We start from the raw sequence: 144,179 nt of genomic DNA, 5'->3' as shown, positions 1-144,179 counted from the left end.
TCCGAGGTGGTGGCATGTCCATTATTGCTTGTACTTTTTTTGGATCTACTTCAATTCCCTTTGCATAAACAATATATCCTAACAATTTTCCTGATGTGACACCAAATGCACATTTCTTAACATTGAGCCGAAGACTGAATTTTTCCATACGATCTAGGATGGGACCCAAATCTTGTAGATGAGTATTGCGTTTAGCGCTTTTGACCAAGGTATCATCAACGTAGTCCTCCATGGTTCTATGCATCATGTCATGGAAAATTGTAGTGACATCCCACTGATATGTAGCTCCAGCATTCTTTAAACCAAATGGCATCACATTCCAACAAAAGGTTCCCCATGCACATGTGAAAGCCATTTTCTCTTGATCTTCTGACGCAATTTTTATCTGGTTGTATCCAGAAAAACCATCCATAAGTGAGTACATCTCATAGCCAACTGTCATGTCTACGATCATATCTATATTAGGGAGCGAAAAGTCATCTTTAGGACATGCCAAGTTAAGATCACGGAAGTCTGTATAAACCCTAATAGATTTATCGTGCTTTGAAATCGAAACAATATTGGATATCCATTCAGCATAATCAATTGCACAGATGAAACCGGCCTTTAGAAGTTTCTCCAATTCTGCTTTGACGAGCAATGCAACATGAGGGTGCATTTTTTGAAGCTTCTGTTTAACCGGTTTGATGCCTGGTGCCATGGACAAGTGATGCATGATAAGATTAGGATCCAATCCTGACATGTCAGAATATGTCCAAGCAAAATTTATTTTCTTTTCCTTGAAAAAGGCAATGAATTGTTCCTTCTCTTCAGGTGACAATGACTGAGCCAGATGTATCACATGAGGATGTTCTTCTGTGCCCAGGTTAATTGGCTGCATTGGCTTTATTAACACTGATGATCTCTCCTAAAAGTGACTAGGAAGGACATCAAATATCTCATCCGTGGGTGCCTCAGAGAGGTTTTCACCCTTGGATACATCTTTTGTTTTTACTTTTTTGGGATCCGACACTACCACAATGTGGTTTTCACCATCGGACCTCTTGCATTTTTTATAAAAAAATTATATGACTGAGATATTTGATGTCGGCCTTAGTCATGTTGATACTCTGCTCATTGGTGGAAGACGTTACAGGTTCAATAGCGTTTAGGTAATAGGCGAGAGCATAATCATTCTGGAACGTTGAGACTTCGTTAGATGCATTGGGGTTCCAGTCTATAAGCTCGGGATGTGCGAGTGAGAGAGTAGTGGCTGGTTCAATGGCGTTCATAGTATAGTCATTAAGTGCATGGACTAGCAATTCGAGACCTACGATGACCTCATCCATAGGTATATTCAAACACCTCAGAGTATGAACGTTAGTAATTGACGACTCTAGGACACTAGTTGGATCAGACCCCCATGACCTAACCCTAAATGTTTCACCCACTTCGATTCAATTTTCATAGACATGCACTTGGTCAATGTCTTTATCAGTAGTCGCTTCTGAAAGATTGTCAAACTCATATTCATGAGAATCGGTGCTGCATGGTGAGAGACTATAGAACTCCCCAACAGTGATAGGGACATAATCTCCTTCAGCCTCTGGATTCTTACACAAATACTCAATATGGCATGACTGACTAGATTCTCCCTTTTCTGAATTATATTTGAGTTGCTTAGTATTATCCTCAGAAGAATCACTAGTATCATCCACAGTGCTAACACATGGCACAAAGTCATCTGGCTCAACAAAGAATTTAGCGAGATCATAAGGAATAGGATGAGGGTAGGAATCCTCATCATCAGATTCTTCTTCTCAAGTGCCTGACTCAGATTGTGACTCATTTTCAGATGAACTTTCAGGTACGGGTATGAATTTATTGGATCCCAAATGGAAAGGGACCTTCTTAAACCCTAGGCCAATTGTGTCGTTGTTGCTTCAAGCTATTGCTTTAATAGGATCTATTAGACCTTTGTTATTGCACCCAATAGGGCTAGTTCCCTTGTAACCAAAATGCTTCATAAGCTTAAGACCAGGTCCATATTTCCTAGGATTGATTTCTCGAGCTTGTTCTGTTAGGTCCACTGGAGCTTCTTCTTTGTAAAGCCATGTAGCAATGGCTCTATTTTCACTTTCATCTTTTAAGGGAACTGTAGCCTTGACAAAAGAGCCATTAAACTTGGTCTGAGGTGTCAGCACAAATGGCTTCTTTTCTTCTGAGGGCCTCCCATAATGTTGAGGGGACTCTGGAATAGATTTTAATGACAACACTACTTCCATGTGGTACTCTCCCATAAAATTTTCTTTCAGTTTAAATGACTGCTCAATTTGTTTCAGCTTATTGTTGTGACAATCAGTAGATTCACGGTTAGCAGGGATGAAAGAATCAGCAGCTTTGAGCATATTGCAGGTGTAGCTAGTAGTGGCAAGAATAGTAACTTCAGAGCCATGAAATGGGAATTTAATGCATTGGTGGTATGTGGATGGCACAATGCGCATCTCATGTATCCATGGTCGTTCCAACAGAATGTTGTAGGCTAAGGGAATGTCAAGCACTTGACAGGTGACATCCCTTTCGACAACACCGACACAAATTGGTAAAGTCACAAGACCTAGTGACTTTTGTTCTACTTCATCGTATGCTTTAATAGTGATCTTTTGTCGAGGATCAACAGAGTCCTCAGAATAATCCAATTGTATAAGCAGAGCAGCAGAAACAATATTTAGGCCAGCGCCATTGTCAATGAGTACCCGACAAACACGTGTCTGGTGGATCATAACCTCAATGTGTAGAGGTTGATTGTATGGGTGATTCAGTGAGTTTTCATCCTCCTCGAAGAAGGTCATAAGATGAGTTTAGGTCAGGTGACCTACCATGGATTGAAATCGCTCAAGATCAAGATTTTGAGGAACGTTTGCCTCAGTGAGGGCTTTGTCCAGAATTTTCCTATGAGCAGGCGAGATTTTAAGCAGCTCCAATATGGAAATGTGAGGATTAGTTTGTTTCAACTGATCTAGAACACTATAACTGGTTGCAATCAAGTTCGTCGTGTGTTTTGCACCTTTACCGGATGGACCAGCAAGGGCTTTGTCCTTGTGTTGTTCAAGATTTGAAATAGGAGGTGCAAGGTCTTTGAGCACCAACTTCGCATGAGAGCGAGTAACAACGTTAGCACAATGTTGCGAAGACACATTATCCATGTTATTGGAAGTAGGGCCTCTCAAGACAAATGGTGTCTTGGGTTTGTCGTTATCTTGCTTCCCCTTTATGGTAATAACGTCGCAATATTCATAATCTATAGGTTCAACCATGTGAATGACATTGTCATCATTGGAATATGTATAGTTGACCTTATTGTAGGGTTCTGGTTTCAAAGTCTCTCCTTTTTCATAAGCTAGGAAAGGCTCTTTGAACGCCTTGTGGTCTGAGTTCTTGTTATGTCGATCTACCACAGGTTCACTAGCATCAATCATGTCCTGGACTTTATGACGCAAGTTTATATAGTTGCTGGTTTTGTGTAGCTTGTTTTGGTGATACTCACAAAATGAGGTCTCATTCCACCATGGTGGACATGGTTGTGGATCATAGGGACGAGGTTTATCCATTGGTAAGATAAGCTTGTGTTGTAGCAATGTTTTGTAAACCATATCCAAAGGTTCTCCCAAAGGCGTATACTCTCACTTGGGTTGTGTTGCCCATGAGTTTCTCGGTTTGTTTCCAGACATCTTATTGTCAGGAGGAGGCTTCTCAGCATTTTTGGCCGATTTGAGGCAATCTGTGAGATTAAATGCTACTTTAGCAAGTTTGGGTGTGACATTATCAACAAACCCATCATGTACAATTTCTTGGTTCTTGTTGACATGTTTGGTTTTATCCCTGTTGGAAGTGGAACCTTGTTTTGTGTCTTTCTGAAGAGTGAGCTCACCTTTCTTCACCATAAATTATTTCATACAGATAGCCTGTGTAATCATGTCTTCAAAGGTACGTGGACCTTGTAGTTGGACTCTATACCCGAAATCAGGTAAGAGGTTATCGGTGAAAATGTCGAGCTTCTCTATTTCTGAGATTTTACGGGAATACTTAGTGTATAGTTGTCTCCACCATTGGAGGAAAGTGAGAAACAACTCAACAACCTTCTATTTAAGGTTGCATAGATCTCGAATATTTACAGGATGTTGAATGTTATGAGAATATTGCTGAAGAAATGAATTAGCAATTTCGTCAAACGTCTTGATACCAGGAGGTAAATGTGAGAACCACTCCAAAGCCTGACCACCTAGGCTTCTAGGGAATAAACACATAAAGTACGTTTGATTGTGTATAAACTCCATAGACAAAGCACCAAATTCCCACAAGTGATCTTGGGAATCAGTAGTACCAAAGTACTTGTCATATCTGGGTAGTTCTACACCTCGTGGGAAAGGCGACATGTTTATACTTTTGTCAAATGGGAATGAACAAATAGCGTCCAATGTGTATGTCTTTGTCGGTTTCTCTTTTTCATGCATCCTTTGAGCCAATTGGTCTTGCATAATTTTCAATTGTTTTTGGAGTTTGGAAGTCTCAATTTCTTCTTCACGTGTGATAATGGTTTCCACATCGAAATGTGTGGGCAGTTTAGCTCCCTCTTGGGCAAGTTTGAGAAAGTACTTTTCTTTCTCTTCATTGAGTAGGATTCCCATGACCTTCTAAAAATTTGTCTCTTTGACATTTTGCTATGTGTTCAGGAAGGATTTCCACCTCTTCCTATTCCTCATCAGTTTCATATTCTTTCTCTTTCTCTTTGTCATCCCTAGGTGGTTCTTGATATCGACTATGACTACCATGTTCAGGTTCATGATTAGTCATTATAGGAATGTGTTCAGTTTCTATACGTTGTGTTTCAAAAGGGTCTGTGGAGAAAGGATCATACATTGTGTTTGGGAATGCAAGACCTCTACCTATCTTAGTATCCTCTTGGTAAAAAGGATTCCTAATTTATCGCAAATTGGAAAATGTTCGTTGAACTTGAGATGACCTGGCAGGTGAGGAAGACCGTGAAGACACCTCACTAGCCAAACTGGATATAGATTGCGTAGCGAAAGGTAAGCTACCTTTGCCGTGATTACGACCCCTAGCACGACCATGTCTAAGGTTATCGAGATAAAACAGGTTGCCGCTTCTGGTTGTGACAGTCGTAGGCAAGGACAAGAAGCTAGAACTTGGACAAGGACTACACTAAGACTGAGTCTCAAAAAGGACAAAATAATAGCAAGAATGCTATTCACTAAGGCACAAAGGGTTTGATTTAAAGGCTAGAATATCCAGAGATTATGACCACTGTGACACAAAGTAGGGCAAGCATTAAGACAAAGACCAAAAAAAATACTTATGAGATGAGACTAGTCAAGGTGTAAGACACAAGCTTTCAACTAAGTGAAGTGTCGCTGTTTTAGGACTGTTGGTAAATAGAGAGCAATAAACGGATGCAAAAAAGGACAGCGTGCAAGCCGCAGATAGCTAAAACAAATCCAAATTGGTAATGCTGATACAAAGTCTCACACAAAATTTTTTTACGGGTCGCGCGAAGAAGTTTTACAGGCCGCGTGAAGAAGTTTCTGTCTCACGTGAAAGTCAGTGACATCAATTTAATTTCGCGTGAAGAAGTTTGCAGGATCGCGTGAAGATGCACAACAACAATTTAATTTCGCGCGAGGAGAATATATTTTCGCGTGAGACCAAAATGATTTCGCGCGAAAAGGAAGATCAATTTTACAACAACGACTGATTTTGACAAATTTTTTGATCGTTTCAGTAACCAAGTAGATAAACAGGCACGTAAAACAGCAAGCAAGTGATTTCAAGCATGTCTGAAAACAATGAGCAAGGGAAAAAGCAACCTTGTGCATGAACAATCAAGTGACTTAGTTTTGTGCTAATCCCTAGGAGAGCTATTTGTGTATGTTTTCAAAAGGTTTTTTGCAATCACACATACATCCCTAGAAAATAAAAGTTGGCCTCTCTAAGGTTTTTAGTAGTGGCTTGACTCTGCAACTTTTATGACTCACAGGGGTGACCTCCAATCCCGGTGCACCGAGGTTTTGACACAGTCCGAGAACTTAATCTTCAAGAGCTACTAGGGAGATCTGACAACCCACAATGAACCACACCCATGGAGATTTCTTCCACAAGGACATTTATATAGTGGTTGTCACTACCATGGCGAAAATGGCTATTACCGCTCGAGGTTCCGTCATCACAATTTTCCCTGTAGAGGGATTGTCTGCTATGGTTAACCCTCTCTAAAGGTGACCAACTCACAATAGTATACCACAAGTGGACTTAGCTTCCAGATTCAAGGTTTTGACACCTTTTCATCTTTAGCCCAATCAAAGCAGACAAATTAATCTGACACACTAAACTAAGATTATCTCTTAAAGATTTATGATATCATCTCCCAGTGATCTATCAACCTCTCCTGAGAAAGGATGCCTTAATCAACAAGTTGAAGATTCATCTATCTGTGAGATGCTCGAAGTATCCTCCTCACCTACAAGGAATCCGTCTTAGAGAGGAGTTTCACTAGAAACCCACTCCCTCAAGATCCACGAATAGTGTTCATGGGGGCTTAATTACTATGTTTGTACAGATGTTAATTTTTGAAAGCAAATCTATCCAAAAGAAATCAAAGAGAACGAGGTGGTACACTTAACGCTTTAACTAATGTGAGGTGAGTCCAAAGATGTGGAACATTTAACCTCTCACACAAGCTAACACGAGTCCACAACTCAGAAACTAGTGAGTTCTAGAAAGCACAAAAGGGTTGCCTAGTGGAGCCTTTAACGCTTCTGTCCTGTAGACCCCTCCCCTTTAACGTGGTGCTGATCTTGCAACCACAGGGTGAAACGAGGGGCTGGCGGATTAACGAGTCCAATAATCCAAGATAGCTAATTAGATCTATCACTAATAACTAAGCCTGCTAGATGAAACTAATAGAGATCACAACCTAGTATCAATATTATGCATGTGTTGTAAAATGAGAACATGGAAGGAAATACACACAAGCTTGACATAAGAGATATTTGTTTTAGCTCCAAATGAGGTGTTATCAGTCAAAGAGAATTACCTGGTAATCCTCGCAACGCACTTAGTAGATTTTACCTATTTTTATCAACTTTATCACGCTTTTCCAATTGTCCCGCAAACCGCTGTTATGTTGTTCCAAAAAAATCAAAAAACACAGAAAAACTAGAAACTGTGAACAGTCAGCAGAAAAACCAGAAAACACGAAAATCAATGCAAAAAATTGCCTCTGTCAACAGAGTTTCGCACGAAATTCCTGACAGTCCATGTGAAGAAGTTTTATGGCTTGCACGAAGAAACAAGTTTCGCGCGCCCAAGAACTTTTGCGTGTGATACGGAAATAATCTTTGCGTGAAGATTCTAGATCCTCACGCGAAAATGAACAGTCTCGCACGAAGATTCTCGAATCTGTACAGAACAGTATGGATAGAGAACAAAAAAATGATTAAAAAATACAGAAAGAGGCCAGAAAAATTGATTTTCGAGCCACACGGTGGGCGCCAAAAATGTATGCATGAATATGTGGCCTCTGCTAACACACACACTTCAACACGGTCATTGTATGCGGATTCATCCCAGAATAAATATTGGATTGTTCATCCGAAAATCAGCCTGCAAAGCGAACTGTTGCTTTTTATCTAAAGGGAATTGCTTGTCAGATATCATCAGATTTGAGGTGTTTAAGCAACCAGACCCTGTAAGAACAAAAGATTTAAAGAAACACAACTAATCTATATGATTGTGCAGATTAATCTAGAATGAGAAATGCATGTTTAATCTAAGAACATGTAAAATAAATTATACTAAATGTATGCATATTAAATCTAGAAAATGAATATGAAAGTACGGAGCTCAAATGAATGCACAATCTAGCAACAATTCAATGCAAATTCTCATTCAACCTCCCCTAAAATGAAGAGATGAGGGTCTCTTAAATAGACTTTCCTGGAATCCATCAACGGCTGAGATTGATTTCAATCAACGGTCAAGATTAAAGGTGAATTTCACTCATAAAGGAAGATTCCCAAATTAAAGGGAGTTAACTGATTTAATTTGAGTAAAATAAGGCGTTAACTGATTCAATTTGAGTACAAAAAGGAGTTAACTGATTCAATTTGAGTAGAAAAAGGAGTTAACTGATTCACTTTGAGTAGAAAAAGGAGTTAACTGATTTAACTCATTTTTTATCAATAGTGAACTCGAAATTTCCTTTTTTGAACTGAAGAGAGATTTTGGTGAAATATTTAACTTAATAAAATGAGATATGCTCTCATAATTACCTTTTCTATTTAATTAAACAATCCTTCAATTAATTAGAGACACTTCTTATTTAATTAAATAACTTCATTTAATTAATTAGGAATGGCTTCCCATTTAATTAAATAACTTTGTTTAATTAATTAGAAGTCAGTACTCCATTTAATTAAATAATTTTCTTTAATTGCTTAGAAATACCTTTCCCATTTAATTAAATAATTACATTTAATTAATCAAGATAAGTGTATTTATTAAATAAAATAAATTTAATTCCATAGTACATTAGCCTTAAGATATAATTTAATTTAATTAAAGTATAAATACTTAGTAATTAAATTAAATATTAATCAATAGGTTTAATGTGACTAATATGAGTAAATACTATAGGAATTAAATAATAAGCATGATGAATGCAGATTTAGGTTTTCTGCATTTGACAATTAAGTCAAGTAGTGAGTAGCAGAATGAGAATTGCCTATTAGAATAGGTCTTAGGATTGATCAGAAATATACCAAAATTGGTTAAGATGGCAATGAGCCAATTTTGGCGTATTACAACCATGGTTCAATTTTTTTAAAGATAACTCAGGCTTTGAAATAATTTTTAAGGAATTGGCCATTAACTGGTGGCAACAAAATCCATTCTCCTTCAAATGTGCACAACCTGAAAGTATTGACCCCTAGAATTTTTGGCAATTTGGTAGGGGCTGACCCATAGGCACTGGAACTTAGTGTGACTACTTGGTTTCTTCTTTTCTTTATGACACATGAGAACAAGGTTAGAGATCCTACAAGCATTTATTGTGTCTCTCTTGTTGAACTAGGGCTTCACAACAACTTTTTTCTTTGACATGTGTTCTAATATCGTTCTCCTTTTATCGTCTAACTCTAAAAGGTTCATCAACCAAACTTGGACACTATTCATATTTTAAATGTAACCCCTCATGAATTTCAATATTGGATCTTGAGATTAACATGAAAGACTAGTTCCTAGCCATAAACTAACAAATAGGGGGATGTGACCAAGGAATTCTTTACATTGATCCTATTAGTCCACAAAGCATATTTCAAATGCATGTGCTAGTCTCTTGGATTCTCTTTGAGTAAGAGTTTTATGACCATTATCACATTCTTGTTGGACTCAACAAATCTATTTTCTCATAGATAGTAGTTGGAAGAAAACTTGATTATCACCCGATTCTCCAAGGCCCATTGGGTAAGGAAAATTGATGCAAGGAGGACTTGTTGTTGCATACCAGAAAGAAGGGCATCCCAAACCTAATCACAATATGTTATTCAAGAAATTTTGTAACCACATGTACTTTGAAATTACAAAACATTTTCGCTTCAGTCCACCTTGTACAATAGTTAATAGCTATCAGTATGCAAGCATGCCTAATAGAAGACGGTGAGTTTATGGGCTCGATAAAATATGGCCCTCACTTGGGAAAAGGGTGTACTTTGATGTATGGTTGCAATGACATGGTTGGGTTTCTTTGTCTTCTTTTACTAGTCTAATAGACATGATAGGAATGAATATGCTTGTGTGTATGTTTGAAAAGAGCAGGCCAACAATATTCAAACCTCAAGATCTTGTGAGTTGTAGTGTTTGTTGATCCATGACCGGTGCCATATTTATCATGATAATTCTCCAACACTTCTTTGGCTTCTTGACAGTTTAGGTACTTCACGTATATCCCTTCATAATTTTTCTTGTAGAGCTTTCGATCTTGAAGTATGTACAATTCACATTTCACCTTTAGAGCTCTACACTATGAACTATTCATTTCCTAGGGCCATCAGTTTTGTAGGAGGTAATATACAATATCTTGATATCAATCATCTAATATGACCCCTTTTTTTTGTATCCACATAAGACACTATGCCTTTCTCATCATTGTCCACCATCATCTTGGTTAAACCTTGTCCTCATACTAACTTCATAGGTTGGAATTCCAAATCAAATTATTGTAAGGTAGCCATCCATTTCCTTCTCCTTTCACCTAGCTCATTATGCATCAACAATGACTTACTGTGAGATCGGGTACAATGGCATACACCTTTCTTCATAGTATATAATGGCATAACTTATTTATTACCTTTACCCACAACAAATGATTTCTTATCCAGATTGAGATAATTTAATTTTGCATCCTTCAGAGGGAAAATCATGAACACAATGGGTCTCTCATCTTTTCCACCTTTCTTTTACATGAGAATGCTTACGCATGAATGTTCCAAGTCAAAAGAGTAGACCTTGAATGGTAGCTGATAATGCGAACTAACAAGTACTAGAGCCATAAAGATGGCCATCTTGATGTCTTCAAAATATTTCTTGACTTCAGGAGTCCATTTGATATTTTCCCCTTTCTTTAACAAATCATTGAGAGGGAACACTATTTTAGCAAAACCACTGATGAATTTCTACATGAAATTGATCTTTACAAAGAAAGACTTCAATTCTTTGTAGTTTTTGGGAAATGATAATTTGAGTATCACCTCCACTAGTTCTAGGTCAATTGAAAAGCCAACTTTAGAAATGATGTGTCCAAAGAGTTTTCCTTTTGTAACTCCAAACAAACATTTCTTGGGATTGAGGGATATGACATACTTTTTACATCAATTAAGCACTTTTTTTAAATCAACAATGTGAATTTTCCTCTCCTTTGAGAAAATTGTAAGGTCGTCTATGTAGATGAAAAACTGTTTTACCAATCCTTTGAAAGCCTGATCCATGGCTCATTGAAATGTAGCTCCCATGTTAATTAGCCCAAAGAGAATTCACCTATATGTGACATTCCCCACTTTATGGTGAATATAGTCTTCAATCTATCTTCCTCCTTGACCATTGCCTAATTATATCCTAAATACTCATCTAGGAATGACATCATCTTAGATCCATTTACAATTTGCAATAATTTATAGAGTGAAGGTAGTGGGTAATTGTGCTTCTGAGATGCTCAGTTGAATTTTTTAAAGTTGATTATAGTCAAATTTCCCCACTTTTCTTTCTTACTGGGACTAGGTTGGTAACCCAAGCGGAATATCGAGCTGGGAAAATAATTTGGCATCCAATATTTTGCCTCTTTCATTATCAATGGTTCGATGATTGGGTTCACTAGTTGTTGCCTTTGGCAAAAGGGTTTGGCATCTAACTTCAGATATATGTTGTGTGTGATGATATTAGGATCATATGTTTTGAGCTCTTAGTAACTCTAGGCAATAGTATCTCTATATTCTATGAGTAAATATAACATTTTGTCCCTTTCCTTGATGCTACCCACTTTTATGATGTCGGTCACTTTAGGGTTTGGCATTAATCTTATCGTCAATTATATGTCCTTCAAATAGGCCACCTCACATGATGAATTCAATAATATTTTGGTCACCTTGAAAGATTTGGAAGTTAGTACTATTATCTAGGATAAATAGAGCAACCATGAGGTTGACAGAAAATATCTTGCATTTTTTCTTCTTAAGGGGTTGCAATGCATTAGCCTAGATAGTGAGTGTGTCAGCCACTACATTCTTTCTTTTGGGGATAGATTTGACATTTAGTGCTTTGAATTCATCTATTAAATCCCAAAATATTTTGTGGTAGGCCATCAACCTCTTATCATTATAGGAGGAAATTTCTTTGACTTGTCCAATTACTAGTTGTGAATCTCCTTCTACTATGAGGGCCTTGGCATTCTTCTCAAGTGCGAAAAGAAGTTCTCATGCTAGGGCCTTGTATAATGTCATGGTGTGAGTGCATACAAAATAGAAATTGTAAGAAACATAGAAATATTTGCCTTTGGGATTAATTAGCTCAATCCTAGCTCCAACCCTTTATTGTACTTGGAGCCACAAATTTGAGGACCGAGACCCCATTTTCTTTGGGTGCTTTGGATTTATTTTTGTTTGTTATGGCCTTTTTCTTCACTTGATATTTGAAGGCAATCCATTTCATCTTTCCTTAAGTTGGTTTGCCACTAGTAGTTACCTCCAATATGGGGACAACCTATTCCTATTGTGTATCCAAGAATTCTTCAATCAATTAAGTGATCTTAGTAGTTTGGGGCTTAGAATGTACAACTATTGAGGCCCAACATTTTCCTTTCATGAAGTATCATCTTTACAAATTTTTATTAGTGGACAAGGCTCTACCATCCAAGGATGTATCACTGCATGAAGCATTCAAGTCTTGTTCAGTTTCTTATACAAGGGTATAATCTATCAGGTTGGGCTCCTCTTGTTGGACCATATTTTCATTTGTGATATTTTTAGAAATGCTAGTTGCTACTTTATCACTTATTGCCAGAAGGTCATTAAGCTTCAATTTTATAGGAAAAGATAACTGAATCATTAACCAAGTGACAACATCCTAGCAACTCAAGCATTCAAACTCTAAGTGATTGGTGCAATGTAACCTACAAAATCCAAGGAGTAGTAAAATGTTTGGATCCACATCTTCTCTAAGGCATTGTAAGTTTGCAACCATGATATCCAAAAATTAAGTGAAAAGTATATATTGTGGAAACAAATCTTGTAGTTTTGTAGTGGGACTTCCATCAAACATTTCTATTCAAAATACATCAAATGTCATCACTCTATAGGATCCCAAGTTTGACTGGAGAAATAATAATTTTTTAAGAGCATTGTATTCTGTGATCATCTTCTTCAACTTGGGCTCAACATCAATATTGATTTGGTTGTTTAACCCCTTCCAAAGCAACTGTGACTAAGTAAAATCTATAGAAAACCATCCTCTCAAACACTAGGACCATCCCTTACGCAGAAGCATACCAAATGTCTTAGGGATATCCACAATATGAATACCAATGATATCTTGGATCTTAGGGTCTATGGTCAACTAAAAACATACATATTTCAATACTCTGATGACCTCTACCTTTGGCTTATCAAGTTGGATTACCACTCTTTTAGTAGGTTGTGGATTGAATCCTAGCCTTTGAGATATTAAAAGTGGCATGATCTTACATGAAGCACATAAATGAATAAGGTAATTATGAATATTCTTTCCAAATATTTGGATAATGAGTAGAAAAGATGGCACTTCGGTCTTATCTTTGAATATAGTAGGCATGGCTTCAATGATGTTGACCTGAGGAATGGTTGTCTTTTGGGTCTTGGTGGCCTTAATATGATCAAGGGTGTTCAAAAGTGCTTATCTTTTGCTGGGAAAATTGTCTAACATGTCATACATCGATATATTTTCCTTACTCCTTTTTAGCTCTTTAATTGTTCTATATTTATTTGTTGACCAAGAGGGGTTTTTTTGATTGATGGGGACATTTCCTTGTGCATATAGCTGTTGCATTTGGATAGGCACATATGTAGGTGAAAGATTGTTACTATTATGTAGTTAGAAGGAGTAATTTGTAATCCTGGAGGGATTCCATCAATTAATGACAGCTTTCAAATGTGCAAGTTGTAGGTGTTTCAAGATTTCCAGTATTAGTGACTAATATTTTTGAGAGAAGATTTGTTGTGTTGTTCATGGATGGATTAGTTGGGCCCTTAAAGGGTTGGGTGAAGGTATTTAACCCCAACATGCTTGTGATAGAACTCAAGAATGTGTGGGACATGACAACATCCTCTTCTTCTTCCAAGTGTTATTCACATGCAAAGCCTTTCCTTGAACTAAAGGAGAAAGACAAAACGCTCCCTCTATAGAAGGAGTCGATGGACAAAGCCACATGACAAGATTTGAGGAGGAGGAAGCTCTATTTTACTTGTAAGGAGTCATGAGAACTAGGGAATTAATGCTTAGGCAAGGGGAATTTCCATTACATTGAGATGGTATCTGATAGTGAAGAGGATGAGGAACCTAAAACTGAAGGATGGTCAATAAGTTTCCAAGGAAGTTAACATACATAATATAGAGATGATTGTTGTACTAGTACAAAGAGGAGATACCATCGCTCTTATTGGCACTCTAAGATATACTATTTTTTGGGTACAAGGAACTCTTTAAGGACAACAACTAGGCAAATGCACCAAGTTGTACCAAAAAGATGACAATCATCTTCATTTTTGAAAATTTCCTATAGCACGCACGTGCTATGTGAAAACATATTAATAGACCACAACACATGACCTAGGCCATTTCTTCCATTTCATTTGCTAGTTTCCTTCTCTACCCCCAACAATGACCACACATTTTGTAGAAGGTGAAGTCTTTTCTCACTCTCCTCCTCAAAATTCCTTCTCATCACCAGAGATCAAGATTGGGTTCATCAAGTATGTTTTCTAACCTTGTTTTTGCATTGTTTTTAATGTTTTAGCATTATTTTCTATTTTAAAAAAAGTTTTGCTTCAAGTTTGTTTAGTTTTTAAAAATGCAATTGGTTTCTTATAAGAAAATGTGAGTAATCAACCACCAAATCCCTAGCTTGATCAACAAAATCCTCCACAAAATCAAAATGAAAACCCTTCATAAGATCAAAATGAAAACCCTCATGAGGAAGAGTAAGAGCCTCTGCAACCTCCACCGATTGAAAGACCTCCTCCTAGCACCCAAGACAATATAGTGAATAAAATAGAAAGAGAGAAAACTCAATTAGAAGCAATCATTAGTAGGTTAAATGGTTGTGAGAAAACTAATCATATGAGAGCACAATTGACATCCTCCCTTGAGTCCATTATGAGCCAGGTATCTTTTGTTAGTGGTCAGTTGAATATTTGACATTTTAAGGGAGAAGAACAAAGAAGATATTATGCAAGAAAATTATCCTATGAAGATGTAAAAAAAAAAGACATAACGAAAGGTAACATATGTGCATTTTTTAAAAAGCCAGGAGAACAAGAAACTATTAAAACTACAACTAAAAGGTTCCCTATCCACAGGTGCATCCATGATGATATCATAAATAACTTTTGGTATAGATGGTGGATGATCATTGATGACCCTCCCTGCAATAATCATGAGATTCTAATATATTTCTTAAGGAAATTGTATTGTGAATTTGTCCTCGAGGAGATCCCCAATTATTTTGACATGTTAGATTCTTAGGGTAGAGGTGGGGGTTCTTCATTTGAGAGGTCAGGGGCACATCGTGACCCTAATGTAGTTAGGGCATTTTTTGTTAAGCCAAAGGGTGAGCATGTCATTATTCCTTTAGTTGTGAAGGAACATGTAGATACCAATATTCTAGGGACTATTAATAATTTGACACAGACCCTCATTCGTTGTGCCAATCCGTTAGTTGAGGAGGAGCCTTCTTTGCACCACAGTCACATGTGCACATCATGTGGATCCTTATGCACATTTGGTAGTAATGTTGGAGATACTATGGATGATCGGCTGATCATTGATGACTTCTTGAGTGAGACATTTGGCATTGACATGCAGGAAAATTACAATTATAATAAACTAATTTGATCACATTTTGTATGTATAATAAATGACTAATAAATTGGCTTGTCTTGACATTGTTCAAAATTTAGGGTAAGAGTGTTGATGGTCCTAGTACAGCTTCCCTGACCCCATTTTACATCTCATCGACAAGTCAACAAGTATGTATCAATTTAATCATTTAAATTAATACATATATTTATTAAGTAATAATATGTAGGATTGAATTTTTTTTTTTTTATCCATGTGCATTAGTTATATATTGGACCATTGACATTCACAAGGGACTCTGAGCCTAGGCATGATACAAACTTTGTAGAGGTATATTTGTTTCACGTTAATTTAATTCATTTGATTATATTATATTCTATAAAAATCATATAAATTGTATTATATGATCTTCAATTGTTAACGTCAGAGACTCCTCATCTTCGCCAGTCCATCGATTGTGGAGTTGCTACCATGATGGCTAGTTCAGAGTCATTAATTGAGGTATGAAAGAGTTTTCATAGTTTTAGTTTTTATTTAGACTAGTTAGTATTGAAATGTAAAATGATATTTATAAATATGATCGAGTGATTATGTTGATTGAATTGTTGTAGGGCCTTGTTACTCTCTATCATCCATGAGCCTTGAGGTGGATGTACAGAGTGACTATTTGATGATGGTAAGAAAATAATTAATTTTGTGTGTACACATATTTGATTTCAATGTATAATAATTATTGATTCACATATACTTTGTTTGTATTAGCTCTAGTTAGAGAGGAGCCTAAACAAGAGGATGAGTGAGCATGTGACGAAGACCCCATCATCCCTATCATCTCCCTCCATGTAATGACTGAAGACCTATAAGGATTTTTTCCTTCAACTCGTGGGAAGGAGAAGCTATATGGATGGACACAAGTATAGGATTTAGTGGAAATATATCTTGGATTTTATGTTAGTGGACATATTTGACATACATTTGATGTATACATGACATTATATATTTGATGTATGACATCTATTTGATGCATGACATTATTAGACTTACAACTTTGATGCATCGGTTTGTTCATGTATGACATTATTGGTTATCATAATATATATCTTGTTTTTCTTGCTTATGTTTTAAGTATTTCATGTATTTAATTTTAATGTAATTTGCATCCAAAATAAGGGTAGGAATCATTATAATAAGCTTTGATAGTATCTTTTGACATGTGAATAAGACTATGATATTAATTTGTATTTAGATTGTATAGGTTATGAATACTTTTGATTATGAGCAATTTATTTGGAGTTTTTGTCAGAATGAGAATAGTGAAACTTGAATTCTTATTACAGTTATACAATTAACATTGAAATTTGAATCTTGAGTTGGTTGTATTATGTAAATTTCTAAAATTGAATCTTAGTGTCATCATAAACATGTCAAGAGTTTATATATGATTTATTTTCACAACACGAGAAGACTTGAAATACAATTTTTAAATTATTCATGGAATTTGATATCAATATTGCTTGCTTATTCATCTCTTCAAGAGCTTCATTCATTGAAATACATTATATATGCTCTTCTTATGATTCCTGTAGCTATAGCTGTTGTAATTTTTTCTTGAATATCTTTGACTACACTACAAGTTTCAGCATCACCCAAGATGGGGATGCAAAAGTAAAATGAAATCCAATCTCCAAAAAGAGAAAGAGGTTATTGTAGGAGTCAAAAATATGATCTTGTAGAACCCAACATTTCATCCATACCTCACATAAGCTTTGAGATACACCTCATCAAAGTTCGCTACCTTATGGCATTTAATGACTCTCAGGGTCAATTCTATTTGGCATGCCTAAGAACATCTGAGTGGTCAATGGGATGGGAAAAACTTGGGAGTAGGGTTTACACAACCACTTGGAGCTAATAGAGTAGACAGTTTGGTCCCATGAGGAACGATTAGAGAGATTCACTAGTTGGCAACTTTGTACTAGTCAACACTACAAGTTTCAACATCACCTGAGATAGGGATGCAAAATAAAAATGAAATCCAATCTCCAAAAAGAGAGGTTATTGTAGGTTTTGACAACACGATCTTGTAACACCTAACATTGCATCCATACTTTGCATGAGCTTTGAGATATGCACCATCAAAGTTTGTTTCCTTATGATATTTAGTGACTCTTAGCATCAATTCCATTTGAAGTGCCTACGAATGTTTGATAGGTCAACAAGATGAGATGAGCTTGGTAATAAGGTTTACCTAGCCACTCAAAGCTAACACAGTAGATAGTTTGGTCCCATGACGAATGGTTAGAGAGATTCACCAGTTGGCAACTTTGTACTAACCAACACAACAAGTTTCAACATCACCTTAGATTGGGATGCAAAATCAAAATGAAATCCAATCCCAAAAAGAGAGAGAGGTTATTGTAGGTGTTGACAACATGATCTTGTAGCACCTGACATTACATCCATACCTTGCACGAGCTCTGAGATATGCCTTGTTAAAGTTCATTGACATATGGCATTTAGTGACTCAAGGTCAATTCTATTTGGTGTGCCCAAGAATGTTCAATTGGTCAATGGGACAAGACAAGCTTGGGAATAGGGTTTACCCAACCACTCGGAGCTAACAGAGCAAACAATTCAATCCCACAATGAACGGTTAGATAGATTCAGTAGTTGGCGACTTTGTACTAGCCAACACTACAAGTTTTAACATCACTTGATATGGGGCCACAAAATCAAAATAGAATCCAATCTCCAAAAAATGAGAGATATTATTGTAGGTGTCAACATGATCCTGTAGCACCTGGCATTGCACCCATACCTCACACGAGCTCTGAGATACACCCTATCAAAGTTCGCTACCCTATGACACTTAGTGACTCTAAGGGTTAGTTTTGTTCGGCATGCTCGAGTATGTTCAAGTGGTCAATGGGATAGGACAAGATTGGGAATAGGGTTTACCCATCCACTTGAAGCTAATAGAGCAGATAGTTTGGTCCCACGACGAACGGTTGGAGAGATTCACTAGTTGGTGATTTTGTACTAGCCAACACTACAAGTTTCAACATCACCCGAGATGGGGCCACAAAATTAAAATGAAATCCAATCTCCAAAAAGAGAGAGAAATTACTGTAGGTGTCGAAAACATGATCCTATAGTACCCATCATTGTATCCATACCTTACATGAGCTCTGAGATATGCCTTGTCAAAGTTCGCTACCCTATGGCATTTCGTGACTCTCAAGGTCAATTTCATTCGATGTGCCCAAGAACATTTGAGTAGTCAACGAGACATGACAAGATTGGGACTAGGGTTTACCCAACAACTCAGAGCTAGTAGAGAAAATAGTTTGGTCCCACAATGAATGGTTAAAGAGATTCACCAGTTGGCACCTTTGTACTGGTCAACACTACAAGTTTCAACATCACTTGAGATGAGGCTGCAAAATCAAAATGGAATCCAATCTCCAAAAAGAGAGAGAGGTTATTGTAGGTGTTGATAACACAATCCTGTAGCACCCAACATTGCATCCATATCTTGCACGGGCTCCAAGATATGCCTTGTCAAAGTTCATTTCCCTATGACATTTAGTGACTCTTAGGGTCTCAAATATATAAATGTTACTTCAAATGTTTTTGTAATTATATTCAATCTAATGTACCAATTGGATCTTCTTTACATTTTAATGTCTCAAGTATTGCCTCATGGTCTAACTCGCAAACCATCCAAAGAGTCTTATTATGTGGTTTTCCTCCATATTTTATCAAGTGGACATTTGACACAACAACAATGTTCGAATAATGAAGAATCTTCATCTCCATTTGCCAATCCTCGAATAACCACAAGTTAGGGTTCTTCATAGAATATCATCTAAGGCATGTACCAGTTACAACCACTGCACCTATATGGTACTCTAAACCTTCACCATCTATAACCAAGTGATCTAATTTTTTTTGGCCTGGACACAATGACACAAATAATAATATGTCCCTTCTTCATTGTCTTCAGGTGCAATAATAACAAAAACATGGTCTGGAATGATACATGTACATAATGTGGTCATTAATTCAACAAATACTTTGGTAAAAGTTATAAAGTTACATATTGAATTTACAAATATATATGTATATATGTATACATGTGTGTGTGTGTGTATATATATAATCAGCTTGCACTAGATCAGACAAGCGGTCAAAGTCAATGGATGAATCCATCTCTACCATTTCCAGTGCTTGTGGGGGATGATAGGTGTTAATTGAGTCCAAAACCCGTATATCCCATTTGTCCACCCATTCGATCAACTCACACTCATCCCAATTTTCCTCTATACATGATGGACAAAAGCATGCTATTTTTCATGTGTGGATACTCTGTGAACATGCATCAAAGCTTCTAAAAGAGTGCAACTCACTTGATCTTATCAGTGTGCATATGGTGCAATGTTAGTATTGTCTATCAACCAAAATAATCTATGAATCGTAGACTCACCTTCCTTGCCTAGACCCATTATAGTGTTACATTACTAGATGATGGATTTTGCATTTGTCAATTTTGCTCTGTCTTTGTACTTTAATTTTTACGAGTTAAGACTCTTTTGATGCATGTGCTTGCACCATTATGCTATCCCTTTCCATGACCAACCTATGTGAAATTCCACATATATTGAATTTCAAACAACCTATGCATCCTGCGCAACCAATAGAACATCCATGCATTCTTGAATTGAGATGCGCAATTGTCTAACCAAATAATGTGTTGGCAATATAGTATGCCCCTATTAGCCAAATCTTCATAAAATAGTTGAAAACAACCATGTATGAACTTCGTAGAATGTGATCAATCATCACTGATGTAAAAATGGTACTCCCTCAATATCTTCCTATCATCCTCTGTACTTGTAAGTGAATGCATGAATGCTATGTAACAAATATAGAAACCTATTGTGAAGTATAATATTTTTCTTACACCTCATTTTGTGGTTGTAGTGTGTAGTTCTCTATAAAGTCTACAACCAAAACAATGATATCTAGTAGAAATGTATCCTTGCACAACTTGAATTACAAATCTAGTCATCGAGCTCTATGTGTATGCCTTAAATACTCGTAAATAATTTTTTCACAAAAAATATTCATGAACTCATACATTGGAATCCTTTCAATGACTAAATCACATCTTTTAGACTGTTTCCCATCTTTTAGAGCATATGTCATTGTCTTATATTTTTTGTAATCTACTATTTGATTTTCAATTGCATGTGTACTCTCCATATTTTCACAAGTTGATGAAAGCTGCAAAGAACCACAAAATAAGCATGTACCATCCAAGCATGACATCTTATAAAATTATTGACCATCCCCTATTTCACATAAAATGTTGGATATGAATTCTGTTGAAGATCTAGGTGGCTCATTCATGTCAAAATCTTGCAAAACAAACTTACAATGTAAAAACACACATATACGCCTTAAAACATCAAAATGGTTAGAAAATTCAATATGTATCCTATAACAACAAGTTGTGCATGTGTGATTTATCTTCACCTAAAAATGTTTACCCATCTCAAAAAATCCTTTGACTTATTCAAATTTGATGATAGATACCAATAAATTTTGCAAAAAATTGTGTCCGAGTTGAGTCTAAAAAATGTTTTGCATGTGTATCACGATTTTGGCTACCAATCCTCCTCCTTACAACATCTGTTTGATAAGGGGAAACACGTATGTCATTTGTCCAAAAATTTTCAATCAACGATTTCAAAGTTTCACTAATTTATTTATCCTTTTGTGGTAGTCTACCGCTAAATGTCCATAACTCATTTTTTTTTGTATCTTCCACTCTCTCACATCTTACCATGGCTATCCTTAGAGTACCTCTACCGATTTTCACTATTTTTCTTGTCTTTCTCATGAGTTGAGATTTCTTCATTTGGGAAATTACTATTGTTGATGTAAGTACGCATCTTCTGATATTAGTATCTTTGGTGCGTGATTTAGAACCCACTGTGTCATATGCACTCATTAGATTCTTTATAATATTTTTTTCATTTTAATCATTCATCATTCTTAGCCCAAGAATATTCATGATGTGCTTAAATTTTAAATTCTTTATCATTTCAACAAATAATTGGCATTGACCTATCATATTTAATTCTTCAAAGAATAATCTCCACATATAATTAACTTTTTTTGACAAGCATGCTTGCTAATCTTGTCAAACATTGATTTCAAAATGTTAGTATCAATATCAATAAAATATTTTGGTCTTCTAAAATGAATTCTAGAAGGTGTTATAATCTTCTCTCAATATTTTGAAGAACAACATAAGGTTGAGTGATTTGTGTACCTTGAACCAAAGATGATGTTCCTTGGCAGTAAGATGTAAAAGATGAAATATCACCTACTTGATATGTTGATGTTGCACCTTCAACATGACATGATGGAATGCATACATCATTGGATGTAGAAATTAGCGTCTCTTCAACATGAGATGATGATGTGGCTCCAACATTGGAAGATGGTTTAGCTTCACAATTCAATTGTCTTCTTGAGCGTAAAAGTCTCATTCATTCTCTTTGTCTTTCCAATTCTTCCTCTTTGTTTCTTTGTATTGGTAGTTCGTTCCTCTTCAAAAGAAAATTCTTCATCATTGCATTGCAATTTTTTTTGTTTATGTAGTAGTTTCATTTTATCTCTTTTAATTGCCAAACCTCTCTCCCTCTCTTCTATTGTTTGAGTTTTTGGTTTCTTCCATAGCATGATGATGATTTCTATATGTCAAATTATTCAAACATCCGAATTACTTAAAATTTGTAAATAAAAAATCATTCAAATACATATACAAATTACATTTATTTCAATGAATACACAATATATATTAAAAAACTTATTAAATTATAATGAATTATTCATACATTAAAATTTCTAACCATTTCTAAATAACAATTCATTCAAACATACAAATTTCAATGTGTTCACTATATATTAAACAACTTGTCAAATTATAATAAAATTTGTCTTTATGTAACAAAGAATATTAAAAAAGGACTATACTAACTTTTTCTATACAAAGAATTTTTAAAAACCCTTCAAATAATGTATCCAATGATTGAATTTGGTGTTTTCTAGCTTCCAATACCATGAAACCCATGTTTTCTATCAGAACAACACAACAAACAACAAACAAAAAAGAGAATATGGGTTACTAGGGACACATTCCTTATGACCATTTTTTGGTGATTTCACATAGTGTGTATGCCCTATTAAGCATGTATGCACTATAGTACATACACACTATGTGAAAAAACTCTCTCTCTCTCTCTCTCTCTCTCTCTCTCTCTCTCTCTTCCTCCCTCCCATCCCCTATATGGGTCAGTAGGGATCCTCCCCCATCCCCTACTCCCTATCCCTCCCTCTCTCCCTATCTGATCCTCTCCCATCCCTCTCTCTCTCTCTCTCAATCTCTCACATCCCTTACTCTCTCCCTCCCTATCCCACCCTCTGCCATCCCCTATTCCCTCACCATCCTCTACTCTCTACCATCTCTCCCTCTCTCCTTCCCTCTCTACCTCCCTCTCTCCCTATCCATCCTCTCTATTGAAATACACAGCTTAACAAGTGCGTGCACACTATTTAAGCCTTGAATTTAAAAATGCTTTAAATAGCACACATGCGCTATATAAAGCATTGCATACCACCAAGCCTAAGGCTTTGATTTTCCTTGGGGATCCAACCCAAAGGTTTGGAGTCTCTAAATTGGTCTAAGATGTGTTTTGCAACACACATATAAAAAAAGATTGATTTTTCTTGTGTGCTCTCCTTCAAGTTCCCTTGTGGTTGAGCATCAATAAAATTAGGTTAGATGATATTGTAGATCTCTGTGTTAGCTATATAACCATATAATTTATTTCAAATTCATAGTATTTCAAGTGTTTCAACTATAATTTCTTTTGAATGTATGTCCATTTTTTCTCAAAAAATAACATGTATTAATTGGGGTGTATATTTTAGCTTGCTCATCGAATTTCGCAACAACTTAGTTTTTTAGAAACTAGACTCCATTATACACACTTTGAAAAAAATAAGTTTTGATTTTGGATTAGTTTTCAATAATTTCTAGAGGAAGCACATAGATATTTCACATTTTTGGGATGTGTCTAATTACAAAATTCATTAAAAAAATACACATTATAAAATTATCCAAAAAATCTAGGATAAACTACACAATGTTAGGTAACTTTTGACCAGAGTGATTAAAGAATTTTGAAACAAAAATTAAAATTTTAGGGGGGCCACACTTTGCATGCTGTTATGTTTTTTTTCTAAAAAAAAGTACTACTTTCTGTAGCACCCCCCTTTTAGGACCTAAAACTAAACCATTTTGGAAAAAAATTAGTAGTTTAGAGACTAGATTCAAAGGGCTACTACTTTTGTTTTTGTCATATCTTAAAATTTTGAGCGTAACTAAATCTTCAAATTCTTATCCAAGTTAAAAAATTGTCGATTTCAAAAAAAAAAAAAAAAGTGGCCACTTATACCCCTCTTTTGGAACCACAACTTGGTGCACTTACCCAGGTCATAGTCATGCTTGATAATGGGGTTACACATAATTTTATTAATTCATCACTTGTGAAATGAAGAGGTTTAGATATAGAGGCACATGTAGGATTCCAAGTCAAGGTAGTGGGAGGAAACCTCTTATCGGGTGCCCATCTTATTCGACAATTGAGAAGAACCATGGAATACCATATAGTGATAGACTTATGTGTAGTGTATTTGGATGATATTAAAGTCATATTTGACATCTAGAGGATGGAAACTTTGGACGAGTGCACACAAAGCTTCAAATTGTTGGTGTTTTCATTCAAAGTGGTTGGAAAAAGGTAGTTCTAAGGGGAATGTCAAATGGAGGGTCGAAGGAAATCTGAACACAACAGATGTAAGCTATTTTTTTATATCATGACATTGTTTGAATAGAAAATTGTTTGATCTCAATAGAACTAATACAATGGAAACATACTGACTACTAGGAGGATGAGCTTTAGGAAGTATTGGAAAAGCATAGTATGATCTTCACTGACATCCCTACTAGCTTACCTCCACATAAGGGCTTTGAGAACACCATTGAGTTGGAGGAAGGAGTCAAACCTATCATCAGTACACCCTATCACCATCCTAAAATGTTTAAGGATAAGATAAAAAAGACAATCCAATAACTCCTCGAGAAAGTATGGATTAGGTCTAGTTCTAGCCCCTTGGCATAGTCAATAAAACATCAAGCTATTGCAATCTATGCGCATGATAAATTTTTCTTTGGTGAGATACTATTGTAAATAGAGTACATAATAGTGAGCATGCACACATTGATGGTGAGTATCTCTTTGTTGCAAATAGAGTACATTCAATCTACTCCGAAGAGCTTCCTACTCTTGAATGCAATGGGGTGATGATCCTACAAGAAAACTACCCTGATACATTCTCTTCATACATCACACTCCAAGATGAAGGGTAAATTAAAGTTAAAGATGTGTTGCTTCTTTTCATTCCAATGGAAATATCCTTTTTTGTCAAGTCTTCCATTGGTGCACTAAGTTGTGAGAACCTCTTCATGAACCTTATGTAATGACTACACAATCTAAAGAATCCATGTAGGTTTGAGAGGGTCTTGAGCGGCGACCAATCCAAGACAGCTTGAATCTTTTCTAGATGTACCTAGAGCCCTCAAGAAGTGGATGAGAAAGGTCCAAGCATTTAAGTCTAACATTGAGTATGTGAAGGGAAAAAATAATGTAGCCTTTGATGCTCTGTCAAGAAGGCCTACACTATGTTCTTTGTCTTAAATTTTAGTAGATTAGAAGGAACACCTATTGGTTGAATACTCCAAGAGCACATTTGCATGTCAATTGAAGGATTGTCAAGTGTAAGATGATACGTATAAGGTGGTCAATGACATCACCTACTACAAGAGTGGGATCTATTTGGTTCCTGAGTCCAAAAAGAAGTAGATAATTTTAAAGGCGATGCATGACTTGGCTAGACACCCAAGATACCTAAAGGCCTACAAGAAGATATGGGAACACTTTCCATGGAAAGAAATAAAGAATGATAAATTGCTATATAGATGGGAATGTTCTTCGTGCTAATAGAACAAATCCAATAACACTTCGCCAGCAAGGCTTCTTCAATCGTTGTTAATCCCTGACCACAATTGGGAAAGTATCTCAATGGATTTCATCACTGTGCTACCCAAAGTAAAAGGAAAGGATTGTATCTTTTTTGTGGTTGACTATTTGACCAAGTATGCACATTTATTTTCCATATCCATCATATACCAGGCATCTCAAGTGGAAAAGTTATTATTTCGTGAGATTTTCTACTTACATGGTCTCTCCTACAAAATATAGTAAGTGATAGACATAGTCATTTCCTTAGTACTTTTTGAATAGAGTTATTTTGAATTGTGGGATCAGAGTTGTCACCAACCACAAGCTACCATCCACAATCAAATGGACAAATGAATATTTTGAACAAATAGTTGGAGGGATATCTAAGCAACTATGTTTTAACATAACAAAAGGCATGGGTTCATTTGATACAGTTGGGTGAGCATTGTTACAAATTACCTATCACACATCAATAGGAATGAAACCTTTCAAGGTATTGTATGGTTATGACCTTCATTATTCATGGATGTAGACTTGGGTGACAATTGTGCACCGAGGGCCAAAGACTTGCAAAGGAGAGTTTGGATATCTTAAAATGTCTCAAGGATAACTTATAGAGGGATAAAAACCAATAGAAGATGTATGTTGATTGACACTGATTGAGAGAAGTTTAGAGGTTTGTGATCTTGTAAACCTTCAATTTCAACCATACAAATGATCATCTTTGAAGTTCTCTAGTAAGAAGAAGCTAAAACCATGCTTTTACAGACCATACAAAGTGGTTCAAAGCGTAGGTAAAGTCGCCTATGAATTGGAGTTGCTTGAAGAGAGTTGAATCCACAATTTTTTCATGTGTCATGTTTGAAGAAGGTTGTTGGAAAACACATCAAAATGTTGAAGGAATTTCCTACCATTGATGAAGAGGGGAAATTAATTCTAGAGCGATATGAGATCATAGATGTCCGAGAAAAGAGGCTCATTCCACACACCATTAAGGAGTTTCTCATACAATGGAAGGATCTTCTAGTTAAGAAGGCCACCTAGGAAGATGGGAAAACTCTAGAGCATCCAAGTCTACAATTGCTTGAGGGAAAGAAATTTCTAGGCCAAGAGGACTATGATGCCCCCTATATTATTAAATAATGAATTTTGTTATATGTGGTAAAAAATTAATGTATTTATTTTTTGGGACATTAGATTCATCTTATGATTTTATAAGTATATCTTAACATTTTATTACAATAAAATACAAATGTGAGTTGTTATTGTCACACACAAGACATGCAAGATCTAATTTTTCATTATCCTAGAGTAAGAGTTTGTTTTTATTCATTTTTGTAAATGCCCTCTTAACTTCACCTCATCCTTATAGCAATAATGTTGACTAATAAATTGACTTCCCATGTCTGAGGAATGAAATTTTATCTTCCATATCTATGAACTAGACATAGTGAATGGTCGTCTAAACAACATTATTATATGGTGTAAGGAGAAGTCTTAGACTAATAAGATATTGCCTTATTAATTAAATAATTTTGATTTAATTATTAAGTCACTTATTATCTTTAGTTTACTTAAGCTAAACTTTAGGCATATAATAATTAATTCTTTTATAAATTATTATCATGCAACCTAGGTTAGATTCTTGTTAGGGTTTTGATCACCTTTTATAAGGATTGATCTCTTTGTAATTTATTCATTCACTTTTGATAATAGCAATCTATGTTTTTGCTCATCAAGAATGTCTCATCTATGGATCTGGTAATTCCAGCTTCCATAGCTTTTGCTTCTATCTTTCTATGACAGGTGTTTGCATGTAGGTGATTATTGGGAGCTGTGGAGTTGAGCTTTCATCAACTTCAACATAGTATTAGAGCTCCAGATCTTCATGCCCCTGTTCTATTTATGAGAAGTTTGGTTTGGCTTTCAGCTCTGTGCTTTTTCTTTCATATGGTTTCATTTTTTAGAGTTATTTTCTATTGAAACTGGGGGGTCACTAATTTTCAGGTCACTTTGACCCCAAATAAACATCACCATTGAGCTCAAAGCATCCAAAAACCCTATTTTCATATGAAATTTGTCCAATTTAGACACAGTTGGACTTTGAGGCTAGAAATTTTGTTCCCAAATTGCGCATGTTTCCCAAGGCAATGATTTTTGTCTTTTGGCACATTTCCCAATGCATCAATTTTCATATTTTGTCACACAAATCAAGATTTTTTTTCCAAAAAATGAGATTTTTGGCACGTTTCTTGAGGTGGCAATTTTTTGAATTTTGCATGCATATTAATTTTTTTTCGAAAATCAAAATTTGTCACATTTCTTAAGTTGATGATTTTATGATTTTTGGGCATGAAAATCAAGATTTTTTTGGCATGTAAATCTATATTTTTAGCAAACAAATTGAGACAGTTTGGTACAAAATTGTCATGCTTCCCAAGGTAATTTCTGGTGCTTGTGAGTGCGCTTTTTGAGGCACTTTGGCACAGATCCTGAGGTGACAATTTTTTTTTCTTTTTTCAATATTTGTTTGAACCCACCTATGGTTTTTTGGCTATAACTTGCCCATGCGAACTCTGGTTTTTGATCCGAAAGAAGTGCTAGAAAGCTGATTCCAAGTCTGTCATGATGGTATAGTTTATTTGGCTTTTTGATTATGTTTGGTGGCCTATTTTGGTTGTCAAAGTCAGATGTTCTATTTTGCACTTCTAGAGACATATTTTAAGACATTCTATTTTCCACATTCTGCTCTAAGCACATCTCATTCATTTTTTTTCTTTTTTGCATTTTGATGGATATCTTGGTTATTTTAGGTCCAGAGATCAATTTTATTGTTTCAAATATTTTTTCATGGGTTGTACTATCTACTATATTAGCCTTATGTCCCTTTTGATCTTTGTTGACATTATTTTGTAGTAATTTTGTAAATGTACTGAGATAAAGTATCACTCTATTACATTTTGGGATCTTACAAATCTTTGTGTTTTGTTGTACTTGCACTACATTATAAAGTTCCTTGGGGGGTTTCCATCTTGCTTTGTCAAGTGAGTGTTCCTTCCACGACATTAACCTCATGATGTGTCGATGACATGTGCCATTATAGGTGTTTGTACTTCTTTTACACTCTCGATGTTCTTGATTCTTCTTTTTGCAGGAGATATTGCATTAAGTTTTAGTGTTCATGTCTTACCTCTCAGCATTGTAGGGGGTTTATGTTGGTTCTATTTCTTTCTTGGTTCAATGAAGTGAGCTATGTATTCAGTATTTGGTCCTATGTCCAAGGTGATTGTAGTGGCTGAATACCTATGCATTTTAGTGAGATAGATCATTTACCATATTGGCATTGTTTCATTCCTATTTTTGGAGACCATGAAGATACCTTTTGTCTTTGATTGATCAGCTCTTTAGACTTAGTCTTCTCTACTTGTTCATGTTCTATATAGTGGAGGCTCTTCAAATCAACAATTTGGCAGTGTTTGCAACTTCATGCTTCAGTGGTGTTCTTCATGATCATCCTTTTGTCCCTATCTTTTGGAACATTCTTTCCATCTCTTTTTTGAGTAGGGTTTTTCCCATGTGGATTTCTCTATTTCTCCTTTTTTCATAGATTTGTTTGTGCTTGGGTACCTCATCAGGCCTTGTTGCCGAGACCCAATTTGCTTTTAGTAGTAGTTTTTAGGTTTTTAGCTACTCCATAAGTTTAACTTAAAGGGGGTGTTAGACTAATAAGATATTGCCTTATTAATTAAATCATTTTAATTTAATTATTAAGTCACTTATTATCTCTAGTTTACTTAAGAAAAACTTTAGGCATATAATAATTAATTCTTTTATTACTTATAATCATGCAACCTATGTTAGATTCCTGTTAGGGTTTTAATCTCCTTTTATAATGATTGATCTCTTTGTAATTTATTCATTCACCTTTGATAATAATAATCTTTGTTTTTGCTCATCAAGAATGTCTCATCTATGAATCTGACAATTCTAGCCTTTATAGCTTTTGCCTCTCTCTCTCTCTCTCTCTCTCTCTCTCTCTCTCTGTGACAAGTGTTTGCATGCAGACAATTCTTGAGAGTTGTGGGGTTGATCTTTCATCAACTTCAACAAGAAGCATAACATTTTGGCTTTCATATTTATAAGAATTTTGGATCTTAACCTAAAATTATAAGAAAGTTAAACATATTTTCTCTCATCTGATTAGTATTATTGTGTAAATCAAACCTAACAAGGCTCTTTCAAGAAAATATAATAGAGAGATATTATGATTTATGATGTTGTGGCTATTAACTTTTGTCTAGATTTTTTTAGGTTCTATGCAACATTGTGCATGAATTGAGAAGCCAATAAAGTGGATGAAGGTATACAAAGATAACTTTAGAAGGTTGGGGGGCATGACACATTCACACCTTGTTACACTATTATAACATTTGTAAAGAAAGACATGGAATGAACTATAATCTACAACCAAAATAGAAATATGATACCATATAATGAAAATGATACATATTGGTTCAATCAATGTATCTTTGTTTAGCTACTGGAGTGCATTACATCCTCATACATCTTGTATTGCATTTATGTGTCATTATTTGTATTTACATCCTCATACAATACCGCATAGAAGCAAAATAAGAAGTTTGTAAGTTACTATATAAATCTTCTTCTTGGGGCAAGATCCAAGGTTTAATCCGCTAGACTCTTTGCTATTGATAACCCTAAATAGTCAGGTTGTAAAATATGTTTAAAGTTAATAAAATAAATTGGTCATGGTCTATTGCTCACACACACAAGGAGAGAGAGAGAGAGAGAGAGAGAGAGAGAGAGAGAGAGAGAGAGAGAGAGAGAGAGAGAGAGAGAGAGAGGTTTAACCTAGTAGCCCCAATTATGAACCTAATCTTACAAATCTAACCCTATCCCTATTCATACCATTAGTCATAAACTTAAATCCAATAGTAAATCTAATCTTAAGAGTAATCCTGATTTATATAAGTATAATCCCAACCTTATTCCTAACCCTAACTGTATCACATTACTAATTCTACCCTAATTTTATTTCTAAGGAGAACTCTAATTCTAATCTTAACCCAAACCCTAAACCTTAATCATAAAGCTAATCCAAAACTTGAATTTTAAACTCTAATCACAATTTTAATCCGAGTGAATGTTAAAATGATGGTTCAATTCAGTTTAAGATTTACTAGTATTTAATAATTTTGTTATTATACTTATTTTTATCAATGAATATTTTATATATGTCAAATAACTTTTCAACATATTTTTATTAGGTAATGCAATGAAAAATAACACCAAAGAAGGATGAGACAAGCTCTGCCAAGGTTTGTACGACCTCTATCTAAATCCTTACTAGTTTCCACTGCTTGTCATACCACATTTACTGTGGGAATAAGTTTTCATTTATAACGAGTTCGGCCTTCTCTAGCCCCATAGTTGATGCTAGTGCCGGAGTTGCTCTTGCTAATGGAGATAATGGTTCCGCTGACCAAACGCCCATGCAAGTTTGTTCCGAAGGTGTTTCACGAAGTAATTCCTCTCCTAATATTATTTTGCATGTGAAGGAATTTGATAGTGCATGCACATGGTTAGAGCAACAAACCCTTATTAGGTATTTTGTGGGTCGTACTCCTTTTGAAAGCACGTTGCAGGAATGGGTTTCCAAGGTTTGGACACCTCAAGGTGTTCACCTTGAAGTTATTTAAAGCCTTACCAAAGGCTTTTTTCTTTTACACTTTGGCAGTGCAGTCCAAGCTAAACATGTTTTTGCCTGAGGGCCTTAGACTATTAGGTTATCCCTCTTGATTTTTCAATGTTGGTTGCACGATTTTGCTATTTCTGATGATCAGAAGCTTAAGGTGCCCGTCTGGATGTAGTTTCCTAGGCTTCCCATTCCTTGCTAGTCTTTTTTGCCTGCTATTGTGCAAACTGTTAGCAATTTTATGTGCCTTGAATCAAATAAGTTTTACAATGCTCGTCCCATGTAATGGGCACCCCTGAATGTCCCAAAAACTAAACCAAATTGCTGAAAGGAATTATGTCAACAGTTTGCATTCAACCTCTTATTTCTCCGTTTAATGTTTTAAACCCCTTATAACTCCAGAAATCAAACGTTCATTTGTTTGTTGTGTTTGTGCATGGAATTGGTATCATACAACATAAACAAGAAAGAAACTACAATAATATGCAAAGTGGAAATGAACTACAGCCAAATAAATGTTATTTTCAAAATTCATAAAACCAAATACATGGCAGATTTATCAACTCACTAATTACTTCAGCATTATTGACATAATACTCCAGCACATGCTTTCGAACTTGCTGCTACAGTACTTTGTCCTTCAATATTTCCACTACCTTCGTAATATCATTCTCTCAAAGCGGCATAAGCATCGGACAAGTAGTGAAGAAGATATGAGAAAAATACCAAATCCACCTGTAGCCAGAAATGCAATTAAACTGCTTGATAATGAAGCCGATAACAAAGAATTCCAAAGGCCAAACCCCAAGGGAATGACGTCTAGAATGTTACAAGAGAGGATAAACGTCCTCAAATGCCAAGAACGAAGCTACAACTCACACACCAATTTCTTCTCATATTCAACCTGTCTAATGAAGCCATAAATGCTTCCTTTTATTCTATTTCCAAGGGTTCGCTCAACTCATATGGGCAATGTGGGATAAAAGATGTGTAATCTATAAAACATATATTAAAATACCCCTTATGTCTCCCTTGGGTACACATCACCATAAAATAAATATTAAAGTAACACTTTAATATTTTACAATTAAATTAGATGTTACTTTAATAAAACTTCAGGCATTAAAATGTATTAGCAATCGGACTTCGAATAATGTGAGTGATAGCTCATTGGAAAGCTCTCACCGAGGAGTATCAAATCCAATCACCAAAATTGACCTGCACTGTGTCCTGCCGACTTACTAAAAATAGTAAGTATGCCTAAAACTGAGTAAATCAACTTCGTTTTGGCCCAAACTAGAAATGACTAGGCCAAAACACTCCAGGATCCCATTAAACCCTTTGTTAGCCCTCGGGACCATGTAGAACAAGGCTAACGCACACACACTTGGTCAACTGCTAAAATGGGGACATTACATCCCAAGCGTAGGGTTTACGTTGAGGTCGACTATCTAGGGACCTCAAGATTCCATGGATATCTAGATAGGAGGTACCACCTTCACTCATAAGGTGTTATACCTCAACCTTCTGAATACCTGCTATCAGTGCCAGTCAGCTGAGCACAAGATTAGGGATTGTCCCTTAGTGGAACATAACCGTCCATCGGTTCTAGAAACAAAGCCCGCTCTTGCTGCTAAAAAAGATGAATGGACTATGGTGGTGAGAAAAAGAAAGGGTTCGATAGCAGCTAAGGCAAGTACTTTGCCAGTAAACCTAGCTTAAGCCAGATACCAAGTGACTCCTCTATTCTATTGCTCCCTCTACCTCCTATTTCAAACCCTAGAGGCCAGGGGACAGTGGAGGTTCCTTCCCTAGATTCACATCCTCTATGGTCTCATGCGCTATAAGCAACATCGATGATTTTCCAACATAAGTTACGTCGTTCTCATAACCCAGATGGCCACGAGGAGTTTTTTGACAATGGATGGAAACTTCGAAGGGTCATAGTTGTTGATGACCCCTCTTTTTTGCATAATAATTTTTCCTCGTTTGGGAATGAGGATGATATGCAAGCTAGTTTACCATGAATTGCCTTTCATGGAATGCGCGGGGACTGACAGACCTCCTTAGAAAATATTCTGTTCGTGATACCCAACATTGGCTTGATCTTGATGTTCTTTGCCTCCAAGAAGTTAAAGTTGTTGGATTTCTTCTCTCCTCATCTTGTCGTGTTATTTGGCCGAATAGTGTCATTTTTGCTTCTCAACATGAAGCTGGTTGAGGGGGTGTTGTGACTCTTCTATCTCCTCATTTAATTTGATCTATTATTTCTAATGGTTCTGACCCTTTTCACAAAGTGATTTAGATCCTGTTGTTTTTTCGAAATCATTTTTTGGTATTGTTAACATTTATGCTCCCAATGATGTTGTTGAGCGTGCTCATCTGTAGTGTTGGTTGGCAAATCATTTGCCACCTAGGACATGGGTTTTTTGTGGGGACTTCAACATGGTTAAGCTGGCCTCTGAAAAAGAAGGCCTTCTACCATTTAGGTGTGCAGCTGGTGAACAGGAGGCTTGGTTTTACATGCAAAATAAATTAGGCCTTTTTGATCCTAATGTTACTTGTTACTGCCCAGATGGGATTTGGCACACTTGGTCCAATTTTCGAGCTGGGTCGGACAGAGATTTAAAGAGACTTGACAGGGCTATGCTTTTTGAGCAATTCTTTTTTCTTTTTCTCAAAACCATGCCTTGCCTATCACCCCCCTACCTGATGTGATGTTGTTAGACCATCCCCCATTCTCTTTTCTATCATCTAATAGACAACTCAGCCTTGCCCAAGTAAAACCTAGTTTTACCTCAACACCTCTTTGTTGGCTCATTCGCTACCTGTTGCTCACATTCTTTGTGTTTGGAATCTTGAGCCTCGACCCTTACACATGTTGGGTGGATTCAATGGTGGAATGATGCTATCCTCTGTATTGCAAGGTTTATTCACATTTATGGTACACAGCTAACTATGTACCGTAGGAGATCTTATGAAGCCACTACTCTCGATCTACATACAGCCTTTGAGGCTCTTGCCATGAATCTATTTGACATGAATCCCCTGGTTTGGCTTGCCAACCTTTGACACCAAAAATAGGTTGCAGATAGTTATGTTGCTCAGGGAGCTCAGATCAAGGCCCATTTCCATTGGCTAGAGGTCGACAATCAGACTTCCAAGGAATTTTTTAATGCTTTGAGGGCTCAACATTCTGCAGTGGGTATTAAATGCATCCGAGAAGATCAACATGTTTTCACTGACCTGCCAAATATTCTCCAGGCTTTTGTGCATCATTATGAACAGGTTTTTACAGCTCAAGGGCCCTCTATTGTGTGTGATCAAGTGTTGCGATCCTACCTTGATGTTACTCCTAATAGGCTTGCCCCTAAGAAATATGCCTTTTGTGAACAAAAGCTAATGCTTGCAGATTTAAAGGAAGCTACCCTCTCCATGGCTAATGATGTGGTGGCTTCCCCTGTGAATTCTACAAGTTGCTTTAGGGTAACATTAGACCCTATTTTCTTCATGTTTATCATGAAGCTTACATATCAAAGTCATTGGGAAATAGTATTAACAAAGGGAATATTAAATTCATACCTAAAGTTGGCGATCCTAAAGAAATTTGTAACCAGCGGCCCATTACTTTGTTGAATGTCTCCTACAAAATCATTGCCAAGGCTCTCTCTCTTAAAATTTGGCATTTTCTCTCTCAGATTGTTCGACCCGAACAAACTGATTTTATTAAGTCTCGGTATATCTTCGACAACATTATTATTGTTTGGGAAGGGATGGAATGAGCCAGACGTTCCAAACAACAGGCCCTATTCTTGAAGATTGATATTGCCAAAGCATATGACTGAATTGAATGGCCCTTTATTTTAGCCATGCTTCAAGCTCTCGGCTTTGGCCTAATATTTTGTCAATTGGTGTAGATGCTTTTTGGGGATTTCTATGCTTGCATCACCATTAATGTACGATAGTCTCAAGCTTTTGGGCTCTTTAGATCTATTTGGCAAGGTTGTCCTCTTTCACCTTCCTTTTATGTTTTGGCAGCCAAGGGCTTTGGCTACCTGTTGGCCAATGCCATTTCCCAAGGGTTGGTATGTGGTATTTCTTTACTAGAGTCGACCACTCAATTGGTCAATGGTCATTTTGCAGATGATTCTTTCATCACTTTGATTGAGGATGAGGAGAATATTGCCAATGCTTTGCAATGTTTGGATACTTTTTGCCTTGCTTCGGGGTCTGTTATCCAATGGCACAAAACCCTCCGCTACTGCCAGTCTTTTTTGCTCAAGCCTAACTGGTTGCAACAGTATGGATAGAAATGGTTCCAACATGGTGAAATCTTTAGATTCCTAGGCATTCCATTTTCTTTTCAAGCATCTCATGTGGAGTTGTGGAATGTTGTGCTTGCTCGAATTGAGAAGAAGTTGGACTATTGAATTACTAAGCCCCTCTCTCTTGCAGGAAAAAATTCAAATCTGCTCCAAAGTGCTTGCTGCTACTCATGCGTACTATTCTTCTTGTTGGGCTCCCTCTAAAGCCTCATACTTTAAGCTCGAACATCTTCTCAGGGAGTTCCTCTAAGCCTCTGATGCTATGCATCACGGCTTTCACAGAGTTGTCTGGGACTTCTGTTGTTTGCCCAAAGATTCTGGTGGCCTTGGGTTACTCTCCACCCACAAGTAGGGGATAGCCCTCTGTGCCAAGTGGGTCATACGGGCTCTCTTAGGAGATGAAGCTTGGAGAATTCTGCTACGCCACTGCATTTCTTCAAGCTTTCTGATTAATTGTCCAATCTAGAAGGGGATTGGTCTTCAAAACCTTCTTGTGACCTTTGAACCTGTTTAAATTCAAGACACTTTCATTACTAAGAGTATTTGGAAGTCCTAGGAAGCTCTCAAACCATGGCTTCACTGAGTTGGTAATGGATTCAGAGATGGAATCTCAATAATCAACAAAACCTTTGGTGGTCGCCCTTGTTTGCCACACAAGATGTGCCCTTAGCCAGAATTCAAGGCACCAGTTGATGCAGGAGCATCTTGCATGAGAAAATTTATTTATTAAAAAAAAAAATTTGTGGAGGAGAGAGAAAGTGACGAAAATAGAAAGAAATTTTTTTTAAAAAAAAATTGGAAAAAAGGAGAAAAATGAACAAAAAAAAGAATTTCTATTTTAGAGGTGCATAGGTGACGAAATAGAAAAATAAAATAAAAAATGGTTGTCATTCCATTTATCGAAGTGTGTAGGTGGCATCTTAGAAGCTTGTGGAAAGTTCCTTAAATCATGCATTTAATATTTGTTGTGATCCATAAAGGAAATGTAATTTTCTAATTGGGCCACATGGCAGTGCTTAGTTGTTTTTAGGTGGAATTCTAAAAAGTTGTGGATATTGTAGAAGGTTGTGGATATTGTGTAGGTGGAATTCTAGAAGGTTGTGGATAAGTCATGCATTGGGTGGTAAGTGCCTATTTAAGCAAGGCATACGGGCATTTCTAATCAAGCTTTAGAAGGAAAAGCTTCAAGGTGTGAAAGCTAGAAGGTGTGAAGACTTCAAGGTGTGAAGGCTTCTTAGTAGAAGCTTGGAGAGAAGGAGAAAGCTAAAGGGCGAGTTTATTCGAGTCTGTGGACAGAGCGTCGAATGTGAGGCAATTTACATCAGGATTGTGGTGGAGTTGTGAGTGTGTGGACAGAGTGTCGAATGTGAGGTAGTCTACACTTAGATCTTGGATAAAGTTGGAGAAGAGCTAGTGGCTGCGGTTTAGAAACAAGGAGGTTGCTTGGTGGCTTGCGAGCACAAGTTGAGATCTTGGAGGTTTCTACCAGAGTGTGGATCTGGACTAGCTTGTGTTTGGATTGGATCTTGAGAGATCTTGCAGAAATGTTATTGTAATTGCTATTGGATTTTCAAGTATAATAAAATTGCTTGGGAAGCATTTTGTCATCTCGTTGTCTCCATATTGTTGCATTTTTGGTTACGAGTTGGTAGGGTGGTGTGGCCCCTCCATCACTAGTGTTTTGCGATTATTTCGTAGGGGTATTAGAACTCCCAAAGATTTATTCTCTAGGGTTACAATGAGCCTTCACTCATGGGATGATCTGTGGGACCAATATAAACTTATCTGTCCAGATCGATTGACAATTGATCTTCTAGTTTCTATGGTTCCTCCCAAATTGTTGCACAAGATGGGAATTCACTCATCATGCCCATGGTGGAAAGATTGGAAGTGGTACCCTACCACTTCAACGACCAGTTATAAGCCCAGGCTGGGGTATCGGTGGCTGGTGCCCCATCTTCTGATAGTTGACACTCTCAACCAGTGCTGGCATTTGCATTCTTCGCATAAGACTTGGAGTCTTAGATTTGCCACTGTTTGGCATACCATCACAGAGCCAAAGATTGCTCACTTCGCCTGGTGTCTCCTCTTCTAGGGTTTGCCTTTGGGCCCTTGGCTTCGCCATTTGGAAGTCCCAGATCTTAGATATCCTTTCTGTGGCTAGCCTGAAAGCTTTCTGCATATTTTTTGGTTCTGTAGAAGAGCTCGAAATTACTGGCTTTGGATTTATGATTTTTTTAGGCCTTTTCATCCAGAGGCCTTCACTTGGTATATGGTGTATATGAGCAATGTTAGTATGCTAATAGAAACCAAATTTAAATAAAGCTTCTACAAACTAAACAAAATTCATAAACTTCAAGATAGACGAAGATGAACTCTCAATTGAGAATATGAGCCATTAATGGACTCTCTCAATAAGAAGCTCTCTTGTTGAGTGGCTTTGTCTAAATAGATAGGATGTATGCTCAAGCTTATGCTTCAAAAATGGCTTCAAATGGAGTTGGAATTTGGGTGTGAGTGTAATACGGTTTTGATGTAAAATGGCTTCTTAAAATGGCACTATGACTTTACTTCATGGATTGTGTTGTTTTGCAAAGGGGAAGGATCCAATTTATAGGCAAGAGGCTTGAGAGATTGAGGGCTAAGATGCAAGGATGGGAAAAAGCTCATTGAGGGCTCAGATTGCATGAGAGGAGAGCACATGGATTGTGCTTCCTTACAGCCAATCAGGGAGTGACACATGTCACAGGGTGAGAGGATGGAGGAAAGGAGAAGGATGAGTCAACAAAGGAGGCTCAAGGGATAAAATCTTCATAAAGACCCTCATAATGGCTTGTAAGAGCAATAAAAGGGCTTGGAAGATTCATTTATGGCCTAGTGGGCTTCATAAAGTTTTATGGTTGGGATATTTTGAAGGAGATGAGAGGAATTTTGACTTGGGCTTGATTAGGAAGGTTTTAAGCTTGCTTAGGATTGTGCAAATGATTAGAGGATGGATTAGGATGGTTTAGAATTAGCTTAGGGATAGGCAAGTGGATGTCATTTAATGAGGGTGGGTGAAGGAGGAGATATTTGTTAACTTTGGCTTGGGTTAGTAAGTTTTAACCCATGTTTAGGGAATGTGACAAGGTTAGGAGGGGATTAGGATTAGGTTTAAAGACATCTTCTAGAAGAGTCTAGACTTTGGATGAGGATAAAGACTTTCTAGAATAGTCTAGAACTTCATAGGATGAGGATGAAGACTTTCTAGAAGAGTCTAGAACTTTCTTAGGATGAGGATAAATTAGATTTTTAGGAAATAAATAAAGTTTTATTTATTTCAAGGGTTTGGGTTGAGGAGATATTTATTAAAACTTTTTTAATAAACATGAGGATTAATATTTAATCTTAATTAAATATTTTGAGTTGGGATTAGGGGTAGGAAATGATGGAATTAGCCTTTAATCAAAATTAAAGAAGGATTAGAAGATTTTGGAAGAGGTTAGTGGTCTTAAGGAAATTGGCCAAGTTTTGGGCAAAAAATAAATTTTTTATTTATTTTTGGTTTTTTGGTCAATTTATTAATTAAATAATTAATAAATAAGGAAATAATGTTTAAATAAGATTTAAACATTTTTGGGAGAGATTCCTTAATTAAATATTTTTAATTAAGATAAAGGGATTTAATGGCATAAAAATAAATTAATTAATTAATAAATGATGATGTCATCAGGAATTTTTCAGAAAATAAAAATACTTTATTTTCTAAAGGTTTTTAGGTGTCTACATATGGTAGTTTTGGGTGATGCTCCCAGACTCCCTTTTAGATATGCCTGGATCTGGCATGCTTTCAGAATGGAGATATTGTTTACAATTTGGAAAGATTGTAATGTTGTTTTATTCTCTCACAACTTTCTTGATATTTATGTTGCAATGTACTCTAAAGCTTGTATATGTAGTAATGTCATGTTGCAGATTCAAGTACAAACTAACAAGGTTGTGTTGGAAGTGGCTCACTTGCAGGAGCTACTTGCTCACTAGGGAAATGCCCCTGTATGGTTGGCCAAGTACCCCCAAATACTTTTTCCGGTGACCGCACTCCTCAACATGGTTGCTGGTTAGGCCGGAGTAGTTCTGCTCACCGCTCACAAACCCCCAGGTCGCAACCCCATCACTACTCTCCAGTGGTGGATTTCGTGAATGTCAACGCTCAGCCTCACCTCCTTGGAGGTTGGGCTTGAGTTGGTCCCTAGCAGCTCCCCCTGGTGTTGCTAATGCGGGTCGGTCGTTAGCTCCTTGTGACCCCAAGTGGGCTTTCCCCCAGTTGGATCTTGTCATTTCTCCTCCCAAGGTTGAGGAAGAAAAAAAGATGATAAAGATACTGCTACTGCTGACAGTTGGGCTCCTCCTAAGCCAACCATTGACCCCAAGGATTTCTAGGGTTCTGATGATAAAGACCCTCCTTCGGCTGGCACTGCTCTTGCAACCTGAAGTTTCTTGTTTTTGCTTATATATGCTTTTTGATGAATAGTTGATTTCCGACCGTGGGCCATTTGAACTCACAGGGTGATCTTGTATCCCCGGCCCATTTTTTGTGAATATGTATCTTTATTATTTTAATTAATGGAAAAGGTCTATTCATTAAAAATAATTTAAAAATACCAATCTTACAATGATAGTTCAATTAAAATTAAGATTTACTAATCTTTAATAATATTGTCACTATACTTATTTTTATCAATGAATTTTTCTATAATATCAAATCATACTTCAATATTTTAATTTTTTGGACCTCCGTGCTAAGATTTTCGGATGGTCGATTTTTTTTGAATTCATCATTTTAGATCAAAATCAAAGGTTTCAAATTGGATCCTGAATGTGTGAATTCAGAGGCTCGCCGAGAAGACATCGTCAACAAAGAATTTAACCACTTCAGTCGCTCCAAGGAACCATCAACGAAGAATTTAACTTGTTTAGTCGCTCCAAAGTAGAAGAATGTATTCAAAACTAAATCTTCCATGAAACGCCCGCACGCCTTGGCAGCTATTGAAGAAAATTATTCTAAAAAGGATGAAATTAGAGAGAGCGAATTGTGAATTGGTCTGCATGCGATTTGTGCGAACTTTGCGAGCTTTTTCCAATTTGGTAGCTTGATTCCGGCGAAGGAGTTTTTCTGGCTGTTGGCATCATCCGATTTGTTTTGAGGTGGAGGAGATTCTCTCTTCTCCACGTGGTTTGTATACTCTGCATTTTTGTTTTACTATTTTTACTTTTTAATTTTTTTCTGCGTTTTCCCTTGTGTGTGCACTGGATCCAATGGATCTAGTACCGCTGGAGGAATGACTCCCCAAAGCCCCTAACATTAATGCTTTGGCTGCCCAAACCCCATTCACCTATTTGTCTTTTGCTTCACCAAGCTCTACTAGAGGGTTTTTTGCTCCAACATTTAGGAAATCCTTCACTGAAACTATTGCCCCAGCCTCTGATAGCGTCCCCTCAGCTGCTCGATTTATCAAGACTCCTAGGGAAGATAGACGAGTCGAAGATGGTAAGACTCCTATCTCTACCCTGGCTGATGATTTCATTGTTCCAAATGATGCAATGATGCAGGAAATTGCTCTTAAAAAGGTTCGGCTCTCAAATACTGCTATTTTTCTTGCATGTGTTGATATAGATAAGTGCCCCCCATGAAATTTTTTGGACGACTGGTTTAACAATGTTTGGAATATTAAAATGGGCTTAAAAATCTCCTTTTGTAGACAAATCCAGCGTGGGCTTTTTATCATTTTCTTTCAAAACCATGAGTCTCAAGTGCAAGCCCTAAATAGACATTATTGGAGAGTGGGTAAAACCTCATTTAGGGCTTTACCCTGGACTCAAGAAGCTGTTGAGGATGAGATTTTAGCCCTGTCATGCCCTAGCTGCTTGATTTTGAAAAATGTTCCTCCTTTTTTGTGGAAATTTTTGCCTCAACTTCTTGAGGAATTTGGTAAGATTCTTAGGATCGATCAAATTGCTAGACTGGTTCCCAATCTTGACGTAAGGGCTTTAATCTCCATTAAACCTGGGATTGACATCCCTACGGACTTAAAGGTTAATATTGATAATCAAATTTAGTCATGCCCTATTGAGATTCTAGGAGGGCTTAATGCCTATTTTCTTTGCAAAAGGGAGGGACACCAGAGGAAAGATTGTCCTATCATTTACAACAAGAAAAACTCTTTCACTAATTCAAAAACCCCTAACCCTAATTCGAGTGTTGATGGTAACTTCGCCTCAAATTCCAGAGATGATAATGCTCCATCCCACACTGCTCAATTTTCCTCGCCTGCTCGCTCGGTCCCCCCTCCAAAGAACCCTTTTCAAGGTGATTTAAATTTGCCTGGTGACTCACATAATAATGCCATTCTTTCAAATGAACCTAAAGATAGAACCCCTCCAGCATCTGCTGGCCCGCAACACGCCACTAATGTGGATAGTTCAAATAAAATTGGTTGCTCTGATGAATTCCAAACAGTCATAGATAGGAAACATAGACAAAAGAATGCCCAACAATTGGCTCTAGAACAAATTCGCTCTCGAAAGACTAGAACAAACCCTTTTGAAATTCTAAACCCTAGTCCTATTCTCTTGCTTGAAAATGCTCCTCAAAGTGTTAATAAGGATAGGGATTATATTAATCCTAATATTGCTCTGCTAGATAACCGATCCTTTATCCCTCCAGATCCAGAGTTAGAACCTACTCCTAACCTCACTATCTCGGGGAAGTATAACAACAAGGATCTTTCATGCAAGAATTCGTTCTCGACCTTAAATGAAATTGAGGATACTTCTGTGATAGATATTTATGCTAACCCCCTTTTTAACAATATTCGTCCCCCTTCTGATATGGATCATTCCATGGGTCAGAGCTATGAGGGACTCAACGATGATGAGGATGAGATCTCTAAGCTTCCTTCTTCCAAAAAGAAGGGAAGGCCCATGGGATCCAAAAATTAAAAAAAGAATGGAGACCTAGGTGGTCTCTCTACTAGAACTAACAATATTGGTTCCTCATGAAGATCTTATCCTGGAACGTGAGAGGCCTTGAGTCTCCTGATCGCAAGTTTATTGTCAAAAAGTTGGTTAGCATGCATAATTATCTTGATTGCTTGATGTTGCAAGAAATCAAAGTGGTTGATTTTGCCCTTGATCTTGCTTTAGATCACATCTGGAAAGATGCTATTAAGTTTTAGTCTAGTCACTCAAAAGGTAAGGGTGGTGTTGCCCTTCTCCTTCATTCTAAATGGTCTAGTCATATTCATGATTCAAGCTCTTCCCCATGTAATAGAGTATCCTGGGTTGTCATAAACGACAATGACTCTTATTTTGGGATCTCTACTATTTACGCCTCCAATGGTTATAAAGAAAGAATTCAATTATAGGAATGGATGATTTCCCTTCCTAACATCCCCTGGATCATTGGAGGAGACTTTAATATGATTGCTTCCAACCTTGACAAATCTGGAGGTGCTCCCTTTGATTGGAAAGGGTCAGAGAAGATTTATTGGGATAGATTCCTGCATCATTTTAATCTTTTTGATCCTGTTCTTGATCATCCTTGCAACAATTCTGGATTAAGATTCACCTAGTGTAATTTCTAATAGGGTCCCAATCGTATTTACTGTAGATTTGATAGGATATATGCTAATCGTGACTTCTTTTCTTTCTCTTCCTCCCCCTCTTCACCTGCTATTGTTGTTCATCCTTCCTCCCTTTCTGATCACTCACCCATTTCTGCCATTATTAATCTTAGAAATGATGTCCCTTTATCAGCCCCTCATGATAAGAAATTCATTCTGAACACTTCCCTGCTCAATGATCAAGAAGTTTTGATTGCTATAAAAATGGTTAGATTTTTCAATCTTAATAATAAGCACCTTTCCCACACTACCAGATGGAACACAAATGTTTCTTCGTGGCAAAAAATATTTCAAACCTTCGGTCAGAAAAAGGCCAAAGACTTTAGAAGAGTGGAGAAATTGCTTTCTGAGCATCTTTGTTCTCTAGAAACAAACATTCAAAATCATCCTAAGTTGAGAAAGTCTCCCATGCTAGGGATAGGCTTAGGAAGCATCGACAAATTAAGATTAAAGGAGCCTCAACTCGGTCCCGAAATCAGTGGCTTCAATTCAGAGATAAAGGATCCAAGTTCTTTTTTAATCTTCTAAAGCAAAAACAGGTGAAGGAAAGAATAGATAGAATTGTTGTTGATGGTAGAGAAATTCTCTCACCTCATGACATTATGAATGCTTTTTGGGATTTTTATTCTAATCTCTTATCTTTTGAGATTTCTCCTAACTCTACTAATATTAGAGATCGTTGTCTGACCCTTATTCCCACTAAGATTACTGAGGAAGACTCTCTCTTGCTCCAAAATATGGTCTCTCCTCAGGAGATCGCTGATGCTATCCGTAAACTCAAGGATGATAAAGCTTCGGGCCTTGATGGGCTCCCTACTAAATTCTATAAATCTAATGTTGATTGGGTTTCTCAAGACTTGCATAATTTGTATATTGAAGCCTTCAATAATGGCTCTTTGGAGTCCTCTATAAATATTGGTATCATCAAACCTGTTCCCAAGTCTGGTGATAAGGTCCTTATGAAGAATTGGTGACCTATTACTCTGCTTAATGTTTCTTATAAAATTCTTGCTAAAGTCCTTGCCATTAGGCTTGAAAAGGTGCTTCCTAAGTTTATCTGCCCCACTCAAACTAGTTTCATTAAAGGTAGGTACATTTTGGAGAACCTAATCACTAGTTGGGAAGCTATGGAATGGGCTAAGACTTCTAATCAAGAAGTTGCTATGCTACTTGTGGACTTTGAAAAGGCTTATGATAGAGTTTAATGGGACTTTGTTATCAAGATGTTAAGAGCTTTTGGTTTTCTTCTTAATTTTTGTAGTTATGTTAAGGTGTTGCTTGCTGATGCCTCAGCTCTTATTGAAGTTAATGGTGCTTTCTCTAAACCTATCAATCTTTCATGCTCCATCAAGCAAGGCTGCCCTCTTGCTCCTACTCTTTTTGTCATTGCTTTTGATGCCCTTTTTTACCTCCTTCGTGACAATTCCCTTTCTCCTAGAGTTCATGGAATTAACCTTCCTGACAATTCTGAGCTGTTGAACATTCAGTTTGCCGATGATAACTCTATTTTTTTGGAACTTTCACAGCATAATATCTACTGTCTTAATCAAAAGCTTGAAATATTTAGCACTGCTTCTGGGGCTCATATCTCTAATGCTAAGTCTATTATGCTAGGATGGAAAACTAATTCCCTTGACTGGTTAGATCAATTTGGTTATACTTGGGGTGGACCTAATAAGATTGTCAGATTTCTTGGCATCCCCTTCTCTATTGCCCCTTCTCTCAAGGATATGTGGAATTGGGTCAAAGATAAGATCCTTTATAAACTTAATAAATGGAATCATAAGACTCTTTCTCTCGCTAGAAGGGTTCAAGTCTGTCAAAAAATTATTTCCTCCTACAGCATTTACTACTCCTCTGCTTGGGTGTTTAGCAACTACCAGATTTATGAAGTTCAAAAGGCCATCTGTAGCTTCCTTTGGTCGGATGGTAGAGGCCACAAAAAATCCCATCTTGTGAAATGGAATTGGTGTCATCTTGACAAAAGAGCCAATGGTCTTAGACTTAAAGATCTTAGACTCCAAGGAATTGCTCTTGCCTCCAAATGGATCTTTCAAGCTTTGGAGGGTGACAAGCCCTGGAAAGTCCTTATCAGGAATAATATACAATGTGGGGCCCCTAAGCATGCCAAATCCTGGAAGGATCTCCCCTTCTGCGACCTGGTGGTTGGCTGATTTGCTGTCTCTGTTCAAGGGACCTGGGTCTTTAGATCCATTTGGAAGGCCTAGGAAATTGTTCAATATTACATTGATAACACCTGCTTTGATCACCAATATTCCATTCAGGGGGAATGTTCTATTTGGTGGAACCTCACCAATTTGGATAAGCCTCTTGCTCTTACTAAAGGTTGCTCTGCGAGAGCTTGGAATTCTAAGGGGATTAAATGTATTATGGATATTATGGAATTGGATACTCTTACAAGTTGGCATAATCTTTCTACCAGGTTTGGCCTTCCTGACTCTCAAATCAGAACTTATAATCTTATCAAGAATGCATGCAATTGTTTAAATCTCCCTAGAGATATTGATATTGATTCACATAGATACCTTTCCTTCAGATGGAAAGATGGGACCTTGCTGACAAAAATTAAAGCGAAAGTCATATATAATTTCCTTAATTCTGATAATTCTGTTATTAATCATGTTAATACAATTTGGTATTGCAACTTCAGCACTACTGATTGGTAGAAATCCTTTGATAAATTATGGAAGTCTCCTATTCTGCCTAAGGTTAAGTGTTTTAAATGGCAGCTCCTTCTTGATAAGCTTCTTGTTAGAAATCATTCTGCTAATTTTGACACTTGTTGTATTTGTAGAGTTCCTGAAACCATGAGGCATATTTTCTTTGACTGTACTTTTGCTAAAGAAATCTGGTTAATGTTTGGTTTTTCTATTACCAAAAATGTTTACATTATTGATATCATTACTGGTTTTATACATGGTTTGAAAAAAGATTCTAACCTTTTCTGGCATATTCTTTCATTCTTTGGTTCATTTGGAAATGTAGAAATGAAGCCAAATTTCAAGGCATAGATAGAAGTCTTACTAGGTTTTATAGAGAACTCACCCATTTTAAAATTGCTTCTCAGGTGTGCTGCATCATGAATTTGGAACATGGTAAGCTGATGAGATTCCTTAAGGATGGGCATGCTGAGATGTTCATTTACGAGATGAAACTTGGATATGAGATGGCTAATATATTAGAAGACAAAAATGCCTTTGACAGAGCCTTGAGCAACTTGGTTGAAGAGATTAGATGCACCGGTACTCCTTATGATAAGCTCGATATGTATGCTCAGTGCTTGGATAGGAAAAAAAGTTATTTGGATGGAAGGAGCGCAAGGATGGACGACCTGGTTGGAGGACCATGATGATGTTCTTGCTTAGCATTTGCAGCTGTGCTTGTCTTTGTGTTTTGTCTTGTTGCATATCATGAGATCTTGATACTTTCGCTCCCTTGGGCTTGCTCTTTGCCCTTAGGCTTCTGTTGTAATTTTTTATACTTTTTACTCTCTCGATGATTAATACAACAAAAAATATTTTTATTTTGCTAATGTAATGAAAATAATATTAATTTTAGAATGATAATTCAATTAAAACTAAGTTTTACTAATTTTTAATAACATTATTATTTTTATTTTTATCAATGAATATTCCTATATATCAAATCATACTTTAACATTTTTATTTGATTAATGCAATGACAAATAATAATAATATTATATTTATTTATATCAATGAATATTCTTATATCTATTAAATAATACTTCAACATTTTTATTTGGGTAATGCAATGAAAAAACATCCTTTTGGTTCTAAGCTGAAGAAGTGCTCGAGTAGACATGTATAAAATTCTTAAACCTTCCAATAAAAATAAAATAAAATAAGAAATAGGTCATCCATTGTGTCTCTATAACACAACAGTTTTTTAAAGAAAATACACCACATTTCCAAAACTAAATCAAATGATACTCCACAAATTTTCCATCTCAAATCAATTTTGCTTTGATCTATGAGCTTGGGAAAATAAAATTAATTGGAAAAATAAAATTAAGTCTCGTGAATTGATATTTGCCCGAAAGTTTTGACACCTAGTGTAAAATTATTGTTTTTATTTTATTTTTGTTATTTTATAGTGCATTCAAGACTACTAAATTTTTTAAACCGCTCTAGAATGCCTATGCACCTAGGATTGCCACTATTGTCAACTTGGGCAACAACACCAAGTAGGTAGTTACCGCTTTTATGAAAGAAAACAGAAGGAATGCGATGGAACGAGGAAGCAGAAAAGAGAAAGTATGCTACTAAATAAAATGATTACAGGTATTGGCACACTAGTTCTATGAAATTATACTCCTAATCATCAAATAAGTACTCCAAATATCACATTTTTGGTACTGAATGATTCGTAGCTCAGTAAATACATGTCGATTCATGATAGCACAGTCACATGGACGCCTATCAATGGAGACCGTACAGAAATACGGATCCATCAGATTACAGTGACTTCTCACATACGAGATAATGCATGCAATTCTGCCAAATCTTTCTCAATCTTTTTATTCTCATGCATTTTATGTGTCAAATATGCATACTGAAAGGTTGATATAAGAAAGAAAAGGAAGCGGAAAAGACTGAAGATTATCAAAAATACGAGTGAAATGAGCTTGAATGCCGAGGCAATTTCTGGTATATGCAGAAATAGTAGCATGAAAACGCAACGCAGGAAAGAATTAGACAGCGGCGAGGATGTATGCTTCGTTTGCTTGGACGGCGGGGATTTAGTTCTCTGTGACCATGTGTATGTAAATGTCGTTTGCATTTTAATGTTGTTACTGTTAGCATTTCTCTTCACCGTAAAATTTTTGTTGCTTTTGCATTTTGAAGGCAAATATTGAAGTTTTATTTTAGGTTTGACAGAAATTATGTTTTCAGCTGAAATTTCTCAACTCTGTAGCGTTATTTCAGTTGTCAGCTTCGATTTTTCAAGTTTTATTACGAGATTTGAGGAAGAGTGATATGTTTTAAGCTGTTTTTTTGCAGGTTTCCAATTTAATAGTTTGAGATTTGAGAAAAATTTGATTTTAGCTGCTTTTCCGAGGTTTCCATTTGTGTGTAGAAATCAGAGTTGAAACAATCTTCGGTGCATCCTTTTTTAAGCAAACCTCTTTTAACTCATAATCGCTTTTTCTTTTAAAATAAAAATGAACAATGACTAAATCTTGAAATTTTCCCTTGCAAGAGTAAGCTTCCTTTCTAGAGCAAAAGATTTAAATTCTGCTTGGGAAGCAGAAAACGTTTTTCTTCAGTTTTTGTTCGATGCCAAGTTCTGGGTGCTTGCAAGGAAATAGAAGATGAACCAAAATCTTATTTTTGATAATTATATAATTCAGAATAAATTTTATATTTTTATTTATTAATTTCTTTTTAATAGTTTTTTATTTATTAAATTATTTGTAATTTGTGTTTTACAGATGTTGTACAAAAGCATACCATGGAAGTTGTGTTAATCGAGATGAAAAATATTTTAAAGGAGGGAAATGGATTTGTGGTAAGAAATTTCTTAAACTATCTAGATTTTAGAAATACACTTATAACTGAGTAAAGTTTTGAAAGATCTAAAATAGAATAGTTAAATTCTCTTTAATAAATAAAAAATCTAAGATATTATTCCATTACATTTTATTTTATCTTATCTCTTTAATAAAAAAAACCTAAGATATTATTCTATTACATTTTTATAAAAAGAGTGTCAAAAGCATTACAGTGATTTATTTTATGTTTAAAAATTAATATATATTTTTGAAGCATTATCTTTGAAAAGTAATTTATAATGTCTACTGTTTTGAATTCCAATCAAGTGACCAATATATATTATTATTTCAGGTTGGCATTTATGTACGGATTGTCACATTCAGGCGAAGTTCTTTTGTTATACATGTGAAAATTCTTATTGCAAAGAATGTCTGGATGAAGCTGACTTTTTCCTCAATAAGAAACGAAAGGGCTTGTGCGAGGAGTGTTTTAAACTTGTCAACATGATAGAAGAAAATAAAGATATTGATTCAGAGGGGGTAAGTTTTCTATATTTTTTAATTTGTTAATTAAATCTTTAAACAGATTTATTTTATTAACATTACATCTAAAATTAAAAATTAATAGATAATTAAAAATTTTATTTTCAGAGAAGTGTATTGAGTGATTTAAAACAAAAACAAGTTTTAACTGTGTTTAATCTTTCTTTTATATATTTATAGATCACATTATTAATTGAAATTATTTATTTATATATTTTATATAAAACTTTGTTTTTCAATAATATATTCAATTTTTTTAACAAAATTGAATTGATTCTTATACAATCAAGTTTTATGATAAAAATGCATGTTTTGAATTTATTTTTTTCTTAAATTGATTTTGCAAGGACTTTATATTCTTTAAAAAAATAAAATTTAATACAAAAAATAGGAATAAAGCATGTGTGAAAGAGAACAATAATGTAATTAGAATATTTGAATCATATAATACTTTTCTAATTATAAGACCCATTTATTTTAATTTTAATTTTAAAGAATTGTTCAACTTTTTTCAATAATATTCTTTGTCAAAAATCTTTCTTTACAAAATATTCTTTTATTATTTTTTAATATTCTAAATTTCAACAATTTATTATATCTCATTTTCATAAATATCTAAATTTTCACAAATTAAAATTAAAATGACCCTTAATATATCATATATCATAAATTTTACTATATATATATATATATATATACCTTTTGTTCATAAATTTTTATAAAAATTTACTTTTAATTTGAAGTTGCAAATTCATACGTTGTAACTCTATCTCTCTCTCTCACACACACACTATATATACACCATTTGTTCATAGATTTTTATAAAGATTTGCTTTTAATTTAAAGTTGAAAATGCATAAGTTGTAACTCACACTTTAATTCCAACAATTATCTATTGGAGGGCATGTTGTGGCTTTCTTCAATCCATCTAAGGGAATACTAAGTACTCAAAGATGATGTATGATAGCCGTTTGTAAAATACTTGGACAAGATAATATTAAATTATTTTTAATACTTGAACGAGGTCATATTTCTAAAGCCCCTTTGAAATTATTTCCAATTTGAAGGAAGCTATTTTCATGAGAATGTGATCAAATATTGAACTATTTTAGCTACCTTTCGATATTTATATATATATATTTTGAATGTGATCAATATTATTAAGTTATTTTAGCTTATAAATTATTACATTTATGAATAAACAATAATAATAATAATTCTAAGGACAACCATATCAATAGGAATTTGACTTACAACCAAAGACCATTATATGAATCTGTAAATACATATCAAAATGTTCGAAGGGCAAAAATTTTAAGAGGATGAGCGAACCCGTTTAATGTCTTCTTAGACCTTTATAAATACCTTTATAAATATGATAGATGATCAATTGTTCAAAGATAAGTAAGTTGAGTCGATGCTAAATTCTAGACATACAGATTCATGTGATCAGTTCTGAGTAACCACGTATTCAAAATCTATGGTTTGATCTTTTATTCGGATTCTTAGTATTCATTTAACTACGCCTTTGGAGTGGTGCCTTGGGTTTAAATATACTGGTTCTCTTCGGGATGGTGAATAGAGCTATAAGCAAAGGGAGTAAGCATTTCAACAAAAGTACTTCGCTTGGAAAAAACTCTTGTAAACTTCTTTTCAAAAGAAAAGCTCTTGTAAAATTCATTTCAAAAGAACACAAATCAAAATCGGATTATTTGGATTAGACGACTTGTTTAATAATGAATTGTACGGATTTTTGGTCAACATCCGAACAAATACATGCCTGGATTGAAAAAAATAAAATAAAAAATATTACCACAAATCAATCGACCCATTTAACTCCATAAGACCAACTTTTGAGATGCCCGAATTTTAGATTCAATACATCTACATTTAGTAATCGGTGAGATGCAGGTCCAGCGAGTTTCAACTATGTCCGTGCATTTCCTAATAAAGTAATGTCAGCCCAATTCAAAAGAAAAGGAAAGATACTTGCATGCTGATTGAAACAACCCTGTGATGAATGATATCACCCTAAAGATGAAGGGAATCTTTTAGGGCTTATGCCCTTGGACAGAAAACTATAAGATAAAACATTAATGTGATCACTTGGGCAGGATGACTACTCGTAGAAAGTGAAATTTGCTATAACACATAAAAATTCTTAGTGCCTATAGGAGATAGCAGGCAGTTTAGTAGATGTGAAGTAGGAAGACAAAACATGAAACAAAATTTTTAGCGTGGGATAAGACCTATTCAACACAACTCAGAAATTGTAGTTTGCAGAAAATTCATTCATATCAAGAATGGCAATAAAGAAAGGTGAGACATAAATTTATTGTTAAAAAAACTTATTATGAATCTAATATGCAGAAAATGAAAGGTCCATTTCAACAACCTCACATAGTTATGTCAATCTCACTGCTGCTATAAGGTCTAGATATTGGCTCCTCCAGTAGTTTCATGTAACATTAGGAAAGCCTTAGACAGATGTTGAAATAATCTTTACAAACTAAGGTTCAGTTGTTCTCCTATTAAATTTCTTAACATGTTGGTTGCTTTTGTATATAATTTCGATGCCCACATAACCTCTGTGGTGAATAATATTCATTCGGCATTTCAAAATATACATGTGGGTTGTCTTGACCATATATCCATCATTTGATTTACAGAAAGTTCTTCCTTATTTTGTGTAATGCTTTGATTGAGGTTTGGCCCTCTAGACCATCTGACATAGACTAATGAAAGCTCATGAAACATCCTTCACTGATGTAATTTCTGCTAGTTTTTTATTTCAGAAATTCAATGTTTACAATTTTTTGTCGGTTAGTTAAATTCAATTAGTTTTTTCTGAGTGTTATCTTCTATGTTAATGTTGTTTGCAGACTGAAGTAGATTTCACTGACAAGGGAACTTATGAGGGCCTGTTCAAGGATTATTGGCTTGAACTAAAGGATAAACACTCAATAACATTAGCAGATCTTCATAAAGCACAAGTTCATGAGGACACTATCAAGGATGACACAGATTCAGAAAGAATATTTAAGAAAGATAAGTTATCAAATATTGGGTCATATGAGAAGTTGGACAGTCAAGACACAGAATGTAAGAAGAATGAGCGAAAACAGTTAAATACAAAGAGGTCAAGATATGTAAGGTTTGAAGAACTGGAATGCAGATCAGAAAACAGAAGTATACCATTGGTAAAGGATTTTGATGGATGGGCTTCTAAAGAGCTTATCAATCTGATTGCACACATGGGTAAAGAGACCAAAAATCCTCTTTCTTGGGTTGAAGTAAAGAATTTGTTATTGAAATACATTTCTGAGAATAAACTTCAACATCCTTTTAAAAGAAATCAATTTCTTTGTGACCAAAGATTGTATAAGCTCTTTGGCAAAGATAGTTTGCAGCTCCCTGAAATGTATAGGCTCCTTGAATCACACATTATACCCACGCAAGGAAATATAAAAGATGAACCTCAGAGGATGGATGTAATTACCGATGATAGTCACAAGGATTCTGTGGTGAATAAGGTGCCAATAGACACAACTAAGAGAGTGAAAAGACATCAACTGCGAAAAAATGCAGATGGAGTCAAAGCTCTAAAAGATAATCTAAATGAATTTGCTACCATAAATGTGCATAATGTCAGGTTAATATACTTGAAACGAGTTGCTCTTGAAGATCTTCTTGAAGATCTTGGAACTTTTACCAAGAAAGTTACTGGCTCTTTTGTAAGGATGAGATTAACAGCAACAAGGAGCCAAAATTTGACGTGCCATCGACTTGTTCAAGTTTTGGGTAATAATCAATCACCATGCCCACTAGAGACTGTGATTTCACTATTAGATTGTATTCGAAGCTTAGAGAGAAACATGATTTCAGCTTGTAGTTTTATGTTCTGATATGTTACCGTGGACCATAGGTACAAAGAAAGTGCAAAAAGTTTACATCACAGGGAGCAAAACGACAGACCTTATTTTAGAAATCTTGAATTTAGACAAGGAGGAAGAAATCTTTATTAATCAAGTATCCAATCATGATTTCACTGAGGTATTTTATTTTGGAGTAAAGCGTCATTCTTTTGTTAAGAACAGTCAGGTATATATGGCGTAAATGCTTCTTAATAATTACAAAGTTTTTAAATTTTTATTATTGAATTAAAAGTATTTTGAAGTTTTCTTTGCCTTTTGCAATGTCTTCCATCATGAGCAATTACTCATAAATCAGATGTAATTGCTCTACATAAAACTGAAACATTTTCTTGTTTTGTTTTTGGTATTGTATCAAATCAAAATTCAAAAAATGTTATAAGTTACAAGCATTATTTTCCCTTTTAGTTGGCTGCAAGTGTCCACTGCATCACTTTCAGCTAGAAAGCAAAAAGAAAAAACAAGCATAGAATGTCTTCTTTATCAGCTAAAAATATGCCTTTCCTTACCTTGTTATGATGCATGCATCTTTGAAACATTGGTGAAAATTCAAACTTACTGCCCTCTCCTAAGTAAAATTGCGTATTGAATCTCTAATGGTATGCTTATTGAAAAGCATTTTTTCCTACATGTTTAAAGGCATAAATTTCTAAGAAACTCCATCTCAGCCTTTTTCCACTCCTCTGAAGTTCAGTTTAGACATTTATGCCAACATTACCAATAAATTGCATCTAAGAAAGTTGACATCAGACAAAAAAATATCAGGTCCATGTCTTAAACTTGACATAATGTTGTACTCTATAATTTGAAGGGATCAACTTCTAACTTGGATCTTATCTTTCTATTGCTTCTGCATCAAAGCCTGCTCTTTGAGATTAGTACAAAGAAAACATCATTTTGTTAGTTTTGAAGCTTCATGTTTATATGTTGAGCCAAGATCATAACTTGCAACTGACCTTCAACATTGTCCAAATTGATATTCAGAAAATTTTGAAATTGAGAATAAGCAGTGAGAATACAAAGTTCTCATGTTATTCAAAAACTGAAGCAAATGTAACTACTACATTTTGTCTGGGCTATAGATTTTTTGCAATTCTGCATGTAGCTTCAGATGATCGTTGAGTTTTCCTATGCGGTAGTCTTTCAAACATCTGCCTCCACAGAAATTTGAGTTTAGTATTTGAAACATATCATTGAAATATTTAAGTTTTCAATATATTAGTCTTCAAACTCTTAGAGGAATTAAAAAGTGAAATTCCATACACATATAGAGACAGAAAAATGCATGCAAACACATTTATGCATTTTCTCTACACAGGTATGTATAATGCATGTAATAATGTGTGCATACACACACACATACGTACAAGAATGAAAATAATAGGCTAATAGCCATGAAAAGTTTTCTTCAACATTGAAATTGTTTTCAAAACATGGATTGGGTTTATTAACCTCTGTTATGAAGCATGATTCTATAGGGCCCACACATTTGTTGTATAATATATTACAATTTGTAATGGGCACCCTAGAAATGCCCAAAAAACCGAACCAACTGTTGATAGTGATTTTAATGTCTTTGCATAGATTTGAAACCACATAACATGAACAAGAAGGAATTTATGCAAAACTGAAAATTTAACTACTATTGAAATAATACTAGTTTTCAAGCTAATAAAATCAAATATGTAGCAAACTTTCCAACTCACTAATTACTCCAGCATTATAACATGTTATTCCAGTCATGATTTCCAACTTGCTGCTACAGTAATATGAATAGTGTCGCGCTACAGTGTTGGTACAGTAAAAACTACCTTCAATTAGTCCAAGACCCTCATAAAAACATTTCTCCACCATGGCATAAGTATCGGACAAGGACTGAGAATGATATGAGCAAACACCCAATCCGCCTATAGCTAGAAATGCGCCCAAGCTGCCTATTAATGAAGCTAATAGCAATGAATTCCAAAGGCCAAACCCCAAAGGAATGACGTCTAGAATGTCACAAGAGAGGATAGACATCGTCTAATGCCAAAAACAAATCCATAACTTACGCATCCAATTTCTTCTCATATTCAACTTGCCTAACAATAGCCACAAGATCTCTTTTTATTCCTGCTTCATAGGGTCGACCACTTTTCACAAGCAATGTGGGATAAATAAAATAAAATAAAATAAAATAAAAGGCCAACGGTCACACAACTGGACAACTGCTAAAGTGGGGACATTACACAATTCCTATTTTCAATAAGAAGAAAAAGATACTTCATACAAGCATTCGAGAATCCAAAAAACAACTATGTTATTAATACAAATCGATTGATTAAAAAGCAACACATACACAGTACATATTCTCTCTATTATATGATTTTTCATGCAAAATTGACCATTGTCTCGTTTTTATTTTGTGCGAACAAATAAACAGTAGGTCACTTCTTACTAAACCATGAAACTGCACATCTACCAAGATTGATAGTGTAGCCTGTTGTTTCCTTGTCACCAACTAATCTTTTCCAAAAGTAAATATGTAAAATAAATCATCCCGAAATGAGTCTCTATTTCAATACTCATACTATAATTTCATTCATCATTCACCATTTTCTGTGTTCAAGGCTTCAACTTTGACTTTTGGTCCGCATGTTACCTGGGATAAAAAAACTTGTATATTACAAAACTGGCTTTGCAGTTGTAATTTGAATGAAACACACAACAAATTGCATGCTATTAATTCATTTGCAAGTTTCAAATTGCTATAAATGGAAAATTAATGACCTAAGGGGAAGGTCGGTAATCATCATTGACAACATTTCTTATCATTCTCAAATTATTTTGCGCAAGCATAGAATTACAGGACTCTTGCCAAAATTCTCTAGCTTAACAATGATGTAATAAATGTAAAGCTAAAGACAATAAATTTCATCAGTCCATGATATTGGATGTTTCCAGATTTTACTTGTGTATAACTCTTTCCATCAATGTTCTAAATTACTTTTCTTCACTTCCTCTCTAAATTTTAATGATGGATCATGGAGTGTGATCCAAAAGACTAATGAAAAGAGTTTTACAGAAAAAATTTGAGAACGATCCAATATCCCAATGTGAATTTGTCATACAAAAAGCTTTCCACTAAGATCTGCTTTGTCTTCATTGCCTAGGATGAGTAGATCACTGAGTGACAATCAATTATTGCTTGTAAATCTAGATGAGTAAGAGCATTAGATTGAGAGACTTCTAATGAACATAGCTAGGCTGCAAATCCATCTGCTCCTTTCTTAAGCAACTTTGGCATTTGATGAGAGCTTACCATCTGTGGGGATTTTGCCTTCAACCCCCTTAGCTCCACTACCTTTCCTTTTGGTTGAAGTCTCATGAATAGTTCTTGGAAGTTCATCTCAATTGTTCCCAATGTAGTAAGCCATTGTACTCCCAAAACAATATCTGTCACACCCATGGATATCGCATACATTGGGGTATCAAGTTGATAATCTCCCATGGATAATTTGATGTTATGACACTTCCCTGAACAACTAATTGTACCCCATCTGCAATCAGAACTTGAAACTCTGGAGTTGGATATATAAAACAATTTAGAAGAGTTGCCCAATTTTTGTTGATGAAATTATGAGTACTACCTAAGTTGATCAACACAGTTGCTTTTTGCTTCTTTAAGAAACCCACTACCTTGAGTGTTTGTCGTGCATTGAAACCTAAAAGTGCATGACAAGAAATGATTGGTTGAGAATCATGTGATTCCTCACCTGACTCCCTATCCTCCTCTAATATGAGTTCATCCTCTTCTTCCTCACTTAGAGCTTCAATATATAGAACAGTTTCTTTTCACTACATTTATGTGCTCGACAATATTTGCTACCACAATTGAAACACAAAACCCTTTTGCTCTTTTCTCCTCAATTTGTTGTGGAGTCTACCTGGTAGGTTGAGGAAGAGAAGGTGTTGAATATCCTTTTTCTCTTGTCACATTAGCCCCTTGCTTTCTAAGAATCAAGAACTTCTCTACCCTGCGTGCCAATATAAAAGACTTATTTACTGAGCTAGGACTAAATATGTGTACCTCATGTTGAATGTAGTCCTTGAGACCACCCAAGAATAAATCATTCAAGTTCTCCTTTGTAATTGTATCCACTCTTATGGATAGATTTTGGAATTTTTGAATATAAACCTTAACTGATCTTGTTTGTTGAAGCTTAGCAAGCTGGCTAAAGAAGTTGTCTGTCACACTAATGCTATATTGTGCTAGGAGTTCTTCTATAAAAATTGACCATGATACAATAAGACCCTTTTTCTTCCGATGAGTAGAAAGCCAATGATACCAAATGAATTGATCTGGTTCTAGATATAAGGAAGCCATCGTGACCTTTTGTCCATACGAGGTTTGATGGATTTCAAAAAAAATCTCCATTTGGTTTATCCATGTTAGAGGATCCTTACCATCAAACTTGGGCATATCCACCTTTGGAAAAAAATTCCTAGATCCTATCGGAGTTTTAAAATTTGTGTCATTATTAGTTGACTTGAAGGTTTCATTTTGATTGCTTGAGAACTCCTTTGGTTCATGCATATAGGCTCTTAACATGCTTCGTATATCTGACATATCTCCTCATAGGTCACACATACCCCTCTTAACCTCTTCCTTGAACTTACTTATTTCCTCATTGCGATTACTATCCTTTGTTGTTTCCCAATCCTTCTCAGAGGATTTCCCTGGTGTGGTAGCATTCTTTTTGCCTCTTGTTGGAGGCCCTGTCATGATGGAAACCAAATTTTTGAAATAAATCAAACAAATGAGATGTTAATTCTCTGAATTTCTTTTGTATTTTTTTAACCGTAACTTACTAGGGCCAAGATACCCTTACTCAGAAAAAATCCAAAAAATTAGCAAATCTGCTGCCTTGAGAACAAATTTTCCTAGTTTTGCAATAACTTGCTTATTTTTGCTTCAATTTCTCCAAGCTTTGAAATGTAGGCTCCTCTACTATGCATTCAAAAACCCAATACAAGTTATACTCCAATTCAGCAGGATGTGGGAGATATGTAGATCTCAATAAATAGTGTAGAAATAGTAATTCTGCAATAATTTGCTCAAATTTGCTTCAATTCCTCTAAAGTTTGGACTATAGCATCTTTAATATGGTCTTCAAAAACCCTTTAAAAATCTTTAAAATTTTTGCTAAAATCTGAAGGTTAGGCTCTTCCGAAAATCGCCTCTGATATTGATAAAAAATCTTCCCTCTATGGTGCCAAGCTCATGCTTTGATACCACTTAAAATGAAATAACTTGCACAATGGAAGAGATAATATGAAATATTCTACAAATACTTGATAATAACTGAGAATAATGGGCCGCTTCGAGGGGGTAACCTCCAAATATCTCCAATGAAAACACACTTCACAATCTCATCTTGAAATAAGACTCACAACCTCCTATATATACCTAATTATGCTTAGGCTGAATAGACACAACCCTATATAACACCTAGGCCGACCTACCTTCCTAAATAATAATATAATAATGATAACATGACTTAAGGATTAAGATAGCCACAAGTTGACTATTCATAACCCTATATACACCAATATTAAGGTCGTAGCATACACACATTTCTCGATAAGGCACATAACATTAAAGCCAATGGTTGGTAAACTAACCCTATGCTAGATAATCACTTTGGGGATCATTTGGGTATCTTCCCAAGAATACTTTGAATCCCTTTCAGGATGTGGTATAACATTAGGTTGTATGTTGTACACTAAAGTTCTTAGGTGTTGCTTTTTGCCAAAGTTTTAAAGGTCTCTAGGTGGTTTAAAAACAGATGACTATAAATAGTAATGCATAAATAAATGAGGATACATATGAGTGGGAGCTGCAGTGTAATGTCCTCTTTTGAGAATGCCCTACAATCGAAAGTTTGATCAAAGCAAGAAATCCAATATAGTTAGAACTATAACTTTACCATATTAAGTTAGATAAATCGTGTTAGACAAACTGAAAATATAATTCAGAGGACCAATTACTTCAGCAAGAGTTTCAGATCAATTAATCATGTAATATCATTTCAAAAATTCAACCATAAAGGAGTTGAATGGGGGAAGCATGATAGGGAACCCAAAGCATCCCTTACAATAAACCCAAGGGAAGATACAACACCCACCTTGGTCCATTTTCTACCTAGTGGGGAAGCTCATCTCTGCTCTCCCAGTCAATGACACCTTGTTCATCTGCCTATGATTATGATTTCCCTTAATTTAAATCCAACAATGAACCATTGTAGAGGTTGGAGAGGAAACCACAATAGGGTGCTCGGATTATTCCTCTTATCTATGCCCAAGGGCAGGATACAATACTCTCCCTAGCCCACGTGTGGCAATATATCATACATCCATCATGAAGAGACTTACTTTGAAAGGAATTTCTTATCTACACTTCCTCCTTGACTTTCCTTACCTCTACATGATTGCTTGTGGTAAAATAAGTTGAATAAAGAATAACATTTCATATTATTGCCTATATATATATATATATATATATATATATAAACACTGCCACGCCACAATGCATACCACAATACTTACTAGATCGCCCAAATTGTTGAATGAGAATGCAGGTTCTTATAATAGAGTTAGCATTTCATATTATGGTCTATACAAAATATATATATCAAATATACTGCCAAAATGCATGCCACAATACTTACTAGACCACCCAAAGTTTTGAATGAGAATGCAGGTTCTTATAATAGAGATAAGCTGCTCTCATTTCATTTCTCGTTTGATCTTCCTTGATGTGTTTCTTCAAATGGAGATATTTTTTATAGTCTTCAATTAGTAAGGAAAAAGTAGTGTCCCCTTTACTGTCATAGTCCCTCTTGCGAGTGGTGCCTTTCCACACCATCCTCTGCTTCTTAACAAATTGCTGTTGTAAACATCAGATCGCTACCTTAATGAAAAATCTTATTTGTTATATTAATAACAAATCTTTGTGGTAATCTTGTGAGGTCACTCCCTTAATAAACTCACCCCTCAAACATAAATAATATCCTGTGTATATGCCTTGTAGAAACCGCTGTGTATACACCTAAGTCACAAGGTTCGAGTTCGAGTTCGAGTTCGACAACTATGAAGTTCGGATGAAGTTCGACAAGTCAAAATAATCGAAAAAAATTCGACATTAAATTCGCCTTATGTAATTTAAAAAAAAATAGAAGTATATGTTATTTATTATTATATATTTATGAATTTCATGCAAAGAACTTTTCAATTCCTTAGTCACTTGCTGACAAGCTCTAAAACCTCCTCCTCAAGCCCCAATAATACCAAGTAAATGGTCTCTTTCCCTTGTTAAATTTCTCATAAATAAAATCTTTTATACATTTAGTACAATACAATTTAGCACCATTTTTTGTCACATACTTTGACTTGTGTGATAAAATAGAAATTACTATTTTTATTTTAAATCATTTAATATTTATTTTAAAAACATTAAAACTAAATATAGGAATAGTTATTTTAAATTCTATAATGCAAATAAATAAATAATAAATTCCACTTTCATGAACGACAAACTAAATAAATTTATTAAATTCATTTTTTTAAACATTATATTAATTTAAAAAATAAAAATAAAGCTACTAAGTATAATAGTTTAAAATCATAAAAAAATATAATAATAAACTCTATTATGAAAATTAAATAAATATTAAATTCTACTTTAAATAACTTCAATATATATAATTTTTACTTAAAAAGAAAGAAACAAATATTTATTTTAAATGCAAAATTATATATAGAAACAAAATAAAACTATCAAACTATAATATTTTTAAAAAAAATATAAAAGTATAATAATCACTTAATTTTTTTATATTGTGAAATAATTAAAAATAATAAAATTATTGTAATAAATAATAAAAAGTATAAGATGAAACCATACCAAATAATAAATATTTAATCTTTATGTATTATTAAATAAATGAGAACTAAATTTATAAAACTAAGTAACTTAATAATAATTAAAAACAAAATATAAGATTGATATGTTTTAATATTTGATAAATAATATAAAGTTAATAACACTAATAAAGTAATAATAATAATAATAATTCAAAACTATTATTAAACCTAAAACTAAATAATCTCAAACCTTAAAAGTATGACTAAATCTATAATTAAATAATCCTCCACAACTTGATTGAAACGCGGAGGGATATGAGAAGTCGCTCGCTAGAGATTTCATAGGTTATGCAAGAGACGCCAAAAGAAAAGGTTGCAGAAAAATTTTACGACAAGGACTCACAACGATTTGCAGGCAACGACTGTTGAAGCAGAATGGTTGATAATTTCCGCCACAGTTTGCCCTAGTCGTGGAGTTAACAAAGGCATCTACTTATTAATCTTTTTATTGAAATTCTTAGAAAAGCGGTTGTTTACTGGTCGTACGAATTTATGACGATTTTGCACGAATTTTCCTATATTTTTTAAGGTTCGCCAAATTTCGAATCTAGAGCCGAAAATTCGGCGAACCTTGTGACTTAGGTATACACCAACCTTTATATAAATGTGAGATCCGATCAGTCATTCTCGCTTTGCCATTTGCTTGGGTTTTATTTAGATTTCAAAAAAAATATTCTTTAAAACAAGACAATTTTCTTTTACTAAGAAGTGCAAGCATTTGTTGTCATAGCAGGGGCATGACATGCAGCATCACACTTGACTTGCTTTAGTCACACTTTGCATACATGGAGTAAGCATGTACCTGGATTTTTTATACTCATCTTCTATTACCTGTTTGTGCTGCGCTTTGGATAAGATGTTTCAGCTGCTGCGTAAACCCTGTATTTTCCTACATGTTTTTAATTGTTCTCATATCAAACAAGTGGTATTAAATGACCAATTCAGAAGATGAAATCTTCCTAGATCATGGAAGTGTCTCCAAAAGAGCCCTTCTACCTGATTACCCAATATTGTAAATAAAAGAGTTTCTCCTAAACATATGGAAGAATAGTCTTGCTTCAGCTCATCTACCCAGCTCCAGATTTGATATTAAATCTGTTTCCAAGGATAGTTTTACACCATGACTTGGGCAGAGAAACAATGGTAGCCAGCTACAAGCCAAAAATTGGTGAAGGATGATCACACTAGAACCTTTCAATATGCAATCACCTCATGATTGCAATTCTGCTAGCTGTTAGCTGTTGTGATCGTTAATGAAACTAGGAATATGACTTTGTCAGCCGCTGGATGGGGAAATCAATTAAGAGAATAAAGGTTCTGGTTTTGCTAAGAACAAAAGTTTGTCTTAGAGTAGTTTGGATTGAGATTAAGTTAGTTACTCGAGACATTTTTTCATTTCCTAAGATCACTAGGATAGGATGATTATTTTGTATCAGTCAGTAACAAAGCACACCACAAAATGGCTTTGAATTGAAAAAAGGGTGTTTTGGATTGATAAAATGTTTACTACTACATTTGATAAATTAAATGCATGAAGTAATAATAAAGATGACAGTTCGTACCAGATACAGCAGTAAAATGTGTCTTTATTCACACATTAAATTATTACTGAAGAAGACTAGAGATGATCAGTCAATGATCAGATTTGATTTGACTAAATCATACTCCATTCCATGATGATGCACAATATATTTTTAGGACCCAACAGTTTCCAAGAGGAACCATTTCTTCCTCTTGGCTTCTGGAAGGTATTAGGTCCCAAACTCACAAGTCCACAATCCTAGACCATTTCTTTCCTTTAGGGTTGGGGATTTCTCATCAAGAAAGCAAAGCAGGATTAATCAAGAAATTAAGGATTGCAAAATTCCAGCTGATGAATGTAGATAGTCTCTCCTACACTTCATGATCAGCTAGAAAGGCCACTCCCAAAGGTGGCCTCTATGTTTTTAAATCAATTAAAATGTAACATAAACACACAATCAGCAACTAGACCCAATATACTTTACCACTATGTCGGTAGGTAAGATCAGCTGATAATATAAGATATAACAAATCTAATCAAACACCTTGCACATGCATCTACATATGGAAACAATAGTATAATCCCTAATAGTGAGTTCATTCACTATCTCAATTCTCACTTACAATGACGAGTTGCAACAATACTAGAACTGATTCTCTTTTATCTATTTAAATTTCTTAATATTTGTTCCCTAATGTTTAATAATGAATAATGAGCAGCATGTATATCCTACACTAAATTAATCTACTCCTATAGCTATTAGGACGGAAGTTGTTTTGATGAAATTCATTTGGTAGTTCAGTAATGTGGATTGGTGCTACTCCATTAGGAAACAAAAGTAATGTACAACAAAGAGGGAGGAAATAATCCAACAAACTTCATCTAATGACCCTGGTTGGGGACATAAGAAAATTACACATCCAAGTTATAAAACAATTAATAATGACTTTGGAGTTCAATTAAAACTATTCGAAAGTATCTTTTAACTAAAGAGGGGAGAAAGGTGACAAAGGAGATAAGACGATGGACAAAATAGGAATCTTAAGAGTCACTGTTGATCTTTAAAAGAGGGAGTCTCGTCCTTTCAGAGGCATGCTTGGTTTTATGATTCAGATTTCAGTTTCTCTTGTGAGAGTTATTCGGAAAGTTTAAGCTCTCATCCAACATGAGGACGTAACACCTCATGCCGAAAGACAATGGACACAAACCCATTGTCCATGGAGACATCACATTAGGTGTCTCGTGTGTGCTTACAAGTTCTTTCTTAGTATTCCAATCTGACTGTAAAACTGTATTTAAGAATGGACTTTGAATGCTAGTTATTGTATTGCTGATGTATGATGCAATAACATATTTTAAGGTATTTTATGAGAATCTTCTAGTTTATATTGTTGGTTTATAATGCACCTACATAAGTTCATGTTCTGAGTATTATCTTGAGATAAAATTGGGTCAATATCCATTTGGGATATTTCAGTGGTATTAGAGCTAAAAATCCTGCCAGCCTATGAAGCTTATTCAGAAAATCCTCTGAAAGTTTTAATTAGAGTTGTCAACCTCTGAAATTGTAACCAGGGATTCATTTCAGAAAATTCAGTTTATTGGTAGTCCTAAAGTTTTCATTAGATGATTTTAATGGTCAAATTTTGAGAACAACTCTATCAAAGTGTTATTCACGATTCTGGATTGGAAAACAGGTTTTTGGGTTGAATTTTAAATAGATTTTGGAGGATTAAAATTCTCAATAGTGGCAGCTTCTGGAAAGTTTTGAGAAAGAATCAAACTTGGCTATAAGTTTGTGCCCTCTCTAACAATTGATATATTCCATTATTTACGCCATACTCTAAGATTGGCGACAAATGTTGTTGCAAGGTTCCATATCTATTCTGGAAAGAACTTATAAGGGAGGCACAACTGCAATAATTTATAAAGATTTAATCAGTTGAGCTTATGTTTGTGTGAGTCTCTTTGGATCCCAACTCAATATTGGCATATTCATATATAGTTCGATTAAATACAGTGTGCAGTATTATAAGTCATTTCTGAAGTTGCATGGAGAAAATATAGATTAATTTATGGAACTTGTTATAGGAACCCACTATTAGGGAGATGACGGGAGAATGACAAGCCTGGGGAGTGGTATTCATGGCACAAGAAGGCACAAGACAATGAAAGTATTGTGCAGATCACTTGAAGTCTGTAAACTTCTGATATGACTTACCGTGAGATCTTAGGGACTCTTCTATCTTGGTCACCAACGACCATTCTAATTTCACAAAGGAGAAATATTATATTTGGCTTGATTCAGACGTGAATGAGATTATTACATTCGGGCCAGACTGCGATTTTTTTCAAATGAAAATATTCAATCTTACTACAAAGGCATCGGGACAATTTTTATTGGCGGAAGAAGCTTCTGAATGTTGTAGTAGGTGTTCATCTTGTGGATGAGATTGGGTGATTGGAACAATGTCTTCTTGCCTAGCATCTTCGGAAGTTGGAAATAGAAATCATTTTCATGTGTGAATTTGACCGTAACTTGAAAAGGCTTTGAAATGACAATTGTCGACTCCTTACCTTTTGAGCTGTGGGTTGAGCGATTAGTGTATTTGCTAAAGACGACATCCTTTATTTGGTCAGTTACATTGAGGTTGGTTGTTGATTTGCATCGTTCTTGAGGGAGAAGAATATACTTGGAAGGAGTTGACGGATCTTCTATGGATGCCTATGTGATAATCATGACTCTTCATATTCCTGACAATATTGTGCTTGCGTTTTCTGGCACTAGTCTCAACAACTGTGCGGTAGCATCTGTAATGGTGGTGTATTCTTGTAGGTATCTGTTCATGCTATTTCTAATTAGGTCATGATAGGTTGATATCTGTCACTTGCAGTGAAACTGGAATCAATTCTTGGCACATGTCATTTCTATTCTTAGAGAAATCAGAATAATTGGTGTAATTTTTAATGCCTCTGCAATTACTCGTCAAGAATATTTACCATTTCTTCATCAGGCATTTTCTCAAGATTATTTTAAATATTTTTTGATGAATTTGTGGGGTGTCAAACTCAACTACATAGGCCTTATTATTCTATTTCGACAATTATTATAAAGTCTGGGTAGAATATCATTCAAAGACACTGTTTCCAGTTGTCAATTCCTTGGTTAAAGAATCCTTATAATTGGAAAAAAGACAAATATAACACCTGTAGTTAGGAAATTGCATCGTGTTAATAATTTTTGGGGGCCTCGGACCTTATTAATCTATGATTTTGAATTTCCTGTAGCGACTCTATTATACTCCTCGTCATAACAGCTTGTGATTGGTGGAGTTCTTTTGCATTCTAGCCAGTTCGTCTTGGAGGACATCCTCAGAACTGTGCACATATTCAAACAATCTAATTGCTATCGAGGGAAGAAATTGCAGTGACTCCTGATTTGATTAGAAACAGTTGGTATTGGTTTGGAAATCCATTGGCTGTTGATGAGGATGAATCCAGGCAAGAGTTAGAGTACGAAGAAATATATCTGAAGTTGATTCCAGATTGCACCAGTCTGATATTATTCATTCAAATCAAATATCATATCTCTCTGGGAACATGCAGATAGTTGTAAGTGCAAGGAGGAACTTTGGAGGTGTGCATTTTAGTCAGGAAGATTTCCTTGATGAGTATCATCCAAGCATCACAAGGGACACAGGCAATAATTTGTAAAGAGAAATATAGGCAGTAGATCTTTCAGAATCTCCAGCTTCAATTTGGGTAGTAACGAGAATCATCTCCTATGCCAAATCTGAACTCTTCGAGCTTAAGATTATCTTTACTAGGAATGGCTAGCAAGCTATTCACGGCAGGAGACGATTGGAGTATCCAACTATTTTAACTCAGAGAAACTTCTATTTCAGATCATGTGATATTTGTTGGCAACTGTGACAATCTTTCAGTTCAAGGTGTTAATATTTCCTAAATTGTTGCAAGGTAAGATCAAGACTGTGTCAATAGATAATCATTCACAACCTTAGGGGTAAGGAACACTATTGAATTTCCTTCACGGGAAGGGAAAATATAGAGGTATTTCAGGGCAGCAATCAAACATGTTTCGGCAGCTACCTAAATTTATCACCAAGGACAAGGAATGAATTATTGAAGAAAACCTTTACGATATAGAAAGGAAACTTGCAGGTTTGCCTCAATCAAAGAATAGAGTACTCTTTGGTTTGGATGAAATTGAGAGCTGTTTATCCACAATGGAACAGCTAGGCCCTAAAAGTAAACTAGTAAACATCCTTATGGTTGCGATTCCGTTGGTCAAACCAGCATTGTTGAGACATCTTGATAGAGAGGTAAAGCTTGCAGTCACTCAGTGCATTGTTCATGTTATGAGGATAACAACGCCACATAATCCATACAATAGGAGGTGATGAAAGAGGTTTTCCAATTAATTGTAGAAAGCTTTCAAGGATTAAGTGATATCCATAATCCATCATTTGGCAAGGTAGCCCAAATCTTAGAATCTATTGTAGAACTTAGAGCTTGTGTGATTATGATAGATCTTGGTTGTAAGGACTTAATTCTTGATATGTTCCATCAGTTTTTGATTGCCATCAAAAGGAACCACAAGCAAAATATTTTATCTTCCATGCAGTCCATTATGTCTTTGAGCATTGAAGAGAGTGATGATGATTCCCAAAACTTACTATCTACCATACTGGCTGATTTAAAACAAACACGTGTAACTTCTTTTGATGCTCATAATTTGTTTAACAATATCATCAAACAATGTAAACACAAATTGAAATCATTCTTACCAAAGGGCAAGATTGTAGAAGAAAGGAAAGGAGACTTGTTTCAGCCAATAGAGAGGGATGAAAAGAAAAGATAAAATCTAGTCAAATGGGCAGCTCAACAGGGATGAAACTGACGGTATTGTGGATCAGCTACTTGGAAATTCAATGGAGTCTTTTTCCAATATGACACCATGCCCTTTGGTTGATGACTATAGGGGTGATGTGGTATCTTTTGAATCAACCTTTTGTGTAGCAGCACCTGATGATAATTATTCTTATGATGACAATAGTTTCAGCCCACATAATGTTTGAGTGGATCAAGCATAGCAACTCACTCTTCATGGCGGATAGTGATTGGATATTGGAAAATCCACTATTTGAGCTTGATGATGAAACATCTTTTGATATTGATCAAGAGTCACAGATTGATTACAATTGCAGCCATGAGGTGACTGATTTATTACATCTGATAGGAGGGCATAATGCTGATTGTAAATCACCCTTGGATAGTAAATTGGCTAACCATATGGCCAAGGAGCATATAAGGAAAAATGACAGTACTGATGGGTATTCATTAGTTGATTATTTTCCTTGTTTCTCTAGTGCCTATGGTTACTCTATTGTTACAAATGTCAAGCATAATGTTGGCACTGGGTTTGCTACACTTCCTTTCAAGAAGGAGGACACCATATCTTGCTTGCTTCTTCAATGCAGCTATAGTTCCAACATACCTATTAGAGGAATCGTGTTGCGACAGTTTGATATTTTTGTTCTAATATTTCCTAGCATGGAGGAACATGATATTTTAGACAACTGGAAAGGTGGACGGACTTCTTGTTTGTGGGATTCAGGAGGATCAACCACATGGCCCGTATTTTTTCAGGGAGCTAGTTGGCACGATGTTGAGTTCCCATTTCTATTTAACTCTAGTAGTGTTTGTGATCTCAGTTGGAATGAGGTTCTCAATTGGATTAAGGATTTTCTCACATATGATAGTAGTACATGGACTATTACTGAAAAAGAGTGGGAGAAAAAAGAAGAGGTTTTTTGTTGCTTTGTTGACTTCAAAAAGGCTTTTGATACCGTTCCGAGAGACAAGCTTTGGTTGAGGATGGAAGAATTGGGGATTCCTAGGCATCTCAGAGCTGCTGCTCATAGGATGTACGAAGAGGTGAAAGTCAAAATCAGAACTTTAGATAGCATTTCAGAATGTTTTAGGAGTGATATTGGGGTCAAACAGGGCTGCCCTTTATCCCCTACTTTATTTGGTTTATATATTGACAAACTGGAAGAGTGGTTAAACACGCAAGAGCGTGAAGGCATTCAACTAGGGGAATTTGTTATAAAGCTACTCCTATATGCGGACGACCTCATTTTAATTGCCAAATCTGCTTGTGGTTTGCAAGACCATCTATCTTCTCTTGAGCGCTTTTGTAGAATGGTGGGGATGCAGGTCAATATCAGCAAAACCAAGGTTATGATTTTCTCTAATAATAATAAACAGCATCAACATGAATTTTATTACAATGGAAGTGTTCTCGAAGAAGTTGCGGAATATAAATACCTTGGCATCGATTTCAACAAAAAACTAAGTTGGTCTAGCTGCAGGTATAAAAGGACATTAGGTGGATGGAAGGCTTTCTACGCTCTTCAAAATAGGTGCCGTGAAGCGGAGTTGTGGGATTGGAAAACTATTCAAACCTTGTTCGGTCTTCTTGTGCTGCCAGTTGTTCTTTATGGATGTGAATTATGGGCCAGCAGCACTACTATAGCACAATGGAAACAAATCGAAGGAATCCAAAAGCGCTTGATTACAAGCAAGTTTAAAATTAAAAGCACTGTTCCATATGACATCATGCTAAGTGAAATGGGGGCTGCGCCTATCGAGGCACTTGCTATGGTTCGCCTTTTAAGCTATCTAAAAAGAATCGAAAAAATGGAAGAGGATAGATGGCCGAAAGTTGTCTTTAGGGACACACTATGTAAGCGAAAAAGGACATGGATGCAACAAAACATCAAGTGGACGAGTAAATGGAATATTCATTTCAATATGTGCCCCACAAATAATAAAGAAATAAAGGTCTTTGTAATGGAGAAATTCTACAAGAGAAATTGGGGAAGCGAGATTGGGAGGAAGAAACTATATTATATAAATGAGTTCAACCCCACTTGTGATCAACTCGAAAAAGCGTACATAGGAGCCAACATTTCTTGGAGAGCTAAAATTCTTATTGCTCAGCTGAGAACCAACTCTCACCAACTTCGTTGTGAGACCGGGCGTTGGAAGAGGCCAAAGGAGGCTTGGGAAGAGAGAATTTGCAGATTTTGCAATTTTGGGAAAGTGGAAACTGAACAGCACTTTATTCTAGAATGTGAGGCCTACAAGGATAGCAGGGATAAGTTTGCGGATACTATATGTGACAGTTCTTGGCATAACCTGTTCAACGAAGAGTACATTGAGCAATTGGGGGGGCTCATCATTAGTCTACACAAGAGGCGAACAACGCTACTTAAGTCTGCTTGAGTTGTCTTGCTGTCCCATAGGCTATTTTTAGCCTCGTGGACGTTAAAATTTTATCTATCTATCTATCTATATTTTCAGTTTGGGTCAACTTTTGGAAGATAGGGAGTTGCAGTTTGATTTCCTCTTGAGGTGCATACCTCATGAGATGGTTTATAACAGCAGTGTATGAGGGTCTTATGAGTTGGACTTCCTACATATGGGAGATGTTTTTAGCTTTGGTTGGATGATCTATTTGTTCAGTTAGCTGATCCAGCACGATAGGTTGTTAGACACCCCTTACTCCTCCCAAGATCGTAATGATAGGATGGTTTGGGATCTAGGTGTTGACCATAGGTATATGTGGCATTTTGCGGAGTTTGTTGTAGTTGTACACAATTTGAGTCTGGATGCAATTAGGATAAAAGTCGCACAACCTAAAGATGTTGGGACGTTTCATAGATTAAAATGGGATCTAGGCATTTGGTTGTTGGATGGATTGCATTTTGACACCTTGTTTCACAATGCAGCAGGATTGTTTGCAAGTTGGGGAGCTACCTACATATTATATGTTGTCCTAGTATTGATTGCTTGAGGACAAGCAATCTCAAGGAGGGAGGCTTGTAATGTCCTTTTTTCAGGACATTAAAAAATTACATGTCCAAGTTATAAAACAATTAAAAGTGACTTTTCAATTCTATTAAAACTATTTGAAAAGTCTCTTTTAACTTAAGAGGGGGGAAAGCTGATAAAGGAGATAAGACGAAGGACAAAATAGGACTCTGAAGAGTCACAATTGAGCTCTAAAAGAGGAAGTCTCGTTCTTTCGGAGGCATGCTTGGTTTATTGATTCAAATTTGAGTTTCTCTCTTGTGAGAGTTATTCGGAAAGCTTCAACTTTCATCCAACGTGAGGATGTAACCCCTCGTGCTGGAAGATAGTGGACGCAAACCCATTGTCCGTGGAGACATCACATTGGGTGTCTTGCGTGTGCTTACAAGTTTTTTCTTAGTATTCCAATCTAACTGTAAAACTATGTTTGAGATTGGACTTTGATTGCTAGTTATTGTATTGCTGATGTATGATGCAATAACATATTTTATGGTATTTTATGAGAATCTACTGGTTTATATTGTTGGTTTATAATGCACCTTCATAAGTTTATGTTCTGAGTATCATCTTGAGATAAAATTGGGTTAATATCCATTTGGGATATTACACTTCAACAGAACTATAGATGCATTTACATACAAATAAAATTAAATCCTATGAAATGGTCATAATTAATAATCCATTTCAGGACTGCAATAAGACATATGAAACAAAAGCAAGACTATTATAATGGTATTACAATGCACTAGAGGTTGTTCCTCTTCATCTAACCTCTACTGCAATCACAACAACAAATACGAGAAAAAAAATGGCTACAACTATATCTTTCCTTGGACCATTACAAAGTACCATGGAGACATTCCATTATATGCAAATATACTTTACAAACCCTTCCTATGATATACAACATCCATGCCTCCATTTGCATCCAAGACATACACAGTACAACAATTGATACCCTAGAATACATGTGGAGCACAAAAATCCCCAGAAAGTTGGCTTGGTAGCCTGTTGATCTGTCTTTTGTGAACATTCCAACATGCAGAATAAAATACCGAGTAGCTTATCTTGAACAAGGAAATCTTAGATGCTAAATAATTTGGCAATGTGTGAACAACTAAGACAACCACAAGGTTTACAATGCGAACTAGCAACTTTATGTCGGATATAACTCAATGAGTATGATCATATGATGTGATCTTGCTGGTAAATACTAGGGACTAATGTTAATGTTACTAGAAGTAATCGATTCTTTTCGCTCTAAGAGGTTGGAACTTGAAGTAAGCTGACTTGAGTTCCAAAGAAATGATAAAAAAAATAATGGTTAAGAGAATCTACAACACCTAATAACAATGGATGATGCTTAGATTAGTGAATTCCTTGACCAAGCTTTGTTTCACCAAATGAATCAACTACAAAAAGATGATGCAATCTCCAAAGATAATGGAGGATTTTCCTATTGTAATCATTCATCCAAATATCCAATACTAGCACAATCCAAGTGAAAATCCACAGTCAAACTTAATGCATGAGTATGGCTCAGACTAACTATGCCCTATGATTTGCAATCAAAAAACAACAAATGGTATGAAAACAAAATTCATCATGCAACTTAACATTTCTCGATTTCAATTAATGAGCTTTAACCAAAACTTGGAAAAGTAGGAACTGTCCAAACTATTGAAATAGCACGTAAAAGTTCAAAATATCTTCAAGGTAAGTCACATATTGAATTCGAACATAGTCTTAGCAACAACTGCTCATCTCCTCCTCCTCCTCCTACTAGCTAACTAATCTACAACTAATGACTAACTCCTTACAAATGAACAAGCTAAGCCTTTTATAGACGTCTCAATTACAATGAAGGGCCAAATTGATTTGAAATCAAGGCCAAGATAATTCCAAGATAACTGTAAATGGTGTCTATTACAACTACCACTTACAAACATATAATGTCATCCAGTAAGATGATTACAAATCATTGTTTGAATACATATCCTTTCAAGGATGTGTAAATGTATTTAATATTTAGGACCTCTAATAGGGTGAAATATGTATGTCTGATTTTCTATCAAATTAATGAATGTCTGACACAACAGAATGTATGATATAATATCATATATAAAACTGAATATGTATTTGTAATAGTGAACTGAACAGTGTTCTGAATTGAAGGTCTGAATACTGCTGTAGAAACTTGATATTATGTAAGTTATATATTTTTCTCCCAGCAGCGTCAGACTTCATATATATAAGTATTGAATTAAGTCCCCATGGGAACATGACTCTACGTGGCCTATGGCCATGTAGGGTCATGTCCCTAAATGGACCTAATTACTTATTTCCTAAACATGTTATACCATGCAGATTATATGACTGCATATGATCACAGATTTTATAATGCTCGATCAGATAACGAAATACGATTTGTTTATTATTATTAATATGAACATGTATATATAATCTGGTATGTGCTTCAATTCGACTGAAGCTATAATTTAACACTCCCTCTTAGCGAGGGAGAATTGATTCATAAAGGAATTCACTATCTCATGATATGTGCACAGGCATCAATCTAATTGATGTCTATCAGGAGAATTGGTTATCTGATTTCCAACACTCTGGGACATTAATTTCATGTAGTCTATCAAATAATAAAAATCACAATGTCATGATCTATATAATGACAAGTATCATAACCTCCGGCACTCTAGGTCAACAATTAATGAAGTTTGGTTATCATACGTTTCGTTATCATGACTTTCGGCACTCCAAGACAGCAACTTAATGTTGTTTTGTCATGATAACAGGTTCAGCTATTGATAAGATCGTCACCTTTCAATAGCTACCTTGTAAACATATATATCAATGAAAGATCATCACCTTTCATGACACATTTCATACATATAAGATAGTAATCAAGAATATATATGTGCATATATTACAAAATGAGATTTATTTCAATAGTTACAAACACATTTGTACCATACCAAGTTTACCTCTAAAATATTCCAATTTAGGTTTAGACAGAGGTTTAGTACGTACATCGGCTGTTTGTTCATTTGTGCTGATGTATTCCAACTTGAGAACGTCTTTGTCCACCATATCTCTAACATAATGGTAAGAAATTTCAATATGATTTGGTCGGTTGTGAAAGACTGGATTTACTGACAACTTGATGCAGCTCTGATTGTCATAGTGCATAATTGTTGGCTTCAAATGCTTCCTCAACAATCCAAGTAGCAATTTTCTTAACCAAACTGCTTCTCTGGTTCCCATGGAAGAAGCGATGTATTCTACCTCAGTGGAACTTAAGGTGATAGATGATTGTTTTCTGCTAAACCAAGATATCATTGCTGAACCAAGGTTGAAACAACATCCTGCAGTAATTTTTACCATTACTAGAGCTACTGGCCCAATCTGAATCTGAATATCCATTAAGTGTAATCTCAATTTGATTGTACTTAAGACCCAGTCCAATTGTACCGCTCAAGTATCATAAGATGTGCTTGGCTGTCATGAGATGGATCTTCTTAGGTTCACACATGAATTGACTTAAGGTATTGGTTGCATAACAAACTATCAGGACGAGTATTCATCGAGTACATCAATGATCTGATTATTTGCCTGTACTATGTGGGATCAATGGGTTCTAATTCAAATCTGTCAATATTAACTTTGTGTAGATTTGCTTCTATAGGTGTAGTCAAGGGTTTGTAGTCCATCATCTCGAACTTTGTCAAAATGTCAACAATGTATTTTCCTTGCTTTAGAAAAATGTAGTTCTTTCGCCATACTTTTAGGCCTAGGAAGCAGTGAAGGAGTCCTAGATCTTTTGTGTCAAATTCAACTGCCAGATCCTATTTGCATTTTACTAAAGATGTTCTTCACCTGTTCTTAGTTAGTCATCAACATTTAATACAAGAATAATCATATAACCATCAACTATTTTTAATATATATATTAGGATCGGCTTCATTTTTGGAGTATCCTAGTTTTGAAAGATAACTATCTATTCTTTTGTACCATGGCCCAAGGGCTTGTTTAAGACTATATAGTGCTTTCTCAGTTTACACACAAGAATTTTTGTCATGGGTGACAAATCCTTCTAGTTGTTCTATGTACACTTCTTCGATTACACCATTTAGAAAAGCAATTCTAATGTCCATTTAGTGTATTTTCCACCGTTTGAATGTTGCAATGGCTATGATGGTTATTACAGATGTGTATCAAGCGAATGGAGCAAAGTTTTCTTCATAATCTATTCCTTCCTTTTGAGAAAGTCCACGCGTTACAAATCTGGCTTTGTATTTTTCAATACTACCATCTGGTGCATGCTTGATTTTGAATAACCACTTGGAGGAGATCGCAGATTTATTTTTAGGTTTGGGTACAACTTCCCATACATCATTTTTTTGTATGGATTGTTATTCTTCAATCATTGCATCTTTCAAAGATTGACATGATAATGCTAATTCAACACTTGAAGGTTTTGTTTTAATGAGTTCAGATACTATAGCAACGTAGCATGCGTGACTCCTCGTTCTCTTGCTTTCTTTGAACACTACATCAGGTTCTACTTGATTTTTCTCAATCATCTTTCTTGCCCAACGTGGCCTCTTTTTGTTGTTGGGGTTTTTAGTATCTCCTATACTAGGACAAGATAGTTCAGTTCTTTCAGAAACATTCTCCCTCTGATTCTCATCTATGGGATACTCATCTAATTCACTAGTTGATTTTGTGATTTATTTGTCAATGTTCTTAGAAAGTGATTTTACATCTCTACTGATTTCAATGTTTCTCTATCCAGGGACATAAACTATGTAACCTTTGGATGATTTGTTGTATCCTACAAATATACCTTTCTTCCCAAAAGGTTCTAGTTTAGTTCTCTTTTCCTTGGGAATATGAACATATACAAGACATCCAAATATCCTTAAATGACTTAAGCCTGGTTTATTTCCTGTAAATACTTCTTCAATAGTTATATTCTCTAAGATTGAGTGAGGACATCTATCTTGAATGTAAATTGTTGTGTTTGATGCTTTGGCCCAGAATGATATGTTGATATGTTGGTAATGCATCATGGCTTTGGCGGATTCTATAATAGGTTTGTTTTTCCTTTCTGCAACTCCATTTTGTTGAGGATTATATGGCACGGAAAAATTCCTCTTAATCCCAACAAAGGTGCAAAATTCTTTGAAGTTCTCATAAATGTATTCACCCCTATTATTAGATCCTAGAGTTTTGAATTTCTTCCCAGTTTGGTTTTCAACTAGAGCCTTGAACTCTTTGAATTTGTATAATACTTCAATTGATTCCTTCAGTTTTAAGAAGTAAATCCAAGTTTTCCTAGAGAAATCATCTAACAAAATCACATAGTAAAGACACCCATTTAGGGAAGGGACTGACATAAGACCACACATGTCAGTATCAATAAGTACAACAATGGTTTTGGGTTTATGTTCACTTTTGGGGAAAGATCCTTTAGTAATTTTTCCTAAGGCACATCCTTTACATGTTCTAGAATGATCATCTTTAAGGCTAGGTAAGCCTGTTACAATCTTTTCTATAGATGGTAAGGCGCGCAAATGAAGGTGGCCCATTCTTCTATGCTAGATTTCATTAGATGTTGAAATTTCATGATTTAAGACTAGATTTTGATGGTTAAAATTTTTATAGAGGCTTCCATCTCTACGGCCAATGGATAGCATTCTTGATATTTGAGTTCTTGGGCATGATCTGCAAAGCTAGATATTGAAACTAAGTTTCTTTTTATGCCAAGTACAAACAATACATTCTTTAGCTGAATAGTGATTCCTGTTTTTAGTTCTACTGAGCAAGATCCAATTCATTTTACTGGATAAGCAGAATTATCTCCAATAGTTACTTCTTTAGAGGAGTAATCTTCGATTGTTTCAAATTTTTCTTTGAATCCGGTAATATGACAGGATGCTCCATTGTCAATTATCCATGCATTTTTGTTGGAGTTTAGTTCACTTGAGAGGGCTAAATAAAATGCTAAATTTTCATCCTAGGCTTCTGCTAGAGCAGCTTGAATTTTCTTCCATTCTGGGCAGACTAGTGTGACCAAATTTATCAAATTTGTAACAATGCACTTTGGAGCAATCTCTTTTCTTTAATGATTGGTTTCCTTTTTCTCCTTTCCATTTGAATTTCCCCTTCTTTCCCTTGTTGCTTGCATTAGTTTGCAGAGCTTGAATTTCTCCCTCTCGATGTGGACTGATTCCTCTAGAGATTAGTCTCAAATCCTCTTGAGTGCATTCATTTTTTAGTTGCTCAAAATTTGGTAGTTCAAGCTGAGAGCTCAATCCACGGATAAAGGTTTCCCAAGATAAAGGTAAACCTTTTAGAGCAATTAGACATAGCTCTTTATTATCTACTTGATTTCCAATGATAGCAAGTTAATCTTTTAATTCTGCAATTCTTTAAAAATATGATGTAATACTCTCCATTGTTCATTTTGATGTATAGTAATTGTTGCTTCAATGTTAGCAGTCTGCTGGTATTATTAATTTTGAATGTATTTTTAATAGTAGTGAACATCCCATATGCTATTTTGAGACTTGATATTGATGGGAGTATATGATCTTTTACAGAATCTATGATGATCTTCATAGCTTTATTATTATGTCTTCTCCAGACTGTTTTTGTCAGGATCACTTTTAGGTATAGATTTATTTTCTTCTACGTGTCCATCTAATTCCATCTCTCGAAGGATAATCATTATTCGTGTTTTCCATGATGCAAAGTTGGAGGCACCTTCAAGTCTTTCTTCTAGCCTTACATGATTCAGATAGTTGCAGATTTGAGATAATTTAATGAATCTGAAATCTAATTTAAACTGAATGTTTTGCTCTATCAGTTAGGCTCTGATACCATATAAATGTATTGAGGACCTCTGATAGATTGAAATATGAATGTCTGATTTTCTATCAATTTAATGAATGTCTGACACAATAGAATGTCTGATATAATATCATACATAAAACTGCATATGTATTTGTAATAGTGAACTGAATAATGTTCTGAATTGAAGGTCTGAATGCTGCCTTAGATACTTGATATTATGTTAGTTATATATTTTTCTCCCAGCAGTGTCAGGCTTCATATATATAACAGTACTCAGTTAAGTCCCCATAGGGACACGACTCTACATGGCCTATGGCCACGTAGGATCATGTCCCTACATGGACCTAATTACTTATTTCCTAAACATATGTTATACCATGCAGATTATATGACTGCTTATGATCACAGATTTTATAATGCCCAATAACAGAAGGAAATACGATTTGTTTATTATGTATATAATCTGGTATGTGGTTCAACTCAACTGAAGCTATAATTTAACAGGATGGACCAATGAGAAAATTGGTTTTAATAATACATTAAATGCTTTTCACATGTCCAATTGTGGATGAATTCAATTAGATGAACTTGGACATGTGGACTTGGAATAACTTGACCGGTTAAAGATGAGTGGGTGCCGCCTCAACTTGCATGATCCTTGAAGTATCCTCCTTTCTTCATCTTTGTTTCAATCCCACTTCTTCATCATTATAAATAAGATTCTACATCTCTTGCAATATCTCTTGATACTCAACGTTATTTGGCCTCCGAGTGATTGTGATGGTGCATATTCCCAAATTGAATGTCCTCTTCATTGTCCTCATTTTGGAAATCTTCTCCTTGAATTGTTAAGGAAATTGTTCTTGTCTTGATACCTTGACCTATTGTGCTAATTGGGTTACTTTCTTGTTGATCTTGGATTTCCTTTTTGAGATTGTAATAGCATTCTGCAATTGTAGAGCTGTGCTTCTTTATACATCTTGTTCTTTGAATTTCTTCTTGAAGTGGAAGTCTTGCCTTGTTCATTTCCTTCATTAGCCTTAAGCTTCAACTTGTCTTGAAACAACCACCTTGTCCATTTCAAATGTATTGACCTTTGGATGTCTTCAGTTACTCCTTTATATCACTCCTTGAAATCTCTTTACACGTCCTTTGTTCACCTCCTTGAATGGGTTGATCTCTTCCTTTGCATTGTTGATGAATCCCCCATGTTGTAGTTGCATTGTTGAATCTCTTTTCATTCGGTTCTTGGTTCATCACTCCACATGCCTCCTTCACTCCTTGCATCAATCCTTAGAAAGAAAGCGTCTTCATTCATAATTGCAAATGAAAACTTAAGTAAAAGGAATGCAAGAAGATTGAGAATTCTAGAACTTGGATTCTTGATTCATTTCTTCAAAGTTAAAAGAAAATCCATCTATTTCAATCTCCAAAAGAATTCTGTGAAACAACATCAACAACTCATAAAAATTTCCCCTCAATACCCATCAACAATCTGGAAATGATGTTTTTCATTTGAAAAATGAAGTTTTAGTTCTGGAAAACCCCCGAATTGATAAAGAAATTGCTCGGATCTGTAGGTGAACTTGCATTTCCTTCTTAAAATTTGCTTCCTCTGCAAGTCTGATTTCCTTTCCCTAGGGATTTGTCATTTAGGTCTGATTCTGGAAATGCATTTCAAATGTACTTGAGTTGTCTTTATTTTGCCCTTGAAATCTCATTTACTTGATAGAAATTTGCCCTTTTTACTGGTAATTTAAACTGATTTTCTCTAGTTCACACATTTCTGATGGAAATTTCACCCTTATTGAAGAAATTCCGATCCAAAAATTGCTAGGGCTGTTTGCTTCTACATCTGCAATTGAGATCTGATTAATTTTGCCCCTATTTTTCTTCAAATTCTGGGAGAGAGTTTGGATCTACCTTTTGACATTTTCTTGAATCCACCTTCGATGTGGAAATTCGCTCAACTTCTGATTTCTTGGAGTTTATATTAAAATTGCCTCACATTTGTTCTGATTCCGCACATCTCTTCTGATTTTTGTTAGAAATCTGATTGATTGGAGTTGTTTTTGAATGAATGCAAGTGATTGTTTGTGTCCTATATTTGTAGGAGTTGATCTTCGAACTTTATCTTCAGGTCAGTCCCCTTGTTTAAAATTTTTGACCACGGTTTTTCCTTTTTAAAAAATACCCTTATTCATTTCAGGCCGGCCTCTTATTTTTGCATTTTGGATGAATTTTATTTCTTCCAAGTCATTTGGTCCTCTTGATTTTTCATTTTACCATGTTTAGAAGGTATAAATATGAGTTTAAAATTTCAAATTCCAAAGCTCATCACAAACTTGCAAATTCTAAGACATATATTGCTATCCCTGCTCTGCTTTTTGCATTTGTCTGCTTTTATTTGCCTTGATTGTGTTTTGTGTTTGAGATGAAACTCTTCCTCCTTCATAGGTGCACCCATGTTACATCCCAATTTTTGACCTAATTTAAAATATAACCGTTGAGGTTCACATGAAGTCAGTTGGCAATTTACTTTGGTACAATCTTGTGAAATGGTAAGATGGTTAGTCATTATAATTTCAAGTGACGATAACAAGCTAGTTGATCATTTATCACGAATTCATGGAATTGAGAAGATGGTTAACCGTTATGATTATTTATGAATAAATAATTTATTATGATAATATAATTTAACTGCAGAGAATTTCCTTGCAGGAAACACATTGAAGGGGTGGAAGCATTGTCAAAAAAGAATTAGGCACAAGAGTATCACCATCATTGGGCAGATGGGATTGAGGACCTAGCGACTTGAAACAAGATACATTTGTGGGACCCGCATGAGCTATTTAAATAAATAATTTGAGAAACATAAATAATTGGGTTAAAATATAAAACGTACCTCAAAATACTTAATATGATCTTTCACCTTATTATTATAATAGATATATCTATATAGGTATATATAGATATAAAAATGAAATGGCACCTTTTTATTATAATAATTTACTAAAGTGATGTCACCCTATTAATATATTCACATGTACATAAATAATATAAAATTATAATAATATTCCAAATATAATAACATTCGAATTATTATAATTTTCGAATTATAATCTTCCAACTTTATTCTTTCCATTTTAATATTCGTTGCTTTTAACCGATTAACACTTGACAATAATCTTTCCAACTTTATCTTCCAACCATTTATTTTTTTCCGTTTCCTCTTCTTTATTTAATTGAATTTAAAACATTTGGAAATTGAATGGTTTATAATCTTGAAAACCGGCGGAAGCCAAGGAATCAAATGTTCTTTTTATGGAGGGAGAGACAAGAGGACCATTCTCCTTCGTGCTCGAACTTCTTCCACCTTGCTACGTTTCAGATTTCCTTTGCTTCCTAAAACAATTCAACCCTGCGTTAATGCGTTTACACCTTGCCATTGAATCAACTACAAATTGTTATTAAAACGTCTGCAAATGCCCTTGATACGTCTGCAATCTACCATTAATAATTTGCAATTTCCGACCCTGTTTAGTTTTGCATGTTTCCAACTCAGCCGACCAAGCATTTCAGGCTAGGGCACTGAGGATAAACACTAAAGAACGAGAGGGAGTCAATCAAATTGTGGCCTCCATTGTATGATTCTTGTCTTTGATTATTATTTATTGTTCTTGCAATAATATTTATTACTGTGACTGATATTATAATATAATTACTGCAAATGGTGTCATCTCTGAAGAGGCAATATATACTTGCGACCAGCAAGTAGTCTATGCAGTTGCAGCTCATAAGAGTAGTTCCAATAAGGAGTGAAATATATTATAAGAAATCTTCGATGGTCCTTGAGAGAATAAACTGATCATGTTTATATAAATTTTTCATTTGCAAATGAATTGGTATAAGGATGAGATATGTCCTTTCATAATATTAATTTTGAATCTTCGATAGTGCCTTTTCGATTATGAATTGTTAACATCATAATCATTTGTTACTTGTAATACAATCCTTGCAAATAATAATTTAGTTGACTTGGCTACTTGATTGGGTTTACTCAATAATTTTATCATGCCATAAATGAGCATGATACCATTGTGTTTGATATCTGGTTGATATTACAGAATTAATTCTCTTTTAAAATAGATTAGATCATGGCAAGTGATAACCAAGTAATCCATAGTATGGATCCATAAATCATTATGTCAATGGATATTAGAATTAAACAATCAATTCTAAAATCTTTAAAAAACATAATCATGTAATCACAGATTGTGATAAGTTGGAATATATGTTAATTATGAAACAGTTGAGAATCAACAGAAAGAACCGGTTGTTCTGAGAATTCCAAACACCTGGGACTCACCCAACTGTGTAGCCAAGGAAATGGGTGATGAGGTGAGAGAAAGGAATCCACAATAACATAAACAATATTAGTTATAACATAACAATATTTATCATTTTTAAAAGGAATCATTTAAAAGCTCATGCATGAACATGTTTACCCTCCTGCTATCAAGTCGAATGGTGTGTTTAGATACCAAGATGCTCAATAGATGACAAATGTTCCAAGTCCAATTCCGGGTAGGGAGGGCCTTTCTCATTGGAGATTGTGTGGAGAATAAGTTAAGGTCCGAGGTTGGATGGTTAAGCCCTGACAATGTTTCACCTCTTCCAAGTTGTCGGACGTACAACAGATAAAGATAAGCTATACAATCAATTGTTTGGCGGAAATAGGTATTTTTACTTTTATGATGTATATGCAAGACGAAGGTAAGATTAATTGAGTTATATCATCATTACAGTTATTTTACATTTAGTTGTGAGAGAGATTTATCTGATGGATTGTTATATCAATCTTCCATTTATATGAATAATAAATATGAGCATATCTTCTAATCTTGAGTTATTGCCATAGTTAAGCAATCAGAAGGAAAGAAATGATACAGTGGTATCTGAAGCCCTAATGGATTCAGTGGTATCCGGAGCCCTAAATGATACAGTGGTATCTAAAGCCCTAAATGATACAATGGTATCTAAAGCCCTAATTGGTTCAGTGGTATCGGACACCCAAATTGATACAATGGTATTTGATGCCCTAAATGATCTAATGGTAATTGAAGCCCTAAAAAGAGGCAACACTCAAAGAAGCACCATCCAAGCAGTCGTAGGCAAGAAGAAAGGTTACGAACAGTTGGGAAGGAAGGGAAAGACCCACACATAGCCAATAACGCAACATAATAAAAAAATTGGAACGAAGAACACATTCACAACAAGATTCCATACACAACATGCAGCAACGAACATGAGTAAAGACAACATCCCATGTAGAACAACACCAAAAGAATATTGAAGGATTGGAAGATGCACAACATCACACAAACACAAAAAGATTATATTGGACAAATCATAGGAAGGGGGCACAACACAATGTTGGTAAGGAAATGGTTGTAGGAAAATATATCTTTGCTAAGGCCAGAAGGCAAGACTATTAGAAGCAAGTAGGAAGAATAAGGTATGTCCTACAACACGAAAGGACTTAGGCATAGGAGTTATCCATTCTGAAGCATAGAAATCAAAAAGAGGAAGCACTCTCAACAATAATATTCCCTCGTGAAAGCATTGAGCTCTAGCATAGGCAAGTAACGTCGTATGACAAAGTGAATTTGGAAGTCGGGAAAACACCAAAAGATAAAGGACACGCAAAAGTGGATTCAACAAGAAAGCATAGTTGGAAAACTATGTTGCAAGCAAGTGGCTTAGGTTCAAGTAGAAGAAAGACAAAAAATGCACAAGTTCTACCTTCTGGTGTTTGAGTTGCAGGGCCCACTGACACAAGAAAGAAGAACGTAAGACCAAAAGTAGCAATGACACTCACAATTTTTCCAAGGATTATGTGACACTGCGAACTATACCATTTAAAGGTCTAAATGGGTTAGAGTGCAAAAAATGGTGACATGAGGCGCCAAAGAACAATCCTATCAAAGACAGTTTGAGGAGAACATAGGTACAGTGGGCCATTCAAATGCTTGTTTTTTGTATTAAGGACTTTGAGTGCCCCTTACGTGCAATGATCGAGATGTATGACACGTACTCAAAAATCAGCATTGTCTCCTACTTGGATTGTGACGCACAGATTTCATTCAAGCCGCTAAATTCACAAAGGGTGTTTGGTATACTTGGAAAGGGACTAAAGATTGACTTGAAGATGAAGAAAATGACTGCGGAGGTTAAAAAAATTACATACGACTGGTATGAAGGGACAACTTTCGCAAGTGAAATAAGATTCTCTTAGGAAGTCTTTGAAAAGAAAAGGGTGAAGAAATCATTCTTGAGAGAAGGCCACTCACAATGCCTCATGGATGTGGTAAAGAGAATGCTCACGAGATCAAGCCATGCTTTGGATATTTCCTATCCACATATAGCACTTATGAACAACTTAATGGGTGGTAAGGTGTATGATTGGAAAGGACTACTATTTGAACACATGTATGAACTTATGACCCTACAACACAAGACGTTCTACATACCACATTATGCGATCAAATTGTTTCTGGATGCTACACTTAAACAGATTTCCCTGGACATTTGTGTAAAGTTTCTGCAAATTCTGCTATAAATCAAACTGAGATAATACCTTGTATTGCTTGCTGAAGATGATCTTCTATAATTCAGACTTGTATGAAGTGTTCCCAATAGTATAAAACTATTATGAAAATGTTTTATCTCTGCAATAATAGGAAATCAACACATGGAACACTAGTGGGGACCTAAAGTTATAGTGCGATCAAAATTGGAAACTAAAGGATAATACTTGCATGAGAAAACATTTGTAAGTAAAAGATAGAGGCCAATAAGGCCATGTAAGATTACGAGATCGAGTACTAAACTTAAGTGAAAGAAACTTGGATAACTAATTAGAATTAACAAAGAATTATGTAGTAGTATAATAATATATTAGCAATACAAAAAAAAGACCATAGATCATAAGGACTAGGATTTTAGAAAAAGGGTACAATGGAAAACCCTTACCAAAAAGACTAAAACGTAAAGGATTTTGTAAAAAAGGAAAACTAGAATATTCCCTAATGACCCTTGTTTGAGGACTTATGTCCCTATAGCATCCTAAAAAGTAAGCACCCTTAATTAGGGACTCATTTTAGCGCCATTTTAGTATGCATAGGTTGCCACATTGATGCCACGTTCCCCTAGTAATTATTGGACATCCAAGTTACATTACAAGTCCTATATTGACTCAATTTTCTTAAAACTTGTGGTTGGAACTTATTTCTAAGTGTGCTCCTCTATTTTCCCTCTAATCAAATAAGGTATTTCCACACCTAAGACCTATCCACTTATTATCGGCATTTGTGATCTGCTTTGACCTCAAAATGACTTGATTCCTCTTTTCTTGCTTCTACCCTATTTTCCAAAGACCCAAGCCAAATTTAGCCCATTCTCCGAGGGACGGGTTGCCAAACTCAACCCGTCCCTTGGATTTTGGGCCCAAATTTCACTTGGAAGTCAGTGTTGGGGTTTTGGCACAAGAGTTTCTTCTGTGGTCGGCCTACTCAAATTTAACTACCCAAAATGATTGATTTAGAGAAAAACCCTATCTCTCGTCATTTTGATATCACTTGCTAGCCTCAAGCATCCATTATCAAGTGCAAGCATTCCATATCAAGATTTAAAACATTCATGAGGAATCAAGCAACACTGGAATTCAAGATCCCTTCTTCAATCAAGCATCCAAGTATTCAAACCTTCTTCATCAAGTACTATGACAAATGACAACATTCATCATTTAGGGCTTTGGTTTCATGATTTCCTATTATATTTTTGTGAAGTTCAATCTATTGGATCAATATTTGTGATCACATCCAAAGAAGCTTTGCATCTCAAGGTATAAGGTGATTTATGTTTTAGATCTAGCTCTACTATTTCATCTTTCCTTGTGCAATTTCAATTCAATTTCAAGGTTGAATCCTAAACAAAGGTTTGGCCAAGGAAAACCCCTTGTCCCAACCTTTTCCCTTTTTTTTGTGTGTTGAAACAAATTTTGTAGTTATCAAATCTTTTCTAGTCAATACAAGAACAATTGGAGAAAACCTAGAAATTTCAACAAAAATTGGCAACTATAAGTTGAGTTTCGACTGCTCCCTCCCAATTTTCAATGAAATTTTAAGGATAGAGAGCTACAAGTCCCTACTTGTCGGATTTGTAATTATAGTCGATCCTAGGACTAAACATTGGGAAAGTCATATTCAAAGTACAATTTTCCCCATCTTCTTTCTAGTTGTACTTGTTCTTATCCCTTTTTCTTTGTAATCCACTTACTTTATTAGATCACACTTGTTATTAGCACTACATTTCCAAAGCAAAGCAACAAAGGAATAAAAACCCTAAAAGCATCGATCTTGTATTAGCACTCTTCCTCCTTTGGTTGTGTTGATTAGATTTACTTTGTGATGGTTTATTATTCCAATGTATGTCATGAATTGGGAAATATTAGTTTACATGTTTATTTTGGTGAAGCTGACTTATAACATTTTCTCCCTTTTGATTTTGGTGGTTATATCCTGCTTGCATGACATTTCCACTTTTGACTTGGTAAATATATCTTCTCTGTACCCATTACATTAATCAATATTTACATCATATTTTTGCTCAAAGTATTCTTTTAATGTATTATATTGTTGCATTTTCAGCCATCTACATATAATTACTCTCATTTAAACTTTTTCATTGATCCATTGCATTTTTGAAAGCATGTTTCAAAACAATTAAAAATACAAAAATATTTCATTTCATGCATTAATTACTATAATTGCATGCCATTTAGATCCTTTCATTTTTTGTTTATGTACTTGCATTGAAAAAACAAGCACATCATTTCATTCATTTTGCAGATGTTATCATAAATATTTTCTATAGGTTAAACTCATTTTGTTCTCTTGGGGACCCTCCTTCTCATGAGGACATATTAAGGAAAGACAACAATTCTTTTCTTAATGATCTCCCTATTTGAGATGAGCCTTTACAATAAAATGTCAATTATTCTCTTAAAAAGCATCTCCCCCATGAGGATACCCTGGTGAAGGATAATGATGTTCATCCCTTTAAGGACACTCTACATTCTATTCATCTTAATGATTTCCCCTCTACCAATGAGGACTTAATGAGCGATGATCCTTCTCCTGTGACATACCCACTTTATGAGGACATTTTAGAGCAAGAGGACATCACTTTTCTTAACATCACCTTACCTTCATTTGAAATCCCTTTTAGAGATGAGGCATTAATCGATGTCCTTAGTCTCCATTATAAAAATTGGCATATTCATGAGGATGCCTTGAAAGAGGAGGATAATATTATTATTGATTCCCTTGATGCTCTCCTTTCTAGTAATGAATTCATGAAAAACCAAGAGCTTTATCAAGTTAAAGTTGTCAATATCTTGGGTAGTGAAAGTTCTGAAGTGGTTGTCCATCTTCCTCAAGATAATTCTCTACCTCAAAATAAGCCAATCACTTGGTAAAAGGTTCTTAACAACCTAACTACTATGGGATTGCTCGCACTTATAACACGAGAAACAATAGAAAATCTACAAGTTTAGTTACTCCTCCACTTCGTCCTTCTCAACGAGTTCTTCCTTTGTACCATGTCTCCCTCAAAAGTTTTGAAAATAGCATGATTAAGTAGAACAACTTTGTGCTACTCCTTCCAAGATATCTCTTTGGGAGCTTCTTCAAACTTCACCTACATATAATGAAGCATTAAAACAAGCCTTAAGAGATGCGGTCTTTCCACCCCCCAGGTAAGACAACATAATTTCCATCTATGAATGCATGAATGCATCTAATAATAAAGCTCAGATTGTGTTTTCTCAAAATGTGTTGCCTCCCAAAGAGATCCAAGATCAACAAGATTCTTTCATGGTTATCCTTATTAATGGAGCCTTATTCAAAGAACTTTAATTGATAATGGCTCATGACATAACATTTATAGCATTGACTTGTTATACATGATAAATGGGAATATTTCATCAATCAAACCTTGTTCTACTCTTATTCATGGTTTTGACAAATGTTGCTGAATAATAAGAAAACAACACATGGAACACTAGTGGAGACTTATAATGCAATCAAGATTCAAAACCCAAGGATAATACATGCATGAGAAACATCAGCAAGTAAAAATGAGGGGCTAATAAGACCATGTAATTACAGAGGATCGAACAGTAAACTTAAGTAAAAGAAACTTGGACAACTAATTAGAATCAAGAAAGAATTGTGTAGTAATAGAATAATATATTAGAGATACACACAAAGGACCATTATTCATAAGGACTTGGATTTTAGAAAAAAGGTTATAAAGGAAAACCCTAACCTAAAAGACAAAAACCCTATGGATTTTGTCCCAAAAAAAATAGAATGTTCCAACAATGGCCCTTGTTCAAGGACTTATGTCCCAATGTGACAATGAGGTTCCAAAATAACCTCCAAGACATAGACCTAAAAAGAAGAAAAATACACACACAATAGACTAGGACAATACCTCATCATGACAAACAAGGTTGATCACTACAAAAACATCATGATGCATACAAGTCAAAACACAACAAAAAAGAAAGAACAAAATGCATACAAGGAAAACCAAGGAATTATGTACAAGACAACAAACTTCAATTAGTGACATGAAGGTGTTGTCGGGTAAATTATATTTCAGAAAAAGCAAATTGTGTGTTGGGAAGTGTTGGTTTGTAATAACCCCTGGTAGTTATAGCTCAAACAAACACTAATTCTTTCTTTACAATTTAATGGTTTGACATTACATCAAACACTTGTCAAGCAGCCAACTATGATGATTAGAATGTATTTGTTTTAATTATTTTTTCCCTAATAATGTATATATGAAAACAAATATATTCCAAGAAAGGAATTATAATGCACTATGATTCCTCACTTGTTAACTTGAATCAGAATTCTATTTCAGATTGGCGATAGGCCAACAAATTACTAAAACATAGTTGCATTTACAACATCAAATTCACCAACAATCAATATATCAAAAAATTACAAGAACTTGGAAATGAAATCGCTCCTTACATAGTTGCAATGGTAATGGTTACCAGCCACAGCCCTTGAAAATTAGAGATTTGATACCCAGATATGAAATGCACACCCAACTAACTGATCGCAGGTCCTTAATTAACCATTGTAGGCCCTTATTGTTGTCTGCCAAGCATTCAACAGCGTTCTGCAATAAATTGCAGGCTCAAGAAATCTAATCACAGGGCTTTAATATCACCTGTAGACCTTAGAAATTGCAACATAGGCCCTTAGAATTGTATCACAGCCTCTCTAAAATAAACGCACCCCTGTACATGACAAATTGCTGCCTTGGAATGTAGCAGCAACACCAAATCAAACTCCCAAAAACTATATCAAAATGTGATTATATCTCCTTCAGTAACACCTCCCGGCAATAATCAATACAGTAGGAAGACTCCACAATTCAGACTCAGCAATTCTCATAACTTTAATCCATAATACCTCAGCTATGGATTAGTTACATAACTCGGAATCAAATCCCTTATACTTCAACAAGGGCACAAAGTTTCAGAACTTTAGAAGTGTCACAAAGACAACAAAAGAAAAATAATACTCAAATGATCGGATGCTTTTCTCATCAGATGTCCTTATATTTATAATCTCCAAATAGCACCAGTTTCCCAAAAAAACTCAACTTAGGAAGCTTCCTCTACAAAACATTCAAATATAATAAAGTGTCATTAATATAATTTATTAATTGCGTTTGGCTCCAAAAATGACCTTTTCCACCATAACTTAATATTTTGACATGCAAGGCCACTGTTTCTTGTTCTCACAATTTAAAACTTTTTGTCCCGGTTCCGAGGAGCTATGACACTGAGGTGACCAACCAATAACACCAACAAAAATGGCAACCTCAACATATTTAGATGAATATTAATAATAATTCAACCGTCTTGTGAAAACAATTGAAGAAGCATTAGAATCGAAATCTGACAACACCAAAGTGATCTTGATGATGAAAGAGGATGAATGACCCTGACGGGGTGACTTACTATAAATAGACGCTCTCTCCAAGATTCTTGGAGCCCAAAATAAAAACTAAAAGCATCACACAACTCCTCTAACTCAACAAAGCTCATTGGAACCAACCGTTTGACTTGACTTACTATAAATAGTAAGTCCCTCAAATGGAGCCAAAACACACCATAAGCTCCTGAAAAGCCTATACCCCACAACTGAGACCCTCAAATCCCACTATCAACTCACGAGGGTCATGATGGTGAACTAACCAAGTCAACTGTAGGACCATGCTAAAAATGGGGACATTACAATCCTCCCTCTAAGACTGCTTGTCCCTAAGCAATCCCGGAGCAAAATGAACATCACAGTCCACCTAGATCGCAAAGGTAAAACTATGTACTATCCCTATTGTGTACAAGCAACTACTGTAGCACCAAAACCCAAATAATAGACATCGCCATCAGAATCATCTAAAAACTGACCCTAGGCACTAATGAAGGAAACAACTTATAGAAACTCAACCCAACTTAAATACCAACTTTGCCCACACCTAAGTCCCCATCAAACTGACACTCATACCCAACTGCACTGTGGAGATGGTAACAACCATAGGTACCTAAAACACTACCACCAACTCCAACTTGTGCCAAACTGTCTTGGGTGTGTAGAAACTGCAAGTAGTCTAACTTGTAGCTATCAATCCCATATGCAAAAGATGGTGCTAACCCATACCAGAATGGATGGTATGAAATTGGAGCCAACCCACACTGACGTGAAACCAAATCCTCTACCTGTGGGTCAAAATAAAAGTGATGAGCACTCTTTACAGTGTAATGCCAATAAAAGTTGTCAATCTCTATCAAGGGCTCATCAGCATCAAATTGTAAATTAGGAGACGGCTCCAATCTCTGACTCTGAACTACCAGTCAGTCGGGATCCTGGTCAATCCTCACAGCAAATCCAACCACGAAATCCATGTGGGGAAGCATAGTAAACAAGGTCTCTACAATCTTTCCACCAACCTCTGAATAGCATGAGAGCCTCGGATGAGAGTACTCTCAAACACTTTGTATGAATCCTCTTGCACATTCGAACTTTCCAAAAGATACTCCATGAAAGACTCTGTGTAGTAGAAATTATATGTGGAAGCATCAACTTGCTCCCCTCCGATCCACTATTGATCCCTCTAAAAATGTGGCATCGACAACTGTCTGATGCTATCAGTTGTATGAGATGAAGAAATAGATCCGCTTCTAGTAGAAGGAAGCAAATTATCATGAGAGCTCAACTCCACTGATACTCTTACCTCATCCATACCTAATGCACCCATATCTTGGATGAATGTGTTTGTCGCATCATCACGTCCCTCATCCCCAACCATGGAAGCAAACTCACCACCAACCACCATAATATGAAGTCGAACAAGTTCTAGGGTTAGTGTCGACTATACCTGCTCTAACTCCATGGTAACCTTATCCAACTATGAATGTGACTCTTAAAGCGCCAACAAAGAACACTTAAGTGTGTCCACAGCCACCTCAAGCTCTTGGGTGAGCTCAGCCACCTCCTCCTCTTTCCCTAACAACGTCTCATAACAGGTGCTACCCCACTCCAGAAGGTAATCCCTATCAACAACTAACTGAGAATAACTATGCTTCAAGATCCTGACAGCCTCTTGAAACACATGAACCTCTACCAGGGAAATACTACTATCACCATGCTCATCTAACATAGGAGCACTCCTGCGAAATGTAGCTAACATATGACAAATCCCATCATAATGCGCAAAAGATGAAGTGATATCACTATCACTCACCATTAGCTGACTAGCCACATGATGCCTCTATAACCCTTGCCTCCTATGCAAACTCTCTGTCTCACCAACTGCACTATAATAAGAAACCGAATCAGATCTGTCGACCACAGGATCACTCATTGCATGTGTGCTATCGACCTTGCACACATCTACAATTGAGGCACAACTACTCGATACCTCAACCAACTCCTCATACAAAGAAATAGAAGCCCTTGCAGTATCTATCTCCTTGCATGTCTCAACGTCCACCTCAATAGTAAGATCCTGTAAACATCAATCCTAGAACCCATCCAAAACCTCCTCGAAGTCATCACATAATGTTTGGCAAGGGGTACCATACCTTGTGCATCTCATAGCATCATCAAATGGATCATCAAATGTGTCCATACTACATGCATCCACATCTCCTAATAAAGCCTCAGCTATTGACACTTGACTCTGTACACATGACTCAACATTAGGTTGTGAATCAAAAGAACCAACATCTACAGACTCTACTGTAACACCCAAATCACCAACATCACAATTGGGTGACTCCATACATGCCTCGATCCCACCTAAGGAAGCAGCTGCCTCCTAAACTAGATCAACACTATGACAACTCACATACAAGTCTCCAATAATAATCCCCTCCTTGAGAGGGCGAGAAGTATTAGTAGTAACAACTGCATCAGTTATCTTTGCACTAACTGCAGCAATAGCTCTAGGAGCCTCAACCTATTCAAGCTCAGTGTTGCTATCTTTTGTTGCCACTGACACAACCACATGTCCCTGTGAAACAAGTTCATCATCAACATTGCAAATAGGACTAGTAAGTCTCGTACTATATATAGGTACATCTACATCATGGACACTTGTTGGAGAAAATTCAAGCCTCCTTCCCATCATCCTTCTAAAGGCGGAAACCATGTACACACGGCTCTCTCAACCGTCTCAGGATTCGACAAGCTCTCCGCCAACATCTACTGATGAAGCTTTAGTTTCTCCATACTCTCCCTCAAGGCATTTATTTTCTTGCTATTTTCCACATCGCTCCATTGGTGGTTCATCGAGGGCTTGAAGCCTGGGATACACAAAAAATTGATAATTGTACCACATAATCAAAGTGTTGGATTTCATAGTGATACCAGTAAAGTAGAAAGGGTATGACTCTTCTTGGAAGGGGATGGTTGGTGTAGGCCAAGGTGAATCACGACTGCAAGAAGAATACTCTTTCAATGGAGGGAGGTGGTAAAAAATTTACAATCGATCTCCATATGCAAACAATGAGTGAAGATCTTGCACTATGTGATTCTGAGGTAGAAGAGAAAATTGATGAAGGCAAACAACAAATGGAACCAAATGAAGAGCGAGTCTTGGAAATAGAAGGGTGTTCGGAAAATGATTTGGATTCACTGAAAGGATTCTTCCATTGTGAGATGGAAGACTATGAACTATTCCATTGCAATATGTTGTAGGTGGACGAAGGGGAAGAAAAGCCTTCGTTTTCTTTAGAGTATGTCAAATACAAAGAAGGGGAGATGAATATAATGTAAGCACCTACACACTAATTTGACAATGAGAAACTCATAAAATATGAAGAGCCTTCAATGAAGGTAATGAACCTCGAAGACAAAACCAATCCAAAGAATATCTTTGTGGGTGATGACTGGAATCCCATACTGAAGACAACCGCATTCAAATATTTTATGGAGTATAAAGATGTATCTGTCATGAATTACAAGGATTTGAAGGGGGTTCCACCTGAACTGTGCATCCACCATATCGCATTGGTACAAGGGGCAACATCTGTATAGGATGAATAAAAACTACGCAGCAAGAGTATGCAAAATGTTGGATGTAGGCATCATATTCCTAGTATAGACAAGTGAATGGGTGTCTCCTATAGTAATTGCATTGAAAAAGATGCCAATCAAATCAGAATATGCATAGACTTCCGCTGTTTGAACACAAACATTATCAAGTATTTGTTTCCAATACCATTCATGAATAGCATTTTAGAGGAGGTTGTAGGACATGAAATTTATTCATTGATGGATGGATTTTTTGGCAACAACCAGATATCCATCATGGAGGATAAGATTAAAACAACTTTCATGGTGGAAGACGAGTTATACTCATATAATAGAATGTCCTTTGAACTCTGTAATGCTCTGGCACAGTTCCAAAGGATCATCCTACACATCTTCGACAAGATGTCTGTGGGGAAATTCAAAGCTTTTCTTGATGATTGGTCCATCTTCAATGCCAAAGACAAGCACCTAGTAGCCCTTGGAGAATGTATGGAGAGATGCCGACAGGCTCGATTAGCACTTAATCCTAAAAAGTGCAAATTCATGGTGTTGCAAGAGAAATTTTTAGAGCACATAGAATGCAAAGTTGGAATGAAGACAAACCCAAACAAGGTAATACTAGAGATGGAACCTCCTTCTATGTGACTGGGGTGAAGTCGTTCTTAGGACACATTGGATACTATAGGAGATTCATCAGAAACTTTGCCCAAGTCTCCTACCCACTACACAGGTTAACTAGGAAGGGATAGCCATACATGTGGGGAACAAAATAGGGGGAAGCATTCAAAGAGCTCAAGTTGAGGCTAGGGGGAGCACTTATCCTCGCGTACCCAAACTGGTATAGGAGTTCCATGTGCACGTAGATGTATTCAACTTTGCAATTTGGGCAACCTTAGCATAGATATGTGACCATAGACTAGATCATCCTATTTATTTTGCAAGTCGGCTTCTGTTAAAGGCCAAGAACTACAGTACGGTAGAAGGGAAGCTCTAGGGATAGTGTACATCGTACAAAAGTTAAGAAATATCTATTGGCGACACCATTTGTCTTCAATGTGGATCACCAGGCCCTGATGTATCTAGTGAATAAACCTATCATTCAAGGACGTGTGAGTAGGTGGCTACTTCTATTATAGGAGTTTACATTCAAATTTGTCATACGCCTACGAAAGAGCCATGTCAAGCTAGATCATTTGTCCAAAATCAAATTGGGAGAACCACTAGGAGTAAATGATGACTTTTTGATGCACACTTGTTTCGGATTGCAATACTGCTATCCTGGTACACTAAGCATTGGGGAATTTCTCTCTACCGAGAAGTTTCCATGCAAGATGCAACCAAGTGAGTGAAGGGAGATGGTGCTAAGGAGCAAGACATTCCAACTGATTAATGGAGTGTTGTACAAGATGGGTTCAGATCAAGTCCTTTGTCGATGTGTTATGGAGGTGGAAGGCCTAAATGTACTAAGGGAAGCACATGAAGGTCCTGTAGGAAACATGGAGCTAGATATAATGGCTTGGAAGGTGTTACTAGCTGAATTGTAGTGGCCAACAGTCTACAATGATGCACGAGAGTCAGTAGTAATTTGTAATACATGTGAAAGAGCACGGAAGCCTTTGAAGAGAGACTTCATGCATCTGAACCCTTCTCATGCACAGGACTTGTTTAAAAGATAAGGACTGGATTTTGTGGGGCCGCTCAAGGCAATAAGAGAACGAAGGTGCAAGTATATTGTCGTAGCAATGAAATACCTTACAAAGTGGGTTGAAGCATGAGCCCTCCTAGATAACTCAGCCTTGAGTACGAAAAGGTGCATATATGAACAAATAATCACAAGATACGGTATATCCATCCAAATTACAAGTAATCGAGGGGAACATTTTGTCAACCACAACCAAATTGCCCATCAAAGAATTCAAGATTCTTTACTCTTTTTCTAGTCTGTACTACCCAGAAGAAAATGGCCAAACGAAAGCCACAAACAAGATTTTGTTGTTGGTGATATACAAATCATGTAGAGTGGAGGACTGCAAAGAGTGGTTGCCATCAATGTTGTGGGCCTATCACACTACTTACAAGGTCACTACGGGCTACACCCGTTCAATTTGATATACACACAAGAAGTTGTCGTACCGACGGAATTCATGGTCCCTAGTCTCAAGATTGCTATTGAGCATAAGTTAGGTGATATGGAAAGCTTGAGAGAAAGATTGTATAATCTGAACAAATTAGATGAATGATGTCTTACAGCAAATGGGCAACAGAGATACCACAACTTTGGCGAAAAGTCTGGCATGACAAACATCTAAAGCTAATGAAATTCACACCTGGACAGTTAGTGCTAAAGTATAATGGATGCAATGAAATAATGCCAAGAAAGTTTAAGGTGAAATGGCTAGAGCCTTACAAGGTGTGTGAAGTTGGTGACAATGGAGCCATTATGTTGTGGACTCTAGATGGAAAAGAGATAGCAAACCTAGTTAATGGTTTGAAGTTGAAGATTTATCATTAGAGGCACAAGAATCCAAGAGGTAACCGCTTATGCCGGATAGACGAAATAACTTAGAAAAAATTAAAATAAAATAAAAAATGGAAAAAAAGGAAACTACTATACCATGAGTAAATATTATCGTACGACCCTCAAGGAGCTGGTAGAAGCTATAAGTATACCATACAGACTCCTGAGAAAGGATGGGTCTTATGGTCAAAGAGAAATAAAACATTGGTATTGAGAAATAACGTACGATCTAGAAAGAAGGTACTAGAAGGGAAGTCATTAGATTGTATGACGTAAGGTATGGGTTGGAAAAGGGCATTTGAAGGAGAGAGAAGTCACCATACGCCCTCCAAGATGCCGAAGTCGTAACAAGAATCTGTCACATAGTCTGGGAAATAGTCATCGAATGTCCGAAGAGAAAATAACTACCGTACGGATAAGTGGAGCAGCCGAAGGTAGAGAATAACCTTATCGTATGATAGTAGTGAAAGACACCATGTGGCAATGCTTCATTGGATGGCCTCTAAGATAATGTGTCATATAGTATGAAGGAAAATCACTATGCAGTATGAAGGGAGTCAACACATGCACGGGGGAACTTATAACCATCATACCCCTCAGGGACATAATCCAAGAAGTACCGTATGGTCCATATACACAACAACAACTCTACATGGCTATTATTGAGTGGATATTACAACTAAGCAAGTACCATAAGCCTTTAAAAGAGAACTTAAGTCCAAAGAGAAAGGGTTTCGCCATGTGATGAGAAGAACTACATGCTAAGGCAATTACACGACAACACTCAAAAAAGCACCATCCAAGCAGTCGTAGGAAGGAAGAAAGATTGCAAACAGCTGGGAAGGAAGGGAAAGACCCACACATAGCCAATAACACAACATAATAAAAAAATTGGAACAGAGAACGCATTCACAACAAGATTGCATACACAACATGAAACAACGAACATGAGTAAAGACAACATCCCATGTAGAACAACACCAAAAGAATATCGAAGGATTGGAAGTTGCACGACATCACACAAACACAAAAAGATTATATTGGACACATCATAGGAAGGGGCACCACACAATGTTGGTAAGGAAATGGTTGTAGGAAAATATATCTCTGCTAAGGGCACAAGGCAAGACTATTAGGAGCAAGTAGGAAGAATAAGGTATGTCCTACAACACGAAAGGACTTAGGCATAGGAGTTATCCATTCTGAAGCATAGAAGTCGAAAAGAGGAAGCACTCTCAACAATAATATTCCCTCGCGAAAGCATTGAGCTCTAGCATAGGCAAGTAACGTCGTATGACAAAGTGAATTTGGAAGTCGGGAAAACACCAAAAGATAAAGGACACACCAAAGCCCTAGCCAATTTTTTCAAAACAACAAGGCAAGAAATGGTTATGGATTCAACAAGAAAGCATAGTCGAAAAACTATGTTGCAAGCAAGTGGCTAAGGTTCAAGTAGAAGAAAGACAAAAAATGCACAAGTTCTACCTCTAGTGTTTGAGTTGCAGGGCTCACTGACACAAGAAAGAAGAACGTAAGACCAAAAGTAGCAATGACACTCACAATTTTTCCAAGGATTATGTGACACCGCAAACTATACCATTTGAAGGTCTAAATGGGTTAGAGTGCAGAAAATGGTGACACGAGGTGCCAAAGAACAATCCTATCAAAGACAGTTTGAGGAGAACATAGGTACAATGGGCCATTCAAATGCCTGTTTTTTGTATTAAGGACTTTGAGTGCCCCTTAGGTGCAATGATCGAGATGTATGACAGGTACTCAAAAATCAGCACTGTCTCCTACTTGGATTGTGATGCACAGATTTCATTCAAGCCGCTAAATTCACAAAGGGTGTTCGGTATACTTGGAAAGGGACTAAAGATTGACTTGAAGATGAAGAAAATGACTCCAGAGGTAAAAAAATTACATACGACTGGTATGAAGGGACAACTCTCGCAAGCGAAATAAGATTCTCTTAGGAAGTCTTTGAAAAGAAAAAGGTGAAGAAATCCTTCTTGAGAGAAGGCCACTGGCAATGCCTCATGGATGTGGTAAAGAGAATGCTCACAAGATCAAGTCATGCTTTGGATATTTACTATCCACATATAGCACTTATGAACAACTTAATGGGTGGTAAGGTGTATGACTGGAAAGGACTACTATTTGAACACATGTATGAACTTATGACCCTACAACACAAAACATTCTCATACCACATTATGCGATCATATTGTTTTTGGACGCTACACTTGGACAGATTTCTCTGGACATTTTTATAAAGTTTCTGCAAATTCTGCTATAAATCAAATTGAGATAATACCTTGTATTGCTTGCTGAAGATGATCTTCTATAATTTAGACTTGTATGAAGTGTTCCCAATAGTATAAATACTATTCTGAAAATGTTTTATCTCTGCAATGATTCGTATAGGGCAGAATTGCTAAAGGAGCAGACCTTATATTATTCGTGTGTCCTTTATCCACTAATATACCCTATATAAATATCACAACCAGAGGGCATCACCATAGAAGGGACATGTCCCTATCTAGGTCGGCCCTAAATTGTTCTCTTTAAAATCAGCGACTTTACAAGGAGACATGTTATTACATTAAACTAACCAAAAAGATGATTTAGTTAAACCTCAACTATGTTGCCTAAAGGAGACGTCGATACCTATTAAGGAGAAGAAAATTACTTATAGGCTTAACTTCCTAAGGGATAGAATGCATTCTCAGATCTGTATGATCGGTGGAATCAGATCAGTATGATATCGAAGTTACAGAATTAACACTCCCTCTTAACTTGATAATCATATTGATAGATAACATATCTAGCATCATCAATTAAGATGAATAAGCATAGATTGTTACTCTATATCTATCTGAATCTTCTAAGCATGTGGTACCATTGAACACATGATACTATGTCATCTTACTATACCTATGATATGATTTATCACTTGTGCTTGTGATAATCAGAGTTCCATCAAGCTTTCTGTGAATTCATTTTTTCATGATAGATCCAAGCATATTGAAATTCCTTACCATTATGTCATATAGAGAGCTTTCTTGAGCCTAAAAACAAAGACTTTAGGGTTATGAATTTTTAATCCTTCAGGTTGTTCCAAATATACCTCTTCTATAATCTTTCCATTTAGAAATGTTGTTTTCACATCCATCTGATGTACTTTCCATCCTTCGATGCTGCAATAGCTAGGACTGCTCTTACAGAGGTGTATCTGGCAACTGGAGCAAAGGTTTCTTCATAATCAATTCCCTCCTTCTAAGAGAATCCTCTTGCTACAAATTTGGCTTTATATTTTTTCAATGCTATTGTCAGCAACATGGTTGATTTTAAATATCCACTTAGAAGAAACAACATATTTTCCTTCAGGCCTTGGAACAATTTCCCAAATGTCATTCTTAATAATGGATTGGTATTCTTCTATCATAGCATCTTGTCAAGTTGTATGTTTAATAGCGTCTGAAACATTGGTTGGTTCTGATTTAGATAAATCACTAATGTTTGCTACATAACTAAAAAATAGTTGGGTCTTTTGTTTTCTCTTAAGGTTCCAGAAGGTGCAGTGAAGTCTTGTGCTTCCTCTATAGCCTTAATGGCCCAAGGTGGTCTTTTCTTTGGATTTTGAGTTTCCTCAAAATTAAGATTTTGAATTTCATCTTCAATTTCTTCAATGTTCTCACTCTAAAACTCAGATTCGTGATTTTCTTCAGAACTAGGTAAGGGAGAGGGATCTTCAGCTCTTTTGAATGCTAAATCTTCTTCAAATATTATATCTCTACTAAGTTCAATGTTTTTCTAACCAGTTATGAAAATCCTATATGCTTTAGATGTTTCACTATACTCGACAAAAATGCCTTTCCTCCTAGAGGGTTCTAACTTAGTTCTTTTTTCTTTTGAAACATGTATTTATAATGGGCACCCAAATATCCTAAGATGACTTATATTAGGTTTAACCTTAGTAAAGACTTCTTCAGGAGTTTTATCTCTAAGGTGGGAGTGATGACTTCTGTTTTGAATATAGACAGCAGTACAAGAGGCTTTTGCCCAAAGATAATATTTTAAATTTTGATCAAATATCATAGCTTTTGCTACTTCTATAATTGTTCTATTCTTCCTTTCTGCTATCCCGTTTTGTTGTGGGTTATAAGGAACAATATACTCCCTCTTAATTCTTGCTTCTTTACAAAACTCTTTAAACAAATCTGAAGTATATTCCCCTCCAATATCAATTCTAAGAGTTTTAATTTTGTGGCTTGATAACTTTTCAATTAAGGTTTTGAATTTTTTAACTCTCTTAAGGATATCTTCTGATTCTTTACATTTTAAGAAGTAAATCCAAGTTTTCCTAGAGAAGTCGTCTATAAAAAGTATGTAGTACCAGAATCCTCCAAGAGAAGGAACAGACATAGGTCCACATAAATCTGAGTGGACTAAATCCAAAATATTGTTAGTTTTTCTAGTGCTATCATGAAATGGACTTTTGGTGTTCTTACCAGTGTGCATCCTTTGAATATGCTTGAATGATCTTTATTCAACTTAAGTAAACTAGTAACCATCTTCTCCATAATTGATAAGCTTTTGAAATTTACATGTCCTCACCTTCGGTGCCATATTTCGTGTATATCAACAGCTTCATGAATTAAGGCTTGAATAAGTTAACTAGGCTCTATATTTAATTCATACAAGAATCCCTTTCTTTGACCAGTCAACTTTGATTTCTTAAATGAAGAGTTCTTTGACTAGGTCATAACTTTACCGTCCATGAATGCAACATTATGTCCATCATCTTCAAGTGTTGTAACAGAGATTAGATTTCTCTTTATTCCTGGTAGATAGAGTACTCTTTTAAGATGGAGAGAAATACCCGACTTCAATTTCAAGGTGCAATTCCCAATTCCTTTGATTGAATGACAAGAATTATCACCTATGGTAACTTCGCCATCAACTTCTTCTAATATTGATTCTAGTACTTCTTTGTATCCTACAACGTGTCCAGTAATTCTTTGTATCCTGCAACGTGTCAAGATGATCCATTATCAATTACCCAAGCTTTGCTTGATAATTCATTTGATAGTGCTAAATACAATACACGTTTCTTAGGATTATAATTTTCATCTATCTCAATAACGTTTGTACAGTTTACTTGATGTTTTGTATTCTCAGGGCAATTAAATCTATAGTGTCCAAATTTTTAACATCTAAAGCATTTTATTTTGGATAAATCTTTCTTAGGTTTTTCATTTCTTTGATTACCCTTCTTCTTGAAGTGCTTCTTCTTACCTTTATAGAAATTTGTGTTGGGAACATGAAGTTCTTCATCTTTAGTTTTCAATTTTCCTCCTTTCTTAAGTTTCCTATATTCTTCTTGGAGGCAATCTCCTGTAAGTCTATTAAAATCTGAAAGATTGTCTCCAGCACTTACTCTTGTGAGAATGTTTCCCATGAATCTAGTAACCCATCTATAGCCATAAGTGTTAGTTCTTTGTCTTCAATTATGGTCCCTATATTCGCAAGTTCGTCTCTTAGACTAGCCACCCTTAGGAAGTAAGAATTCATAGATTCTCCCTTCTTTCATTGTATATAATTTAGTTGCCTTTTTAGTGCAAGGGTTCTAGTTGCATTGTTAACCTCATATGCATTTAATAATGCATTCATCATATTAAATGTTGTTTGAAGATTCATTAGCATAGGTATTATTTCATTTTTCACTCCATCTAATATGATTTGCATGCTTTCTTGTTTCCTTTACTCCAAATAGTTTGATTAGGTTCAACACCTGGTTGCTTGGATGCTGAATCAACAAACTATTTCACATCATTGTCGCCAAGAATCATCATAATCCTGAATTTCCAAGCAACAAAGTGTTCTTTCCCATCAAACCTGTCCTCGGGTCTAATTGTGCTTGTCATTGAAGATAGAAGGATGTTGCTAAATATTTAAAGTCTGATTGTCAATTTACAAAGCCTAGGTTAAACTATCAAAGCTCTGATACCATATAAAGTTTCTGCAAATTCTGCTATAAATGAGACTGAGATAATACCTTGTATTGCTTGCTGAAGATGATCTTCTATAATTTAGACTTGTATTAAGTGTTCCCAATAGTAAAAATACTATTCTGAAAATGTTTTATCTCTGCAATAATTCATATAGGGCAGAATTGCTAAAGGAGCAGACCTTATATTATTCGTGTGTCCTTTATCCACAAATATACCTTATATAAATATCACAACCAAAGGGCATGTCCCTAGAAGGGACATGTCCAAATCTAGGTCGGCCTTGAATTGTTCTCTTTAAAATCGGCAACTTTACAAGGAGACGTGTTAACTAACCAAAAGATTATTTAGTTCAACCATAACTATGTTGCCTAAAGAAGATGCCGATACCTATTAAGGAGAAGACAATTACTTATAGGCTTAACTTCCTAAGGGATTGAATGCATATCAGATCAGTATGATATCGAAGTTACAAAATTAACAATTTTGGAGGTCAAACTAGGACAATTGGCCCCAGAGGAGCCTCCTATCATCTGGTGGCATCACTTGGACACACTTGGAGGACAAAAGGAAGTCGCAAGGCAGAAGCAGTCCAAGCAAGAGGTTGACTTGGGATCCAACCATGGAGACACAGATAGTGGACGCTAGGCCACATCAGACAATGAGAGTGCCATAGAGGAGGGATACTGCACTCATGTAGGCTGAGAGGATGAGGTAGAGGTAGTCACTGAGCCTCTGATATTATTTGCATGACCTCTCTTGCCTACTTTAACACATTTGACCCTCACTACCAGGACCACTCATATCCCTTCTTTTGGATAGGTGAGGGCACCTACTGATATGACTCTGACTATAGTAACAATAGAGAGAGCCCCCATGGTGGTACCCGAGACAAAGAGAGCCCCTATAATGGTCCCTGAGACAACCTAGACAATAGTTGTGGTTCTTGTTGGAAAAGTCACGGAGCCTTAGTCTTCACCACCTAGAGCTATGCTTGGGGAGGTCAAGGTTATGGAGATTCCTGAGATAAAAGGTAGGGAATCAAATAAGCCACATGTCAGATTAGAGGTGGTAGGGTCAAATTCTATGGTAAAAGTAGATGGCGAATTGTTGGATTTGTTAGTGAGGGATGGTTTTGAGTGTGATTGAGCCTATAAGAGAGAGTTATGTAGGAATGGTACTTAGGAAGAGACGTTCGGTGGTGGGGCATGTGAGTACCTGATTCATGCAATGATTTCAGATCACACCAATCTCACGAGAGCCTTTTATTCAATCACATATGAGAGAGGCACCTCCTTCAGAGGTCATGGAGTTGGCTAGTACAAGAGGGGGAGGTAGCGGCTTCTATTGCAGCACTTGATGCAGCAAATGAAAGATGTCATACAGGAGAAATGGAGGAAATTGTGGTACAAGTGATACAAGAGGATCCATCTATAGAGCCACTGAAGGACAAACATAACGAAGATGTGGAGGCATATTTAGCGGATTTGGTAGCTAGAGGTTGTCAGGTTGTGGTCTCTGCACAGACTAGAGCATTAAAGGATGCTATCAAAGAGTTGAAGCATGTATTGTTATTCATACAAGTCAGATGTCCCACAACCTTCAACACCTTTTTTGAGGCATGTGGATGGCCAGCAACATAGACTCAAGAAATATTGCAAGAGTGGACTGCTAAGGAGTCGATGGTTGAGAGAAGAGTTGAGAGCCTTACTCGCAAGATAGCACAAGTGTACAGGGACACCTACTATGCTTGGAGGCAAAGTGAGGCAGATAAGGTAGCAACAAAGTGATCTTGGGAGGAGATGGCTACTCGGCTAGCCACCTTGCAATCGGATTGGGAGAGAGAAAAAAGCGCTCATGACTTAGTTGGAGGCAACTACCAAGGATAAGGGCATGTTAGAGACGCAACTAACTAAGGCTGAAAAGGAGTGTTAGGGAAAAGAGGCTGAGTTATTGGAGATTGCGTAGATGTTGAAAGAGACAGTGGAGGCACAGATGCAAGCAGAAGGGGATATGAAGGTACAAACCCATCAAGTGTACTAGTTGCATGCAAAGTTGAACCCTTGAGCATCTTAGCCAGCTCCAAGGATGCTTCCTCAACCCTCGTCATCTTCATCTGAATTTGTCTTCTCTTAAGTATATAGTGAAAACATTATCTCTATTTTTTGTGTGTCATTGAGAGACGACTCTCTTTTCGGGCAAGACGATATTGTCAGGTAAATTATATTTTGAGAATAGATAATTGTGTGTTAGGAAGTGTTAGTTACCAAAGGCATTATGTCGCGACAATTGAGTCCCAACCGTTTAGGCAATATATACATGATTGTCATGAACAAGAAAAGATATTGTCATATTGTATCAGATTATATTTGTGCCTAATTGAGTTGTATTGTGATGTGATTGCAAGAAACATTAATGGAATAGACAATCTGGTTTCCTGAAACATTATGTTGCATTTACTTTTGTGTTATGATTTTCCATTACTTTTGTAGCATGTATTAAAACTAGTTTACCCATCAGCATAGAAAAGGTACGGCTGCAAATAAACTCAAACATATTTCCTGTAAAACCTGAAAAAAGATTCATGTCACAAGGCCATGAACAAACTATTGCAATCACTTAGCTCTACCAAAGATAATCTTATTGAAGAAGCTAACTTTCCTCAAGCTAATACCATTTTTATCATCCAAATGAAAAAACTAAAAATTTGTTCCCGAAAGCAACAGCTTGTTAACATTTCCCAAGAAGTGAAAGCTAGTCCTACCTTCATACTACTACTTCATGGCTACCACAATTATTAGGTGTTGAACCTATTCCATAATACATTAATCATGCACACGAGGTGAGATTGAAACCAGATCAGTAGCACCATGTGTAGATGAAGCAAATATCCACTATCCAATTTCACAGCCTCGCCATATCTATTGAACTCATGTGAATCAAGGAAAAAAGTAAAGACGTCCAACTCACCTGGAAAAGAGCATAAAGTACAACCCTGCTCAACGCAAGGAAGGAAATCCTCTTGTACTGCAGATTGGCATTGCAAGAAGCTGATCTTTTTTCCAAAAAAATGTGTTGCTACTCAATAAGTCAAAAACATTACTATCATCTGCACCTTTATAAGCTGCACAATCATAAAGAAAAAACTTTTATAATCAACAATAACAAACTCTAGGACAATAGGTAGCCAACATGTATCTCTATCATATGTGCTAATGCATTCTGTATTTGGGTCAAACATTTGAACCGCACCTTCATTATCATCACCAAGTTAAGAGTCAGCAACATTAGGTACCTCATGTAAAGAATAAATTTCTTTAGATTGTCCCTCCATTTCAATCTCATTTTGGCACACTGTTCATATAATATCACCCTTATTCTGCCCTGAATTTTTCAGTTTTGGTATTTTGACAATTTGTCAAACAAGTGGCATACAATCTGATTTTGTAATGTCTATTGCAATTTTTTAGTTGTAGTGTATGTATTTTGTAAGTGTGTATCATTAGAAGCTGCACCGTCATCAAGAAAAACTTTATAATCAAAATATCAAACTCTAGGAACATAGGTAGCCAAAATGCATCTCTATCACATATGCAATCAAACATTTGAACCACACTTCCATTATCATCATCAAGATAAGAGTCAACACCATGTGCCACCTCATGTAAGGAACAAGTTTCTTTAGATTATCCCTCCATTTGAATCTCATCTTGGTACACTGTTTGTATAATATGCTAGCCTTATTCTGGCTCGACTTTTTCAGTTTTGGCAGTTTGACAAATTGTGAAACAAGTGGTATGCAATCTGATTTTCTGATGGCTAATGCAATTTTCTGAGTTTTAGTGTATGTATTTTGTGAGCATTCATTGTTTCAATGCACATATGTTTTTGCCATGATACGAAGCAATTACAGAAACATGCAACATATCAAATATCAATAATAATATGGTTTGGAATTAAAATCAGAAGTCTATTATAGTTCTGAACAGCAAGATTATTCTTTTTTAATTCAATGAGTTTCAATACAATGACATAAGTGATTTTTCCTTCAATATTATGATGCATAAAATGCCAATCAACAAAGTACCGATGCTGATTACAACTCTAATTATGAACTCAATATAAATCTGACTTTATGGCAGAACAGAAACAAAGATGAGGGTTTCCCAAATGTCTGATATAGTCAACAAAGTACAGATGCTGATTACAACTCTAATTATGAACTCGATATGAATCTGACTTTATGGCAGAACTGAAACAAAGATGAGGGTGTTACAAGATTACAAGAATTGGTAGATTAACGGATTTCCAGATGATTCATTGATTAACAGAGGAACACATGTGTTCCTTATAAAGAATTACAAGGACATTGTTTCTAAAAGAAACAACGTAGACTGAAGACGAAATTAGAAACAAAACTGAAGACAAGAGAGGAAACATTCCTATCTGGACTGAAGACAAAAGAGACAGGATAGGAAATATTCCTATCTAGACTGAAAGATGGACTACAGACAAGTAGTTGACCATTATAGAAAGTATAAGATATGATCTTAACACCCTCCCTTAATGGTCAACGTACGGATGTCAAAACATTTTGGAATAACTGAGACCCTCCCTGGATCTACAGAATGCTGAAACCAAGAAGTTTTGCCAGAAGAGTGCTATGACTCAAGACAAATTGCAATTACAAAACTTCATTTTTGTGGAAAAAACGATAAAACCTAGAATCTCATGCAACCTTGTGTAGTATAGACAACATGAAATGACTTTTGAGCAAAAAATCAACAAACCCAAAAAAACAAAAACAAATTCAGAAGGAGAAAAATGCAGCTTCGCCTTGATCAGGAAGCTCAACAACTTGTGTTGTTGTATGCGGCTCCTTCAGGTATTTCCAGATTTCTACAGTTGACTTGTCGGAAGGAATCTATGGTAGCTGATCATCAAACTTGTCTTGTTCTACTTGGTCGGAGGTCAGACGAGTCTTTGTGCCTAGAACAAGCTCATCCAGGCGACGGTACTCGAAGACAGTTAGCATGCGCTACTTCTAGTGGTTATAATTGCGGCCATTGAATCATAGATTGCCCTCCAACATCAGATTAGTCAAAGATGCCATTTGCATGAAGTTCGAGGCAATGTTGAGGCTGACCCAGAAAAACTGACAAGTACCCAGAAGAGTAGATGGAAAACCCAAAAGGAATCTAAAGTCGAATTTCAAATCTGCCGGCTCGAAAATCAAGGCACGAAAAACAAGGCATCCACAAAAATTTGATGAAGACCCATTTGAGATCTTGAAAAACCCACCAAGAATTTGAAAACCAAAAAAAAAATCCGACCCCAAAAATTAGGGTTTCGAGCCAAAAAAATACTATCAATGAAGCACAACTTAGCAATGAAATACTATCAAGCCCATGCTCAAACAAATCTAAACCTGCTGCAAGCACTATTCACATCATTATTCATGCCATGGTAGCTACCTTACTGGACACTGTTGATGCGTTCAAAAGTCGGATGCTCTTTGGGTGCCCTGCAGATGTGCGCAGGAAGCGCTTCCTAGGCACTCTTGATTAATCAACATTGAATCGTGAACTAAGTTTTGCTTTTGTAATCCAAATTGCATTGGAATCTTGAACATGAGTACTTTACTAGTTTAGTAATTAATTATTGAACTTATTTCAATTTGTATATTTGTGTTGTGAAGTTTGAAGTTGAATTATAAAATATGAAATATCTTAGAGTCTTGATCAGTGGTGAAGTATCATGCTATGGAATGATTTATTTTTGTATAATTCTTGGATTTCTTTGCCTCTCTCTATATATAGATAGATAAACAGAAATGCATCCAAATGCATCCAAAATCCCAAAAAAAATATTCGTGCATTTGTGCACCCACTTCTTGCATCTGAACCGGCAAGTTAGCATTGTAGCAAGCCTCCAACAATCAGTAAATCATCAAAATCCCTCACAATATTTGTGACAAACCCTAGCCATTCTAGCTATAATGAAAATATGGCAAATAAACCCCAAGTATGAAGCAATATGTCTTCAACTACATATAGACTTCAAACCCTACCTAATCCTAATTGGTTGAAAATCCAAATGATGCAAAACTTGCAAATACCTCAATGATGAACCTTGGATGGATTCACCTCTCAATGTGGAGTAAAGAATCCATTGATTTCCAAGGGTTTCCATCCTCAATTTTTCCTAAATGAAACCCAAATCTCTCAAGCTTCTCAAAGAGACAATAAATAACCGAAGTATATCGAATGACTTCCTCAAATCTCCTTTTATAATCCTCTCATAAAGTTTCCAGAAACTATATTTTTATTTTCCACTTTTAATATTCATATTTATTCACAATTGGGAATAACAATAGTAAAGTGACCCTTTATATTACTTTATGAAGAAATTGTTATCTCCCAATATTGGCATCTATCTCTATGACATCTCCTTTATACCTTATTGGTTAAAGGGTCATGTTGATGTGAGTTTTATTCCACTACATGCAGAACCTAACACTCAATGTTTTGAGATGAAACACCAAATACTCAGTTCTCTCTTGAATAAGGTCAATTCTCATGCTAAGCTTCCAAAATAAGATCATGAAAATGACTTCAAGGTTCTTTCTATTGTGGATGCTAAGTCAAATAATGTATTTTCTAGGATCACTAAGTGGACTTATGCTATTCATTCAATGGATATCAACCTAATTCGATAGATTTGCTTCACAATGTGCAATAAAAATATAGCCAGTCTTTCCACTTCAACTAAAACTTAATCTTCTAGCTTCTACTATTTTAACTTCTAACTATTTATGCAAGAAAATATATGAATGAACTTGAACTCTACTAGATGCAATCTTGTGAGAGACTTGACACACCTAATGCAAGCCTGCAAGGTATATTCAAATGATTTTCAAATCAATATCTCCTCTTCAATCCCATCAATGGGTGTAAACTAAAGATTGAATATCAATTGAGGTTAAGCATCATCAATAGCTCACCACACAAGACACACTTAGAATTAGCAAGAGGCTAGTGGTCTAGATTGTATTTGAGTCAAGGAAGTAATATCCACAATTTCTTCATCCAACTAAACTACTAAATGAAATGAAATGAAATCTACTCCATGAGGGATTTGATGAAACCATGCAACACTTCAAAGAAATAATAATGAATCCACCATGAAAACCAACAATGAAAAATCAATCACTTTGATATGATTTTGACAATAGTTTGATCGAGTATCCTCCTACTACTCTACTAGTAGCTAGTTAACTTCTCCCTAGTCTCCTAATCTCATGAATCTAATCCCCTACAAATGAGGCCTTCACCTTTTATAGTTGTTCAATTACAATGAAGCGCCAAGATCAATTCAAGATCAAGACCCAAGATGAATCAATACAAACACTAATAAGGGTTGCCAAACTATCAACTAATTACATCAGGGCACCAATCTGTGGACCAATAAGAAAATTACAATGCCTTTGATAGCCAATGAGAAAATTATACACTTGGTATAAAATGATTAACTCTATTGAAACTTGAATTTTTTGATTAGGAGAAGACAACTAGGCACCACCTTAGCATCTATATTGTAGACTTGATTAATCCTTTGGTGATTGCAAAATATCTCTTCATACTCAACAATGTGAAGCCTTCAAATGTGATGGCATATTCCCAAACTGCTTTATCTTCTCAAAATTTATCCATCTTCTATTTTGGAAATTTTCTCATTTTTGTGACTTGAACTTGCACTTGCATACTCGGATCTTCATCTTCATCTTACCTTTGATTCAAATCATTTTTCACTTTTGGAGCCCTCAAGCTTGAGCTTGAAGCTCTTGGAATTTATCTTGCCACTTGAAGTCTTGAACATCTCCTTGCCCCTAGCTTCTCCTTCTCTGATTCATCTTGCTAAACAAGAGGAAAAAAATGCATTCAGCTTCATAAAATTAACAAGGAATAAACAAAATGAAAGAGACATCAAAGCTTTCATGTAATGAAGTTTCCTGTAGATTCACTCTCTTTAATTGCCATCATGGATTTTCACTAATATGTGACCAACTTCTCATCTTACAAATTTCTCCGAGTTTTTGATTTTTATTAATAAAATGGTTTTCATCTTGCAACCTGATATGAACCTTGTCAAAATCGAGAAGATAAAACTAGTTTTCAAAATACATCATGCCTAGGTTTCACCTCTCTTTCCTCGTCATCTCTAATTTTTTTTAGTACAAGTTGGTTGATTTCACCCAACATTATTGCCTTCCAAGTGATCTTGATCTTTTCTCCTATGTAGATCTGCTACCTTCCAAGTCAATTCACCACCTCGTGAAATGATTATTTTCCCTATGTAGACAAATTTGCTTCCTTATAGATGATAGAAAGATTTGTGCATCCTGCAATAGTTCTTTATTATAGAAGAGATAAGATTGCTAAGCTTTGATGTTAAAATGATTTGAATAGCCCTCTCTTATATAGGCGATAACTCTCTTAAAAGGACACAAATTCCCAAATAGGCCAACTTGTTGGGAATGTGAAAATGATTTCCAAAAATGCTTAATTTTGTAATTATAAAATCTCTCTTCCATGCTATTTGGTTCATGCTCAACTTGGGGTAGAAATTAGGCTTGTGAGAGGATTTTTTTCACGATCGGAAATTCCACTAAGGTAAGGACTTTATCTTGGTAAGAAATTCCAAATGCTCAAGGATTTTAATCTACCTCTCTAATCTTTCCTTGAATCTAGATCTCTTCAATCTGTGATCCTCTTCATGAGTTTCGTTCTCTTCTTGCCTCTCATGCTTTCATTAATTGTTTTATGAATTGGAGGTGGATTTTTGAGTTGGTGTTTTCTCTTCATTATGTCTAGGCGGAAATTCAACTAAGGCAAGGATTTTATCCTCAAGGGATGGTGGATTCCACCATCCCTCAAGGAATTTCTCCACTTTTAATTTGACTCCTCAAATCATGCCTCCATAGTTTGGCAAGTTTGGACTCAATCCACCACTTGAGAGAGCCTAAAGGTTTTCTTTGTTCTCATCCAATTGGCATTGAAAATTCAACATCGTCGAGGATTTTGTCTCTCTTTCAAAACCTTGCCTTATTTCTTCTCAAATCAGCATCAAACCCCATTAATTGTCATCATGCCTTCAAAAGATATCAGATTGCTTCTGTTTAAAGAGGAGAAATTCATGAGTCTCCAGGATTGGCATCCTTGGTAGGGGGCAGATTCTACCCCTACTAGAGGATTTTGACATTTCACTTCATCTAAATTTCCACTTCAAACCTCGTTATTTTCCCATCCAATTTCTAACTTCATTCTAAATCACCTCATCTTGCCTTATGCCCTCAATAAATGTCAAATTTACCTCTACTTAATAAGACATAAATCCTATCTTGTGGAGAATAAAATTCTTGGGTACGAGTGGAATGAGTAGGGGGTGGATTTTGCTTCTACTCGAGGATTCTAATATTTGTATCTTAACAACTTCACCCAATTCATCATCAAACTTTTAGGCTAAGGCACCTATGATTGCATTACACAACTTGAAGATCATTTGACTTTGGATCCATAATTACCTCAAAGACAATCTCACCTATTGGAGGATAAAAATCCTAGCTACCCCTACCCCAAGATGCTATCGTTTTCACTTCATCAAATGTTACCACATTCTCCATCAATTCATCATCCAACTTCAAGACTTGACCCTTCATTGTTCAACTTAAATTACATCCACGAAATGTTTAGTTGTTTTTAACTCTAGGGAGGGGAATAAATTTAACTGTTTGGAAGATAAGATCCTAGGAAAGGGGGGATTACACGCTATTTGAGGATTTTGACTATGCTCCACCTTAAAACTTCTTGAAAACTCCATCACTTTCATTTGTTTGCTTTTGTTGCTGCAAGTTTGGGGGTGGGGGGGTGTTCATACTTGCTCAAACTTTGCTAGGTTGAAAATTAAGTGTGGGCAAGGATTTTGAATCCTCAAGGGCAGGTGGATTTTTCCCTTCCCTGAGCATTATTCCTCATGCAACTCTATGCCCCCATACTTTGTTATTCTTCCAGCTTGGGACTCTAGAAGATTTATCCAAATATAACATTTATGCTTCTTATACTTGAAGTTATATTTGCATAAATACTATCAGAATGTTTAGGATAGATTTCCACTTCATCGGAGTTATAATAAAGATTCTAGAATTTGAAGGTATTCAAAAATTTCCAGACTTTGCCATATTTCAAGATTCAGCATGTCTTCAATAATGTTACCTCCCGCAACCTTACTTGACTTTTGAAGATCAAATTGAAGCTAAAACAAGGATTTTCAAAAGGTTTTAACTCTTTTCATCACAAATCACTTGGTTTCAACTCCATATCCTTTACTATCTTAGGTAAACTTTCACACATATTCCTGCAGACTTGACTTAATAGAAAACCAAAATTGTTCAGACTTGCTCTTTGACTTAGAGACCTGAAAATTGATACCACCTAAGTCCGTCTAAGACAACTACTCCCATTGCTAAAGAAAATTGAGGGGGTCCCCATTTGCAATGGGGCGATGATGTGCAAACCTCACAACAAGTCTCCACCCTTTCGAAGAGTCACAACCCTTCATAACCTTTGCCTTTTTGAAGGAGTCACTTCCTTATTTTCATCTCATTTCTTTTCTCTCTTCTATTAATTCTTCCTTGCTTCATACCTTCCCTTTTCTCTTCCTTCCTCTCTCACCCTTTCAAATTAAGTTCTCTTCTTCCTTTTTATATATCAGTTTGAGGGAGTCACAACTTTTCATTTCATGTCATTGAACCATTCATTAGCTTAACTAATTAGCTATATTAGATTTTATTTTTTATTATTATTATTTATGATCAAAACCTATTTCAAAAAGGAGACAACACAATCCACCCTTCCCAAAATTGCTTGTCCTCAAGTAATGATTAAATGAATATGGAGTCCTATCAGTACTCCACAATCCATTGCGGCTAATCTATTACTATCAAATAAGTTTTTCCCGTATTTTGAATATTAATTATGATTGATGATAGGAGGACAAAACTTACAACAAGTTTTCTCTCATCTTCCCAATAAAAGAATCAAAGCCATCTCATAATGGTACCAACCAAATTTTAAAAATCCAACATTTGCATTACATGCCCCAACTTCATGTCTTTTGGTTCACTCTTAGTTATTTTATTTTCTTGATCTGCAAAAAATATGGAGCAAAGCATGGAGCATACATTGGGTAACAAAAAGTATAAATATGAATGCATGAAGACACATAGCGTACACAAAGTAGAGACATGAATGTATCCAAACACAAAACATGCATATGAAAACACAAAGCATACACATTAATAAATGTAAACATAGTTCGCTTGGCCCACAAGAGGCAGGAATGTCCAACTTTGACTACATCCATCTCTTGTGGTTATCGATTCACTATTTAGCCCACAAAAGGAAAGAACATTCAACCAAGGCCAAACCCATCCCTTGGGGCAATCAATTCATCAATTGGTCCAAAAATGACATGAATGTCCAACTTGGACTAGATCCATCCCTTGAGGTAATCAAATCATCATTTGACCCACAAGAGATAGGAATGTCCAACCAAAACCAAATCCATCTATTGGGGTAATCAATTCGTCACTTGGCCCAAAAGAGTAAAGAATGTCAATCCATGACTAGATCCATCTCTTGGGCTAACCAATTTATCAATTAGCACACAAGAGGCAAGAATGTCCAACCAGGACCAAACACTAGGGTAATCAATTCATCATTTGGCACACTAGAGGCAAGAATATCCAACCAAGACAAGATCCATTGTTTGGAGAAATCAATTCATCTTTTGCCCCACAAGAGGCAATAACATCCAACTAGGACTAAATCCATCCCTTGGGGTAATTAATTCATCACTTGGCCTACAAGAGGAAAGAATGTCCAACCAAGACGATCCATCTCTTGGGGTAATCAATGCAACACTTGGTCCACGTAAGACAGGAACATCCAACCAAGACAAGATCCATTTCTTGGGGTAACTAACTCATCACTTAGCCCACAATAGGTGTGAATGTTCAACCAAGACCAATCCATCTCTTGGAGTAACCAATTCATCACTTAATCCACAAGAGGCATGATCATCCAACTAAGAATAGAACCATTTCTTACAGTAACCAATTCATCACTTAGCCCACAAGAAGTAGGAACATCCAAGTAGGACTAGATCCATCCATCCAGCCAGGAGCAAATTCGCCTCTTGGGGTAACCAATTCATCTCTTAGCACACAAGGGGCAGGAACATTCTAGTAGGACTAATCCATCCCTTTGGTTAATCTTAATTGCTTCTTATCTCAGTCATAGGACTGTCCCTTCTCATTACCCTTCCATGTAGGGTTGACTCCCAAAACCCTTGTCCCTCTTATGTCTTCTTCTTGGTTTAGAAAGTTGTGAACATCTCTTTTTGGACTGTCATATCTTCATCCATGCAACACAAGGTTGGCTTTTCTCTAACACATTCTATGAACTGTAATCTTATCTTTCAACTTTACTTTTGATTCGAGTCTACAACTATGATATTTGAAATTTTACATATCAAACAAATTATGGAATTGTTCCAAGGGTTTTTACACTGTCCTAATGATCTTTATTCACTATAATAATTGATATGTATCCTCCAAAGAAATAAAAGGATCAATGATGGATCTCCTCCTTCAATTAGTTCTAAAAATCACTTCTAAAATCTACTTATAGTCTCTACTCAAGGCCTGTACATATTTACCCTTAATATCAAAACAATTTCAAAATCTACTAATGTTCTTCAAAAATTTCTGCTCAGGAGGGTCTGAAACAATCTTCTCCCAAGTCTGGAAAATGTCTGCAACAAATTGCTTCAAATCTGCATGTCAACTTCGATGTTTAATGCTCATGAGGTCCGTTAGATCTGTTCAAAAAGCCTGAAATAATTTGATTATCAAACCTCCAAAAATCTGCTCACAAGGTCTGCTCAGATCTGCTTTTCAATTGGAGTGATAATCAATTGAATCCATAATAAAATGATCTCCACTAACTTCTTATTTATACCCTCCAAATACTACTTGTAATGTCTCTCGGGTTGGAAGGAACACTGCTCTGATACCACTGTAACATCCCCTTTTATAATCACCTTCTACTTTGCACAATTTACAAATAATATTCAAGTTCTCTATACTAAATGAGCTCACAGTGTGTAAGCCCTGTTTGGTTCAGTCTATATCTGCACTCAATAGGGATGATATTCAATAATCTTGATCTGATTCTTCATATCAGATTTTGACTTTATTAAGTCTGCATGTTGCTTATATTCCATCTATATCTGCTTGGTTTAATCCTCTTATTCTTATTATGTTTCATGAGATGAAATTCTCAGATTGATCTCTTCGATCAATCTCCTTCATCAAATCAAATTCTGTTTCTCTTATTCGTTTTTACAGGCTGCTCATAAAATCTGAATAATATTCTTTTATCGTTGTTCCTCCTTTTCACTTGGGATAAATCTCCTTTATACCTTATTGGTATTGGGTCACCAACTTTTCAAAGAGCCACATCCCTTCATAACCTTCACCTTTTGAAGGAATCACTTCCTTATTTTCTTCTCATTTCTTTTCTCTCTTCTATTAAATTTTCCTTGCTTCACACTTTCCCTTCTTTCTTCCTTCCTCTCCTCACCTTTCAAATTAAGTTCTCCTTTCCCTTTTAATATCTCATGTTTGAAGGAGTCAGAACTTTTTATTTCATGCCTTTTGACCCTTCATTAACTTTATTCTGTTATCTTTCAATTGTACTATTTTTTATTATTCATTTAAATATTATTTTTGTTCTTTTATATTTTAATCTTATTAATATTTATAAATTATTATTAAATCTTATTTCAAGGAGGAGGTATTGCACATAGTAGGGAAACAAAATTGGGACCTGCATTCAAAACCATGACCAGTTGTCACAAGTTTCCAAGACTCCTGTAATTTAAGCATTGATGGGCCAATAATAACCAATCAACTAAGCGCGAGAACAAAACACTATTGCATGAACAGCAATTGACTTCAAACTCAAGGACACATGGCGTGATATTTCCAAGGATGCCAACTTAGGCACATAACTATCATCTGCATTCATTAGAAGCTACATCTTCATCACAAATGAAAACTTCATAATCAATATTATCGAGATCTGTGACAATAGGGAACCAACATACATCACTGTCATACATGTTGATGCATTCCATGTTTGGATCAACCACTTGATGCACACCTTCACTATCATCATCAGCATGATATTTGACAGCATGAGGCACCTCATGTGTAGGACCAAGTTCTTCAGATTGTTCCTCTTTTTCAAAATCATCTTGACACTACAAGCTGCTAAAATCAGATTCATGACACTTATCTTTCCTGAACTCTCCAAGTGCATCAGCAAGTTCCTTGCTCCATGTAATTGATTTTCTCATTCATTTTCTCAACAGCAGTAGTTAATAAATTGTTTCTCCATGCAGAGGTTGCCAAGTTTCCTAACAATTGATACCAAAACCCTAATTTATAGAAAGATATAAACCCTATATGGCAATGGATTCATGGAATTTTTCTTGGGGCTTCCTTGTACTCAATAAGCTCATGATTTCACAAATGGCCACTTCATTGTGCAAGAATTAACTAAGGATTCAAGTGAATTTAATAGAATTAGTCTTTAAAGAAATTGCACACTTATGTGGGTTTCCCAAGATGATCTTAAGTGTGTGGGATACAAAGTTCCTTAGTCACTTTTGGAGAATGTTATGGAAGAGACTAGATAGCATATTGTAGCATAGTTCAGCCCCACCACCCACATATGCATGGACAAACGGAGATGAACTAAATTTTGAGCAATTTATTTGTGATTCTAGTCAATGAGAATCTACAACAGTGGGATTTAGTTCAGCCACAGGCTGAGTTTGCTTTCTACTCTACTGTCAATAGATCCACATGTAATTCTCATGTCTGGGTCATTTTTGGACACAACCTCATAGGGTTAGTGGAGTTTAATGAACCTTCTAACGGAAGATGGGTTAGTCAAACTGTGTGAAAAAGCAAGTTTAGCTGAAGCTACAAATCATGAATGAAAAATATAAGAGAAGTAAAGAATTGCATGAAGAAAAACAAGTACCAGTAATGAGAACAGATCATAATTTTCATAAAGACATATTTGTTGCAGGATCTTATCCTAAATGAAACCAAAGAAACTTTGGTCAATGGAGAACATTTAGGTGAATAAGAATACATATTTAGTAGATCTGCATAAAAATTGACATTGATTCCATCTTTATTTTTGGTGTATATCCTTAACATTTAGGTATGAAAGCGATTCAACTAGAGAAAATGCACAAAGAATTGTGTTACATCCCCTATTTTGTTGATATTGAAAATTCATTTAACCATTGATATTTCAAATAGTTAGTTGAATTAGTTACTCATGTTTCAAAGTTCATATGAATGGAAACATTTATTAATCATTATGTTTCACATGAAATGGAAAAAGTTGGTTAATTACCTACTATTACAGTTAAATTGGTAATTAGTTATGATAATTAGATTGTCTTTTGAGCGATGTATGCTTTTACCACGTTAATTCTTCCTGTGCAAAACAAGGCAAAGGGGGAGAAAGCATTGTCCAAGAAGAAATAGGGTACGAGAGCACCAACCTACCACCAAATCCTAACATGTATGCATCTAAACCATCGTGGTCAAGGAAAGAAAACTAGGATAAACTAGACAACGTCAAGTGTCCATGAGCTAACTAGGCCGTCAAAATTAAAAGTTACACACACACACACACAAACATATTTCATTTTAACAGTAAGCAAAGCAAAAATGATTGTTACCTATGAGAAGTTGTTGAATTGGAATACTTCTCATAAGATGAGACATGTTTTGGTATTATGGTACCCATAGTATTTACATTCATTTGTACATGTTACATACATATATATGTATGTATATGAATATTCAAATATGACATACAGGATTAGAGAGAAGTTGGTTCTGGAAAGAGAATGTGCTCTGCTAGGGTTTGTACGGCTTTCGTCTGAATCCTTGTTTGTTCATCTCCTATCATACCATATTTACTGCGGGATTTAATTTCGGTTATAATGGCCTCGGCCTTTTCCGGCCCAGTAGTTGGTGCTGATTTTGGAGTTGTTGTTGTTGGCGAGAATGGTTCCGCCAAACAAATGCCCACACAAGTTCGTTCCCAAGGTGTTTCCCAAGGTAACACCTCCCTTGATATTGTTTTGAATATCAAGGAATTTGATAGTGTGTGTACTTGGCTAGAACAACAAACCCTAATTGGGTATTTTGTGGTTCGCACTCCATCTGAAAGCATGCTACAAAAATGGGTTTCCAAGGTCTGGACACCTCAGGGTGTCTGCCTTGAACGTGTTCAAAGCCTTACTAAAGGCTTCTTTCTTTTTCAATTTGGCAACCCTAGCCAAGATGAGCATGTGTTAGTTAGAGGTCCCTGGTCTGTCAAGTCCTCTCTTCTGGTTTTCCAGCGTTGGTCCCGTGATTTTGTTGTCTCTAACAACTACAAGCTGAAGATCCCCATATGGGTGGAGTTCCCTAGGCTTCCTATTCCATGTCGGTCCTTCCTGCAAGCCATTGCACAAATTGTCAGCAAGGTCATTTGCCTTGAGCCAGACAAGTTTTTTAATGCTCGGCCCCAACGTAGTGTTTGTGTTGGGGTCGACCTTTCTAGGGACCTCAAAGAATCAGTGGAAATCGTGATAGGTGGTACCACCTTCACTTAGAAGGTGCTTTACCTAAACCTCCCGAATACCTATTATAGGTGTCAATCCGCGGAACACAAGATTAAGGATTGTTCTTTGTTGGAACACAATCGTTCACCAATCCAAGAAGCCAAACCGGCTCCGACCACCAAGAAAGAGGAATGGACTACTATTGTTAAACAGGGCAAAGGCTCCACTGCAACTAAGGCAGGTTCTTTGCCTCGAGATAATGGTTGTTCCACTTCAAGTCTAGCACCACCAAAATCTTCAGTTCCTTTGCTCATGCCTCTGCTTGTTTCAACCACTAGTGCTCAAGGGATGGCAGGCATTCATACCCCCGAGTCTTGCCCTACATCGTTCTCACAACCCAAAAGGCCGGGACAAGGTATTTGATAATGGGGAGAAGATACGGCGAGTCATCTCTCTTGGAGACCCCTCTTTTAATGCCTCTCTGTTTCTGTAGAACAGCATCTCCTCTCTTGGGGACGAGAAAGACATGCAAGCTGTGTTAGAATGAATTTGTCTCTCATGGAATGTGCGAGGGCTAATAGACCTCCCTAGAAAATATTTTGTTCGTGATACTAGGCATCGGCTTGGTAATCTTGATATTCTATGTCTCCAAGAAGTTAAAGTTGTTGGGTTCCTTCTCAATTTAACCTGTTGTGTTATTTGACCAGATAGTGCCTTGTTTTCTTCCCAGCATGAGGCTGGACAAGGTGGTGTTATCACTCTTCTCTTTCCTTGTTTACTTTCTTTCATTATTTTCCATGGCTCTGACCCCATGCATAGAACTATTTGGATTTTGTTGTCTTTTCATAATCATTCTTTTGATATTGTTAATATCTATGCCCCCAATGATGTTGTTGAGCATTCACACCTGTGGCGTTGGTTGGCGAATCATTTGCCACCTGCTACTTGCATTTTTTGTGGGGACTTCAATATGGTTGAGTTGTCTACTGATAAGGAAGGGTTTTTGCCTTTTCGATAGGTAGCTGACGAAAGAGAAGCCTAGTTTTACATGTGGAACAAATTGGGCCTTTTTGATCCCAATGCTAACTGTCGCCAATCTAGTGAGGTTTGGCATACTTGGTCCAACTTTCGAGCTGGGTCTGATAGAGTCTTAAAGTGACTGGACAGGACCATGCTTTCGACTCAATCCTTTTTTTCCTTTTCACACGAGTGCACTTCCCTCATCACCCCTTTGCCAGAGGTGACTTTGTCAGAGCATTACCCTATCCTCTTTTCCATCACCTAGCACACATCTCAGCCTCATCCTTGCAAAACTCAATTCTTTCTCAATACTTCCTTGTTGTCCCATCCGCCCATTGTTGCCCACATTCTTCGTGTTTGGAATCTTGGGCCTAGGCCCCACACCTCTGTTGGGTGAATTCAATGGTGGAATGATGTCATCTTGTACTACACATTTTCTTCGCATTTACGAGAGACAATTGACCATGTCTCGCTGAAGATCTTATAAAGCCACCACCAAAGATCTTCGTACGGCCTCAGAAGCTCTAACCATGAATCCGTTTGACATGGATTTATGGGTTCGGCTTGCTAATCTTTGACACCAGAAACAAGTTGCGGATAACTATGTTGCTAGGGGAGCCTTAGATCAAAGCTTGTCTCCACTGGTTAGAGGTTGGTAATAAGGCTTCTAAGGAATTTTTCAATGTTGTACACGCTCACGACTTTGTAGTGGGCATCAAGCATATTAGGGAAGACCAACAGGTCCTTTCTGACCTGCCTAGCATCCTTTTGGCTTTTGTGCGTCATTATGAGAAGGTTTTCACTGTGCAGGGACCCTCTGTTGCGCATAACCTTGCCTTACAAGCCTACGTTCCCGTCACTCCCAATAGGCTTGCTCCAGAGCAATATGCCTTATGTGAGCAAAAGCTTATGCTTGCCGATCTCAAGGAAGTTGTCTTCTCCATAGCTGATGATAAAGCCCCCGAAAGTGATGGCTTCCCTTGTGAATTTTACAAGCCCCCTAGGAGGACATTGGCCCTGATCTGCATCAGGTCTATCAAGAAGCATATATTTGTCATTCCTTAGGCAGCATAATTAATAAAGGTCACATCAAGTTCATACCTAAAGCCAACAATCCTGAAGACATGCAATTGGAGACCCATCACTCGATTGAATGTTTCCTACAAGATAATTGCCAAGGCTCTCTCCCTTAAAATCCAGCATTTTCTCCTGCAAATTGCTCGTCCTGAACAAACTAGTTTCATCAAATCCAAATATATTCTGGATAATACTATTGTTGCTTGGGAAGGTATGGAGTGGGCTCGTCAAACCAAACAGCAGGCCTTGTTTCTTAAGATTGGCTTTGCTAAAGCCTATGACCGGATTGAATGGCCTCTCATTTTGGCCATGCCTCAAGCCCTAGGGTTTGGCCCAGTTTTTCTGCAATCAATTTGGATGCTTTTTGGAGATGCCTCTACTTGTATTTCCATAAATGGCTGACAATCTGAAGCCTTTGGGCTTTACAGACCTATTTGGCAAGGTTGTCCTTTAGCGCCTCTCTTTATGTTTTAGTTGTTGAAGGGTTTGGTTCTCTGCTTGCTAACACCAGCTCTCGGGGCCTTGTGCGTGGCATAGCTCTCCCTAATTCCACTGCACAGCTTGTGAATGGCCATTTTGAAGATGACTCCTTTTTCATTCTTCTACAAGATGAAGGCAATATTGTCAACACTCTGCAATGCTTGGATATGTTTTGCCTTGCTTCAGGGTCTGTTATTTAATGGCACAAGAGCCTCTGCTATAAATAATATTTTTTACTAGGCCCTCAATGGCTACAGTGCTACGAGTGGAAATGGGTGCAGTATGGAGATATTTTTTGTTTTTTGGGCATTCTGTTTGCTTTTCAAGCTTCCCAATGGAACTATGGAATGTTGTCTTGGCTAGGATTGAGAAGAAGTTGGAATAGTGGATCACCAAACCTCTCTCCCTTGCAAGAAAGTTTCAGATTTGTTATGAAGTGTTGGCTGCTATGCACGTCTACTACTCGTGTTGGGCCCCTTCCAAAGCTTCATACCTCAAGCTTGAACGCCTCTTAAGGGACTCCATCTAGGCCTCTAATGTTGTGCATCACGGCTTGTATAGAGTTGCCTGGGACTTTTGTCTGCCCAAAGACTCTAGTGGTCTTGGACTGCTTTCCACTCGTAAGTAGGGGATTTCCCTTTGTGCCAAGTGGGTCATTCCGACTCTCACTGGCACTGAGGCCTGAAAATTTTTGTTGTGGCACTGCATTTCTTCAGGCTATCTGGTTAACCGGCCAACTTGGAAGGGGATTGGCTTTCAAACCCTTCTTGTGACCACTAAACCAGTGCAAATTCAGGGCACCTTTGTTACTAAAAGCATTTGGAAAGCCTAGGAAGCCATCAAGCCTTGGCTTCGCTGGGCAGGCAATGGGTTCAAAGATGGGCTCTCTGTGAACCATCAAAACTTGTGGTGGTCTTCTCTATTTTCTCTTCAAGGTGTTCCTCTGGCTAAAATTCAAGGAGCTAGCATGTTGCGCTTATTTAGAAGGGGTATCAAGACACCCAAAGATCTCTTTTCCAGAGTTTCTATGAGCCTTCACTCATGGGAGGACCTGTAGGTTTAGTTCAATCTTTCCCATCCAGATCGACAAACAGTTGATCTTCTAGATTCTATGGTGCCTCCCCATATGTTGCACAAGCCTAGTATTTAGTCACTTCGCCCATGGTGGAAGGACTGGAAGTTGTATCCTACCACTCCTTTGACCTAATATAAACCCAAGTTGGGCTATCGATGGTTGATCTTCTAGATTTTGTGGTTCCTCCCCATATGTTGCACAAGCTTGGTATTCAGTCACTTCGCCCATGGTGGAAGGACTGGAAGTGGTATCCTACCACTCCTTTGACCTAATATAAACCCCAAGTTGGGCTATCGATGGTTGGTTCCCCACCTTCCGATGGTTGACACTCTCAACCAGCGTTGGCAATTGCAGTCCTCTCACAAGACTTGGAGTCTTAGATTTGCCACGGTTTGGCAAGTTATCGCGGAGCCTAAGATAGCTCACTTGCCTAGTGACTCCTTTTCCGGGGACTGTCGTTGAGCCCTCAGTTCCGACATCTAGGCATCCCGAACCCTAGATGTCCATTTTGTGGCCAGTCAGAAAGCTGCCTACATATTTTTTGGTTTTCCAGGCAAGCTCAAACTTACTGGCTTTGGATTCATGATTTATTTAACCCTTTCCACCTAGAGGCCTTTTCCTAGCATATGGTTGTGCTAGGAGATGCAACCAGACTCCCTTTTAAGTATTCCCAGATATGGCATGCTTTCAAATTGGAGATTTTGTTTACTATATGGAAAGACCGCAATGTTGTTTTATTCTCTCACAACTTTCTTGATATACATGTTGCTATGTATGCTAAGGCATGATGTCAAGATGCAAATTCAAGTACAAACAAATAAGGTAGTGTTGGAGGTCACTCACCTGCAGATGCTTTTGGCTCATTGGGGTAATGCCCCTTGTACAATCGCCCATGTGCCACCGGATACTTTATCTGGTGATCGTACTCCTTGCAGTCGCTAGAGAGACCGAAGCAGTTATGTGTGCCGCTCGCATACTCCCAAGTCATAGCCCTCTCGTCGCTCTCCCAGTGGTGGTTTCGGCAGTCGTCGCTGCTCGGCCTCACCTCCGCGATGGATGTGTTCAAGTTGGTCCCCAATGGTTCCTCCTACTATTCCCAATGTGGGCTGGCCCTCTATGCACATAGACCCTAAATGAGCATTCCCTAGGCTAGACTTAGCTATCTGTCCGCCTAGGCCAAAGGGAGAAAAAGAAAAAGATGATGTTGTTGCCGCCCCTACTGATAGTTGGGCTGCCCCTAAGCCATTTGCCAACCCCACGAACTTTTAGGGTTCTGATGATAAAGACCCTCCCTCGGCTAGCACTGTTCTTGCAGCCTAAGGGCTTTCTTTCTTCTGCTGTTATTTTTTTGATGAATAGTTGTTTTATCCGGCCACGTATTGAGTGAATTTGCGGGGTGATCTTGTATCCCCAACCCTTTTGTTGTGGATATGTATCTTTAATATTAAATAAATAGAGAAGGTTTATTCATCAAAAGAAATATGTCGTACATATATGTATGCGTATACATAAAATAAAAAGAATACATAAAAATATGTAAATGTGTACATGTGTAAGTAACTCATACAAATATATGCAAAAAATATAAGTATCATTATAGTAAAATATAAGAAATATTTTATTATTTCCACCTTTGGCAATTTAAAATTAATACTTAGAGTCTAGCAGCCACATTTCCTTTTTTCATTTTCTCGGCCTTACATTTGATTCAAGAATGTAACTCTTTCTTGCTGCCTTGCATTATTCCTTTTTCCACACATCTAACTCTTCTTGATCAGGTTCCATATTCTTGTGTAACCGGGCATCATTTTATAAATATAGCAGATAGCAACCATTCAAGGGTTGCTCTTCAGCTCACATTTGCATTCTGCCTCCTTGTTTTTGCAATATTGATTATCAATATACCATCGCCTTTGGTAGTAGTGATTGAAAATCAGAGACATTTTTAACAGCATTGCTATCATAGCATCTTTCAATATCGGCTCACAATTGGAGCTTAGTACCACATCTTTTCCATCAGGTCGTAATTCAAAATGCTCGAAGCTCATTTATAGACTTGTATTGTTTATTTGATTTTCAGTTTTGAGCCTGCTCATGCAATTGAGTTTTGCACATATATCTTTATGGAAGTTTCATAGATAATGACATGTTAAGTATATCCAGCAAATGTTCTAAAATCCGATTGGTTCTATAGGAGTTAAAGCTGGTTATAAAATCATATGACCAAGAGGAGGAATCCTCACATTCTGATTTAGATGGGGAGCTACTGGCTTAGTACAGTGACATTAAAGACTTGTCTGTCACTGAGCCTAAGAGGCTAAAAAGAATCATGAAATTTTCTCATAACTTCATTTTAAAAATTTCTCATTAAATGAGCAGAGGACTCACTCTGGAAAAAATTGGAAATTTTTACAAGTATCATGAATGTTGGACGAATACACCAATGATCATCAAGGACAGCCAAGCAAGGCTAAGATGAAGGGTGTAATCCAAGGAATCATGGACTGTGGGGATGCCCAGCCAATTAAGGATCATATTAGTAACATATTTAAAGAAGAAAAATAAAGCTAAGACTAGAAATTCATAACATATTCAGCTCATAGTGGATGGTTGAGTAATGTGTTGTTTGTCAAGTCAAGTGTTGGGTGATTGGGCGTACAGTATCCATGTAAATCCCTAGCCAGGGTAGGTTTAGTGGCAAAGATGTTGCTATGATCACAAGAGATCAGGATAACAACCGGTCAGGTGGATAGATTGATTGGACAGATTCCAAGGTCTACTCGACCGAGTGGTCGACACTCTAACACCAGGATGATCAGGTGGCAAGACGAGATGGTGTTCTCGCACCTTATCACATGCAGGGTTGTGCCATTCTCGGTTGAGAGTGAGAGGGGATACACTAGGTCTGCCGTTGGGTGGTTAAGCCTCTATCAATGTGTTTGCTCTCCAACAAAGCCAAGACTTGCGCAAGACAGATCAGGACTACATTCTTAGCCTATTATGATTAGCGGATACCTTTTCCCCCTTCTGTTATTCTAGTCCAGTTAGCTATGCAATTATTTATATGGCTGTTGCATTTACTTTCTTCAGTTTTGTGATGCATTTTCAATTGTATCAAATAGTTAATGATCTCTCTCTTTCATTTATGTATTAGTTGCTTATAATATCAGTTTGTTAATGCTTTAGCTAGATAATGATTTTTCAATTCCATTTGCTAGATAAGGCAATTCATGAGAATCAATAAATATGTTATTATTGTTTATCCCATGCATGTGAATATGTAAATTAGCTGATTATGAGAGTTAAGTAAGTAGATAATTAAAGGGTAGAAAAGTTGGATGTTACAAATTGAGACAATAGTTTCTGTAGAAAAGAAGAGAGTGTGAAATGAAAGAATAACAGTTACCAAACTCACTGCTAGTAAATGACGATTCATAAATGCTTCTAATATAATGACAGTGGTTGCCAGACTTAAAGAAAATCCACATCGTAGAAGGACTCAAGGTTTGGCGAAATAGATTCCCCTAAACCAGGAGATTCGGTATTTTTATAAAGGGAAGGATGGGCATTAATGAATCATGATTGAGATTCAAGGAATTGTTGGATATTGTGCTCTTAAAGAAAAATCGGAGGATGTCCTTGCTAGCTGCTGGGATAGGGAACTCTATGGAAACAATTAAAGGATCTTGTTCAGTTTAAAACTTAAAAATATAAGATTGTTTAAAGTAATTTGTATAGAAATTGGAAAAAGTGAGTCACTAAAAAGGTCATTTTCCCATTGTATCCAACTAATTCATTATCTAAGTGCTACTGACATGAGAGTTGTTTTGGTCATATACAAGGAACTGCCCCAGCTTTAACAAGATAAGAGAAAATTTCTTCACCATTGAACTTAAAAATTGAAACATAACATAAATTTTGAAACAATGGGACAAGACCATAGCCATTGTATCACTCCTCCCCATCTCTTAATCAATGCTTGAATGATAACAAAAATGTGCCACAATTTTCTAATATCTATTTAAAAGTTTTTGGAATGGACAATTTTTTTTCATCAACATTTCGGATCACACACTATGATCCGTCACTCTATGATCCATCATCGAGATGAAAAAGAGAGTTGTAGACCACAATTTATCATGTAGGTCATTTCTCATATATTCATAAAATGATTTTCAATTTCTCCAATTCCAGTCTCGCCAATTAGGGTCCGATCATTGACTCTACAATTTAAAAAGACAAATTGCTAGGATTAGACAAGGATCCCGCGAGGAAGCTTGAGCTATATGTTTTAGGAAGAAGGTGGTCCCATGAACAAAATTTTGTTTTTCTATAATTTTATTTGAAATCTTCTCCAAAACAGGAGCTCCTACTTTTTAGCATTGTGTATTTAAGTGACTGAAAAGGGGGAGGGGCTAGAAATTGCCCCATCAGCTTAGGAATGTTTTTTGCCACTTGTCAATCACTTTTATTTTAGATTTTTCTTTAAAAACAATTCTAGAGGGAAATTGATTTTTTGACATTTTCTTTTGCATAATGGATGGAAAAAATGTTGTTTTCATGAGACCACCAGCTTTCTTAAATTTCAGAGCTTAATTTTTTTAAGTTCAACTAGACTAAGAAATTTATGGCAACACAAGCTTTAAAATATTTCTAAAAGATAGAAAACAGCTCCACCTTTATTTTTTAGGAAGCGCCCTTCCATGGGACCCTAGCCTCGGTTTGCAAAGCTCTTGATGGATTGATTTTTTCTGTTTTGTTCAATTTTGTGATTAGTTTTGAATTTTTCAAGTATAAAGTAATGCCCCGCTAGGGAACCCGAAAGGGTAAGACAAAATAAAAAGTTTGGTGAATAACTTTTTTAAAACATATTTTGCTTGCTAAGTTCACTTAATCGTAGATGCAGAGTCCTAACAAGTTCCCCAATGTCATCTTTAAATAACATTACTTAATTTTCTTTCTAACATTTTATCCTTACTACTCAAGTTAAATAATCTATTAGTTTCATGACTACTTATGATTTGATACATTATCCATCCTAATATCCTTTTACAAATAAGGAACTAAAATGCCCTAATCCTTATAATCAAATATATCTACTCAACATGCAATAAAGATACATGAAATAAATTTAAACCATCAACTACACATGTAAATCAAATCATAGATTGTTCATTTGATAACATTATGAAGAGTGCATGGTTCTTTTATTCATCATAAATTTATCTAAATACAAAGAAATATACAATGTCATGGCATCATCACAACTTCATTCATCTTTTGAAATAATACAATATGTTCACATTTCCCATTATTTCTCCTAGAGATGCCCTTTACTTTTTTAACATATCTTTTCATTTCATGATATATATACATATGATCTTTTACATTCTTCAAGAGTTTACATCATAATATTACAAAGATTTCTTTCAAGGAGATGCAACATATAGACTTCAAGAAATGATCTTCGACTGCTACACAACAAGGATCCACATGCTATGGTGAGAGGACGATCAGCATGAATGTAGTCAGAAAAATTTATCTGCCAAAGACGGGAGATGTGTATAATAATAATGGTAATTCCCTTACGCTACACACAATGCTAGTTGGCAATGGTTAACTTTAATGGGAAAGGTACCGTTCACACGTGTTCAAGCTGGATGGGGATTGGAAAATGTGAAGCCTTGTGAGTTTATGATGAGAATCGATTGCGTTCTTAGATTCATTGTTAACATTATATCTTTAAACAGTTGCAGCTTCTGAGTTATGTCCTGCAACAAGGGGATGTCGGAGCATACTAAGGATTTGGTGATTGAACTTGGTGAAGACATGGGTGCCAACGACCACATTGAACTGGATAAGATCGAAGACTATATTAGGAAGCGTGAGGCGGCATGGGTTTATCTTTGTGAAGGTGGTTTGTTGTTGTTCATGGAGGGCATTGATGGGTATGATGAACATGTGTCCCTACAATTCATCGACACTGGATTAATAAGAAGGTGAACATTGATGGGGTGGTGTTTGAAATGAAAGAGGAACTCATTGCAATGGTAGGTGGGTCATCTCTCAAGGGCAGGAATTGGTGCAAGCAAGCCAGGATTTCTAAAGAAACGAGTATGAGAAAAAAATTCCGCCCTAAGGAGGATCCTGTTCACATGAGGGGTGGCTTTTCTAGGTAGGACCTACCCAAACCATGGGACATTGTGTGTTATGCCATTATGCACTACATAACCCTCGAAGATCGACACTAGGTGCTATATTATTACCATTTTCCTATTCTAAACCATTTTAGGAACCAGGATCTAATTTCTTTCCCGAACCTTATTTTGCATTTGATGGAGGTTAGTGTGTTTAAGTTAGGAGAAAGAGGGAGGAAGGAAAATCCTTTTATATTCTGCACCAGGCCTTCATGTTCAAACTTTACAAATTCCAACTTGCCCTCAACCCGCCTCTTTTGGTTAACCCTCTCGCTACCGTTACTCCCCAAGTCTCCATGGACCCTAGCCCTGGTTCGGCCTCGATGGTGGACATAAGCTCTTGAGTAACAGGAAAAACATAAGTATTATGGACTCTGATACTGATACTAGAAGGAATAAAAAAAACTGCGAGGAGGTCCAGTAAAAGGCTTAAAATGGAAAAATTTAAGACACCCCCCAAGCGAGAGGTGAGTTTTGAGTCCACGGAAAGTAAAAGGAGGTCCACCAAAAGAAAGAGGAAGATCATATACCCTAGTCTAGGGGGTAAGACGGTTCCAAGCCCGTCTCACATTTCGGTTACCTTGGAAGCTAACCCATCCCTAAAAAAAAGTTTTAAGGGAAGATATCACATCCCCAAGAAAGGATGTTGCTAAGAGCAAGGGGAAGAAGGGGTGTCATAGCCATGGTCAAGATCAGAGTAAAACCTGGTTGGACATATTGGAGAATTCGATGCATGACCTGTCTAATAATTAGGAAGCCCTGTGCCGAAAGGTTGACACCCTAGAGGAATTCTCTATGAAAGTTATGCACTCAGTGACCACCATTCTTTATTTTCTACAAGTGAGCGAGGACGAGGGAAAAGAGAGTGAGATCACCCACTCCTTCTACAGCTTCCTAGTGGACTGATTGGCTCAAGACTCTTCTAGAAAAACTTGTCAAGAAGGAGGTTGCGAAACCGGTAATGGAGGATCCTAATGAAAAGGAGGACCTGGAGGAGGAGGGGAGCTAGCCCCTGTGCTTGTTGTCACTTTATTTTGTTTAATGTTAAGTTTAACTACGAACTCTATGCCCTTGGTGGCATTTTTAGTTATTATGGAAATTAATCGTGTTATAAGTAGCGTTTGTAATATCGGTTGCTAGTTCTTTTTTTGGCATAGTATTAATGTTAAGGGTAGTAAAGTGGATACTAGTGTTTTGAAGGTTAATACTAGGGGGTTAAATGTTAAGATGTTTTTGATGTTTTATATGTCTAGAAAAGGGATTGGTTGGATAGTAGGGGGTAACTTCTAGCTGGTCTCCAGCCCTCTATACCACAGGTTCACCACCTCTCTTTTGGCTACTATTTAAATACATCAAAAACAAGGATCCACATAAAGCCATCCATGAACACTCGAATAGTACCTTGTAATATTTTTCCACCCAACCACGTAGAGCCATAAATCGTCCACTCCCCTAAGCTAGGAGATAAGAACATGATCCACATAAGTTCTAAGGTAATCTAAGGCTTGTACCCCAAAAATCAAAGTACAAGGTAACATAAGGCCACACAAACCATAATACCCAAAATGAAATCATAACACAAATGGACAACTAGAGGCAAAACTAGAGTTAGGGGTTCAACTGCATCTAGGTGAGTGTCATCACATACCCCATAAATGTTGGGATCAACCTTCTAAACCAATGTCATCTTGCCGCATCTAGGCCTAATACAGAATGACATATAGTCCCATTACACCAACAAGGCATATGTGGCCTTATCACACTTTCCTTAATGTTGAGATCAACCTCCTAAACTGTCGTCACCTTCCCGCATCAAGGCCTTATACAGGATGACATATAGTCCCAGTCCTCCAATAGGACAAGTGTGGCCCAATATCACTTATCTTGATTAATAATGTTAACCCAAACCCCCAATAAACCATTTATTTAATTAATGTTTCCACTTGATTAGAAATTGACATGTAGAGCCAGCCTACTCAGGGCTCTAGTCTCTACTACATAGGATCCTCTAGTGACCACTTTTGGGTCCTAACACCTATGGTGAGCCACTCACTTAGGGCCTCTACCCTACTCAAAACTTCCAAAATCAAAATTATAGAGAATTTAAGGGCACAACATTCTTAGGATCCCATACGACTAGTTTAAACAAAACCTTAACACATTATAGAAGCTTCACAATACATAAATGATCAAAAAGGCAGAAAGACTATAAGCATATGTATTTACAAGCATTTTCAATGCTAAACATAAGTGTTATATGTCACATTACAATTTGACGTGCCTTTGGTATCATAAACAACAATTGGGAGCATGAAAACCCATGCAAGAGGTCAACTAGTTAAAAAAACACTCAATCAAGCATATATAATTCCAAATCATTTAATAGAAAGATGTAGCATGCATAAGAAACCATGGATAAGAACACATAAAAGATAGCACAATACAATATTCCATGACTTGAGTTACCAATAACTCTCTAACACAAAATAATGTCTCCAAAAAAACTAGTAGCTAAATACCATAGGAAAATACATAGCAATTTTTCACAATTATAAACTCAAAAAATCTAAAAACCTCTAGGTATTAAATATACAATTCTAGTGCATAAAGATAACATACAAAAAAGATCTATATTTAATCAGATAAATAATGCAATTAATAATTTCAATCCATACCTCAAGTCCTATGAAGATTTAATGGAAGCAGAAGCGAGGAGACAAATAAAGTAAAATAAATCCACTTGAGATGCATCATTCAAACCCTCTCCACTTTCACAAATATCCATGGAGGAAAAATCAATCACACAGTAATAAATCCCTCTCTCAACCCTTTAAATTCTCATATTTAGATCTCTCTCCAAAAATAAAGAAACTTATAAATCCTTAAAGAATTATACTCACAAAATTTCCCTCTTATATCATTAATTTTTCTCCATTAAAATAATCATAATACATACAACCAATCTCTCTTCCAACTTTCAGCCATCCTCCCCCTTCATATTTAAATTTTAAATCACTTATATATGTTCTCCAATAGCTTTCATACCCTTTTAGGTCAAAAGACACAAACCTTTAAAAAAAGTAATTCAAAAATCCAAAATTGTCATGGTTTATGAAATTAACCACCATTTTAGAAGTTGTTTAGGCATTTTAGGGGTAAATTAAGGCTATTTTAGGAGTATATAATAAATAAATGGTATAAAAATGATGTAGATACCCTCTTCGGTGCTTTATAACCCCTTTTTTTTATGTCTATCGTTATATTTATGTTTTGATCTCATTCTTTTACAAGGTTAATACCTATTACCTTTTGCTCTGAATGCACATTATTACTCTTCTAAATACTTGTGACTTTTATTTTATCCCTTTTAATTTCTTTGTTTTTATATTCTAATAAATTTCTCTTTATGTCTAAGTGTATAAATAAATCACTCACAAATAATTTATAACATAGAATAATACTTAAATTTATATTAACTATGTAACAATGTATATTTATATCGATATATATGTGTGCACTCATATATGCTTATATAAATATACCAAACAAATATCATTGACAATATACATGCAAATACAAATATCAAGATCGTGAACGCACATAATTATAAACAGTACAATCCACCGATCAAACCATAAAAAGATATGACAAAAACATAATCCCCAAACTAGGTGACTGAATTCCTATTAGATGTCCAAGGATAAAAGGAGGGCTATATGGATCATGCTTTCATCTCTTTTTTAACAATGGCTGGTTCAAAGATTTTGAGGCACGCTCAAACTTGTGTAGCCAAGTGGAGTCAATACCTTATACCTACACACCCCTGTATCACCAACCAACAAGATACAATACATATGCATATATATAAAAACATTGATAGACAAGGAAGGATGAGTGTGACATCATGTAGATCTCTCAAAGAAGTGACTAAGACTGCCTTCCTTCATACAGAAGACACACCAAGCAGAGTAAACACAAACACATATATAAGGCATCATAGGTTGGCTAGTTTAGCTTAAGAACAACTAATAATCATAATATTATAAACAAAGTATTGAAATCATAAACAATAAATTTAGAATAACATATAGAGCATGATACAATTAAATCATATACCCAATCTCCTAAAGACATTATATAGAACATGATCAAGTGTCTAATGCAAAGCAATACCTAACATCATAAGCAAGAAATTATGTGTATGATATGTATAAAAATGTTATAGCATAAGAACCTAGTTTATTATTGGTTTTCGAATAGATAGGTACCATTCTTCAGTGTTCAGAATTTGAAATGTTGTCATATCGTTATACCTATGCATGAATTTGTAAAGTTGTGAAATCAAGGAGTATTGGAAGTAACCTTATCTCCCAACCTAGTCCAAGTGCACTTATAATATCTTCAAAACCCTACTAATACTTGTTAAGAGAGGTGTTGCATGTAACATTGATTCAGTTCAGTACTGAAAAAAAAGTTCCCCAGTCAAAAATTCTTTTTGCCAAAATTGTTATTAAGAATAAGAAGATAGGCCAACTTACCCATACCGCAAGTGATATTCCCATATGGTTACAGAAGCCAAATTTCCAAGCATTGTGCAACCCATATCATACTGCAAGCAATCATAATCAAATTAATCATTTCCCAAGTTTCTTGAATTCACTAAATTAGTATTTATCCAAATTAAAAAAGATGAAATTAAATAATTACATCACATATTTGAAACAAGCCCTAAATTTGTTATGTACGATGGGCAATTTAGATCTGAAAACGGAGTAAACTATAATACGGATGTTCATTATCCATTGCTACTACAATCCTCTTACATGGGACAAGGCTCACCTTAAATTCCTATACTAGAAATCCAAAATTTCCCCGATCTACTGGAAGAGCGCAAATTTACTTGCTGGAGGAAGTTGACACGTTGAGGTTACCCAAACTTTGCAACTTGCTTTCAAAATAATTTACCAGTTATCAGTAATAGAAAGCTTACAAGAGATTCCCAAATGAAGGATTAATGCTCCTGCCTTTATGAACTTACACCTTTTGATTACAGAGTTGTCACCAATCTTGACCGAAAGGACTTCTATTTTATCCCCGGCATTGCTTCAGCAAATTTACCTAAACAATATAAATTTCCTGCAACCTATGTTTGTGTAAACTCTGGATTCGCTGTCTTCCAAAATATTGTTTCCCAAAATTGTTCCTATGCTATAGCTACCTCTAAAAGGTTTTAAATAGCAACTTCTTGCATAACTTAAAGAACCAGACATAGAGGAGAGGACAGCCCTAACATCTATAGACATCTAAAATGCGTGTGCTCGGAAGGTATTCCATCCAAACCAGATCTGATCTATCCTGACAGCAAGAGTTATATCCTATTCGATTACTTCGACAAATGGAATAAAATTGTCAAGGATGCATCTGTCAATAAAATAAGGATTGAAGATTTCTAAGTGAAAAAAATTGTAGCTCTTCTGGCAAGAGCTTCTACAGGAGAACTGTAAGGGTCATTGATTGGTGTAACATGGTATAACACCCAACCATTTTCTTGTGGAAAAGTTACAAAAAAATGAGATGATAAAACCCGGATTAGACCATGACTCTAACTCGATAAAATATTTCTATCTGTATTTGAATAAGCTAGCATCATTACATATCTTTAAAATTAATTACACAAAGACTGCGAGAGCCTAGAGCCTTACCATATTTTCAATCGTACCCGCCTGCAATTCTCTCAACAATGCCAACGAGTAATTTAATCTCCGGCCGCCTCGATCCCTGGTTTGCTCTCCGCTGTAAGTGCTTGAGAACCCAACGAGGTTGGCAGAACATTAAATTCAGCACCTTTGCACGACATCATAAGGAAAACCGAAGTAGAGGACAAGTAGTCATTTTGTGTAAGCCCACATTTGCATGGAATTCGCAACCGTCTCCATATAGGCGTCCTTGAGTAGGGGCCATGTTCGGGACCAAGTATTAGTATTTTTGTGGCTTCATGTTTTTAAATTGTAAATCAGATTTTTATTTTTATTTTTAAATTTATTTATTTTATTATGTAATGAATTATATATTAAGATGAATGTTGTGATATTTGTTATATAATAAGAGTTAAAAATTACTCATGTCAAATTAGTACCTACTTAAGTATTAGTACTTGCCTGGTACTATTGTGACACATTTTGGATTTTTATGATTAAATTTTTTGGTTTCTACAATTAGAATTAATTGATTTTAAACTAATATGTTGCATAAGTAGATTTTTAACTTTACAATTTTTACAAAATATATTTCTAAGATTTGATTAGGTGAATTTGTTTAGCTCTTATATGGCTCGAGTTTAATGGATTGTATAGTTATTTTTTATTAAGATGATTAATTCATTTTTAATTTTTTTTAATATAAGTGAGTTGGTTTAGATTTTTATATTTTAATATGGCATTTTTTATAATAATATATTTAGTAAAAAACTAAAAAAATGATATTTCTTAAATTATATAATAATTTAAGAAATATTATTATATGTTATTTTTATAAAGATATTATGATTTATTTATAATATAATAGTATCACATGATATGTGCAATAAAATATATTTCAATAATTATATTAATAAATAAAATTTAATTATAAATTATAATTATAATTAATATCATTATAGAAAACTATAAAAATATAATATTTTTATTAATTAAAATATTTAATAGAATATAGCACTTGTTTAAATAGTAACAAGTTATTAGTACCAATAATCTTTTCCATTAATATATATGCTTTCTTAATTTTTCAATATTGTTCTAATCTAATTGAATATATTTAGCAAGAGATCAATTGAATATTTCAAAATTGGATAACAATAAAATTTATTTAAGTTAATAAGAATAAAATATTATCTAAAAAATATATAATTGGAGTAGCTTTAAAAATTCTTAATTTTAAATATAATACTTATATTGTAAATTTATTTTAAATATATTGTAATAAAATTTAAAATATAAATAAATTCAATATTTTATTAAATAAATGAACAATTAAAAATATAAACAAGTGTCATGCAGTGGCTTGTATTTGCCGTTATAATTTTATAATAATTGTAATTGAAAATTTAAATAATAAATTTAGAAATTTTCTTACAATAGTCTATCTTTTGAAAACAAAATAGATTAGTTAATTGAAATAAATTTAAAAATATATTTTAGCATTAGTTAAATTATTTTTCATTTGCCTTTAAGAGATTAGTTTTAATCTTACAGATTATATATATTTTTGTTTATAATAAGTTATAAGACCAAAAAATTAGTTATTTCTAATTAGTAAAAATAATTACTAATAGAAGAAAGTGAATATTGTCTTTGGCCAATACAATAATGTTGGGTGAAATATTGTATTAATAGAATGTAATAGTGTTAAAATTCTTAACTTTAATGTAACTTGAATCCTAAACAAGTGCCATGTAGTGCCTTATATTTGCGTTATAATTTTTGTAATAATAAATTTAGAAATTTTATTATAATAATCTATCTTTTGAAAACAAAATAGATTAGTTAATTGAAATAAATTTTAAAATTTGTTTTACCATTAGTTACAATTATTATATTTTATTTATCACTAAGAGATTAGTTTTAATTTATAGATTATGTATATTTTTGTTTATAATAAGTTATAAGACTAAAAATTTAGTTATTTCTAATTAGTGAAAATTAATTACTAATAGAAGAAAAGTGAATATTGTCTTTGGCCAATACAATAATGTTGGGTGAAATATTGCATTAATAGAATGTAATAGTGTGAATCTTAAATTCTCAACCTTAACTTAACTTGAATCAAGAATACTTTTTTATAATGGTTATGACATAAAACAATTTTTCAAGATTACATGACATTTGAATTTTTTTTATATACCTATAACATATTTTAAAATATTAATGATAAGATTGTATTACAAAATATTCAATTATAGCATTATATTCTATAGAGATTATATAGTAATATATTTTATATAATTTAAATTATTATTATTATTTATAGTGTGTGTATATATAATAAACTATAATGTTATTTAAAAATTCACAATAATATATTATGAAAATATATATATTTGTGATATCTTATTAATAAATGTATTTATATAACTATATAGTTTTATTTTAATACAATTATATTTTGTAGTTTCATCTTTAAAATATATTAATATTAACATTTGTTAGCGAAAATTTAGCCAAAAAAAATTGAATATGGAGGAATTCTAAGGAAAGGGCTCCTATAACACAAAATTGTTAGAGCCAATGAAATTTGAGATAAATAAATTTTATAATATAATAAATTAATAAATTAAAACAAAATTTTATAAATATGCAATTTGTGGAAAATGCTTATTGTTCATTGGTGCAAAAGAATAGAACTATTATACTAATTGTGGAGAACTAAATACAATAGTATATTGCCTACAGCAAATACAATAAGAATACTTTTTATAATAGTTATGACATAAAACAATTTTCATTTCATGACATTTGGGAAAAAATTATATAGCTATGACATATTTTAAAATATTAATGATAAGATTGTATTACAAAATATTCAATTATATTATTACATTCTATATAGATTATATATAGTAATATATTTTATATAATTTGAATTTTATATATATATATAACGTTATTTAAAAACTCACAATAATATATTGTAAAAATTTATATATATTTGTGATATATTACTAATAGATTTATTTATATAACTATATAGGTTTATTTTAATACAATTATATTTCGTGGTTTCATTTTTAAAATATATTAATATTAATATTTGTTAGCAAAAATTTAGCTGAGAAAAAATGAATATGGAAGAATTCTGAGAAAAGGGTTCCTATAACACAAAATTGTTAGAGCCAATAGAATTTGAGATAAATAAATTTGATAATATAAAAAATTAATAAATTAAAATCAAAATTTTATAAATTTTCAATTGGTGGAAAATACTTATTGTTCATTGGTGCAAAAGAATAAAACTATTATACTAATTATGGAGAACTGAATGCAATAGTATATTGCCTACGGCAAATACAATAACATAACTTTAGAATAATAATGAGTAGCAAATCGAACAATAGATGTAATTAATTTAGTTCATAAAAAGAAATTTTCCAAGGAAGACAATATCTTTTTATTTATGTTATTGATTCCTTGTAATGTCAAATGGTAATGTCAAATGAGTAATGTTAAATTAACAAATTTTATTATTGTCACTACTATAGAGAAATGAGATTTTGTTTATGTACATTGAACTTGTAATATTCAAAGCTATAAGCTATTTTTTTAACAATTACAAAAATGATGTCAATGCATGAATTTCAAGCACTTGAAAAATAAATAAATTTTAACCTATTATATATTCTCTTCACCCATGTATTTTGTTGAAGTATTCAAGCTTCGGATTGTTTGAATTGTCTAATCCACAAATTTGTCAATTATTCCTAACCTTTATAATAGAAATATTTTATTAGTAATTATTTCCTCTTTATTGGAAGTTCTCATTTTCCTATCTTCCATATCAATATTTTAGGTTTCACATTCTATAAAAAATAAATATATTTTCCTTCTATCATCTTATAGGTTCACTTCCTATCTTTTCTACTCTCCTACTCTCTCTTGCATCTTGATGATGACTCAAAAAATGTGACTCAAATAATTGGTGCTAAAAAATTCTTGCATACTCGAACCCACAAACATAATCATTATTATTACATATTGTAGAAATCTAATAGATTTAAGAAACATTTGTTGAACAAATGAAATACTAAGAGGTGGAGAGGGTGAATTAGTACCTCAAACTTCTTAACATTGTTAATCACTTCCACCAAACTTACTTCAATCCTTAATTGTAGCAAGATAAAAACATGTAAACACAACAATCATAATATTGCGAGATATTACATTTTTATTGTGGAAACCCAAATGGGAAAAATCATGGAGTGTTTTAGCTCTCAATATTGTATAAATAGTTATATATATAATATTACAATGTTCATTGTGTGACACTCCGCTGAAGGACTCACTAAACGAAGAAGAAAAGAGGCTTGCTACTAAAAGGAAATATAAAAAATGAATTGTTACAAATGCATTTGATGTATCTTGAGATCAATTATCATGTAGTACATAAATGAAATACAAGCTCATTAGTGTTTTTCCTACTTACGCAACCTTTTGAACCAAAGTTGTCACAAACTTATGTCTTATTTTCTTTGCACATTTGTTCACATCTTTTTTTTGTCTCTTCTTTAACACATGGATGTACTATTAGAGTGGGGTTGTTGTTGCACCAAAAGACCAATCTATTAATGTCTGATACATCCACTTAATTTATAGTACATAAGAGGTGATTAAGCCCTTGTCATGAATCCTGAGCGGAGCATTTAGCATTTTTCTAACAATCTCCCCCTCAGCATTACCTAAGGGTCTAAGGATTCAAAGCTATGACCAATCTTTGATACCACTTGTTAGAGTGGGGTTTTTGTTGCACCAAAATATCTATCTATTAATACCTGATACAACCACTCAACTTATAGTACATAGGAGGCAGTTAAGCCCTTGCCATAAATCCCGAAGGGAGTGTTGAACATTTTGCCAACATGGACATGTATACATATGGAGTCCAAGCTTAGTTTATGTTAGCTAACATGGTAGGACAAAATTGTCAGCTAAGGTAAACTAGATGACATATTTTATTTTGAAGTACATCCTAAGTTAGCTTCCACATGTCAGCCCAAACTATTTATCAAAAATTTATCCTCTCTATATCCCTTGCATCATCCAATCCTTAACACTATTCCGAGATGAGGGATAAAAATGTTTATATGAAAAAGTACATGATAAAAAACCAAATATCATATTCTAGAGAAATAGAGTAACTCCAGTATACAAATTTACCAAATCAATAATGTGTATCTTCTAAAATTCTAAACATCATGAAGACATGAAGATAGATATCTTACAGATGATAGAACATGTTGTCCAAATCACATAACTGTAACACTTTATGCAAATAGATGCAAAGAAAGATAGTGTTAATTGTATATTAGAATGTCTAATAAATTAAGCCAACAATAGTTTGTTGACATCAATGGAAACCAAAACAACATTTTTCTTCTTTAATGAAAACAAAACCACCTATAGATTCAATGAATCAAGTGATTGTATTAGACTGTTCATTTATATTTTAAAGAATTATTAGGGCTTAATTACATTTAATTCACAAGAATCTTCCTTATCTTTTTTTTCCCAAATCCTAGTCCTTTGAGTCATGTTCTTCAATGTACATTGCTACAATAGTTTTCTAATTTATGATGCTACAATCTTTAGTGTGTGTCATTGTTATAGTCTCATATTTTAAGGTTGCTAGATGTTCCTTTTTATCTCACTTGCTATGTTCCTTGTTGATCTACATCATAATTTCATGGGAGTTTCTTCATTTCAATACTGTAGCAGTTATCTTTCCATAGTTATGTATAGCTTCTTCTTGCTTCAATTATGTTGCTTATTTTCCCACTCTTTTTGGGACTTATTTGGAGGCTTCTTAGTCTTTCATTTATTTTCCTCTTTGAAGATTTTTTCAATGATTTCTTTGCTCATTTCCTTCATGTTAATGAGAGACTTTTTCATTTTTATATGGCTAATTCATTTGGCCTTAATTCAACATTATGATCCATTTTTTGTATTTCATTCATTTGTAACATGTAGAGGTTTTAGTTATTCTCATAGTTTTACTTAATGGGGGCCTGTTAGAGTAGCATGTCACTCTAATGCTCAAGCTTACTTAGGTTGTGTTCCTTTTTTGTGTATCAATTCATATAATGAGGACACATGTCATGATCTCCTTTCATTCTCACCACAGTGTTCATTTTTTGTCTCTAGATTTCCTTTATAAGGCTTCATTGTAGTATTATTTATTAAGTTAGGTTTGGAAAGTCAATATGATTCATTATTATGGATCAATTTTCTTTTGGCCTCCATAGTTTAGGTATTTCTATGCGTGATAGGTTTGATTTTAGTGATCTTGTTGGGAGTTGTGGTGTTTGAGGGTTCAACTCCAACATTGTGCAAAATGCATCACTTCTATATTAGTCATTCAATTAGAATACCATAGTCAAAGAGAGTTTGTGGAATGAAGAGGAAAAGTGCAAGGTGTGCACTTTTGACCCTACATTTTAGCCCCACTTTTAATTGCATTTTAACTACAATGAATCATACATTTCAAAGCAAACAAGTTGTCAATATGAATGGTATTGTATAGGATATAGATGTGGATCATGTTTATATAAATTCTACTAGAAATGAATATTGAATATTGAAACTCACATGGCATTAATCAATATGTCATCTTGAGACTTGAAAACACATTATTCCAAGATTAACGCTTAAAGTATGATAAAAATTTAAAACAATGAAAATAAAAACTATAATCATGTAACAAGTAATTTATATAAGATCAATTTTGAATTAGAAATTGAGGATTCAATTGATATTATGACTTTGATGCAAGGTCATTTGTATAATGAATTCGATGTTGGAAAAAAATTGATATCCAATAAATTAAATTCAAATTCATGAAATGTGTAGATTTATGCTTTTACACAAATATTTTCTTTGAAAAAATTTAGCCATTCCCTCTCAAACCAAAAGACTTCGAATATCTTTGTGTAATAGAAACATTAATTCAATAGTTTAAATATATAATATACTTATTTGATAACAATACGAAAATTAATATTTACATTTTTGTACCGCTAAATTTAATAGCCTCTCAGCATTGCATATGATTCCAGCTTTATATATAATTCCAAATTACCAGCATATTTAATAGATCTCAGCATCCAAATTCCCTGTTTGATAAATATCTAATTTTGCAGGAAGAGTGCGAGCAACTGCGCCAAAATATAAAATGTGGTTTGATCAAACAACCAACAGTGGTAAATTTGTCCGTCCGCTTGCTTTTTAATATCATGTGCTGATTATTTTACATTTGCAGTTCATTGATAGCAGATACCCGGGTGTACTAATTGACAGGGTGAACTTGATAAAACAGCTAAGGCGCTGCATGAAGTTAAAGTTAAGAATGTAAGTCCATAACGAACAAATTGCAGCAACTGTACTCAAAACAAATCATTTTGGTTGAATATAAATATACGAAGAGATGAAAAATATTTATCTCATTCCTACGGATGAAATTACTTGTTTATGATGCAGTGGCTAGAAGCAGAAATAATAAAGCTCAGCAACCTGAGAGATCGAGCAAATGAGAAAGGTCATAGCAAACAATATCCTTAGATTTTAAGCTCTATTAGCTTGCAAACATGAATAATTGAGTAAAACAAACGTTTACGGTAAGTTATCTTCAAGAAAATCTATGAATGAATAGTTCATAAAGTAAAATATTTGTTCAAGGTTTTATAAATTATATAGGAAGTTGACCTGGATTCAAGCTTGATCGTATCTTTAGCATAAAGTATTCTTGACATAGAATAGTACTGATCAAGTATGCTTGACATAGAATAGTATTGATCTAGGGTTTCAAAACTGTTAGTGCTGATAGATATATTTAAGATTGAATAATAAATATTTGTTAGATTCAAAATGTCTTATGTCATATTAGTGTATCAAGAAAACGTGATTTTTTGCATAAGTAGGAGCCTCACTTTTTAGGGGTTTTTTTGGATATCTTGACAAAAAGTAAATTGATGATGTGGCCTTAAAACCTTGTAAGTAAAAGACTTGCCAAGTAAGCTGTTATAGAAAATTGGTAGAAATCTGAGAACTTTTACTATATTTTAAGATGTGTAAAATCAGCATACTTAACTACTAAGTCATCTTCCCTAAATACAAGGTCTATTATGTGTATCATTCATTTTCATTAAATATGATCAATAAATTTAACTCAAAACCACACAAATTGTAATAACAATATCATAACATGTCCAATGCTTCCATAACTTTCCCTAACATTAAAAGCTTAACTATTCTAATCTCATCTTGTTTTATTAACTTATTGTAGGTTAATTATGTTGTACACATAATAGGAACTCAATGATTCATATGATATTGCATTGAAATTTTTAAACAATAAGATTTAGATTGTGATATTATTGTCATGATTTTATTGTATAATTTTTAAAGTCAAATTTATTAACTTATATTTTACAAGTAGTAATTTACACAAATCTACTTTTGATAAGAATAAATAGAATACTTAACACTAGTTAAATCTAGATAATACTCATAGAAATAAATTTGATTTTTTTAAAACTTTAAAAGAGTGACTTTCGTGTTTTAACATTCTATTCCTTGTTTTATTCCTTTTTTCTTCAAATTTATTTGATAGAGGTGTGATTTTCTCAAACTCAATGCTTGGTTCTTGTATGAATCTTGGCGCACTACTGAGTTGATTGTAAAAGTCAAGGAGCATTTGCCAATCCTTTACAGTTTCCATCTAGCACGTTAAGAGAATGCGTGAAGAAGATTGTACTGCTAAGCAGCCCTGAAGAGCGCGCTCGGATGCTAGAGGAGTCACCCAAAGTGATTGCTGGTCCATGCTTGCAACAAGACTCTGATGTTGAGATCTTGGAGGAAAACCCAGCAGAATGTAGCCAAGGTTTCTCAGCATTTTCACTTCAAATATTATTTGTTCATATCCTTGCATAGACTGCTAACCCAACTCATTTTCTTTTTGCAGCGAATTGGAAGAAAGCCCCCAAAAGTCCAGGAAATATTGAGAATGAACAAAAAGGAAAAGATCCCACCTGGAGCTGTTCTAACTGGGAAAGTAATCAAAATAATGATAGTGACCAAGCTAATGATTGCAAGACCCTGGAAAAAGAGTGGATCCCAGAAGAAGATCATTGTAAAATGGAAGGTGGCAGAATGAGTGAAGATTCTCAACCACTTGGTAAATCCAGTCCATTGCCTTCAAGTTCAAGAAGGCCAAAGGAAAGAGCCCATGTGCGAAAAACTTCATCTTTAACAAAACCACACATCTCAAAGAGGCATCCTTCATGGAGTAAAGCGGGTAACAATGAAACAGACAAGGTTTGGCGCTACCGGGATCTCAGGGGTAAGGTACGAGGACCATTTACAATTGCACAGCTTCGAAAATGGGAAAAAACTGGCCTTTTTCCTTTGGATTTAAGGGTTTGGAAAATATTTGAGCCACAGGATGACTCAATTTTATTGACTGATGCACTTGCTGGAAGGTTTTATCAGTCCGAAAGGAAGAGCAAACGTTCAGAATCCATTGGTTTCGCTGCAAGATCCAGTGGGAAGGCGGGTACTAGTAGTGTGACTGAAAGGAGAATTGAATCAAGAGATTGGTGTTTGTTGTTCGATTATATCAAAAGTATGTTTCAAGATTAGAAGGTCCAAACTGTAAAAACACAAGTGTTTTAACAAATTCAGAACACCCCCTTAATAACCTCATTGCATGCAATAGTTTCACCTTGCAGATGATTTTTAAAAATGTCCATTTGACACTTCTGGTATATCAGCCATTTTGAAGACATGAATATTCCAATATAGAGTAT

The 144,179-nt window shown here is 35.5% G+C and overlaps 2 protein-coding genes and 1 long non-coding RNA gene across 4 annotated transcripts; 2 read left to right on the top strand and 1 right to left on the bottom strand.

Moving 5' to 3' along the window:
* The first annotated feature begins 47,788 nt into the window (after positions 1-47,788).
* Positions 47,789-55,675, top strand: LOC149568460 (zinc finger CCCH domain-containing protein 19-like). Its single transcript, XM_089817563.1, has 5 exons — positions 47,789-48,313; positions 48,987-49,063; positions 49,399-49,586; positions 52,472-53,390; positions 53,515-55,675. The coding sequence occupies exons 1-5, from the start codon at positions 48,174-48,176 to the stop codon at positions 53,703-53,705; spliced, it is 1,515 nt and encodes a 504-aa protein (XP_089673689.1). The 5' UTR covers positions 47,789-48,173; the 3' UTR covers positions 53,706-55,675.
* LOC149568459 (uncharacterized) lies at positions 54,336-134,518 on the bottom strand. 2 transcript variants are annotated; one of them, XR_016361683.1, is made up of 4 exons: positions 134,314-134,518; positions 133,150-133,220; positions 104,972-105,125; positions 54,336-54,672 (listed from the first exon to the last, which is right to left on the bottom strand). It is a non-coding gene; the product is annotated as an uncharacterized LOC149568459 (long non-coding RNA). The 2 variants fall into 2 exon arrangements; XR_016361684.1 differs by lacking the exon at positions 134,314-134,518 and adding an exon at positions 133,451-133,554.
* Positions 134,519-139,442: 4,924 nt separating this feature from the next.
* On the top strand, positions 139,443-144,012 carry LOC149568458 (zinc finger CCCH domain-containing protein 19-like). Its single transcript, XM_089816730.1, has 6 exons — positions 139,443-139,457; positions 141,516-141,575; positions 141,673-141,723; positions 141,853-141,910; positions 143,063-143,254; positions 143,336-144,012. Exons 1-6 carry the CDS (start codon positions 139,443-139,445, stop codon positions 144,010-144,012), a joined length of 1,053 nt encoding a protein of 350 aa, XP_089672856.1.
* Positions 144,013-144,179: the final 167 nt, after the last annotated feature.

The sequence above is a fragment of the Cupressus sempervirens genome, chromosome 3, assembly GCF_028749045.1.
Source record: "Cupressus sempervirens isolate cs-2001-9-10 chromosome 3, ASM2874904v1, whole genome shotgun sequence".
Taxonomy (NCBI): Eukaryota; Viridiplantae; Streptophyta; class Pinopsida; order Cupressales; family Cupressaceae; genus Cupressus; species Cupressus sempervirens.
Note: the sequence above shows the minus strand (reverse complement) of the source record. Positions and strands in the feature narration are given on the sequence as shown.

Bases quoted from the DNA above. Each gene is read 5' to 3' on its own strand.
- LOC149568460 (XM_089817563.1), top strand. From the start codon at position 48,174: ATGAGCTTGAATGCCGAGGCAATTTCTGGTATATGCAGAAATAGTAGC. The intron at 49,064-49,398 runs GTAAGAAATTTC...TTATTATTTCAG, and splicing joins AGGAGGGAAATGGATTTGTG to GTTGGCATTTATGTACGGAT. The intron at 49,587-52,471 runs GTAAGTTTTCTA...TGTTGTTTGCAG, and splicing joins AAGATATTGATTCAGAGGGG to ACTGAAGTAGATTTCACTGA.
- LOC149568458 (XM_089816730.1), top strand. The intron at 141,576-141,672 runs GTAAATTTGTCC...ACTAATTGACAG, and splicing joins TGATCAAACAACCAACAGTG to GGTGAACTTGATAAAACAGC. The intron at 143,255-143,335 runs GTTTCTCAGCAT...TTCTTTTTGCAG, and splicing joins CCCAGCAGAATGTAGCCAAG to CGAATTGGAAGAAAGCCCCC.